The sequence below is a fragment of the Schistocerca serialis genome, chromosome 1 (assembly GCF_023864345.2).
Source record: "Schistocerca serialis cubense isolate TAMUIC-IGC-003099 chromosome 1, iqSchSeri2.2, whole genome shotgun sequence".
Lineage (NCBI taxonomy): Eukaryota > Metazoa > Arthropoda > Insecta > Orthoptera > Acrididae > Schistocerca > Schistocerca serialis.
Window position 1 is genome coordinate 142,911,508 of NC_064638.1, and position 144,179 is coordinate 143,055,686.

The 144,179-nt window shown below is 43.0% G+C and overlaps 1 protein-coding gene across 1 annotated transcript; it reads right to left on the minus strand.

The window, feature by feature from the left end:
* Positions 1-8,404: 8,404 nt before the first annotated feature.
* On the minus strand, positions 8,405-119,731 carry LOC126456898 (glutamate receptor ionotropic, delta-2-like). The gene is made up of 10 exons (XM_050092792.1): positions 119,569-119,731; positions 98,331-98,479; positions 88,701-88,973; positions 68,247-68,371; positions 67,995-68,150; positions 56,702-56,901; positions 41,567-41,778; positions 27,807-28,084; positions 20,650-20,844; positions 8,405-8,474 (listed from the first exon to the last, which is right to left on the minus strand). The coding sequence occupies exons 1-10, from the start codon at positions 119,729-119,731 to the stop codon at positions 8,405-8,407; spliced, it is 1,821 nt and encodes a 606-aa protein (XP_049948749.1).
* Between the last annotated feature and the right edge of the window lie 24,448 nt (positions 119,732-144,179).

A 144,179-nucleotide genomic window follows, 5' to 3' on the forward strand; every position in this document is an offset into this window, starting at 1 on the left:
AGGGCCAACACCCGGCATCATGGTGTGGGGAGCGATCACCTACACTGGCCGTACACCACTGGTGATCGTCGAGGGGACACTGAATAGTGCACGGTACATCCAAACCGTCATCGAACCCATCGTTCTACCATTCCTAGACCGGCAAGGGAACTTGCTGTTCCAACAGGACAATGCACGTCCGCATGTATCCCGTGCCACCCAACGTGCTCTAGAAGGTGTAAGTCAACTACCCTGGCCAGCAAGATCTCCGGATCTGTCCCCCATTGAGCATGTTTGGGACTGGATGAAGCGTCGTCTCACGCGGTCTGCACGTCCAGCACGAACGCTGGTCCAACTGAGGCGCCAGGTGGAAATGGCATGGCAAGCCGTTCCACAGGACTCCATCCAGCATCTCTACGATCGTCTCCATGGGAGAATAGCAGCCTGCATTGCTGCGAAAGGTGGATATACACTGTACTAGTGCCGCCATTGTGCATGCTCTGTTGCCTGTGTCTATGTGCCTGTGGTTCTGTCAGTGTGATCATGTGATGTATCTGACCCCAGGAATGTGTCAATAAAGTTTCCCCTTCCTGGGACAATGAATTCACGGTGTTCTTATTTCAATTTCCAGGAGTGTAGATGTACTGACAATGGTTTCAACGGCGTCCGCCAACGGATAGTACAGTAGCATAGCTACTAGACCGCCATCTATGTCTACCCATTAATAGGGAATGCTCACAACCAGAAGGCTCGGTGCAGTGCAAACGTTGGTGGCAAGCAGGCAATCATGCCGCGGAGATACCCAACCAAACGAATTTGAAAGGGGTCAGATTGTGGTGCAAGACAAGATGGATTTGCTGCGTCATTTGTGCAACGATCCTGGTATCAGTAGCCATTTGAACATTGTCCAAGCCGTAAACTAGCTTCTGGACAACCACGCATCACAGACGTCCACCTGGATCCTCGTATTGTACGGCCAGCAGTGGCAGATCTTACAGCTGCCACAGTTAGTTAGTGAGTTAGTTAGTTGGTTGCCTGCTCCGTTAATCATTGACACGGTACGGTAGCCGTTATGATGTGGAACATGTCAAGTGCACAAGAAACGCACGTATGAAACAAGATTAATATTTCCATTATTTACCCCATTCCCTTAAATGGCACAAAATGCATATACTAGATAGATTTCTTTATTCCTACTCAAGAATTCATCTATGGTATAGAAGGAGTTGTCAAGGAGGTATGATTCCAATTTATTTTTGAAGCTATTACTGCTGTCTGCCAGACATTTTATTTCATCTGGTAATTTGTTGAAAACTTTTATAGCAGCATATTTGACCCATTTCTGTGCCAAAGATAGGTTGAGTAAAGGATAGTGTAAGTCTTTCTTTTTACTGGTACTATAATCATGAATGTCACTGTTGTTTTTAAACTGGTCCGTGTTGCTGAGAACAAATTTAATCAATGAGTAAATGCACTGTGAGGCTGTTGCAAGAATTCCCAATCTTTTAAAAAGATGCCTACAAGATGTGCGACTATGAATCCCACACATTATTCGAAGTACTCGCTTTTGAGCAGTGAATACTTTTTGTCTAAATGTTGAATTACCCCAAAATATTATTCCGGATGACATCAGGGAGTGAAAGTCTGCAAAGTATTTTAGCTTACTGATTTCCATATCCTCAAAAATTGACAATTATTCTGATTACAAAAATTGATGAACCTAGTCGCTTTAGAAGATCCAAAACATGAATTTTGCATTTAAGATTCTAATCCATATGTACACCCAAAAACTTCGTATGCTCTACCCTGTCTTCTGACTTATGTTGATGTGTTATATTTATTGAAGGAACTGTACTTTTTGCAACAGAAAATTGGATATACTATGTTTTTTCAAAGTTTAGAGCCAGCCCATTTGCAGAAAACCAATTAATGACTTTTCCAAAGTCCTTATTTGTATCATTTTCAATTGGAGTTTCTTTTACTGGGTGTAAAGATAGTTCGCCTCCACGTGGTCCACCCCGGGTAACGCTAAATGAACTAAAACAACTGGCGGCAGACCGAGCGAAGAATTCCTGCCCCACATCACAGTGAAACAGAACGACAGACAAAGCGCTATGCAACATACATACAACGGTCCTCTCAGGGACCAACTGACTAAGGAACTCGGACCATGCATCGGAATCTGCCATTTCAACATTGAGGACAGAAGCAGAGCAAAATGTCGTATTGCAGAGAATTTTACACGATAACGACATTGACCTGGTAGCCATACAGGAAACTCATGCTGAAAATAGAGCCCAACTTGAAGCTAGAGGAAGGATACTCGGATATGATCTACTTGGAGCCATGTATGACAGACACTATGGCGTTGCGACATATGTGCGTGGAGAAATAGAGGACGCCTTTCTAAAAAAAAATGGTTCAAATCGCTCTGAGCACTATGCGACTTAACTTCTGAGGTCATCAGTCGCCTAGAACTTAGAACTAATTAAACCTAACTAACCTAAGGACATCACACACATACATGCCCGAGGCAGGATTCGAACCTGCGACCGTAGCGGTCGCTCGGTTCCAGACTGTAGCGTCTAAAACTGCATGGCCACTCCGGTCGGCACGCCTTTCTAGTTGAAGCCTCCATTGCAAATGATATCCATGAACTTGTCATCAAAATAGGAGAAGTTACACAGTAACTAACATCTATAAGCCTCCTGCTACTACATGGCCGGCTGAAGTGATAAATATCCACCCACACCCAAGCGTATACGTTGGGGGCTGTAATAGTCACCACGAAATGTGGAAATACAGTACCAATGATAGCAATGGATGCATGCTGATCGACTGGTCCGAGGAACAAAATACATATCTGGTCATTAATGCCAAGGACCGAGGGACATTCAGATCAGCCGCATGGAACTGCGACTATAACCCGGATCTGTGCTTTGTTTCGAGGGATACAAACGATAAACCACTGACAGCCTCTAGAAGGGTCCTGACGGACTTCCCTCATAGCCAGCACCGCCCTGTGCTTATTAATATCGGTGTATCCATCCGGATAATAAGGTCTTACCCTCGACCAAGGTGGAATTTTACAAAAGCTGACTGGACAAAATTCTCTGTACAACTTGATTATACCTTGAGCTGGATCCCTCCAACCAGCAAGAGCTATGAGAGGTTTGTGGGAACGGTCATTAGCTCTGCGAAAACAGCGATCCCAAGAGGGTACCACAAAAAATACATTCCCTGTTTGACTTGGATATGCAATGACCTGTACGCGGAGTTCCTCAAGAACGGGGACCGGGAAATAGCGGATGAACTTTTGCATAACATCGACTTTATTAGACGGCAAAAATGGGAGAATACTGCTGAAAATCTAGACTTTTCCAAGTTAAGCCGACAAGCCTGGTCCCTAATGCGTAAACTTGGAGGCGCAAATCCACCTGAACATAGAAAGGACGAAATATCTCCCAACAAGGTTGCATCCCGCATAGTTTCTGCGTCTAGAGCCCCACGAGATAGAAAGCACACAACAAAAGTGAAGAAGGACTTAAAAACATTAAAAAGGACCCGTGCAATGGACTAAGAACATTCATAAGATATTCGTATCGAGGAGGTTACCAGTGCCCTGAAGAAGGTTTAACCAGGCAAAGCTCCGGGTTTCGATGGTATCCCCCCTGAGTTCCTCATACATGTCGGAGCCTACACAAAAAAATGGATGGCTAAGTTCAAAAATGGCTCTGAGCACTATGGGACTCAACTTCTGAGGTCATCAGTCCCCTAGAACTTAGAACTACTTAAACCTAACTAACCTACAAGGCTCTGTCCTTGAGCTCCTTCTTTTCAGCCTTTACATCGCTGACATGCCTGCAACCAGATCGCGCAAATTTGGTTATGCTGACGACTGGGCTCTGGAAACAGCCCACAGAAACATAGAAACTGCCGAAGATATCCTTACGAGTGATCTAGGGATTCTCAGTGAGTACACACATCCATGCCCGAGGCAGGATTCGAACCTGCGACCGTAGCGGTCTCGCGGCTCCAGACTGTAGCGCCTGGAACCGCACGGCCACTCCGGCCGGTGGCTGGCTATGTTCTTTACGGACATTTTCTAAATGGGTAACATTCCTACCCCACTTAAACGAGCAAAGATCATCGCAGTCCTGAAACCTGATAAACCAGGCGATAGACCAGAGAGTTACCGCCCCATTGCCCTTCTCAGTATGGTCTATAAATTACTAGAAAGACTGCTCCTCAACAGAATAGGTCAAACTATACTCAATAAATCCCTATCCAACAAGCGGGATTCCGTCCCTATCGCTGCTGTACAGATCAAGTCCTATCACTGACAACATATATAGAGGGGGGGGGGGGTTGCAGAAGAAACATAAAGTAGCTGCAGCATTCATAGACCTAACAGCAGCCTATGATACAGTTTGGAAACAGGGACTCATGTACAAATTAATCTGTGCCGTCCCCTGAAAGAAGATAACCAACCTCACTGACGATATGTTGTCAAATAGAACCTTCCAAGTAATAGTGGGGAATGAGAGAGATAAACAGATGAAACTCAATAATGGACTCCCACAAGGCTCTGTCCTTGAGCCCCTTCTTTTCAGCCTTTACATCGCTGACATGCCTGCAACCAGATCGCGCAAATTTGGTTATGCTGACGACTGGGCTCTGGAAACAGCCCACAGAAACATAGAAACTGCCGAAGATATCCTTACGAGTGATCTAGGGGTTCTCAGTGAGTACTTCAGAAAATGGAGGCTACAACCTAGTAGTACAAAGTCGGAAGAATCTGCCTTCCATTTGAACAACAAAATGGCCACCAGAGAACTACATGTATATCTAGACGGGAAAATACTAAATCACAACAAACACCCAAAGTACCTTGGGGTTACCCTAGATAGGACACTAACATTCAAAGAGCACCTGACGAAAACTGCAGCGAAACTTAAAACACGCAACAACATGTTGCAGAAGCTCTGTGGCACCACTTGGAGCTCGACAGCATCTACCTTAAGAACATCCGCACTTGGCTTGGTGTATCCAGTGGCTGAATACTGTGCCCCAGTGTGGCTCAACAGCAAACACACACACATGGCAGATAGCCAACTTAATGCAACAATGCGTATTATATCAGGCACAATCAGGCCAACTCCTACAGTGTGGCTGCCCGTTCTATCACAGCCCCTCCTAACCTGCGCCGTGAACACGCTCTGGTTAGAGAATTTCAAAAAATCATGACCAACCCTCAATTACAAATCCATGAAGATACTGACGACATCTAAGGAAACCGACTCGGGTCTAGGCATCCTCCACTAAAGACCGCACAGGCGCTGCACCAAACCAACTTTAAAATAAATGACCGACGGAAAGAGGAATGGGAGAGCAGAACAGCAGTAAACTGCCACAGTATGCCATGCATCCTTAGTAAACCAAAAGGATTTGATTGCCCTCGCAAAGTTTGGTCAATTCTTAATCGCATCAGAACCAACTGTGGGAGATGCGCCGACTCCTTACACATATGGAGTAAACTTCCTTCGGCCGCTTGCGACTGTGGCGCTGAGAGACAGACGGTCAAACACATCGTGCAGGAATGCCCACTATTGGCATATTAGGGTGACCCACAGGATTTCCTAATGGCGACCCAAGAGGCAATCGACTATATATTATCTAAGCTGGACGTTTGTTTATGATTGCCCTTCTGTGAGTGTAAATTTACAATTGGTGGTGTCCTTATGTACAAATTGTTATTTATTGCTCTGTTTATACATATGTGATTCTTTCTTTCTTTTTTTTTAATCGTGTTGTTTCCGTAATTTTTACTGTGACGTTATGAGCAATACGCTAAATAGATAAATAAATTTTACTGGATTAATAATGATGCTTGTATCATCAGAAAACAGTGTCAGATCAGCTTACTGTTTCATATAGGAAGGGAGGTCGTTCACATATATCAAGAACAGAAGGAGACCCATGATTGAACCCTGTGGAACACCTATTGTAATTTCACCCCAGTTAGATGAAGTGGCAAACTTATTAAATCACTTGATCCATGTAAGGGAACATTTTGCTTCCTGTTCCGTAGGTATGACTTAAACCACTCATATGCTATTCCATTTATACCACAGAATTGTAATTTCTGTAACATAGTGTCATAGTTCACTCAATCACATGCTTTGGACAAGTTACAGAAAATTCCTATTGGTGACATTTTACTATTTAAAGACTCTATTATGTGAACAGATAAGTGGGCTTGTGAGCTGAGACGTGTCAAAAAAATTTTCAAATGTGTGTGAAGTCTTATGGGACTTAACTGCTAAGGTCATCAGTCCCTAAGCTTACACACTATTTAACCTAAATTATCCTAAAGACAAACACACACACCCATGCCCGAGGGAGGACTCGAACCTACGCCGGGACCAGCCGCACAGTCCATGACTGCAGCGCCTAGACCGTTCGGCTAACCCCGCATGGCTGAGACGTATCAACACGAACTGTTGTGAACCCGTTATTAGCAGTGGGTTTACGGGCATAAACACCTATAGCCCGTTTTCCACTCACGCAACAGCATCGACGTGGCTGGCTCGACTGGTGCCTTGAGAGGGTCACCTGGAAGATGGAATGATGTGCCGTGATCTTCAGTGATGCAAGCAGATTCTGCCTGCACACAGGTCGTTTGCGCATATGACGCAGACCTGGTGGATTCGCCCAAGATACTCTGGCACCACCTGTGGCCTTATTGTCTGGGTGCGATAGGCTACAACTCTCGTTCATCTTTGGTGTTTCTGGATTGGACGGTAACCAGCGCACGGTAGATGCTGAATGTTGTTAGACCCGTTCTTTTGCTGTTCACACAACAGGAAGGCGATGTGTTACTCCAATAGCATAAAGCTCACCTACACACTGCTCGTGAAACTGAATGTGCCCTGCAAGACTTGGAGCAACTTCCCTGGCTAGCGCAATCTCCAGACTTGTACCTAGCTGAGCACGTGTAGGAGATGCTAGGAGAGACGGTACTCGTCTGGCTTGTCAACCAACAACTCTTACAAGACTAGTGAACAGATGAGCAGGTGTGGCATAACGAATCCCAGCCAGCCATCCATCTATACGTTCGACTGGACGCCGGAGTCAGCACCTGCATTCCGCCTGTGAAACTACACCACGAACTAACATCGGCGTTTTAGCACGGGTCGTTACCTGTTACCTCTGAACCGTTTTTCCTATTAATCTGTAGATGCCTTCATTTCATGTACTCTATATGCATTGTGCAACAATAAATATTGAGTGAACTGGAGCCTGTAATAGGATGTACTAATTTTTTCCAGCAGAATAATTTTTCAGCAAAAGTATTTAGTGTTTAAAAAAATTCATCCTCTATTAATATGGAAGGTAGTTTCGATCAACAGTAAACAAATATGTCTAATGTTTTATGTCAGGAACAAATAGACATTTCGAAAAACTGGCTATCCAGTCCTGAGATACCCATCTCTTTTAGCACTTCCAGGGCTGGCAAGTACTACATATTCCAGGGATGGATTATTCTGCACAGATCATGATCTGTAATGCCACCTCATCTTTAAATTAAATTTGTAAATTTTGAATAGACGAATTTGGCTATGTTCAGTTTTTCGCTACTTGAATACTTACTGTACCTAAAATTGTCTATGCAAGAATTTTGCGTTTAGTTACTGCTAATAGCTTTGAAACTTATCTTAAATTTACATCATTATATGTTAATATTCATATTGTATTTATGTTTCATGTTAAATATTAGCTTCATATATAATCTTATATAGAGAATATAGTGAAATCTGTTCAACTTCAGGACACATGTACAGCCATGCATTCTGGAATTGCATGATACAGAACCTAGTTTTAGTTGATACCATGTATTCTAGAAATTTCTCTGTCTATTTTTATTTTATTTATTTTCTTTTATATTTTGTATTATTGTATTGCTTTTATAAATTATGCTGAATTCAAACATCACTTACTGAATTATATATTGGACCAACACGCAGACCAAAATCCAGGGCAGAAACAGCCTCGTGGCAGGAGCGTGCAATGGAATGGGTGCTTGCCAAGCTAATCTAACTTGTGAGAAGCCATGATGGCTAAGAGACCTACATGCTGCCTGGCTTGTTACTTGTCTTAAGTATCACACAGCCCAACTTAGTAACCCAGGTGGTGGGCTACTCTGTAGTGTTTAAATGAAAAAAAAGTTCGATCTCATTCACTCTCTGATATTGTGCTCATTGACGTCGATGATGTTTGATGATTCTTTCTGTCAATTTACTCTTTGACGAGCCCTCAATGTTTGCGGAACTCCAACATTTACATTTCACAATACAGATGTGTCTGCATGTCACGTATCTGAAAAAGCACTCCAATACACTTGGCACATGTTTTTACACATCCCTCAAGATCTCAGTAATTTGAAGTACTCTTCCTTAGAGCTATATGTATGACAAACTTTTTTATTGTAATTCCTGGAAAAAAAACAGAACAAGCGCTTTTCATGAAAAGTGCACTCTAATAATGCGCTACATTTTTTCAAACTTTTGTTCTACACCTTTGCTGTTCAGGCAAGTCATAGAAACATTCTCACCGCTTGTATTCTAATTTTATTCAACCTGTTTCTCCAAGTCGAGGTCGCCCTGTCGTATCACTCTCTCTAGATGTCTGCCACTCTTGACTTTCATCTGAAGCAAGAGTGTCAATCTCAAAAACTGACATCGGCCAGATGACCATCTTCTCTGTTTTGGGAGAAGACTTACATGTACTAATTACTTTCAAAATTGACCCATAGTGAATGTCTGAAATTCTGTATCTAACACATTTATACCCTTCCATAATTGGAAATAGATGCACGCATCTTCCAAACATGGAAACTAATTTCATCGCATCTTCCAAACAAGGAACCTAATTTCAGATGCAAATTTTCGTTTATTCTCTAACGGGGTACGCAAATATTTGCAAAATGAGGTATTCAAATTCCACTAGATTTTGTCTTCAGATGTGAATCACCCTGGATCTCAGTTACATACATTTGCATTTGATAGGGTGCAGATTCTTCATTTATTACATAAATCCAAGAGAACAATGAAAACTTCTTTTCCAATAATTTGAGATCTGCAAACTCATTTGTGACGCTCAGGACTTTTTCTACAAATGTTTTGTGTCATGTTTATCCACTATAGATAAATCCGTTCATGTTTCCTGTCTCGCCGGCCGGGAGTTGGACAGCCTTGGTCTGAGCTATTATGCACTGAGGTGGTAAAAGTCATGGATAGCGATGTGCACATATACAGATGGCAGTAGTATCGCGTTGACAAGGTATACAAGGCCAGTGCCCTAAAGGAACAGTCATTTGTACTTAGCTGATTCATGTGAAAATATTTCCAACGTGACTATGGCCATACGACTGTAATTAACTAACTTTGAACGCGGAATGATAATTGGTGATGAAGGCAAGGGATATTCCACTTCGCAAATCGTTAGGGAATTCAATATTACGAGACCCACAGTGTCAAGAGTGTACTGAGAATACCAAATTTCAGGCATTACCTCTCACCACCGACAACGCAGTGGCCGACGGCCTTCACTTTACGACCGAAAGCAGCGGCGTTTGCGTAGAGTTGTCAATGCTAACATACAAGCGACACTGCTTGAAATAACAGCAGAAAACAATGTGGGACGTACGATGAGTGTATCTATATTAGAACGGTGGAGCGCAATTTAGCGTTAATGAGCTATGACAGCAGACGATCGACGGGAGTACCCCTGAAACAGCACGACATCGCTGACAGCACCTCCCTTGGGCTCCTGTCTACATCGGTTGGACCCTTGACGCCCGGTCAGACGAGTCCCGATTTCAGTTGTTACGAGCTAATGGTACGATTCGAGTGTGGCGCAGACCCCACGAAGCCATGGATCCAAGGTGACAACAAGGCACTGCGTGAGCTGGTGGTGGTTCCGTAATAGTATGCTTTGTGTTAACATAGAATGGACTGTGTGGAATGGGCTGAGTCGTCTGGTCTACTGAAGCGATCCTTGACCATGTGCAGCCATTCATGATGTTCCCATACAACGATGGAAGTTTTATGGATGACAATGCGTCATGTTACTGGGCCACTATTAGTGTCTGGTTTGAGGAACCTCCTGAACAATTACCGCGAATTATTTGGCTTCCCAGATCGCCCGACATGAATCCCATCCGACTTTTATGGGACATAAAAGTCAGTTCGTGAAAAGATCCTGTACTGGCATCACTTTTGCAATTATGTATGGGTATAGAGGCAGCACGGCTCAATATTTCTGTAGGGAACTTCCAACGGCTTTTGAATCCATGTCACGTCGAGTTGCTGCATTACGCCGGCGGGTAAAAGGAGGTACGACACGAAATTAGGAGTTATCCCATGAGTTTTGTCACCTCAATGTAGCGTTGCTGTGTTGTGAGAACGATACAGTGCCAAACATTCACAGGAGATGGAAGGAGGTGTGTCGACGTGACGCGGTGGTAAAGCGGGTACGCCGATACTCAGGACCTCCCGCACCGCAGCAAACCGAACCCTGCAGAGCCCCCCTGTCAATGTGTGGTTCATACACGTTGTAATTCTGTCTGACAGATGCATAAACGTGAATGAACTGTCAGTCCGGGTGGGTGCTGGAGCAGCGAGTGTGTTCAGAATACTGATACAGCTGAAGAAGCTTTGCACCAGGTGGGTTCCCAGAATTCTGATGGATGCCCACAAAGAAACGCGGAAGACGTCCGGCCATGTGTCAACGAGAAAACCACCACCGAGACCACAATGACAACAATGAAATGCACATCTACCAGACCTGATTTGCCAGCTTGCGTACCGCAGTTTCGGTAAACTGAAAGAATCGCTTCACGGGAGGATATTTGATGATGATGACTCCCTTGTGAACGCTCTAACACGCAGTCGTACTTGTACCGAGCAGGTATACCGGCCTTAGATCCACGGTAGCGGAAGGCAGTTAAAAGGGACGGAGATCACGTGAAAAACTGACGTACTGTAAAACATTTTGCACTTCCTTTGTTGTGATCCTAGTAAAGTGAGTGCAACAGTATCATTGTGATCAAATGTAATATTTCTGTAGCCCAATTATCTTTAAGAGACCGGCCACCGTACTGAAAACTAATCTGTGTGAGTGGAAATTAAACCTTTTTGTTTTAATTCTGTTCAGTACTACGTGTTCCAGAAATGGGCTGTACGTTGCACCAGACGCAAGGTAGCATTTATTTCACGTAACATAAGACGCCAGCTTAACCCAAAAGACTCATCCAGAAGTTAGAAAATCATCTCTTTTAAGACGATTCGAATTAGACAAAGGAATGTACAATTAGTAGCTGGAAACCTGATGCATGCTACCTTAATGAGAAGAGCTAAAATCTGTATTGCTGTTAGAAGCTGACTAAAGGAGAAAAGTGTGTTTATAATGTCGTTTTCAAACTTCCATATCACCACCATCACCACTACCAATACCACCACTTCCTTTTGCCATTCCCTTCTGCATGAAAGTCTCTTCCAGAATTTTTCATATATTCCGATCTTCACCTTTGATGTCACGTTCGACGTTGTTTCTGGGTGCAGTACGCGTTCCCATCTCTCGCCATATGAGGGTATGTCTAGCATAGTCGAACATGATCGTTTTCGTGGCCAAAGGGGTTACGATGTGGGGAGGCATAATGTTGCATGGATTTTTTGTTTTTTATTTTTGTATCTGCTTTGACGTGGTCGCGCCACGATTTCTCTCCTATGCCATGCTTTTCTCCTCAGAGTAGCACGTCCTAAATTATTTGCTGGATGTATTCCAAACTATGCCTTCCGTTACACTTTTGCCCTCTACAGCTCCCTCTAGTACCATGGTGGTCACTACCTGTTGTTTTAATAGATGTCCTATTATCCTGTCCCTCCTTCTTTTCAATGTTTTCCATACATCCCTTTTTTCGCCGGTTCTGCGGAGAACCTCCTCATTCATTACATTATCACTCACCCTAATTTTCAATATTCGTCTTTAGCACCACATTTCAAATCCTTCGACTCTTTTCTGTTTCGATTTTCCCGTAGCCCATGTTTCACTACCACATAATGCTGTGCTCCACTGTACATTCTCTTACACTTCTTCCTCAAATTAACGCCTGTGTTTGATACTATAGTGAAGCGCCAAAGAAACTGGTATCGGCATGCGCATTCAAACACAGAGATATGCAAACAAATAGAATACAGTGCTGCGGTCGGCAACGGCTATGTAAAACAACAAGTCGGCAACGTCTATGTAAGACAACAAGTATCTGGTGCAGTTGTTACATCGGTTACTGCTGCTACAATGGTAGGTTATCAGGATTTAAGTGATTTTTAATGTGGTGTTATTGTCGGCGCACGAGCGATGGGAAACAGCATCTCTGAGGTAGTGATGAAGTGGGGATTTCCTGTGCGACGATTTCACGAGTGTACCGTGAATATCAGGAATCCGGTAAAACACCAAATCTCCGACATCTCTACGGGCGGAAAAAGATGCTCCAAGAACGGGACCAACGACGACTGAAGAGAATCGTTCAACGTGACAGAAGTGCAACCTTTCCGCAAATTGCTGCAGATTCAGTGCTGAGCCATGAGCAAGTGTCAGCGTGCGAACCATTCAGCGAAACATCATCGATATGGGTTCTCGGAGGCTCAGTAATGATGTCGGGCGTGTGCAGTTGAAGTGATATGGGACCCCTGATACATCTAGATATGACTCTGAGAGGTGACACATACGTAAGCATCCTGTCTGATCACCTTCCTCCATTCATGTCCATTATGCATTCCGACGGACTTGGGCAATTCCAGCAGGACAATGCGACACCTCACACGTCCAGAACTGCTACAGAGTGCCTCCAGGAACACTCTTCTGAGTTTAATCACTTCCGCTGGCCACCAAACTCCCCAGAAATGAACGTTATTGAGGATATCTGGAATGCCTAGCAATGTGCTATGCTACACCCCCTCTTACGGATTTATGGACAGCCCTGCAGGATTCATGGCGTCAGTTCCCTCCAGCACTATTTCAGAGTCCATGCCAAGTCGTGTTGCGACGCTTCTGCGTGCTCGCGGGGGCTCTATACGTTATTAGGCAGGCGTACCAGTGTCTTTGGCTCTTCAGTGTAGTGGACGTCTCTTGGTAAATGGTACTCTGCATTTCATGCCCTCCTCGCTCCGTCCATCATGATTTGCTGTCTAGGTAGCAGAATTCCTGAACATCGTCCACTTCGTGATCCACAATTCAGATGTTAAGTTTCTCGCTGTTCTCATCTCTGCCACTTCTCATTACTTTCGTCTGCCTTCGATTTACTCACAATCCATACGCTGTCCATGGCCCCACTGATCTCCAAATCTCTGAACACGATACACTCACCGGTCAACATTATTGTGTTCCTCGTATCAGTCATTCAGCCCTGAGTTCATTTTTAAGACTGACGATTCGCGACTGTATCGAACTGAGCAGATGTAGGAGCTCTTGTAATGAGAGAATATTCGGCGAACGGACTGGACTGTCTGTTCCTCCAACTTCAGTTCCTTAAAGGACGTGTGGGCAGACGTACTGCAGGACATCCACGTGCACTGACGACCATCCAACAGTTCTCATCCGCGCTTGAAGGAATGGAACATCCTAACTCAAGAAGTCCTTGCTACCCTTACGGCCTGTATGGGATCATGTTGAATATGGCTCCGTGGTGATCAAACACCCCATTAAAAACAATGTCTTGTGTGAAACTTCCTGGCAGATTAAAACTGTGTGCCCGACCGAGACTCGAACTCGGGACCTTTGCCTTTCGCGGGAGAGCTTCTGTAAAGTTTGGAAGGTAGGAGACGAGGTACTGGCAGAAGTAAACCTGTGAGTACCGGGCGTGAGTCGTGCTTCGGTAGCTCAGTTGGTAGAGCACTTGCCCGCGAAAGGCAAAGGTCCCGAGTTCGAGTCTCGGTCGGGCACACAGTTTTAATCTGTCAGGAAGTTTCATATCAGCGCACACTCCGCTGCAGAGTGAATATCTCATTCTGGAATGTCTTGTGTGCCCAGTGAAGCATCATAAACCGCGGTGACTTCGGTATAATTATAGTCCTTGAATAAAAATATCATTTCTGTTCATCTCACTACATATTCCCTTCAGTTACTTTCCGTACTATACTGTAGCAGTCATTTCTATATGTGATCCAAGTTTCATTGAGGTATGTTCACTGGTAGCGGCTCATCATGCCAAAGCATCTTCCGTTCTCAAGTCCTGCAAATCAGCGTATCTCGGCAAGAATCAGAGGTAAACGTATATTGCACCGGTCCGCCACGAGTCCTTGTGTACAGGCACTGTCGTCTCCCTACCAGTCCTGTGCAAGCTGAAAATTTGGTCACAGATTGACCTTTTCCACGAAGAACAGTTTCTCGCCCATGGGAAGAGGACAAAACAGCCCCTGAACGCGCAAAAGTTTTCGTTTCAACCCCCCACGTAACTTGCCTGGTTGATATTTTCAAGCCGTAAATCAGCGTCCACTCTGTTTTGAGGGAAGCCCAGCACTAAATAATTATACTTGTCGTCTGCTTTGTACGTGTTTTGTTCCATTTCAATTACTAACTAGGATATTTGCATACGTTTTTTATACCATTGACAAAAGAGTTATAGCCTGTTGTTCCTGAGATATCGCCTTCTCCATGTTTTTGTGAAACTGATAAATTTAAGGAAAGGGGATGTTTCAGGAGAAGCGAAGAATGGTATTTTTTTCAGGCACTGTGCTTGTGATGTTATACCCTGAAAAGTTGGCTATAAGACTTTACCATTGATTTGATTAAAATGTATATGAAACTTGAGTACTTAATAAGTAAGCGAATACGCAAATTATTTTTGTGTGTGGTGCGAGAGCAGCTAGAAAATGAGAAACACAGAATGTGGATACAAATATAGGTTTTTTGTCTTGATTTTCGCAGTTCGTTATCTAGTTGCATAAAAAACTTACTAAGTTTTGCTGAAATGGCGATTCCTGTTGAAACCAAGTCTTTGTAGGACCATGTAGAGATACACCAGCAGGGTGAAGTGGGCCGTTTGAGTACACCATTGCCTGGCACTTTAACGTCTCAGAGTGGTCCTTAGAGAACTGTTGCAAAAGAGCGAGTTAGGGAGTTAGGTTGGGCAAGAAGGTTGTGCCATTTTAGTCTGTCAGCTGTTTTACTTTGGAGCCGAGGTTTTAAAAAGCACCGAAAGTTAGTAGTCTGGGCCACTCTGAAGAAGGCGGAACACGTTTCCGCGACAGGTTGAGCCAGCCTCCGACAGCTGAGGTGCCATGTTGAGCTTAAGAGTGCTGCAGCCTCAGGCGGCTAGCGAAGGCTGCTGGTTTTCCAGGAGCGAGCAGTTTAAGCATCTTGTCCTTCGCTCGGTCGTGACAAATCAGTTAGTATATACTGCAACGGTAGCTGTATTCACAAAAGTATTTTGTATATTTATCTTTAATTACTACTATAGCACTAGATTGTTTACGTTGTGCGATGCCATTGTAAGTCATGCACTAGTCTGTCAGTTGTCGAGCTAATTAAATTTAGAGGCTTATCACTAGATAACAGACTTCAACAATTAATAATTGAATTTGGCAAGAACTGTGAGATCCCATATCCTTTGTATATTACAGAGATAAGCTCTCTCTTCGAAAAGCTGAAGATAAGTGTTTTTTAAGCACTGGCAATAAGCTATAATTTACTCAAGTATAGTCAGTAAAAGCACAAAAAATATCACAGAAGCCGTTATTTCCGAGGCACAAAATCGATTTAATCACGTCGTTCGTGTAAGGGTAATGTTTTTGTAATTAAGAACATTGTAGTAAAACAGAAAATTTGATCTAGAAACCTATACGGCCTTTATCGGCCATGAGGAGGTTTTCGATCACGTAAGCTGTGATAACCTGTGGGAGATTATGTCAGGCAGTAGTTGTGCTTATCAACTAGCAGAGGCGCTTCAGTCCGCAACAGCGCGACTGCTGCGGTCGCAGGTTCGAATCTTGCCTCGGGCATGGATGTGTGTGATGTCCTTAGGTTTAAGCAGTTCTATGTCTAGGGGACTGATGACCTCAGAAGTTAAGTCCAATAGTGCTCAGAGCCATTTGAATCATTTTTTTAACTAGCAGAGGCAACAGTCTTCATAAGTGTAATAAACAAAGGTAAAAATCAATTAGAAGAAATATTTAGCAAGGAAAGTGTAGGACAAGAAGGTGGACGATCGTCTGTTCTTTTTAATGTTTACATTGAGATCAATCTTCGTAAATGGAAATTTAAAGTAAACAAATGAATTAAGATGGCCAACGGTGAGTACCTGAGTGTCATTCTGTTTGCAGCTGATATCATTATTCAAAAGCACGAAAACGACCTCCGAAGATCAGTATGACAGCTGAATGAAATATGCAAAGAATACAATTTAAAAGTGTCCAGTAATAAAACCAAAATATGACATTCCAAGGAATATATTCAGTCAGATCAAAATTTCAGTTTTAGAAATACCTCGAATCTCTTACTGAAGCTTTGATATAAGTTTTCTTTTGAATCCGATATTGAAAATAAAATACATAAATTCGTTGTACCAGTAGCGATACAAGTAGGCCACTAAGTACAAAAAGAGAACGCCATAAAACTTAAAATTTCATAAGGTAATGGTGGCTCCTGTCTTATCCTATGGAAACGAAAGCCGGGTTATTGTAAGGAGAAAAAACGAAAGTTCAAATTTTCAACGAAAGTATTGAAAAAACTGGAGACAACATCTCACAGCAATGCGAGGTCATATAAATTCCCTGGCAATTCTGAACTACAAGCCCAATGAGAAAAGAGAGAAACTGGAAGACCTTGGAAAAGATGGGAATGATTTTGTTTGTGAGTTTAGAACTTGCCATAGACGGACCCTTCAACTCGAAAATACGATTACAACCTAAGTACAAAGTCACCAAGCTGCCACTCAGATAACGCTAAATGTTTTGCTGCCGTCGTGGCGTTATTTGACAAAATCTCACTCTTCTTCTCCTTCCTTTTCTCATATAGTATAGTAATAATCGCGTGTGATTTTCTCTTGTTGATTGAGCAGTTATTACCGATGCAGTAACTTGTGAAAGTTGGACCGTTTAAGCAAGCTTTTTCTGCCATTTGAGAGGTACCACAATCATTCATTGCGTTAGCTTCTTGTATTTGTATCAGAGGGTTTTATTTAATACAGCTATGAGGTTTATTTACAGGGGTTGGACAAAAATATAGAAACAACTCGAGAAGTACTAGCCTGAACATCAGTGTAGATGCAAGACAAGACTGCAAGTTGCGCGGTTGTATTTGACCATGAATAGTACCTGTGAAATGTCCTGAAATTTTTATTTTATTTTATTTACACGTCAAGTTCCGTAGGACGATATTGAGGAGCAAATCTCCGAGGTCATGGAACAGTACATGAAATTACAACATAAAAGTAATAACAAATAAAAATAAATGTTTATGAACACGAAAAAGGTCACTCCATAAGTTTAAGTATACGCAATCAACAACACAATAAGAATCAGCTTAATTTTTCAAGGAACTCCTCGACAGAATAGAAGGAGTGACCCATGAGAAACTCTTCAGTTTTGGATTTGAAAGCGTGTGGATTACTGCTAAGATTTTTGAATTCGAGTGGTAGCTTATTGAAAATGGATGCAGCAGTATACTGCACACCGGTTCAAAAGCAGGTTTGATTTCTGCCGAGTATTAACAGAGTGAAAGCTGCTTATTCTTGGGTATAAACTAATACTGTTAACTAGAAATGACAGGAATATTTATATTGAGGGGCCAATGTCAAAATAACCGTGAACTTACACCACTTATTGCCAGAACCGCCCGTTTCTGAGCCAAAAATATCCCTTTAGAATGGGAAGAGTTACCCCAAAATCTACTACCATACGATATAAGGGAATTAAAATAAGCAAATTAGACTAATTTTCGTGTCGAACGATCACTCACTTTTTTATGCCGTTCGAATAGTAAAAATGGCAGTATTAAGTCCTTGAACAAGATCCCTTTTCACAACAGCTTACTATCTGACCACCTAGGAATTTGAACTGTACAGTTTCACTAATAATATGCCCTTTCTGTGAAATTACAACGTCAGGTTTTGTTGAATTGTGTATCAGAAACTGTAAAAACTGAGTCTTACTGTGATTTAGCATTAGTTTATTTTCTACAAGCCATAAACTTAGGTCACGTACTGCACTATTTGAAATTGAAGCATTGTTGCACACAACATCCTTAACTACCAAGCTTTTGTCATCAGCAAACAGAAATATTTTAGAGTTACCCAAAATACTGGAGGGCACATGATTTATATAAATAAGGAACAGGAATGGTCCCAACACTGATCTCTGGGGCACCCCCCACTTGACAGTACCCCACTCAGACCCCACATCACAGCCATAAGCAACATTGTGAATAATGACCTTTAGCTGCCTGTTGCTGAAATAAGAGGTGAACCAATTGTGAGCTACTCCCCATATTCCGTAATAGTCCAACTTCTGGAGCAATATTTTTTGATCAACACAATCAAATGCCTTAGTTAAATCAAAAAATATGCCAAGCGTTCGAAACCTTTTGTTTAGTCCATACAGTACCTCAAAGAAAAAAGAGAATACAGCATTTTCAATTGTTAAACGACTTCTAAAGCCGAACTGTACATTTGATAGCAAATCGTGTGATATGAAATGATCACTTATCCTTATATACACAGCCTTTTCAATAACTTTTGCAAACACTGATTGCATAAAAATAGGTCTAAAATTGTGGTGTCACCGCCAGACACCACACTTGCTAGGTGGTAGCCTTTAAATCGGCCGCGGTCCATTAGTATACGCCGGACCCGCGTGTCGCCACTGTCAGTGATTGCAGACCGAGCGCCGCCACACGGCAGGTCTAGAGAGACTTCGTAGCACTCGCCCCAGTTGTACAGCCGACTTTGCTAGGAAAGGTTCACTGACAAATACGCTCTCATTTGCCGAGACGATAGCATAGCCTTCAGCTACGTCATTTGCTACGACCTAGCAAGGCGCCATTACCAGTTAATATTGAAATTATAAAACATGTACCGTCAAGAGCGATGTTCTCCAATTATGGATTGAAGTTAAGTATTCCAAGAGCTACGTTCTTTTCTTCATAGTATAAATTCCCGTAACTGTTCCAGACCTCACGCCAGTCTGCGTGAGCTTAAGCGCGTGCCTTTCGGCTTCACCTCATAGTGACTTGGCTGTCTTGCCAAGTCACAACAAAAATTATCTACGTTGTCGATTTCCCCTTTATAAAAGGGCTTTACTACTGAGTAATCACTCAGGAAACTGACCATTCCTAAGGGAAAATTGCAAATGTCAGTCGTGATCGGAACAGTGCTCTGTGTGAAACTTCCTGGCAGATTAAAACTGTGTGCCCGACCGAGACTCGAACTCGGGACCTTTGCCTTTCGCGGGCAAGTGCTCTACCAACTGGGCTACCGAAGCACGACTCACGCCCGGTACTCACAGCTTTACTTCTGCCAGTACCTCGTCTCCTACCTTCCAAACTGTGCTCTGTGTAGTTGTGAGCGCACTATGTGGAAGAAAAGTGAATTCGAACGAGCGGATATTATTGGTGCTGGTATGGTGGGTGCTTCCTAAACCAAGTTAGTCGAAGTGTTTGGTGTTCCATGAGGCACCGTGTCGAAGATTCATACCGCAACAGCGGGAGTTACGTGATGGTAAAAGACGGTCATTGAAGAAGATTGTGACAACAAGCAAAAGAATGACAATTGCAAAAATCATTGATGAACTGAATGTTGCTGTGGCGAACAGTGTCAGCACCGAAACAAAATGAAGATGTTAATCTCTGTAAGAGGAAAGTTTACTACCGAAGCCATAAAACCTGGGCTGTGGAACAATGGAAGAAAATTTGGTCGGATAATTCTTATTACACACTGCCTCCAAATTCTGAGCCTACGTCCCAAGAGTGAAACCCGGCGGAGGTTAGGTGATGATTTGGGCAGGGCCTCTTTTAAGACAGCTCACGTCGTTCAGGACTGGTTTTGTGAGTACGGGGATGAATTGTTGCATCTCACTTGGCCGCCACACCACTAGATGTCAATATTATTGAGCCTGTGTCGTCTCATTTGCAGAGAAGGATGCGTGATGGCTGTCTGTCTTTATCATCGTTGCCTGATCTTGCCAGTATTTAGCAGGAAAAGTGGCATAAGATTCCGTTGAAAACCATATAATGCCTGTATTTATCCATTCTGAGACGACTGGAAACTGTTTCAAAAACCTACGGTTTTCGTACACCAATTCAGACATGGTAACGTGTTGTGCATTTGGTGTTTCCTTATGTTTGTTCCCCCCTGTATGTGCCTCTCTAATCTCCACCATGTGTTCGTAGTGCCGTTTAATAGCTCTATCATCACGAAGATTAAGGTAGTAGTCAAGGGTAATCGCATCTGGAAATACTAGAGGAAGCTTATCTTTGCGTGATATTCAGGACAGAAAGCTGTGTGGCATGTCCCCATTTGAGTAAGAGCAGACAACACATGGAGTACATCTGTTACGGGCTATCGCTACCAACTGGTCGTTAGATGAAGACAGGAGGAGCGCCACGGACACGTACCTGCGAATCGAGAGGACCTCGCAGAGCAAGAGGAGTGGTGCCACCAGCAGCGCGGCGATGAGCAGCAGGAACGCTGGCGCCAGTGTGTCGAGGCGCGCGCTGGCGAACTGCCCGTCCACCAGGCAAGATGGCCGCCGCGAGTGCCACTTGGTGCGCCAGTAGGCCACGTGGCCCGTCTCCCACAGCTTGCGCAGTCTGCAAGGGCGTCCTCGCTAACTCTGCTGCAGACTGAACTCTGGTGCGAAGCAATTTTATTGACTGTAGCACTTAGTCTAACCTGATAATGACCACAAGGTATAAATGACCAAATAAACTGCTACATAAGATAAATGGAAAGTATATTGACGAAGTTTATAATTTGCAAAGTTACTTGTTGCAAAAAGTGATTACTCCCTTAAGAAGTTATGTCTCATCTGGAAGATTAGGAGACGGAATATCCAGAACATACACCAACGAAAAAAGTTTTGTATCACCTCGGTTCCGAGAGTTCCCGAACCTGTACAGAAAATTTGAATAAAGATCAATATAAACATCATTTCCGCCCTTTTTATTACTCGTGAAAACCACACACTGGATTTTGTACCACCATACAGCGAGACCTTCGGAGGTGGTGGTCCAGATTGCTGTACGCACTGGTACATATAATACCAAGTGGCATGTACTCTTGCTTTTTTTATGTATGCCTGTATGCGTCTTGGCATACTATCCACAAGTTCATCAAGACACTGTTGGCCCAGACTGTCCCACTCCCCACGGCGATTTCGCGTAATCCCCTCAGAGTGGTTGTTGGGACACATCGTCCATAAACAGCCCTTTTCAATCCATCCCAGACCGATAGGGTTCATGTCTGGAGATCAGTCGATCGATGCAGTATGCTGAAGGGAGTCTTTGACAAGATCTCGTCCCTGAAGATGAATTCCTCGCCAGTATGCTGTCTATATGGTTGCACTATCAGTCGGAAGATGGCATTCACGTATCGTACAGCCGTTATGGCGCCTTCCAAGACCATCAGCGGCGTACGTTGGCCCCACATAATGCCAACCCAAAACAGCAGGGAACATCCACCTTGCTGCTCTCGCTGGACAGTGTGTCTAAGACGTTCAGCCTGACCAGGTTCCCTCCAAACACGTCTCCGAAGATTGTCTAGTTGAGGGCATATGCGACACTCATCAGTGAAGAGAACGTGATGCCAATCCTCAGCGAAACATTCATCATTTTGTTGGGCCCATCTGTACAACGGTGCATGGTGTATTGGTTGCAAAGATGGACCTCGCCATGGATGTCGGGAGTGAAGTTGCGCATCATGCAGCCTACTGCAAACAGTTTGGGTTGTAACACGACGTCCTGTGGCTGCACGAAAAGCATTATTCAACATGGTTTCCTCCGAGCCATAATCCGTAGGTAGCAGTCATCCAATGGAGTAGTAGCCCTTGGGCGGCCTGAACGGGGCATGTCATCTACAGTTCCTGTGTCTCTGTATATCCTCCATGTCCGAACAATACCGTTTGGTTCACTCCGAGTCCCCTGGACACTTCCCTTGTTGAGAGGCCTTCTTGCACAAAGTAACAATGCGGACGCCATCGAACGGAGGTGTTGACCGCCTAAGCATGGCTGAACTACAGACAATACGAGCCATGTACCTCCTCCCTTGTGGAGTGACTGGAACTGATCGGCTATCGAACCGCCTTCTTCTAATAGGCGCTGCATCGTTGTTTACAACTTTGGCCAGGTTTAGTGACATCTCTGAACAGTCAAAGGGACTGTCTCTGTGATACAATACCCACAGCCAACGCCTACCTTCAGGAGTATTGGAAACTGGGGTGCTCCAAAACTTTTTTTGATGAGTGTGTTTCATTTCTTTTCAAATTCGCTGGAATGAGTTAATGCTGAAACACTAAACATTTAATTTGCTTTCTAATTCTAAACTTCAATAACACACTCCAGTTTCAAAATTGTTAACACCAGTAAAATAAAACAGAAGTCAAAAAACCTCTATCAGAGAAAAACATACCTTAAAATATAAATATGCGAAGAAAATTGTTGGAACAACTGCTGAGCTAAAATAGCTGTATTTGTAAATACAAAAAGTATCAATTAAGCGTCCGCCTAAAAATGTTAAGTACATAAAACTGAATTAGTTCGCAGAAAGTACCATTATCTGATGCGTTTTTGTCACAAATATTGTACTTTTCAGTTTGTGTAAGGATGGAAAAATGTAAACACATAATTGATAACGTTGTTATTCCGCGATTGTTTGACGTTTCGTCTCAACAAGGCAGAAGCTCTCTGGATGTGTTAATGAACAAACGTGATTGGCACTCTAGATGTCTAAATATTGGGCAACGTTATCATGGATTATGCTGTGTATGACCACACTCTGCAAAATTTAATCTACTAATAAATGAATGAATATGTCTGATAAGATTTTATGGTCAGTGTTTTTATTTCAGGTCAGCAGAGGTTATTAAACATTTCCTACACAGAATAGACGACGACTCCGGAAAAACTCGTAATGGGGTTTCAATATGGATGTTGAAAAGATCGACAAAACATGAGATAAATGATGTTTTATTTGAACCCTTTGGTCTTTCTCGTAACTTCTGAGCTTGTTATCCAATCCTCACGTTTAATTTGACTGCATGTTCAGACTCTTGTCAAGAATTCCAACGTGAAGGTTAACGCCATCTTTCAGAAATAGAAAATTCTAATCACTGCCATGAGAGACATGAGAGCGTCATACCAATAGGTCATACAGACAATTGGGTCTGGTGCAGCTGCTACGGAACTAATGGTGGCGAGGTGGGCTCAGTACAACAGTATGGGAAGGAGAGTATGTTCTGATCTGCACAACCAGGATATATGCGGTTTGTTCGAGTGGATCTGACTAACAGACAGATCACAACAGCTGATATTCATGTCACCACGAACTGTCGAGGACAGGTTACTGGAAGCTGGGTTGAGATCTCGAGCTATCATGCTTCATTTACCACCGACATCATTCCACAGAAAAGAGATATCTGTATGGTGTAAGGCCAGAGTCAGCTGGGACACAGAGTAAGATTTTGTGGGTTTGAATCTTAATTCTGTTGTGGCGTTCACACTGATTCCATTGTGTCCACGTATGACCTTGTGAGGGCTCATAGAAAGCATCGAACTTTGAGGTCCTTACTTCTCCAGCTCCTGGAAACATGGTGTACATTAGATATGATAAAAGAATAGATTTGGTAAATATTTATAGACTAAATGCTCGTCCTTGTGTGTCAAGAATGGTATACTCTGTGTGTCATAACTTTCGCAACGACACCTCCAAATTGCATATTCCAGTAGGGTAATGTATGACCCTCACTGCAGTTCACAGTAAAAACACCATGGGGAATGTAATAATACTTGATTGACCTGCCCATTCCTCTGACATACACCTATAGACCATGCCTGGTATCCTATGGGAAAACGTATACTTTGGAAACAGCAGTCTGACACACTGTGTCAAGCAATTTCTCCAGTTGACAGCTGAAATTCGCTTGCTTTCATATCCAATTGAATACAAGAGTGCATTTGTGCTACAGGGGCCACACTCATACAAATGTTGATAGTGGATACCACTACCGAATGTAACAAATGTTTTATCATTTCTGTCAAGGACATAATAAATTTCATGTAACCAGTTACATTGCTATCAGTACTTTTTTATTTGAACTGTAGGCCTATTTGAGCTACACAGTCATCATCAGGTTATCTGTAATAGAATATCTTATAAATGTTGGTACATTTGTTGTATGACTTGTGAGTTATCTATTGATAACATGATTTTACATACGTTTTTAACAGCTTACTTTCATGAAATATCGTTGATTATATTGCTGTCTGTTTGTTTCCTGACTATATTTTTTCCTTGGTATTTGAGTAGTAATCAGTTGTGCATTACTACATGTTCTGATACTTCCTCAATAATGAATTAAACTCTATTTGCAGTTGAAATTTCATGACTGCAGTTGTGTCAGATGGTTCAAATGGCTCTGAGCACTATGGGACTCAACATCTTAGGTCATAAGTCCCCTAGAACTTAGAACTACTTAAACCTAACTAACCTAAGGACAGCACACACACCCATGCCCGAGGCAGGATTCGAACCTGCGACCATAGCAGCCTCGTGGTTCTGGACTGCAGCACCAGAACCGCACGGCCACCGCGGCCGGCTTGTGTCAGATGATCAGCGATGTTGTGTGGTTACGTCAGCCTGTTGGCAATTCTGTCAGCGATGTCATTGGTTATGTTGAATGGATACCTGTGGTGATGCGTTACCAAATTTTTTTATCTGATTATATTATGACTTATCCAAGATCTTTGTGGATAATATCAATAAAGTTTTCGATGAAGTGTTTATATTTTAGATCAGTTTCTTTGTTGGGGTTTGAATGTGGATACTTATGTTTCATATACTATTCATACCTCGATTTCCTACAAAATATTCACTATCGGTCCTTCTGGCGTTACGTACTAAATATTGATAGCAGTACCCAATAAGTCTGTGTGTGGGTCAATTTCATGTGGTGGAGAATGGTGGATGGGTTGGTGTCAGTCTAACATGCTCACAACATTCTGTTGCAAAGTTTTTACCTATCTGTCCTACACAGAATTTTTCACAGTCTTTGCAACGAATTTAAATATACCTGGTTTGGAGTATATAAATGGTTTCCGTTTTTATATTATGTCAAGTGTGGTAAGCTAAAGGTATGATGGTGTTCTTCAGCAAAACATTCATTTTGTTTGAGATATGTTCCCTAGGTATGTGGTAGATATATATGTAATTTTCTGTTTCCTTGGTGTATTTCTGATGGCTGTTATTTCTTTACATATAGTAGTTCAGGAGGGTTTCTTGTATTTGTTATACAACTCTGTGATTATTTGTGGATTGTATTTGTTATATTGAGCCACATATTGCAGGGTTTTAATTTCTGTTTGTATAGAATCCTGTTTTAGAGGCAGGTTAATCATTCTACTGATCATGGTGTGAAAGCACACATATTTGTATGTTGTTGGGTGGCAGAAATTTGCATTGATAATGTTAACAGTTGGAGTTGGCTTTCGAATTAACAAGAGCTGTTACTATTACTTATGGTCAAATCGAGGAAGTTTATTGATTTTCTTGTTTCTGGTTGCATTGTAAATTTCATTTTGAGATATAGAGTGTTGAGTGTTGTGTGTATGTGTTCCATATGCTTATTGTTTCTATCCATGAGCTTTATTGTGTTGTCATCATATCTGTATTAATTTATTATTTTATTTTGTGGTTCTGAAGAATTTTTCTTCTAATGTGTTTAAGAAAATATCTGCTATGTGCCAGCAATGCTACATTCCATAGCTACTCCATCACTGAATGTGAAGTGGTTTTAGTTTAGTACTAAATTCAGAAGCTGCAGCATTCAATCCAGTTTTTTTGTTAATGTGATATGTAGGACTATTTATACTATCCACAACTGGGTGGATTGGAAGTGAAGGTTTATGTATTTTTGGGTGTCCACATACTCTGGATATCTTTGGGTTCATTACTATACATGTTCCATTTTCGTATTCAGTCATAAGTATAGTGGAGTGCTCTATAATTTTCTTGGATTGAGCTGCATATTTGTTTGTTGGATCGGTAGAGATATGTATTATGTTATTTATCATGAAGAATACATCCAATTTTTGTATGTACTCATTTTTTTGTAGTATGACTGGATGATTTCCCTTATCTGGCTTTATAGCTATTTCATTACTGGATGTTAGCTTGTGGTTGATTTGGCATAATATTCTATGATCTTTTTTTAAATACAATATGAAATCTTGATGTTTGTCTTTCCATCATATTTACTGCTTTAACTGTCATCTGTTTTTGTTGTTTGAGTGATGGTTTAGTTCTCTTTATGGCTGTCTCAGTTGTTGCTGCAAGTTTCATTTTAATTTGTTTTTGTAAATTTAGGTTGTAAATTATATTTTAATCATGTATCTAGGAGATTTTGCTTTTGTTTAGGGAAATATATGAAACAGAATTAATGCATTACTGAAAAATACCAACATACGTTTCGCTTATGAAACACAATGTAATATAAAAACAAAAATAGAGTCATGCAACTGAAAACCACTGCAGGCTGTGGAAAATTCTACGTAGGACAAAGAGGTAGGAAATTCGCTACTAGATATCGAGAGCATGTTACACTAATTGCAAACAACTCATTCTCCTCTTTCCACCACATTAAAAATGAATAGCACATAACAGATCGACTAAAAAGTGCTATGGATACTTTACACATAACACCAAAAGGACCGATAGTGATTATGGTGGAGGATGTCGACATACATTTACGCACAAGAGATTGTCCACATTTAATCCTCAAGGGACAAATTGATCTAAAATAAAAACACTACATAGGAAATTTTAATCACATAATCCCCAAGTTCCTCAATAAATCATAATACAACCATCCACAAAATTTTAGTAACACAACACTACAGATATCTGTTCAGGAGAACCAGAACTGTCGATAATCATATGTAATATTCAACATCGCTGATCATGTGATATTATTGCTGTCACGAAATTTCAACTGCACTTTCAGTTTCCTTTTGACCATTATTAATGAGATATCAGAACGTACTGGAACACACAACTGATTATTACTAAAATAACAAGGAAAGGATATAGTCAGTAAACAAACAGATATCAACAGAATGAACGATATAGCATGGAAGTCTGGACATAAACGCATATGTAAAATCATATTATCCATAAGTAACACACTTACCACGCAACAAATGTACCAAAATTTATAAGAGGTTCTATTACAGTCAACGAAATGATGGCTGTATAGCTGCAATAGGCCTATAGTTCAAATAAAAGAATAATACTCGTAGCAGCGTAACTGGTTACACAAAATTTATTGTGTCCTTGAAAGACATTTATTATGCAGCAGGCTCAGAGGATTACAAATTTTTTTAATTATTTAATACAAATACGTGATGAACATCTTCAGAAAGTTTGATGAAAATCACACTGGTGCTTTACGGTTTAACACCTACCATTTCTGACAGTGTATGACGCTGTGAGAAGTAAATACAATTGCCAGCGGCCAGCATGCACTAGGATAGTCTAGGAGGAATACTGGTAATAGCATTACCCAACCGTGACCATCTCCTTGAGGGGCGACTTCTTCTGCACGGGCGTGTAGGTCATGACTGGCGGCAGCAGCGGCGTGACGACCAGCGAGCACTTGTCCTCGGGGCTGAAGATGCGCTCGATCAGCGGGTACATGTTCACCTCCTCCGTGTGGAAGGCGAACGGCTCGGTGGCCATCTTGTGCACGCCCACCTCCAGCGGGAAGTAGTTGGGCTGCTTGGCGCCAGGGGGAAACACCTTGGTGGCGAACAGCGCGCGGTCCACCGGGTCCTCACTTTTCTGCACTCATATTGCGGCATTTCTCCACCAGTCTTACTGACAGTCAAGTCTCTTACTCAGACATTAATAATCTGAACCAAGAACATTGCATTACGTATGGATTCAGCTTTTTCCAATCGCAATCATAAACGTGTTTGTGGCTCAAGAATTAGAGGACTGTCCTAGAATACTTTTCCCCTGTATTTTCAATTACACATTGTATAGTAACGCCCTTCCATTGAGAGAGATTTTTTTTGTTCTGAAATACTAACTTTCCGCTATTAGCAACATTATTAAGGATGGAACACCAGCTTAGTTGAACAAGAAACGCTAAAGTACCTAGCTTCCTTAAAAATTGTCCCATATTAATGCACAAGGAGTTACGAAAGCAGACTGAAGTCACAGAACGGTTAAGACACTTGACTCGTGGTTCTGAGCAATGCAGTTCAACGCATCTTATGGTCATGCCATTTTGGGAGTTCTTTTGTTTCTCCAAATCAAACGCCACTGTGTTTTTTTTTTTCTGGGAAAGCCAGTCCTTCTCGATCTTTGTCTGTACTTAGCTTTAAACAATGTTTAATACTAATAATTAGACGGAATATAAAGTATAACTATACCACATTGTACGCTCCGCACCGCTACTTTCACTGTTGGCGTTACTGCTCTGATTAATTGGCTTCAAATGTAATAATTAGAGGAGACGTAAGTGAATTTCTTTTCTGCTTGAACCCACTAGGAACGCGAGAGTTCACTCACTATCTCAGTTTGTAAATGCCATTACTAAGGGACTATTTGTCGTACAAAGACTCATCCTTATCAGAATCGATCCTAATTTCCATGAACCAACACCCATCGAACAAGCGGAATTCAGACCTAAGATAAGGTGTACGGACCAATTACTAAGCTTAACCCAACACACAATAGCTGCGTTCTAACAATGACTTAAATCATCAGTGGCAACAAGCGGAATTCAGACATAAGAGAAGCTGTACGGACCAATTACTAAGCTTAACCCAACATACAATAGCTGTGTTCTAACAATGAATTAAATCATCAGTGGTGTTTGCTGGCATGTTGCTGCCTATGGCACAGTCCGAAAACAAGGACTCCTGTAAAAACTCGCAAGTGTTATGCACTGACAAACCATAATTAGACTCATAAACTGCATGTTATCGACGAGATCAAAAATGTTCAAATGTGTGTGAAATCTTATGGAACTGCTAAGGTCATCAGTCCCTAATCTTACACACTTCTTGACCTAAATTATCCGAAGGTCAAACACACACACCCATGCCCGAGGGAGGACTCGAACCTCCGCCGGGACCAGCCGCACAGTCCATGACTGCAGCGCCTTAAACCGCTCGGCTAATCCCCACGGGGCTATCGAAGAGATACTTCCAAGTCGTCCCGATTAAGTAGACAAAAGAAACAGTATAACGGTCTTCTCCAGGGTTCAGTTTTGGAATTATTTTTGTTCAATTTATATAGCCCCTATATAGGATCTCTCTGAAACAGAGTCTGAGAAGAGGATCTGGTGTCTACCACTCAACAGAGTAGTCTTGAAGCCGGTGAAGAGATACTCTCTGCGGCTCTGAGAACTACGCACAAATTCTTCGACGAGTGTAGATTAACACCGAATCCAACAAAGAGCGAAGTTAGCTGTTTCATTTTAACAACCAGAATGGCCAATGCAAAGCCAAGTGTCAGTTTAATGATCAAGCCCTCCGCCACCAAGACTTCCCAAGACATTTTGAAATTACTCTAGGTAGTTCATTGTACTGAAAGAAACACTTAGAACATAGCACAGCAAAGATAAGATCGTGGAATAACATCATACAGAATCAAAGTGGTATCTAATGGGGCGAAAGAGCTACAACACAACTATGTTTTTCCTTAGGACTTGTCTATTCTGCTGACAGATACTACAGTGCGGCTTCTTAGTTCACGTTTGAGCAAAGTCAATGTTTAGCTATGTGCAGCAATGAGGACATTGACAGGTTGCATGAGACGTACTCCTCTTCACTGATTACCACCTCCTAGCCGAATTGCGACATCAGATCTTCGAAGACAGAATACACTTCTCAAAGAAAATGACAAATTAATTAATATTCCACAGCTCCCAATCCACCATGATACGTCTGCACTTAGAATCAGCCGATTAAATGCATACTGTCGCCTAACATTTCGATAGAATCGCTGGATTTCAACATGAGCAGAAACGAGGAATAGCAATTTCCATAAGGAATATCAGACCCCTCTAAGCCGGTATGGAATTACCGCGACAGTCTTGGAAGACTATTAACAGGATGCATACAGGCCGTGGCCTATGTGTAGAAAACCTCCACCATTGAGGGAAGGTATCATCTTCTCACTATGATTCTGGCAGTGCACATCATACCATCAAACACATTGCAACAAGCTGTAGTAGATGAGCATACCACGGATATCTAGAAGATTTCTATGAAGTGACAGAGAAAGCCCATGAATGGATTAAATACTTAGATATTAATTTGTAGATTTAATGTTTCAGTTCTATTTATTTTGCAAAACTATACAATTTAGCTATGGTAGTTGTACTTTAGTTATAGTGTCATACGCTAAATAAATAAATAATGCATGAGATTTCGCGATCTTAAAGTATATCCTTCCTTGTGACAAGTTTCAGCATGCTCGACTGTCTCAGTACCAGAAGACAAATATATTATTATAAATAAAGTACCTTCGAATTTCTAGGTCATTAAGGTTTACACGATAGATTAAACGTCCTGTTTGCACCTTTCCTCTTTTATCTTTCGCTGATGCATCAAAACTTATGCGTTTGTCGTGATATAGAGCATAATTTCGAACTTTAACGTATGCGTGAAATAACAAAATTACGAAACAAGGAAATGTTGATGTCAGTTTAGCAACATTTTCTGAATAAAACTGATATATTTGTTACTTTTTTAATATTAAGACGTCCTATTTTTAAAAGATGTAAAATAATAAACTGTTCATTCATCTAATTCGATAAATAATCGCCATATGGCACCCAGTGTCATTTATTAGTTTCGTCTCCAATTTCTTTGTTAGTATCATAGGTTACAGCTATATAACACTAGAGTGTAATATTATGCCACTGTTTTCTAGATTATTCAAATTGGTTATAAATTTTCTGCTGTCTCTTTACAGATGATTTAGAAGAGTGGCAATCAGAAGCAAGCGTAAATTACCATATGACCCCTTTTGTTATTTCTGTTGGTACTATGCTCGCTCTAAACAAGTTAGACAGCACGTATTACCCATAAAGTTTTGTGTTGTATGTAAACCTCACTCCATATTTCCTGGGCTCCTCTACTGTCGTATGAAAGTTGTAGGTCCATAATGGAAGGATGGCTCCGTGGGCCAAAAAAGAGTATCCCTTTTACAATCTACTGAATTTACAGGGGACCCACAAACCATCATGACAATTGCAGTTATTGTATTGTGGACATATAAATTTACAACAGTACAAAGAAAAGGAGAAATTTAGATCATTCTGCCATAATTTCATCTATTGCTCCACTGCTACATAGTGAGAAATTACCAGTTCCAGTATTACCAAGTCATTTACCACATGAAGAGGAACCAGATACTAACAGCGATTCCGATTTCAGCGGCTGTGGCGATGACTCAGCACTGGAATCAAATCACCCCCGACAGGAAAGTTTGGATGAGTTAATGAGGGATAAATTTACGAGACCAAAAGATGAAATTACGGTGAAATAGGGGAAAAGACATAATAAATTTGCTTGCTTCTATGAAATGAGGGAGATTTATTTTTGTGTTCTGGTATCACTGGTCTCTCTGAAGCAATTGGCATACATCACAAACAAAACGACAGGCGTCTTTTCAGTACCTTAAAGCTGTTATTTGGCGCAATGGAAATAGTCTTCCTTACATACCATTGGCTCATCCTGTTGAATTGAAAGAAGATTAAGAGAGCTGTAAGCTGGTTCTGGAGAAAATAAAATAGGAATGCTGCATGTGGGATGTATGTGGAGGCTTTGAGATAGTTGGATTCCTTCCACGACTTCAAGAAGGCTTCACAAAGTACTCATTTTTCCTCTGTCTTTGGAATGGCGGAACACTTTATTAGAAAACAATGGCCTTTGGGTGAAGAGTTAATTCCAGTAACAAATGACAGAGTGCGGGAACCTATAGCACCACTGGAAAATATTTGTTACCTCTTCTGCATGTCAGATTGGGACTAATAAAATAGTTCTTTAAAGATTTATCTAGTCATTCTACTACTGTTTACTTTATAAGATAAATGTTTCGTCAGGTGTCTGATGCAAAAATAAACAGTGGAATTCTTACCGAGTCTTAAATTCGGCTCATGTTACAATTAGAAGCTCTGAAGAAGCAATGACTGCAGAAGAACTTAACGCATGGAAGTCTTTTAAAATATTGGTGCATGGGTTTCTAGGCAAGAAATGATGTGAGAATTTCCTAGAACTTACAGATAATTCAGTTCAACACTAAAATGCACTTGGATGTAGAATAGCCATCAAAATGAACAATTTGCTTTTATATATAAACTGTACCTGCGAGACGTGAATGAAGAACATGATGTACGTTCTCAGCAACGTACTGGATCTATTGAAAAAAGATTCCAAAGAAGGTGGCATACAGCTATGACTGGGGACTGAATCTGGCGCTCGGTGGGTGAAACGGAGGCAACACCACACAGACGAAGAAGCCGTTCTAAAGTTCATTTTTAATTAAATTCTGTCCAAACTAAAGAATATTCTTCAGGAATATTTCTTGTGTATTACAAGAGCTGCTACGCTCGTAAATATTATTCTTTATGTAATATTCTGTTTGCACTAAACAGCAGTTCCTTGTGTTAGTCTAGTGAATACTTTGAAATTACAAATAAAACATTGAAATCTGAGAAAAAGTAGTTTAATATCCTTCATCAGCATGGTAAAAACATTTACAAGGAATAAGATAACAATAACCTGATTAAATTTTGCTACCCAGTGATAATTCGTACTGTATCTTTAGCTACAAATTGTGCTTTCTACAAATTTCGCCAATGCTATCATTATTTACAGATTCGTCCTCTGATTTAATAGTATATGTACGTGATTAAATGTCTGTTTTACGACTTTCGAAAACTTGTGAATGTCCTGGCACCAGTATCTCTTCAGGAAATTGTTTTCCACTGATTTTAGTGTAGGTACTTAAGGGAATAGTTTAATACTCCCTCCTTTTCCTATTCATTGTGCAACTTTATATAAGGAAGCTTTTAAAAGCTTACTATCGTCACGTAAACGTAGGTGATACGAAGTGGAATTATATTTTGTTCTGTGCATTGTACACTGAAGATCCAAAGAAACTGGTATACCTGCCTAATGTCGTGTAGGGCCCCCGCGAGCATGTAGAAGTGCCGCAACACGTCGTGGCATGGACTCGACTAATGTCTGAAGTAGTGCTGGAGGGAACTGACACCATGAAAGTTGCGGGGGGTAAGAGTACGAGGGGGTGGAGATCTCTTCTGAACAGCACGTTGCAAGGCACCCAAGATATCATCAATAATGTTCATGTCTGGGGAGTTTGGTGGCCAGAGGAAGTGTTTAAACTCAGAAGAGTGTTCCTGGAGCCACTCTGTAGCAATTATGGACGTATGGGGTGTCGCACTGTCCCTTTGAAATTGACCAAGTCCCTCGGAATGCACAATGGACATGAATGGATGCAGGTGATAAGGCAGGATGCTTACGTAGGCGTCACCCGTCAGAGTCGTATCTAGACGCATCAGAGGTCCCATATCACTCCAGCTGCACACGCCCCACACCATTACAGAGCCTCCACCAGCTTGAATAGCCCCTGCTAACGTATAGTGTCCATGGATTCATGAGGTTGTCTCCATACCCGTACACTTCCATCCGCTTGATAAAATTTGGAATGAGACACGTCCAACCAGGCAACCACTCTCCAACAGTCCAATGTCGGTGTTAATGTGCCCAGACGAGGGGTAAAGCTTTGTCTCCTGCAGTCATCAAGGGTACGCGAATGGACCTGCAACTGATTGTACCCTGTTACTTCAGCGGATGCCCCAACAGTGTCTACAACAGGTTTAATGGGGCATTTTTAGTACTTATTTCACAAGGTGATCTGCCTTATCTTCCTCAGCCATTTCCATTATTCGCAACATTTTCAAACCGCCGATGATAGACGGTCCCCTTTCATTTTGGTTAGATTACTTACCGTAGGAATGGGGTTTCCAGGCCTGAGATGAGTTGGCAGTTGATCACAGGTAGTTGAAAATCAGCATGAATGCTGTAAAAAGATGGGAAACTACTGTCAATGGGTTCGTTGGGCATGCTATTGAGAGAAGCATACCAGAAGTACCAGAGATATCTCAATTACTCGTCAAATTGTCTGTGAATGGCGTGTCAATGGTTGGTTAAACAGCACTATCTTGGGGAGACATCGACCAGGTAAAACATGGGGTACTACAAAGCTCTTCCCAACCAGAAGTTTCCATTGTCTTCCTGTGAAACTGAAATTCGGGCAGAGTGGCACGGGTGTAGTGTTGAGAATTGTTGAATCGTGTCAGGGGAAGCAAACACGAAAGGAAATGGGTCTGTTAATCCTCGATAGTTTGAGGGTGATGTGAATAATGGTACATCTTAGGGAAATGACAGAAAAACTTCCCAGTCCCCAGTTATTCACCGTAAGAAGAGACGCCAACCTTTAGGAACCTTTTCATTGTCTGCCATTCGGTTTTAGTCATATCCATGTGAAAGGTGTAGTAATGTAAAGAGAGTAGGACATAAACTGCTACATGCTTCAGAATGAATGTGGAACTTGGGTTAATTTTGTAATGTTCTTCTTTTCGGGTTAAATCAATGAACTCTGATGATTTGTCTAACTACCTGTTATTGTGTGCTTTTTCTTACAGTAGAGTCCAGAAGAGGAATATGTTTTTGTGCACACAAAATTATTTGTAATTCTATGTTAAGTTTTCTGTGACTTTGATTTTAGTGATATCATTTATCGACAGAGGAACACGATTCACCATACCGACATTGTTTCGTAGAGTGACACATGTTAATGTGCGAAGACAGACACATTTATACGTAGTGTATTTATCTAATCTCTTCAACACAACTATGAATGACCGTAAGAAGTAGCATGTAGAGCTCGTATTAGAGGAAGTTATATGTCAGTTCTACACAGAAAAGTAATATTTTCAACCTTACCATTTAAGATTTCTTTTAAATTTGGCGTACCCAATGGTATAGATAAGAGATGGAAAACTACCAATTTGCAGAGGTATAAGAGAATTGCGAAGGAAGTTACAAGTCTGCAAAGTGTGGAAATTGTGGAAAATTTGTATGCATTTGTCTCAATGTAAATGACCAAATTCTGGTTCCAGTAAAGATACATCAATGAAACTTGAATATTGGAAAGCAAATGAATAGAGCTTTACGTTGATAAGGAATATGGCGAGCTTCTAAGAATTTTCACGTTTAGGGTTATTGACCTTGAAATTCGGCATTGAATATCAAAAAATACCTCCCCTTGAATTAAAAAAAATGTATTACTCTGATATGCTGCAAGCCTAGTAAATATGGCACACCAAAGGCATCATGCTCAAAAATTTATTTTGTTAACATCAGTACAAAATGAGACCTTCAAAATGAAGAAGGTGGCAGATAAATATGAATCAAAAGTTATTAAACAACGTATTTCATAAATAATGTTGTTAATAAATATGGTTTATATTATTGTAGCGGTGTTATGAACAATTCTCAATGTAGCTTCGATGGAAATGCAATAAAACATTGCTACATCTAGTTTGACAAGAATCCAATATTTAAATTGTTAATGTTGATCTGATCTGATGCAGGGAGAGAGTATGTCCTTTCAGTTGGTGTCACTGGGTCCAGCTTTGTGAGAATATCACATGTCCTGATCACTCAAGTGTCGGAGGGAACAAGAGTGATGAAGATGATTCATGTAGATTCAAGAAGCTGGTCGGCACTTCATCTGTTTCGTCGTAAGTTTGTAAGATATATGAAACCCACAATGACTATTATACATGCGCACAACAGATTCATGTATGTTAACAGCATTTCTTTCCATACAGCAATCATTGACTCTACTGTGCCCACTAAAGATTCCAGTACTTAGATTTGTGTATATGTCTTTGAAATATGCGTATAGTTCGTTAAGACTGTGCAACTGTAGCTGTTCCTGTTTATGTACACTATTACTAATTTCTTTCAGAGATACATAGTGCTTTCTCCCTGTTATCACACAGCTCTCATTACTATCACAGTAAAAATCATGTAGTTGAAAGGCTTTTCTGCTGTCTTACCTGGCTTTGGATTTGGCGTTACTAATGTACCATGTTGTGCTGCTAACTGTTTTGTTCTTTGCACCATGTAATCTGAAGCAGAAAATTCTTTCATGGTTTTTTTATACGCTATCTCTTTGAAAGTACCGCCAAAATATGGATTTTATTGCAACTACATAATGTATAGTGAAACTTATCTTCGCTATGATTTCTCTTTCCCCATTTTATTACGCTATTCTAGTTGTGCCACATAAGTATCCGATAACACTGAGGTAGCCTTTTTATGCTTATGCTTTGGGTACCTTTCGTCACGATGAAGCCTCTTTTTCTTCACTGGTGATTCACCTAAAAACAGAAGACTGGTATTTAAGGAATTCAGTGCCAAATCTGATGCTATTTCATTTTAACATCTTCTCTCGAAGTATCTATCACAGCTGAGAGAGTACCTTCAGGGGTTGATGGGTTTAGTGACAGCAGCTTTCTACATTTTCTGAAAATTTTTACACCTAGCTGTACATCAGTAAACTTGTCTACCATCCACTCCTGAACATTTATCAAATTCTTCTGTACTCTTCCAGGACCTATTCCTTTAAACGGATTGCAACAGCATAATTTCGTCTTTGGGACTTAACTTCGCCTTTGTAAATGAAAAATGACATGCGTGCTCCTCTTCGTCATTGGCCACTAATGTCTTTCTTCAGAGCTCCGAAAATACGGAAACCGCATGGGAAGAGATCGGGACTGTATGGAGGATGTTTAAGAGCTTCCCATCCAAACTTCTGCAGCGTTGTCGAAACATCCTGCCAACAAAATACCCACATACATGTTGTCAAGATTATTTCGAGTATGTTGTAGAAGTTTCCCTGGAGGGCCCGTACACATTCTCCACCCGATCTCTCACCCTACTTTTTACGTATTTTTCGAGCCCCGAAGAAGGACGTTCCTGGCTGTCGATTTGCTGTAGATGAAGAGATGCTCGCTTGGGTACAATCACGGTTCCATAGGCAACCACAAACTTTCCTGCCTAAAGGCACTGACCATCCTGTCGCTTTAGTGGGATAAATATGTTAACAGTTATGGCAATCACTATTGAAGTAATAAACAGTTTACTTACCTTTTCTCCATTTTCTTGTTTCTATTTGGCTGCCTCTTATATAAATATATGCACCTGATGATCTCTCGTGGGTACTTGTTAGAGTCCGTATTAAGTAATAATCGTCACCAGTTTCTTTCATCCACTATTTCTCTTGCAAATGTTTTATAGTTCTATAATTTATCATAATTAATGCAGAGTACTTTGTAAAGAAATTCTGATGCTTTGAACAATTTAGAATTTATTAATGTTTGTAAACAGATGTAAGAAAAAAGTGATGTGTTAATTTTCCTGATATGCTTCCTGAAAATCAGTTACCATTTAATCACATAATACACATGTAAATGATACAAAATATTTACCATATACTGTGTGTATGGCATGATGACTGAGATACTAGCCCTGTTAATTCTGCGTATCATCTACATTACCCTGAAAATATTTTTAATTTTTAGAATATTTTTCCTAACTGAATATTTACTTCTCTATGTTTTAGCTGAAAGTGGAGTAAAGTTTGAAGCTAGTTGAGACTTGCAAGTTACAGAGAAAAAACTGCAAAGCTTTATAAATATAGGGAAATATGTTCACAAAGTTGTGGAAAATACGAGTTAAGGGAAACTGTGAATGAAGATATGGGTCATATTAAATTGCGCCTGGGAACATTCCCGAAACATAGTCGTCATCCTGTTATATTGGTTGATCTTCAAGCTCCCTCTTCGCATTCCTTCTTTCATTTTTTGGTTCTCTAATGAATGTATATTTATTATATTTATATCGATATACTTCAGCAAAAACAACTATTAAATTCCTCTTTGTGCCATGAAGTTACTCGGGAGATAACATTTTACATAAATGAGTATATAATTGCTTAAAAGAACTCACACAAGCCTAGCAGTACTACACTTAATTCGTTGTAACATGTGGAATCTGGTGGAGGAAGTTGTATTGTGATATAATTTCATAATCTGTTATCAATTATCAAAGCATCCCCTTTGCTAAAGGAAGTGGGTAAATGTAAAAAATGCAGTGGTGTAGATTGCCTGGAATTAACTGAGCAATAAAGTAGTAGGAAAATATTAGCATCCAGTACAAATAGTATCATCAGAAGGTGAGCTATGTGAGAGTCCTTTCCTGAAGAACTGTTTCACAGGTTCTTCTGAGTAATATGGATAGCTTTGTAAACCATGAGTTTCCTTTTATTAAATTCCTTGATGTGTGAAATTGTTAATACTTATTGCACACTAAAAAGTACGTACGCTCACAAAAATCTATAACACTTAGACAACAAACTTTCAGTAGCATATAAACAAAATACTTCACCACAGCCAAGTAAACAGGAGCAAAGATGCTCATCCACAGATGCTAGAGACTGGCAGTGTTACCAACATATACAATATATCCGAAACATAATCGCAGGAAGCTTGACGGCACAAGTTCTGCAGTCAACAATTGTCGCTCTGTTATTTAGTTAAGCCCATCCACCACGGCAACATAGTACCACATCGCATGAGAAAAATCTGTTTTTAATTGTCCTGAGGCCAAGCACTGCATAAAAAGCAAAATGACATCGGTTGTCAAATGTCCCGGTGCCAAAATCGCATAAAAAGCGAAGTGGAATCACTTGTAATTGTCATGAGGCCGTTTTCTGCCACAAGTTGAAATCGAGGAAGAGCATGGTCGACAACAGATCGGAGTGACTCGGGGTGACGTTCGGAATGCGTTGAACGATGCGTGCCTTCAGTTCAGAACGTTAAGAGTAATACCACACTGGTGGTGTGTCATAACAGAAACGTGCATAACTTTTCGAATGCTGGGACTTCGTAATTGTCCCTCTACATTATGAAAGGATAACCATTATAAACCTGAAGAAGGCTTCTTAATACAGCTGTGCGGCTTTTGGAAACACTTCATCATTCTTGACTTCTGTAATAATTATAATTTTTATGATGTATTGAAAGGTTATTGAGGGCTGAATATTTTTCATTCACAAGCTGCGACATTGTCGCGAATAAAACAGTAACCCGTATATACAGTAAGTTTCCTTTAATTTACGTCTATGGTCACAAACTTTTTGTTAAGAGATTACGAGTTTCGGTCTGTAATAACCATCATCAGATCTGTTTTGTAAAAAACAAAGTTCTAATGTAACATTTTTTATTGTTATTCACGACGTCTGTGAGCTTTGGTGGCCGTCCTCAGAAAGTTGTTTGTACCTGTCAGTTCAAATCTTGCCATAATTTTTTCCCAAACCCTTTGCAAGCATCGGAGCAAAGCCTTGTTTCATAGCCTTGAGCGTCCAGAAAATCGGCAGGCCTACTGACGGAAAGTCACCTTTCTTGTAAAATAGCTTCACCAGCAGCGTGCGGTCTTTAACGGAGAGTCGTTTTGAGCACCTCGGAGACAAAATGAGGAACATACGTGACCCAAACGACAATGACATCTACTGGTCCAATTTTCTATATTTTTTCCATGAAGTTTCCCCCTGCGTCAATATTATCTGGTCCTCTTTCGACTGCGTTTTGAAATTGGAACTTTAATTATGGACACCTTGTACACTCCTGGAAATGGAAAAAAGAACACATTGACACCGGTGTGTCAGACCCACCATACTTGCTCTGGACACTGCGAGAGGGCTGTACAAGCAATGATCACACGCACGGCACAGCGGACACACCAGGAACCGCTGTGTTGGCCGTCGAATGGCGCTAGCTGCGCAGCATTTGTGCACCGCCGCCGTCAGTGTCAGCCAGTTTGCCGTGGCATACGGAGCTCCATCGCAGTCTTTAACACTGGTAGCATGCCGCGACAGCGTGGACGTGAACCGTAAGTGCAGTTGACGGACTTTGAGCGAGGGCGTATAGTGGGCATGCGGGAGGCCGGGTGGACGTACCGCCGAATTGCTCAACACGTGGGGCGTGAGGTCTCCACAGTACATCGATGTTGTCGCCAGTGGTCGGCGGAAGGTGCACGTGCCCGTCGACCTGGGACCGGACCGCAGCGACGCACGGATCCACGCCAAGATCGTAGGATCCTACGCAGTGCCGTAGAGGACCGCACCGCCACTTCCCAGCAAATTAGGGACACTGTTGCTCCTGGGGTATCGGCGAGGACCATTCGCAACCGTCTCCATGAAGCTGGGCTACGGTCCCGCACACCGTTATGCCGTCTTCCGCTCACGCCCCAACATCGTGCAGCCCGCCTCCAGTGGTGTCGCGACAGGCGTGAATGGAGGGACGAATGGAGACGTGTCGTCTTCAGCGATGAGAGTCGCTTCTGCCTTGGTGCCAATGATGGTCGTATGCGTGTTTGGCGCCGTGCAGGTGAGCGCCACAATCAGGACTGCATACGACCGAGGCACACAGGGCCAACACCCGGCATCATGGTGTGGGGAGCGATCTCCTACACTGGCCGTACACCACTGGTGATCGTCGAGGGGACACTGAATAGTGCACGGTACATCCAAACCGTCATCGAACCCATCGTTCTACCATTCCTAGACCGGCAAGGGAACTTGCTGTTCCAACAGGACAATGCACGTCCGCATGTATCCCGTGCCACCCAACGTGCTCTAGAAGGTGTAAGTCAACTACGCTCGCCAGCAAAATCTCCGGATCTGTCCCCCATTGAGCATGTTTGGGACTGGATGAGGCGTCGTCTCACGCGGTCTGCACGTCCAGCACGAGCGCTGGTCCAACTGAGGCGCCAGGTGGAAATGGCATGGCAAGCCGTTCCACAGGACTACATCCAGCATCTCTACGATCGTCTCCATGGGAGAATAGCAGCCTGCATTGCTGCGAAAGGTGGATATACACTGTACTAGTGCCGACATTGTGCATGCTCTGTTGCCTGTGTCTATGTGCCTGTGGTTCTGTCTGTGTGATCATGTGATGTATCTGACCCCAGGAATGTGTCAATAAAGTTTCCCCTTCCTGGGACAATGAATTCACGGTGTTCTTATTTCAATTTCCAGGAGTGTATATCAATGTAACCAGGAAAGACAATAGAATATGATAAAGATGTAGAAAAAAAAGTACTGCCCCAGTAGGTTATCAGATAGGAAGCGGAGTAGGCTAACTGGTACCTCGAAGTACTCCTGGACGTTGCTGAGGTTCTCGAGGCCGAACGCGAGCGGGCTGTGCACGAGGTCTACCTTGGTGTTGATGGTGCGAGGCGGCGGAAGCAACAGTGACGTCACGATGGCGGCCGAGTAGTGCGTGTCCAGCAGCAGCGCCGACAGCACGCTGCACAGCAGCAGCAGCCGCCAGCTCGCCCATCGCGCGGGCACCGCCGCGCCTGCGCACACGCGTCGCTGCCACTGGCTCATCAACACTGCACGCACTCCACACTTTGCGCACGTTCCGCAGTACGATGGACGGTGAAAGGTTTAGGGAAAATACATCTACAAAACTAAAGTTAGTAACCCGATCATTTACGCATTAGATTAGATGCAGACCTTTCCTAGGCTGAATAAAGGAAAAGTTACAGTCATTCTCAATGATACTACGACAATAATTGTAGTATACTTATTTTGAGTACTATGAGCATATATTTACACAAATATAATTTACAGACTGGTATCACAAATCTGCACCACCCCATGGGCGTCTAAGTTGGCAACGGAATTGCAAGTTTCCGTCAGAGGTCGATAGCTGTCGTGCAGGATCTGGCGGACCCAATGGAGCACGCTGGCTGAGCCACGCCTCCAGTGGCTCTGGACTGCGAGCGCCCAAGGCCACTGCAGAGGAATGCCCACATGGAATGGGACTGATTGTACGATCGTGGCCATCAGGTCACGAAAAGGTGTGCCCCACAAGCCCAACACTATACCAGACCATTTCTCCAGGTGTGGTAAAGAAATTTGATCCATGTATGTGTAAGTACTTCCGACCAAGTAGCGGTCACAAATGGCGCTTAATCGTTCATGGAGAGTGTCTCCCGCCATAGAAAAACTTGTCGTAACGCGTCGGCATTTTTCAGATAAACAATGCTAAGAGTTTAAGCGCCAAACGCTTACTCTCCCCGCTCCTACATAATTTCTTTATGGAAACCACTCTTAACTAGTCGACTCCTACACGCTCACCACAGGAATTCTGTGGACTCTTTCACGAATAAACGTTGCTTATGGTTTAAGCACCGCACACAAACCTTCCTACCACCACCGTTTCTTTCTGGACCAACCAAAAATTACTCTCCCCTCCTCCTCCTTCCAATCGTCAAATCGTCATGCTTTTGAAACTAGCATGAGTGACTCCATTTTCAGCTATGCGGCCTGCTGCGAGGAACACAGGTAACAAAATAACCCCAACAAGTATACGTGACATTATTATAAACATCAAATGGTACGTAATTTTGACTGATCCATGGAATACCAAACACATACGCTGGACAGCTAACGCAGTGCTGTATTTGCTACGAAAATAATCTGTGCATTACTAATGAGTATCCCTCGAACATGAGCTTGACTGGTGCAACAGACATACCTCCTCCTCCCACTACAAGTGAACGAAACAGTATATCGGAAAAAACCTAGTGACAAAAAGACAATTCCAGGACCATGTCGACAGTGGGACAGATATTCCACAGGATTAATTTACGACGTCACTATAGTACTCATAAATAGGTGTGAAGATAATCATATATGACTTTGCCACTCTCGAACTTGACTGAGAAATGGCCATAGCGCAGAAAAAAAAGACCCATCGCACATACAAAGTCGTAGACTCACAGAAGTAACGATACTATAAAATGCGACTTTCGAGACCGAGCACCGTATATCGATAAGCATACCCTCCAGGGACCAATTATCAGTGTGACTCAAAAATGCGAACAACACACGCACAATGACTGCTGCAAAAGTGAGTTGCATATACCTGATAACAGAGCAGTCAGCAACATATTTATGACGAAATGCTGCTAGTACCTGCTAGCGCTACGGATCTGGAGAGCAAGACGGCCGATGTCGAAACTGTGAGTCTGCAGACAGTCCTAAGAATACCGACCTGTCTTTGGTCTTGCCACACTTTTCTCGCATGTCCCAGAGGAAGTACCTATTCACTGGCTCCAAGTAACCAGGGGAAAAATCATACGTAAACTGAGGTGAGGGATATCACCGATGAGTAAAAGCCCAAAATTGTTTTCAAACGGCTTCCGTCTTAAAATTTAGCACCGCCTCGGTCACAATCAAGCAATTGAAAGAATAGTTAAGGGTGGCCAAGATGTCGCCGGTATCAGAGGAAGTCGGCGATTAATAATGATGACAGTGTGCCACTCGGAAAAGATCTGGAACAGCCACAAGAATAAAAATGTACTGAAATGAATTTATATCACACGCCTGTGGGATGCTTTATACAGTGTTACTAACAAAATAGCATTATTTAGTAGCAAATACATTCCATATATGGACTACTTACAATAATATCAGCAGATGTCGGATGCTGGTGTTCTACACGAATCCGCCTCTCATATATCGTCAGAGCTCCGACAACACAACGTTGTTGATGACAAATCGCGGATCACGTAATACTGGAGACTAATATTTCTGAGAGTAATGGTTGCAGAGTCTATCTGCGGAGCGATATTTTAGAAACTCGATTGTACTAGGAGAAAAACGTTCTGAGGCAAACATGCGGTAACATGGGTTATGTCTGCACATTGCAATGGGACTCAATAAAGGAAGAAGTGTTCTGACAACGTACGTAGTATTATATTACTATCGATGTATCACAAGATAGACTGATACACTGTTTCCTACGAAGAAGAATGAAAAAGGCTATGAGGCTGTTGACCAACTTTGTAGCAATGACACTTTTGTCATTTTAACACATTTTTTTGAAAATCATAGTAGACGCTGACTGTCTTTTTGTTTAAGTAGAGTGTGAAGGTATAGCATCCTGCCATTATTGAATAAACTACGATCTTCTACAACGTGTACCCAGCCAGCTAAAAGTATAAGATGTATTCGAATTTTAGGCTATATAATCAGAAATAGGTCACGATCAATTCCACTGGAGCCGGTTTTACTCACCTCCAGTAGACAAATTGCGAAATGATCTCGGTAATTTTAATAGATCTGCTCGACAAACAGTATCTGCTATACGTATCAGGAAAGCATAATTTATTCTATGTTGCAACCAGCCAGATATTCTAGAGCAGATGCGTAGTTGTTCTTTGCATCCTCAGATTTACTCTCACTAGAATTTCCCACACTAATTTGCTTACGATAAACAGACAGTCATTTACATGTGCGACATAGAATGCTACCAAGATACAAATAGACTGTAATACAACTGTCAGTAACCCGTTTGGTATTTTGTGTAACCCTTTATCAGCGCAGTTTGGTGGGGGTATGCGTGCTTCCACCCAGTCATATCTACATCAAGTCTCTTTATGGTGCCAGGTTGAAACGACGTCAGTCTGTCTTTCTCAATAGTTTTGCATATCTGTCACTTAGCTATCGCAACCCCTGGAATGCACATTTCCACGTTAAATAATTAAAACTATAAGGATACGGTTCTGTAACCGATTATTCGACCTGGTTGCCAGGAATACTCATGGCTCTCTACAAGTTACCGATATCTACTTTAACTCCCCAGAAAATTGTGTTTTAGATCTCACATAGACCTGTATTTGCCACCTCTCTCCCTCATGTGTCATCTTTAGTACGTGTATGGTAAACACATTCGTACCGATGACAGAAAACACATGTGAGTAAAAATGGAGCCGGCCGCTGTGGCCGAGCGGTTCTAGGCGCTTCAGTCCAGAGCCGCTCTGCTGCTACGGTCGCAGGTTCGAATCCTGCCTTGGGCATGGATGTATGTGATGTCCTTAGGTTAGTTAGGTTTAAGTAGTTCTAGGTCTAGGGGACTGATGACCTCAGATGTTAAGTCCCATAGTGCCAAGAGCCATTTGAACCATTTGAAGTAAAAGTAGAAGTACTTTCGGTCATATAGGATCGCTACAATTTCAACTACTTAATATATGCCTCCTCGTCACATTACATGCTGTTGACATCTATACAATCACCAGTTAGGCCTCTCCTTTCCATTATCAAAATTTCTTTCCGACCACCCTTCCCTCAAAATACTATTAGCACACTAGTGAAACCCTCTAGGAATGGTAAAGCTTCAGACAGTTTCAGAAAGTGTAAATAACAACGATGTCTCCCAGTCTTGATTCAATAGCATGTACCAGACCCCCAGCCATAACAAATCGAACGGACGGACTATCATTCCATTCCTTCCCGTTGAGTAAGGGAAAAAATATGTTTCTGCAGTGTACTAATTTACTTACAAGGAATATCCAGCAGTACTTGGAAAAAAGAAATCTGGTTTATAAGCAATAAGTTCTCAAACACTTTTACAATCAGTGGACTATGACGTGGGGAGGCCGCAGGGTGGCAAATAGAGCTGTCGTCTACCCTGAACGATTCAGCAGTGATGGAGACGACCTACCGCACCCAGCAGCGATGAGATGTGGACTGTTGGGTGGCTCACGAATTCGGCGTCCTTAAGAGTTCAGTTACAACAGCAGCTGTCACCTTCCACACAGACCTGCTGTCGTGGTCAATATTGTTTGTGGGTGCCAGTAATAATTCGGCTATATCATTATCTGACGCTATTGTGGAGAACTGTGATCTGCACTGAAAGAAATATGTTTCTCGTGCTTTAATATATCTCTTCTCAGTAATATTTACTGTGTCTTTGTTGGAGTCAGTTAAGTACATCCGCATAGTACATTATTAAAAATGTATACAAACAGAACATAATTAATAAACTTCCACTGCAGACGAAGTGTTGCTGTTCTGCAAGTTATCTGTTAGCTGACGCCACGTGGATGTAGCTGGCACAGAGCTCAGTGGAGACATTGTAAATGCCTTTTGTTGTAGTTCAAAATCGCTGAAACAGTCTTGCACAGTGTCAAACACACAATCCACTCTATTAGTTGTGTATTGTAGCCTCCATCCAAGAAGTAGCTCTTCATAGTTACATGTCTGGAGGCTTTATAAGATCTATAAGGTGGTTACCAGTAACTTTCTTCATGCCTGGGCCTGTGACTTGAAGTATAAATTTATTATGTATCTCTATCCTACAGTACAAGGTCATCCGTTTTAACAGGCCATTCCATCGACCTTATCGTTGTCCTCAGTCAGAATGCTGTTTTCATGGTAGTCTCCTTCCATGCAGAAGTCGTAGTCTGATATTATGTAATGCGTATACGTGACGTGACTACTGCTTCTATATCTACTCGTTTCAGTTCCTCTCGATCGATTACCACATCTGCATAATTTTTTTTGCCTAAGTACATCTGTGACGCCATGTCAATCACTCATTTTGTACAAGTAACTACAGCAAAATCCATAAATTTTTTCCAAGGAGTCTTCGTTGATCTCTCTCTCTCTCTCTCTCTCTCTCTCTCTCTCTCTCTCTTCTCTCTCTCTCAACCTTTAGCACAGATCTCTCTCAATTAGCAGACAGATTGCGCAGTGATTCTAATAGATTACTCATGCTCATAGTTCTCTAGGAAAGCATCGAAGAGACCTCGCCAGACACTTTGATAAATGCAGGTATCCTGTGTGACCATATCGTATTTTTTAACCGAAGTTTTTTATACTTCCGGGAAACGGCCTTGCCGCAGTGGATACACCCTTTCCCGTCAGATCATCGAAGTTAAGCGCTGTCGGGCGTGGCCGGCACTTGGATGGGTGACCATCCGGACCTCCATTCGCTGTGGTCATTTTTCGGGGTGCACTCAGCCTCGTGATGCCAACTGAGGAGCTACTAGACCGACTAGTAGCAGCTCAGGTCACAGAAAACCATCATAACGGCCGGGAGAACGGTGTTCTGACCACACGCGCCTCCTATCTGCATCCTCAGCTGAGGACGACTCGGCGGTCGGATGGCCCCTATGGGGCACTTGTGGCCTGAAGATGGAGTGCTGAGTGCATGTGAAGGTGTGAAATATGTAATTTGAGCGTCTGAAATTAATTGATTTTGTTTGATAAATTTTGTGTGGTCTTTGTCTTCATGGATCCGCGCGGGCATGGACCCACGCTGCAGTGGCTGCACAGTCAATATGCTCTGATCGTTCTTGTAGATTTTCATGTTAGACAATGCTTGTGATCATGTGACACTTACTGTTAAAACCAAGAACGAATCCACGGCGAGTGAATATCTGCTGCTTGTCTATCTCGAACTCGAAAGTTACGTACATCGTAGGAATACGCTCAGACATCGTCTTTGAGTTATTTTAAGCTAGTCATTAGTCGCGCGTATTAGAATGCAATAATGGTTCACATACTGTTATATGTAGTATATTTTTGTCTGCATCGCTCCCATGGGATCCCGCAAGACAGTATGAGATTACAGGATCATTTTTCCCGACAAAACTAACCTGGTACATTACTTGCCTTGTACGCATCTTCAGGAGAAAGTGTAACCACACATCTGTGTTTGTATGGTATGGATGTTAATGTAACGCATTCAGACTGATCGTATCTCCTCTAGCTAAGTGTCTTCCTCCCTTACATACCCATCCTGTGTGGGCTAATTTTAAAATGAATTGCGAGACCACTTTTGCGTAGATATTGAACTCCCTCAGCGCTTTTTTATCCAACAATTGGGCTGTGTTTAAAATAGTGTATTTGAACAAGTACGAGGGTTGGAACGTTAACTGTGCCAACTATTTATTTACAGCTCGTACAGAAGAGATATGTATTTCAAAGTTTTACTGACCTTCAAAGTTGTCACCAGCCAGCAATGTGGAAGTCGTAGGATACTCTTAGCAGTGCCAGTTGTGTTGACAGTTCGAGCGGCGCAGTCTATTGCCCGACGAATTTGTAGCAGTTCTGAAGCTAATGCCATGAAGTGTTTCCTTCACTTTAGAAATCGAATTGAACTTAGGAGGGGAGTGCAGTAGGTGGTATAGCACTTAGCAGCCCCATCAGTCAAACAAATCGGCAACAGCTTGCACTGTATGTGCTTGAGCATTGTCCTGCAAAATGATTGTCAGGTCCCGCAGAAAGTGTCATCACTTCTGTCTCTATGCTGTTCATTTTTGGAACACAACCAACGACCAGCTTAGAGACAGAAGTGATGACACTTTCTGCAGAACCTGACCATCATTTTGTTACTGATTTGTTTGACTGATGGGGCTGCTTAGTGGTATACCACCTACTGCACTCCTCCGACTTAAGCCCTCGTGAGTTCAACTCGACTTCACGGCATTCGCTTCAGAACTGCTGCAAATTCGTCGGGCAATAGACCGAGCCGCTCGAACTGTCATCACAACTGGCACTGCTAAGAGTATCCTACGACTTCCACATCGCTGGCAATGAGTTATACACAATGCTGGTGACTACTTTGAAGGTCAGTAAAACTTTGAAACGCGTATCTATTTTGCACGAGCTGTAAATAAATAGTTGCCACTATTAAAGTTCCAACCCTCGTATTTACAGTCAGTTGCTCGCGCTCTTAATTTCTTTCACCTTAACACATTTGATAATTCAATCTTGTGCAGACTTATCCCCATCAGATAATCATGAGGTAAAACTAATTACATTACTATGATATGGTGGTAGCAGTCGTGTCAGAAGAAGTGTAGTCGCTCTCGATACATTATTTTCTTCGGTTGTTTGTTTCCCTTTCGCGTAATCCGCCGTGCTAGTTGTTTGGATTCATTTTCAGTGTACTTCATCGGTTTAGTAACTGTTCAAGCCAGCCCTTGTTTTCTGACAAGAATTGAGTCAGAGCAGATAGCGTGAGATATTAATACACTTCCTCATACTATTACTTGTGGCACTGACAGGAATTACGTATTATCACGCCCCTCTGCCCCAATCGCTTATTTCATTTCGGTGATTGTATCATTGACTTACAGGCGAACGCCCCTCCTCAAGTGCTCTAACTGCTTACTCTGCTACACAATTATCTTGCATTGCCGCAGGACTAGACCTGCATCTAGATGAAATATGGCATAGCTCACTCTTACGCATTCTATTAGTTTATTTGTGATACCGCACGTGACAGATATCAGAATTTTAGTATATTTAAACACTAATGGGTTATGGTCCTTGTGGCCCGTTTACTTTACATTTCAGACAGCGGGTGCATAATGTCTATCCTGCATCGGTCTAATTTTTGTACGTCTGTCTGTTTTCTGACTTCAGACCCTGTCTCCTGGCTGATTCGCAATTCTGAGATTATGACCAATAGTGGTCGACATCTCATAGCAAATAGGTGGCTGAATCCTGTATTTCACTACTTGTGTATACAAATGGTTCAAATGGCTCTGAGCACTATGGGACTCAACTGCTGTGGTCATTAGTCCCCTAGAATTTAGAACTACTTAAACCTAACTAACCTAAGGACATCACACACACCCATGCCCGAGGCAGGATTCGAACCTGCGACCGTAGCAGCAGCGCGGCTCCGGACTGGAGCGCCTAGAACCGCACGGCCACCGCGGCCTGCACTTGTGTATACAATTTATATTTTTATCTCTTTATATTTCCTCTTGCATGAATAGTTTTTTTTTTTTTGCTACATTATTTGTTGCAAGATAAAAGTGGATTATAATTTCATCACACATTTATTACTACACCCTCGATTATGCAAAACTAATTAGATGCCTGATTCATTCTTGTCCAAAGGCCCTTGTCAACATTATTCCTTTTCTCTATTCCAATCCGTCGTGTATCCAGATTTACGTATTTGCTGCCTTTATTGAGGACTTTTACAAAAGAAAAATGTGGACATGTATTGTCTCTTATTTTATTACAATAGGCCGTTTTTAATGAGATTGTAACCTAATGTTTCTAAATCCGCGGTTATTTTCAAATAACAGGATATTTTATTGGTGTTAGAGCGTAAGCCCTTGTCTTGTATTTCATTATATTTTAAATTCACCTGTAAGTCATTTCAAGGAAGCTATTGTTAATGAGGAAAATAAGGTGCTGCACTTAACATCATTCGGATCTATTGTAGCATATCAAATAAACAATGATTCACCAAAAATGGGACACTTGATTATAATTAGTAATTATTCAGTCGAGGTGTTCATTGGTCCCCCTCACAAGGAGGAAGATCGGAAACTGTGTCTGAGCTTGAAGACGTTTGGGAAACTGCCAAACTCTCTGTGTGCTGTAGTTCAAAAAACTGAGAGACTGGCCATAGATACTAAAGAATAGATAGTGCAGGTAGTGTGGTTGTCCGTTAGGTTGGAAGAGCAGGCTAGGGCCTTACTAACTGCTGATTATACATTGTTTCAGGTTGTCTACCTTTTACCCCATGAAAGGTTACGAAGGAACACCAGAGAGACCTTGTGCAAAAATGAGTTTTGGGTGAATTCCAAAAAGTCCTCTAGCAGAGCTTGCCGAGTAGGATGAGGAATGAGTTGGTTAACAGGCATGGCTACCGAGTACAAGGCTCGAGTGAAACACACGTGCGTTAAATTGAGCATGTCAGGACAGCAGTTTCGGCCTCGTGTCTAGAGTGGATGGAAGCGAAGATGGTTAGCAAATTCTGGAAGGAATATCACGAGAAGATTTGTCTCGACTTATTTTTGTTACTAAACTAGTGAGCTTCCAGGATCTCGATGAAGTCATATGAATCATCGAAAGTGTCAGATTCAGAGATGAGAGGTGTATAGTTGGGCAAGATAGGACCGAGTCACTGAATGTAGGGGGAGTTCCACCCCAGAGAGTGTCTCAGGGGGGAGTGTCTGAAAGAAAAGATTATATTAGAGGGGTAATCTTCCTGGTCAGCCAGTACGAAAGAATAGAGTCCCAAGAGATAGGACCAGACAAAGTTGACGCCAGTGGCGGATAGCTCAGCGAAAAGATTTGCAAGGGCTATTGAAAAGTTGCAGTAAAGTAAAGCAATGTCACACGTTTTCTTACCCCTATGTGTGCAAGCGTGAATCAAGAACCAGCGTGTATGATAGTGGATTCAGGTAGTAATGTCCTTCTTTTAGAGTTGAAATGGTATCAACGGTTGCTCCATGGTAGTAATTTACCGCAATGAAGCAAAGATCATGTTGCCTGTAGCCGGCAAGATGAGAATTAGATTAGGCTTCCAGGGGTTCATATAACCAATTGAATTTATTGTGATGGATGGGGCTGTTAGGTTTCGATTTCTTATGGAGAACAGGGTGTATTCTCGACTATCAAATAAGAGTTTTGTGTTTAGAGTTCAGCCAGAAAGAATGTGCAGATTTTGTAAGCGTAGCTCTCCGGGACGGCTGTATAACATGGAAGCAGAAGAGTCACCGTTTAATGAAGCTCACTTAAGAAAGGAGTAAGCGAATAAGCTGGTAAAGGTGAATTCCCAGAAGTTCTAACAGGAAAGCTGGGGGTAACGAGTGAAATACAATATGAGATACATTTAGCCGTTGAAATCCCTGTATAGCAGTCACCATGCATGTTGTCTCCCCCTAAGATGTGCGATTTGAGGAAATTAATTGGTCAGCAGCTGCCCGAAGGTCTTACAAGGCTGTCATTGCCCCGTAAGGAAGTTCGGATACCCCAAAGAAGCATGAGGAGGATGTGTGTGTGTCGATGATGGGAGAAATTGAGGGCCCCTTTGGCTATTCAGAAGAAAAATGGTAGGGTTACAAACGACTGGCGCAAATTAAACAACATTAGGAGAGGACCTGAAGTCGCCAGGCATTCTCCCTGGAAGGGTCTCTTGTGCTATAAAACATGCTAGGATAATAAGGACAAGATATGTTTGGCTACAGAGTTAAATCAGTCAGTGTGTAAATACTTTCACAATTTACCATGTGGGGGACATTAAAAATATATAAGACCTCGATGAAAATCAAGGGTCGTTTAACATGGCCTACTCCTCACCATGGTTTAAGGAAGCTCATGGAAGGGTGCAGGGGATGTAACATGGTGATGCCGTACCCAAATTCTGGAACAGGAAAACTTAGTCCGAGTAGAGAACATCTCTTGGATAAAGTATTCATAGATTATTTAGGCCCTATACCCTAGTCTAAGCAAGGTACCTGCCATCTCTTGGTCATAGTGGACACTTTCACACCGTTAGTACGGCTGACAGCGACTACACACCACAGCCGATGAGTCTATGAAATATCTAAGCAAGATAATTGCGGTATTTGGAGCGCAGAAGACCCTTGTTAGTGACACTGTTCCAGCATTTGTATCCAGCCAAATCAAAAGATGTCACTTTAATAGTGCAGTTTCTCATGTCACAACCATACCGTAGCATCCTCAGCCATCTTTTGCTGAGATGTTAAATAGCAATTGAAAACCAGGCATAACTACATATAATGGGAACTCACAGACCAAGTGTGATGAGGGACTGGATTTCATTAGCTTTGCGTTTAAGACAGCAGTGCATGGGTGCTGTGGTACTACACACATCAAATTAATGTTCACGTTTCAGGTTAACTATCTGTTATCAAATTTATAGTCCATAAACGATCTTTTACCTGAAGTTAACGATTACGAGATCATTTGAAGGAAACGGGATGCCGCAAGAAAGAACAATTGCCTCGCGTACTGGAGAGTAGCAGACCAGTACAATAAGGGCAGGTGTCCCGTTGACTTGAAAATGGAGGATGAAGTTTCCTTAAAAAACGTCTGGGCTCAGAGTAAGGGAAAGAGGGGCTAACCAGCAAAATGCTTGAGGCCTGCGTGGCTCGTGTTCCCGCCATCATGTATTTACGCCCTGTTTTTAACGTACTTCCACCTCACTACGTTAATTTACTGTCACTGAGTTGCTGCTTTGCCTGACCGTGAGCGGCGCTAGCAGCGCGTATCGATATGTCCCCTCTCGTAGTATCTTTTCTCGACTGCTATTACCTCCCGATCGTTGTCTGTCGTAAGCTAGTTCGGGTAGCGAGTTTGGGCTGCCAATAAGTTGGAACGCGTATGGAGCGCAGTCCGGAGCTGCCAGTCGGGGAGTTGCAATGCGGCACTAGTGCAGTCGGGTTGGAGCAGCAGTGAGGTCTGCGTCGACATGGCTCACCTGACCATTGCCGCCACACACCACTTGAGCTGGGCTAAGGTCTTGGTGGATCGTCGGTCGCTCGTCCTACCGGACGACGCGTTTTGGCTCGCCGATAGTTCATGAGTCGGCTGTGTGTGTGTGTGTGTGTGTGTGTGTGTGTGTGTGTGTGTGTGTGCGTGTGTGTGCGCGCGCGCGCGTGTGCATCGACTCCCAATTTGTCTTCGTGCGTACTTAGTTACTGTTGGGAATGGTTCAGATCTTCGTGCAAGTGTTTGTCAGGTTGTGAGGTTAGTTGGCGTTATTTCCACTGACGACTACTTTAGATGTTGTCCGCATTCTGAGGGTAGTCGGTCGGTTGGTGCAGACCAGGAAGGGTATCTCCATGTGGTGCAGTCGGCTGGGTCCGCTGGCAGTCCCTGCGCAGTGTCGGAGCGTGTCTGGAGCTGTCTGATCGCTACGAGCTTCGTGGCTCGCCGACCCAGGACGTCAAAGTTGAGTGGTGTGTTAAGTACCGAAGCCACGTCCGTTCATGTTGTGTCGTTCGTTTCGGTGGTTCGCTCTTGGGGAACTTTTCCTGTGAACAACACCGAGTATTTGTAGTCGTGAAATCGAGCCGCCGTACTGTGGAATTAACTATATTGGTTCACTACAATTCAAGTGCATCAGCAGAATTTTCTGCCTTGTGGCCGTTAGTGTTCCAGTTACCTGCCATGGCCACTAACACAATTTCAGACAGTGTCCTTTCAACACCTGTTGTCGCTGTCCAACACAGTGTGTACTTTTGACAGCTTAACACATATTTCATTGTGGATAATCACGTCCGTAACAGTTTGGTCTTTGTGATTTCATGTACCGATTGGCGGCTAGCAAGTCGTTTGGTTGGTCGGTCCGTGACTGTCTCTTGGTTAGGTTACCGACGGATCAAGATCAAGTGTAGTAGGGCCCACCACCTGTCTCACCTCAGCGGACGTTAATATATATATATATATATATATATATATATATATATATATATATATATATATATATATATACTCCCGGAAATTGAAATAAGAATACCGTGAATTCATTGACACATTCCTGGGGTCAGATACATCACATGATCACACTGACAGAACCACAGGCACATAGACACAGGCAACAGAGCATGCACAATGTCGGCACTAGTACAGTGTATATCCACCTTTCGCAGCAATGCAGGCTGCTATTCTCCCATGGAGACGATCGTAGAGATGCTGGATGTAGTCCTGTGGAACGGCTTGCCATGCCATTTCCACCTGGCGCCTCAGTTGGACCAGCGTTCGTGCTGGACGTGCAGACCGCGTGAGACGACGCTTCATCCAGTCCCAAACATGCTCAATGGGGGACAGATCCGGAGATCTTGCTGGCCAGGGTAGTTGACTTACACCTTCTAGAGCACGTTGGGTGGCACGGGATACATGCGGACGTGCATTGTCCTGTTGGAACAGCAAGTTCCCTTGCCGGTCTAGGAATGGTAGAACGATGGGTTCGATGACGGTTTGGATGTACCGTGCACTATTCAGTGTCCCCTCGACGATCACCATTGGTGTACGGCCAGTGTAGGTGATCGCTCCCCACACCATGATGCCGGGTGTTGGCCCTGTGTGCCTCGGTCGTATGCAGTCCTGATTGTGGCGCTCACCTGCACGGCGCCAAACACGCATACGACCATCATTGGCACCAAGGCAGAAGCGACTCTCATCGCTGAAGACGACACGTCGCCATTCGTCCCTCCATTCACGCCTGTCGCGACACCACTGGAGGCGGGCTGCACGATGTTGGGGCGTGAGCGGAAGACGGCCTAACGGTGTGCGGGACCGTAGCCCAGCTTCATGGAGACGGTTGCGAATGGTCCTCGGCGATACCCCAGGAGCAACAGTGTCCCTAATTTGCTGGGAAGTGGCGGTGCGGTCCCCTACGGCACTGCGTAGGATCCTACGGTCTTGGCGTGCATCCGTGCGTCGCTGCGGTCCGGTCCCAGGTCGACGGGCACGTGCACCTTCCGCCGACCACTGGCGACAACATCGATGTACTGTGGAGACCTCACGCCCCAAGTGTTGAGCAATTCGGCGGTACGTCCACCCAGCCTCCCGCATGCCCACTATACGCCCTCGCTCAAAGTCCGTCAACTGCACATACGGTTCACGTCCACGCTGTCGCGGCATGCTACCAGTGTTAAAGACTGCGATGGAGCTCCGTATGCCACGGCAAATTGGCTGACACTGACGGCGGCGGTGCACAAATGCTGCGCAGCTAGCGCCATTCGACGGCCAACACCGCGGTTCCAGGTGTGTCCGCTGTACCGTGCTTGTACAGCTCTCTCGCAGTGTCCGGAGCAAGTATGGTGGGTCTGACACACCGGTATCAATGTGTTCTTTTTTCCATTTCCAGGAGTGTATATATATATATATATATATATATATATATATATATATATATATATATATATATATATAAGCAATTTAAACTGCATGTCTTCAGTCACTTGAAATTTTTGTTGCTTTTTAAGATTTCATATTTGGAGGCCTTCAGCCATGAGAGAATTGGATTTTGAAACTCGTAATTGTAAAGGTTCGGCTATGCGCCGTTTTGGTTTAAAGGTGTTATTAAATTACAATGAATTACAATTTTGAAGTGAAACTGATCGACACCTTATTTGGACCTTTTCACAATCCTAATCACCTGTTCTGCCCTGTGGGTTTAGTGGGCGTTTCAATGCTATCCTGCCTTCTGAGGCCTTGCGAGATTATTAAGCGACTGTCTTCCAGAAGTTATCTGATTGAGGATCACGCCAATAATAAGGTGGTGGGAACTCATCTTAGCCAATCCAGGGAGTCAGGACGGTGTGAGGCTGCCGATTGGTTAAAAAGTGTCTCCCTGAAGGTCCGCCCCCCCCCCCCCCCCCCGACCCCATATTTTCTTTAAGGAGGGGAGGGCTGAGCCGATTAAGCTTGTGGCAAGTAAGAGACATTTGATCTTGATAGGTCGGTGGATCTTCAGATGTTGTTGCCAGGATCAGGTGGAAGATGGGGGATATAGAGGTATACATGCACTGGTAGTACTGTCCAGTGACAGTGCTCTTGGAGCGGTAACAAGTTACAGTGCTTTGGTGTGGAAGCCGTGTGGAAACGATGTCTGCACGTGATGAGAAACAGTCTTATTTTTTTATGTCTGCACAACTCTGCTGACGCCGGTGAGCGGCTGTAGAGGGCGCCCCAACTCACTCTGCAGAGTGATGGCGGAGAAGACGAAGAGGATGGCGCAGCTCCAGCTGCCGTCGCTGTGCACCCAGTTGACCAGTCTGGCAGCCAGCAGCACCAGCAGGAAGGTCAGGCCGCAGCACGCCCACAGCGACGCTCTGAATGGCTTGAACAGTGCCCCGTATATGCCCACGATCTTCGGGTGCCGGAACATGATCTTCGAACTGAAACATACCCACAGTGCATGTCCCATAGAGGTACAACCTTGCGTCGCAGTACAGGACAAATCATTAGCTTCCTATTAGTGACTTTCCTTGTAAAGAAAACTAAGTGAGCATAGGGGTGTTTACAAATATTTTCACATTTATACCTCTTTGTTATTGCTGCGGTGGTTTCAGTCTGAAGACTGGTTTGGTTCAGCTCTCCATGCTACTCTATACTGAGCAAGCATCCTCATCTCTAAATAACTACTGTATCCTACATCCTTCTGAATCTGCTTACTGCTTTCATCTCTTGATCTCTCTCTACGATGTTTACCCATACAATGCCTCCAATACTAAATTCGTGATCCCTTGATGTCTCAGAATGTGTTCTATCAGTCGATCCCTTCTTCTAATCAGGTTGCGCTCAAATCTTTTTTCTCATCAGTTATATTCACTACCTCCTCATTAGTTACGTAATCTACCCATTTAATCTTCAGCACTCTTCTACAGCACCAAATTCCAAAAGCTTCTATTCTCTTCTTGTCTAAACTGTTTCACTTCCTTACATGGCTACGCTGCACACAAATAACTTCAGAAAAGACTTCCTAACACAAATTTGTTATAGATGTTAACAAATCTCTCTTCTTCAGATACACTTGCCTTGCCAGTCTACATTTTATATGCTCTCTACTTCGGTCATCATGAGTTATTTTGCTGCCCAAATAGCAAAAATCAACTACTACTTTAAATGTCTCATTTTCTAATCTAATTCCACCAGCATCACCTGATTTGATCCTACCAGATTCCATTATCGTTGTGTTGCTTTTGGTGATGTTAATCTTATGTCCTCCTTTCAAAGACTCTGACCATTCCGTTTAGCTGCTCTTCCAAGTCATTTGCTGTCTCTGACAGTATTAAAATGTTATCAGCAAACCTCAAAGTTTATATTTCTTCTTCGTGAAGTTTAATTCCTACTCGAAATGTTTGTTTGAAAATAGGCTACTATCGTGTTTCACTCCCTTCTCAAACACTTTTTCCCTTTCATGCCCTCGACTCGTGTAACTGCCACCCGATCTCTGTACAAGTTGTAAATACCCTTCCGCTCCCTGTATTTTATCCCTGCTACCTTCAGAGTTTCAAAGAGAGTATGCCAGTCAACACTGTCAAAAGCTTTCTCTAATTCTACAAATGCTATAAACGTAGGTTTGTCTTTCCTTAAACCTATCTACTAAAGTAAATCATAGGATCAGTATCGCTTCGCGTGTTCCACATTTCTCCTAATTCCAAACTGACGTCCCCGAAATCGGATTCTAACAGTCTTTCCATTCTTCCGTAAAGAAGTCGTGTTATTGTTTTGTAACCATGTCTTATTAGTTCGGTAATTCCACACATGTCGGCATCTGCTTTCTCTAGAACTGCAATTATTACATTCTTCCTGAAGTCTAATGGTATTTCGCCTGTCTCATACAACTTGCGCACGAGATGGAACGATTTTGTAATGGCTGGCTCTCCCGAGTCTATCAGCAGTTCTGATGGAATGTCGTCTACTCGCAGGGCTTTGTTTCGACTTACGTCTTTCAGTGCTCTGTCAAATTCTTCGCGTAGTGTCATATCTCTAATCTCATCCTCATCTACGTCCTCTTTCCTTTCTATAATATCGCTTTCAAGTTCATCTCCCTTGCATAGACCCTCTATATACTTCTTTCACCTTTCAGCTTTCACTTTTTTGTTTAGGACTGATTTTCCTTTTGAGCTCTTGATGTTCATACAGCTGCTTCTCTTTTCTCCGATGGCATGTTTAATTTTTCTAATGGCGAATTTTGTCTTTCGCCTAGTGAAATATGCTCCTTAATCCTTACATTTGTCCTCTAGCCGTTCCTGCTTAGGCATTTTGTACTTTCTGCCAGTCTTATTCTTTAGATGTTTGTATTCCCTTTCATACGCTTCATTTGCTGCATTTAAAAATTTTTCCGTTTCACCAATTAAGTTCAGTATCTCTTGTGTTATCCAAGGGTTTCTGCTAGGCCCTGTCCTTTTATCTATTTGATCCTCTATTGTCTTCACTATTTCATGTCTTAAAGCTACCCATTCGTCTTCTGCTGTCTTCCTTTCCTCTGTTTTAGTCATCCGTTGCATAATGCTGCCTCTGAAATTTCAACAACTTCAGATTCTGTTAACAATACAGGTCTCATCTCCTTAATTTCGTACCGTTCTACTATTTCTTCAGCTTTAATCTACAGTTCACAATCAATACATTGTGCTCAGAGTCCACATAGGCTCCTGCAAATATCTTACGATTTAAAATCTGGTCCCGAAATCTGGAACCTTCTTGTGTCTCCAGGTCTGATTTACATATACATTTTTCTTTCATGATTCTTAAACGGTCTGCAATGGTTAAATCATGCTCTGAGGAGAGTTCTACTAGGCGGCTTCCATTTTCGTTCTTTTCTCCCAATCCACATTCACATATTATTTTTCCTTCCCTTCATTTTCCTCTACTGTCGAATTCCACTCTTTAATCACAATTAAATTTTCGTCTCCCTTAACTATCTGAATATTTTTTTTTATCTGGTCAAACATTTCTTCAATCGTTTCATCATCTCGTGCATGGAATAAAATAGAAATTTGCATCGAAACTAAAAGTTTACCTTAGCGCCAGTTGTAAGTTGCAGGTCATTTGATTTCCTGAGTATACCTCCCTGGTACAACTAGCTCGCCTGCCCGTCGTGTGTTACTCAGTGTGGTTCATGGCGAAACGGTGATAACACAGCAACAAACGGCATACTGAGATCTCTATTCCAAGAAGTGCAATTCAGTTACAATCATGCAGAATAATTTTTAGCAGAGTGTACAGCACTGCATCTCCTTCAGTGCAAGTGGCATATGGATCTCACACTGCACCATTGACACACAAGGTCGCCTGAAATCAGGGCTTGTAAATTTTTCGTTGGCTTTATGTAACTAAGTCTATTTGCCTCCACTTGCCACAACTTTGAGTGACTGCAAGGCTGCATAGCAACAGACGATAACTTAGTAACTCCAACCATGCTACAAACATACAGAAAGAGTGAAGCTACTTCCTGGATGTTTGTTGAGTGTCCCATTGAGGGCACATTAAAAATTTCTGGTAGGTAAATAAAATGTCTGATCCTAAACCTAAAAGCAAAAAGTATCCCAAGGTCATATTTCCATGCATATAAAAGATGTATAGTAAAATTGGACGTCAATTTTTACAGTGAAACGTTTTAGTCCTATATGTAAATTGAAATTTAAGACATGTTTTGGCATGGACCTGAGTGCAAGATATAATATTGTGAAATTGTTTGAGTCCTTTTGAAATATTGTGTCTATCTATCATTCCCACTATTTCGAATCTTAATGCAGCTCTTGCAGAGAAAAAAGTGCAGACAATAATGGGACAAAATAGAACACTATTCGACTAGACACATATAATCTATGACAAAAAATTTTATCAGCATGTGTTCGAAACAATATTCATGAAGCAGTGGAATATAACAGAGAATAGTTAGTATGATATCTCCCTGACAACTGCACTCATAAAATGTTTTGAAAGTGTTTTTATTAGGTCTCTTGTCTTCTGTTCAGTACAAATTTTTCATATGATTTTAAGCTCACTACTCAATTGGGTAAGAGACTTAAAATTTTATATGTAGCTCAGAAATGGATCGCAACACAGTATTAAACAGCTATCTTGTAGGTCTTTTTGGCAGGGGTAGAGATCGGGGTGTTTTAACTAGGTAACACCTGACATCTAGGCTGCCCTGCATGACTGTCATGTTCTGTGAGTAGTATCGGAATGTACTTCAGGAAGTATATGTCCAGAGAGTGTCGTGTGAGCAGGGAGCTGCGTAGGAGGAGATGGACAAAGGCAGGGAGGAGGGGGAAATGGGCAGGTGGAGGTGGAAAGATGAGATGGACCGAGAGCTACAGGAAGAGGAAGAGACGGAGAGAGGAGAGAGGTAGATAGAGAGGAGGATGAGAGAACAGACAAGAGCGGGTGATGGACAGAGAGAGGTGATGGGAGAGGTGTTCAGAACGAAGGGGAGCAAAGAGAGGAGATGGAGAGAGGTGTGGAGTGGGAGATGGTCAGAGAGAAGGGTAGGAGGCAACGAAAAAAGAGAGGGGAGGAGATGAAGAGAGAGTGGGAAAGGAGGATAGAGACATAGTGAGGGGGAGGGGAGAGGAGATGTGGGATATGAGGAGATGGACACAAATAGGAGGCAGGAGGAGTTGAGCAGAGGGAAGGGAGAAAGAAATGGACAAAGAGTGGGCAAAGGAGTATGTGGAGAAAGAGAGGGGTAGGATGACAATGATAGAGAGTGGAAGGAGGGGCAGATGGCCAAAGAGGGAGGGGAGGAGGAAATGGAGAGGTGTGTGAGGAGGAGATAGGGAGATAGGAGGGAGAAGGAGAAGATGGACAGAGAGGGGACGAGGAGATTGACAGAGAGGGCAGGAAAAGACGGAGGGGGAGAGAGAGAGAGAGAGAGAGAGAGAGAGAGAGAGAGAGAGGGAGAGAAAGAGAGAGGTGCGATATGACATTCACGTTCAAGAGAAAAGCAACTGGTATAAAATAGCATTGAAATAAAAATCTTACAAAAATCATATAAAATTAATTTTGCTTGCTTCTTTATTTTATTTCTACAGAAATAGCAGTTAAACAGATTGACATATTATTAGAAGAAAACTGCACCACTAGTCTACTTCAGATATGATCAAGTGAAGAGACATTGAAATAAACCTGCAATTTATCAAACTCTCATAATCTCCTCAAAATGTTTCAAATCCACTGAGAAATCTACACACATAAGTCTGAAGAACAGGAAATAATTAATTAAATCAAAATAAATTTATAATGCATGTTGTTTGGAAATGAATCTCCAAGTTTTAAGGTTTTGTAGCATATATTACATTCCACTTAGACTGTAAATAATAGATGAAATAAAAGAGCAACTCGAAAACTTTTTCTTACGAGTGTTCAATATGAGCACATGTATCTCATAGAGTCGATACGTGCCGACTTTGCAAACGAAATATTACTTCATGACGATGAAGATTTTTTCGATCGTGTAGCCTTTAGTGATGGATCGACACTTCGTCTTAGTGGAAGTGTGAACACACGTAATGTGCTCTTCTGGTAGTCAGCAAATCCCAATGATATTGTACAGTTGTAACGAGACTGTCCTAATCGAATTATCTTGTGCCATATCCTAGAGAAAAATTTAAGGGCTTTTCTTTTTCAATGAAGTGCAACTGCCGTTTGTTTCCTTGAGGTGTTAGAACTATGACTCCTTCCTCGACTGGAAGAAACTGATCCACAGATCTTTGTTTGACAGCAAGATGGTGTGGCGCCGCACTAGCATAACGTCAGTACCCTGTTGGTTAAACGACTGCGGGACTGTCTGCAAGAGGCTGGATGACAGAATTCGTTTTGGATGGGTCCACGTTCACCCTATTTGACGCTATGCGATTCTAACGTTGGGAGTTTATAAAGGATCATGTGTATGTACCTCCGCTACACATCTGATCTACCCGACTTCAGAAACAGAATTGAAGCACCTGTTGCAGCAATTACTGCGGACGCACTGATCAAGGTTTGGGAAGATCTCGCCTATCGACACGATTTGTGCTGTGTGACGAATGGTCCTCACATTGAACACTAAAACAAACTGTTTGGTTGCTGTTTCATTTGATGTATTATTTACAGTCGTAAGTTGTCTGCAATAAAAGCTACAGAGCCTTAAGACCCGGATATTCGATTTGCAACACCCTGTATAACAAGATTTAAATCGGACTAAGAAGTATACAATATTTCTCCTTGCAGCATACAGCTTCCGAACCCTGAGCAAATAGCCCTGAAAATTTGTTTATGTGAATTTTTGACAGCTATGAAAATACTTACCAGATTTAAAACGGAAACTGTGCGAAGCATGCACTAGATGATAGTCAGGAGATGAACTACAGATGCATCAATTATGTGTGGTATGCACTCCACGTTTTTGTATGAAATTTGAAAAGTTTTTCGTAGCAGTTAAAAATTCATAACCACAAATTTTCATTACTGTCTGTGTAGGATTAGGAATCTGTATGGGGCTAGGGAAAATTATTTTATACTTTTTAGTCCGACTGAAAAACGTGCTATATTAAAAAAATTGTTTTTCTTGAATTATTTATTTAGAAAGACAGCAGGCCCTCTGACCTCTTCATACACTTATTAAGGGTCACCAAACCAGCCTACCTTGCATTTCTAAAATCTGAATTTGCGTATATGCAAATTAATGTCATTTCGCAACCAAATTACACTGTCATGCAAAAAATGTAATCGGATGCTATGTATCGGCACGTACATGGTTGGGAGTAGGCTGCATGCATGTCAAAATTCTGTTCATTTCAAGCTGGAGACGAGCGGTAACACGTAGGCAGAGAGAGAGGGCCAGGATGCGAGAAGAACATCCGGTAACTGGGCATTATGGATGGAGTCCCTTTCCGTAGCTAATGGCTTCTTGTCTCGATGTCGGGTAACAACGAGTCTATACGAATTTTGTTGCAAATCCATAATTAGTGAAAGCTTTGTTAATCGGCCACGACTGGCAGAGTTCTGACACAGCGAAAGAAGTCGCACACTGGGCGCGGGCGGGAAGAGAATTTGAAAATCTTTTTATTTTATTTATTTTTTTGGCTCTATGGGCCTTAACATCTGACGTCATCAGTCCTCTACACTGAGAACTACTTAAACCTAACTAACTTAAGGACATCACACACATCCACACCCGAGGCGGGATTCGAACATGCGGCCGTAGCAACAGCGCGGTTACGGACTGAAGCGTCTAGAACCGCTCGGACACAGCCGCCGGCTTTCAGTAGTTGGTTCCTGGGCGCTGAAGGAGTCGGTCGCGTACTCTGCCGCCCTTACTTCAGAGTAATTTCATTCGCAGCTTCATTTTTGCGACCACCTGGACGAACAGAGTTGCGTACTTCGATCGATCTCCTAGGAGAAGGTGACAACGAGTAGCAGTCGCCATCAGCACGCCACGTTGCGCAGTTCCGGCCTGTAGAGTTTGTTGATTTTTCAGCCACCCAGAATTCAAGGTGAGGTTTCTCAGCAATTGCACCCGTTGAAACACTTTGCCTCCTTAATTGATATCGAGGCACTGCATCCGATTACCCTCTTGTTTAGCGATATTATACATTTCACCTGTTGTCTTTGCTCCCCCTTCCTGTAGTAATGAAGCACACTAGATTCCATGCAGTGTCACTTGTACAAGGTCTTACCAACACCTCTATCAGATAAGGACTATTTATATGTTTTGTTTACATTCATATACCTGATTGTCCCCTGTACAAATTCATGATCAATTCTGTATTTCATTAAAAGAAATAAAATGCAGTTGTAATATTTTTATGATGGAATTTATCTGTTAAACATTCACAATCACCAGAATCCTTTCCCATCATCATTTTTGGGAGAGAAAGTTTGAGAATTTAATTTCGTGAACAAATTATATGAAAGGCTAAACACCCCACGTAGGATTTATATCAGGGTCATTATAAGACAGCGTTACACACCATGTGCAGATTCAATATAAATCCACTTGGGTGTGATTTACATAACATCGGGATTCTGCCCTCTAACTTGCATATTGTGACAGGGCTGTTCTTACTTCTCTTATGTTTCAGATGGTGAGAGATCTTTTAATTAACGTAAATTCATATTTTACATTTTATTTAACAAACAACATGTAATGAAGTTACACGTTCTGGCGCGCATTCACCACCCCAGTAACCAATCAAAGCAGAGGATCGCCCGCCGGAGCGACGTCAACTAAATACAGGAGCGCATCCAATTGTGGTGCCGCGCGCAGACGACACGTTTAGCGTCCTTTGGTCGTACACACTGATCAACATTTTCTAATGACGTCACCTGCCTGCTACAGCAAGTTGGATGGCTTGACAATAGTCAGGGCTGGAAGCTTCAAGACCCAGAAATGTTACACTAGCTACCACACTAACCATCAGGGATATGCATGCTGTAATCCGGAGACGGAATATAAACAGGTGGGTCGTTTTTAACGGAGAAATTACTATCCGGCGGTAATGTGCGAAGACCACTGCTGATCATGGTACACATGTATGACCTGGTGGAAAACATTTGTAGCTCTATGTACGCAGGTAATGCAGTAATGTACAGAGAGGTGATATAGTCAGAAACACGTTTCGAAATGGAGAGAGAAGCGAAGATGATAAGGCCTGATGCAGAGATTCGCAGCTGACTCTTTAAATGTCTTACAGTAGGCCAACAGTTAATTATTTTCAAACTTTTAGGTACAATATCGTTTGACTACGCAATCGGCTATTAGTCAACAGAACCTAGGTGTGATACTGGTTTATCTGTGCGGGATGATTTAAGGTCAAATATCCCCATGCCTTGGCAGAAGGTTACGGATTACTCCTCGTTTCAGATCTCCAAGAGAGGACAGGAAGGCGGAGGTGACGTCGGAGGGCGCCACAATGTTTGCACCCTTGCAGAGAAAGGTTGTAGGCACCTTTGAGGCAAATTTCGAACTTTCGTGTCGCACTGGGAAACAGTTACTGGGTTTAAAAAAAGTGATTCATTAATACTGTTGTGCAGCGTATTTAGGCGCCATTGGAATGCGTAGTGTCATTGATCGTCATTTTGGAACCGCGTTTGTGTTGCATTTTGGGACTTGTTATGACTTCATTGGTATCGAAGACTTTAGTTTATCCCAGTTGTATGTAGAGATATGCTAGAGAAAGAATGGCAGAGAAAGATCTTATCAGCCAAACCTCCAAAGCATTTGTCTACATTTACATCTGCATCCATACTTCGCAAGCCCCTTAACGGTGTGTGGCGGACTTTACCTCGAGTACCTCTATCCGTTCTCCCTTCTATTCCAGTCTCGTATTGCTCGTGGAAAGAAAGATTGTCGGTATGCCTCTGTGTGGGCTCTAATCTCTCTGATTTTATCCTCATGGTCTCTTCGCGAGATATACGTAGGAGGGAGCAATATATTGCTTCCTCGGTGAGGGTATGTTCTCGAAACTTCAACAGAAGCCCGTACCGACCTACTGAGCGTCTCTCTTGCAGAGTCGTCCACTGGAGTTTATCTGGCATCTCCATAACGCTTTCGCCATTACTAAATGATCCTGTAACGAAGCGCGCTGCTCTCCGTTGGATCTTCCTATCTCTTCTATCAACCCTGTCTGGTGCGGATCCCACACCAGTAAGCAGTATTCAAGTAGTGGGCGAACAAGTGCACTGTAACCTACATCCTTTGTTTTCAGATTTCATTTTCTTAGGACTCTTCCAATGAATCTGTCTGGCATCTGCTTTACCGACGATTAATTTTATATGGTCATTCCATTTTAGATCACCCCTAATGCGTACTCCCAGATAATTTATGGAGTTAACTGCTTCCGGTTGCTGACCTGCTATATTGTAGCTAAATGATAAAGGATCTTTCTATGTATTCGCAGCACATTACACTTGTCTACATTGAGATTCAGTTGCCATTCCCTGCACGATGCTTCAATTCGTTGCAGATGCTCCTGCATTTCAGTACAATTTTCCATTGTTACAACCTCTCGATATACTAAGGCATCATCTACAACCTCTCGATATACTAAGGCATCATCTGCAAAAAACCTTAGTGAACTTCCGATGTTATCCACAAGGTCATTTATATGTATATTGTGAACAGCAACACTCCGCTGCGGCGCACCTGAAATCTTACTTCGGAAGACTTCTCTCCATTGAGAATGGCATGCTGCGTTCTGTTATCTAGGAACTCTTCAATCCAGTCACACAATTGGTCTGATAGTCCATATGCTCTTACTTTGTTCATTAAACGACTGTGGGGAACTGTATCGAACGCCTTGCGGAAGTCAAGAAACACGGCATCTACCTGAGAACCCGTGTCTATGGCCCTCTGATTCTCGTGGATGAATAGCGCGAGCTGGGTTTCACACGATCGTCTTTTTCGAAACCCATGCTGATTCCTACAGAGTTGATTTCTAGTCTCCAGAAAAGTCATTATACTCGAACATAATACGTGTTCCAAAATTCTACAACTGTTCGACGTTAGAGATATAGGCCTACAGCTCTGCACATCTGTTCGACGTCTCTTCTTGAAAACGGGGATGACCTGTGCCCTTTTCCAATCCTTTGGAATGCTACGCTCTTCTAGAGACCTACGGTACACCGCTGCAAGAAGGGGGGCAAGTTCCTTCGTGTACTCTGTGTAAAATCGAACTGGTATCACATCAGGTCCAGTGGCCTTTCCTCTTTTGAGCGATTTTAATTGTTTTTCCATCCCTCTGTCATCTATTTCGATAGCTACCATTATGTCATCTGTGCGACAATCTAGAGAAGGAACTACAGTGCAGCCGGCCGAAGTGGCCGTGCGGTTAAAGGCGCTGCGGTCTGGAACCGCAAGACCGCTACGGTTGCAGGTTCGAATCCTGACTCGGGCATGGATGTTTGTGATGTCCTTCGGTTAGTTAGGTTTAACTAGTTCTAAGTTCTAGGGGACTAATGACCTCAGCAGTTGAGTCCCATAGTGCTCAGAGCCATTTGAACCATTTTTTTTGGAACTACAGTGCAGTCTTCCTCTGTGAAACAGCCTTGGACAAAGTCATTTAATATTTCGACCTTTAGTCTGTCATCCTCTGATTCAGTACCATTTTGGTCACAGAGTGCCCGGACATTTTGTTTTGATCCACCTACCGCTTTGACGTAAGACCAAAATTTCTTAGGATTTTCTGCCAAGTCAGTATACAGAACTTTCGAATTCATTGAACGCCTTTCGCATAGCCCTCCTCACACTACATTTTGGTACTTGTTATGACGTCACTGGTATCGAAGACTGTAGTTTATCCCAGTTGTATGTACAGGTATACTAGAGAAAGAATGGCAGAGAAAGATCTTATCAGCCAAATCTCCAAAACATTTGTCTGAAGTGTTTGGAAAGAGGACGGTAACACTAGATCAGGACAGCTGGATGGTGATGGACCTCAGCTCCCCACATGAGTAGGGTGTCAGTAGGCAGGGAGAGGGAGAGACGGACAGTCCCGCTTACGTCCAGAGACGCGACGGCCCGGTGAAGTCGACGTAGCCCAGCCGCTTGGCGCTCATGATGAGCGCGGGCACGCCCAGGTCCGCGGAGCCGTTGTGCAGCAGGCCCACCACGCCGTCCGTCGTGAAGCCGAACGAGGGCGTCGCCATGAGCACCAGCCTGCGCAAGCGTGTGCGCACCAGCGTGAGCGCGGGCCGCCGGCTGGGCACTGCGTTGCGGGTAGCGTCAGCCGTCGTAAAGGGGTTGAGCGCTTACCGGAAGTTGTACATGTGCGACAGCGTCGTGCACACCGACCATCCGTACCGAGTGATCGTGTCCAGGTGCTTGTCGTTCACGTTCCTCAGACGGTCGCCGAGGTGGTCCAAGGGAGTGTTCACGACCTGCTCAAATAATAAACGCAGTACAGTTGTGCAAGCATGTGTAGGCTGTCGAAACTCATCTACGAGGAGCGATTGAAAAGTCCGTACAAAAATAAATACTACTTACACGTTTTTATTTTTCGACCTAGTCTCCCTTTAGACTTATACACTTCGTCCAACGCTGTTCTAATTTGCTGATCCATTCCGAACAATAGGAATTGTCTAAGTCTGCAAAATAGCTATTAGTTGCTGCAATCACCTCCTCATTTGAATAAAATCGTTGTCCCGCCAGCTATTTCTTCAAATTTGGAACAAATAGTAGTCCGAGGGAGCCACGTCTGGAGAATAGGGGGGGATTTGAAACGAGTTTGAATCCTATTTCCATTATTTTTGCGACCTCAACTGCTGAGGTGTGTGCTGGCGCATTGTCGTGATGGAAAAGGACTTTTTTTGCTGTCCAGTCGCCAGCGTTTTTCTCGCAGCTCGGTTATCAGATGGCCCAATAACGATGAATGATATGCACCTGTAATAGTTTTATCTTTTTCCAGGTAGTCGATGAGGATAATCCCTTGCGAATTCCAAAAGACGGTCGCCATAAACTTTCCGGCTGAAGGAATGGTCTTCGCCTTTTTTAGTGCAGATTCTCCCTCGGTAACACATTGTTCAGATTCTTGTTTGGTCTCAGGAGTATAGTAATGCATTGTCCGCCCCCAGTAGCTGAATGATCAGCGTGAAGGATTGTCAAACCTCTGGGCCCAGATTCGATTCCCAGCTGGGTCGGGGAATTTTCTCCAACGAGGGACTGGGTGTTGCACCTTAACTCTTCCGTCATCCCTCACCATATCATGGATTTTGTCAATGATTTCTGGAGTCGTAATCTCCACAGGGCGTCCAGAACGATCAGCATCACTTGTGCCCATATGGCCACTCTGAAAAGTTTGAAAACATTTATAAACTGTTCTGATCGAAGGTGAAGAGTCACCGTAATGTTTATCAAGCTTCTCTTAAGTCTCCTGAGGCGTTTTGCCTTTCAGAAAGTAATGTTTAATCACCACACGAAATTCTTTTTCGTCCATTTTTTGATAAGCACTCGACTTCCTTGATTCACACGAATGCCAAACACAAAGAAATAGACCAATATGGCTGAAACTTGGTGTGCGTTCTTTCCAAAGATGCTGCTAACTAAAGATAACCTCTATACGCGCCGATGGTGCCAGCTCTCGGACTTCGCACGGACTTTTCAAACGCCCCTCGTACTTACTAGTGTAGTGAAGTTCAAGCGAAACTCCAAAGAAAAAGGCGCGTTTTTCGAGATATGGTCGTATACGCAACTAAACGAAATGCTATATGTTTCGTGGCATACCCGTTTCGATTCTTTTATTTAAGACGCATCTTCAGTGGTCTGTAGGCTATTACAGTGAGAGCCATATAAACCTGAACAATTTAAGGAATCGTAACATTTGAACCAATAACGGGACACATTTTCAATTTTGGGAGATGATAAAACGTAATTGGGAGATTAACAACACACATGCGAAGTCCTCATAGCAAATTTTGGAAGTGTCCTTATAAGGTACCCCTTAGCTTACTTTATTTCCAGTTTTGCTATTTCACTTACATGCCGTGAATGTATCAGCACTGCTGTACGTACAAAGGAGCAAGCCGTAGGTTCCCACACTAGCAAGCAGAGGCAGTTGGCCATCTGTCGCTTTCAGTGCCAGTGGGCTGAGGAACCGATGCAGAAATCGCTCATGACGTCAGCAAAGAGATACCTAGGGTAGGTACATTTGTTCTGGAGCGAATGAAGTAATCGTTATTAACAAGTATTTATTATCAAAAGTTTCCTTTTGCCTCTCCGACATTAGGAGGAGTCTACAGGTTATAAATACTATCTTTCAGTAATTTCATGTGACGTTGTAAAAGACAATGGAATTATTGAAAAGAATATCATTTCAAATCTTATTAAAATAGATTGTTTTATCACAAACCTTACATAATCTTACATGATTAACAGAAACTGAAAATAAAAAAAATATAAAAATTGTAGTTTTTCAATTTTTGCTTTGTCGTTTTACTTTTATGCTTCAAGAGAACATTTTCATTCATAGAAACATTCAAAGCATAAAAAATCCGAAGCAGCACGAGCAACGTGCGAAGACGCGTATTTCACAGTCACATTTGTGATGGTGAATATCATTAGAAAGACAGAGTCACGATATCGTGGTAGTTTCGTGGTAGACCACCCATATCGAAGCATTTTGCTCAAATCTGAAGCCCGAAACTGATTACGGATCAAAGTTTATACTTTAACTGCATATCTTCTACTTGTTATTTGCCTTTGCTGTGATTAGAGTAGGATAATTCTCTAATCGCCGAATGTAATTCTTCACCAGGGAGTAAAATTATAGGTCGCAATCTCTGCACACCGATATACAGGATGGTGGAATTACTTTTAAAGAACGTGTCGGGCTTCAAATTTCATCGACAAACCACCCATCAAGTAAGGCTCTGAGCACTATGCGACTTAACTTCTGAGGTCATCAGTCGCCTAGAACTTAGAACTAATTAAACCTAACTAACCTAAGGACATCACACACATCCATGCCCGTCACCACGTAAGGAGGAATCGTTTTGTCTACCCAGCCAGTCAATAACTTTCAGATGATAGACAGGTGTTGATAGATTCGAGGACCAAATGTGTCACTAACTTAACGAAGACAAGCGAAAAGTATTGGCAGCAGTTTTCTGTAGTGTGTTAATTCCTGTCAAGTGTGAAAGTGTGTGATAAAAATCTATTTTTAGTAAGATTTGAAATCTTGATTTGTTTTTCCGTTAATTTCATTGATGAGGTGTAGCTCCCCTAGGGGGCGCCCTCCTTGGGAGCATGTAGCTAAATCTGACGTTACTTCCATTCACTTGCATCAGCCTTCTTCTGTTCTTTTCTTTTTCTTTTCTGTCGGCCTCTCTTGGCCAACTCTTGTTTTCTTCAACCCCTGCAGTAACAGGTTTCGATGTCTGAGGATGTCTTTCATTTCCCTTTTCCTTTTCTATCTCTAATGGTGAAAGTTCGGCAAAGACTCTTAGCCTGTTCAGGCTGCCAATACCTAGTCACAATCAAAACTCTGAGAAACATCCACTGAAATTTGATGAATGGATCAGGCCTCGAAGAATTCAAGGCAGCACTGCCAACAAACCCTGCTCCCACGTCCAGGAAGACATGAGTCATGTCACTTCTGTCTAATGCATGGCATACAAAAAAATGGTTCAAATGGCTCTGAGCACTATGGGACTTAACATCTGAGGTCATCAGTCCCCTAGAACTTAGAACTAGTTAAACCTAACTAACCTAAGGACATCACACACATCCATGCCCGAGGCAGGATTCGAACCTGCGACCGTAGCGGTGGCGCGGTTCCAGACTGAAGCGCCTTTAACCGCTCGGCAACTCCGGTCGGCTGCATGGCGTACAGTGGCTGTACATCAAGTACACAATGGGATAGGATGGAAGCGGGTTTTCCGGCACCTTTAAACGACCAGACCATACTGACCAAGGAAGATAATCCCTGAAGGAAACCCTGGTCCTTCTAGAAAGTGGGATGAGAACATGATTGGTAACCAACTCTCGGAAAACACTCACTACTCCAAGTACACCAAGAAGCCACGGAAATAGAATGATCTCAAAGATAAGTGAGAAAGCTGTGAAAAACGACAAACGAAAATGGATCAACGGATATATCAGAGTAGTGACCTGAAATTCAGAGTAATTTCCCAGACATAGCACTAGCAAAAATACTAAGAGAGATTAACATCGATGCTGCAGCAATCACAGAAACGAATATGAAAATGAGAGGTACTAAACATGTAGGCGATTGCATTATGTTCTATAGTGGAGCCAACAAAATGAAAGAGCAAGCAAGGATGTGGCATTACTCCTGCATAAGAGATTGGGAAAAGACATCAAATATTGCACACACATAAGAGAAAGAAGACTCATAGTTAGAATGAAACTGAGAAGAGGCAACTCCACATTATAAGTATATATGCAGCTGAAGAAGGTGAAAAGGATGAGTCTAGAACCTCCTATGGAGAACTACAGAAAACTCTGAATAAATACAGTGCTAAATAAAACTTTTTTCCATTGTGGATTTGTAACAATGCGACTGTCTTGTTAAAGGTCTCAGGAATTAACGGCGATTGGTTGCAGTAATTCCTGAAACCTTAAATACAGTGCTACTGATCAGATTATTAGGATGGGTGACTTCAGTGCCAGAACAGGAAATGTCCCAGTAACGAATATTATGGGGCCTTTTGGAGAGCCGAGTTTGTAAGAAAATGGAAAAAAAATACTAAGAGGTCTTACAGCTTACAATAATCTAATAATAACAAACTCACTTTTTAAAAAAAATACTAAGAGGTCTTACAGCTTACAATAATCAAATAATAAGAAACTCACTTGTTAAGAAAACAGATGTACATAAGTATATTAGGGCCTGTAGAGGTCTTCGATCAATAACTGACTACATTTTAGTGAATAATACGCTACCGGGTTAAGTAACCGGGTTAAGTAAGGGATACAAGAGTTCATAGAAGAAAAGATATAGGTTTAGACAATTTTCTGTTAATCTTCAGAACAGATCTTTTAGGGAAATGGAAGAAAATGACAAAACAAATAAGTAACTAATAACATCAAAGCGTTTATGAAGTTTACTTGCTTTAAGAGGACAGCATCAAACACGTTTATCAAAGCAGATTGAATCAAGAGCTAGAAAACTTGCAGACTAAAGATAACAAAGACGAAGAAAAAAATCTAAATAACGTGATATACAGGGCGATTTTTTCCACCTTGTAGAAACTTATGTCCGGAAATGCATCGTTTCCAGGCTAGAGACCATTTATTCAGTCATACTTTGTTACAGAGTCTGCGATCTAATACGTGCTGTACCACGCAGTCACAGTTAAGTATGTACTGAAAATGGTTTCCATGTGCCTGAACGCATGCGTGTATGCGCCGTAGCATGTTCTGTCTTAAATGTTCACATCGACGAGGCTGCATCCGAACAGTGTCAAAGACAGCATCAATACGCTGCTCCAGTGTCTCCACATCTGGAATGCGCTCTACATACACGATGCTTTTGAGATAGACCCATAACCAGAAATCTCTCGGTTTGAGACCCGGTAAACGAGCATTCCATGCAACTGGACGCCCTGTCTGATCCATCGACCATGGAAGACACGATTGAGATGTGATCGGACGTTAACGGCGAAGTGGGCTGGAGCACCATTCATGTGCCACATAACCCTTCGAATGATCAATGGCCCTTTTTTCAGCAGGGGAGGCAAAGTAACCGGCAAGAAACGCCGACAGTTCTGGCCTGTTAGGCGATTGGTGCCCGAACATTTCGGATACGTCCTTCATGATTTCCTGCTTCTTAAAATGACCCTGTCTCAGAAAAACGGCGAAACTCTGTTGTAAACACTGAAAGCTGTGGTTGTTGTCCGCATGGATAGGGCTTCTGATACAACCTTCCTACCCGCCGCCAGACGCCATTTGCCTTTCCGTAAGTAAACACCATGTAGGCAAGCTGTCGATTGGAATGCGAAACCATTGTGTACAACGCAATATCACGTCCACTTCAAGGTGAATCACCAAGAAAAGTGCCGGCCGAAGTGGCCGTGCGGTTAAAGGCGCTGCAGTCTGGAACCGCAAGACCGCTACGGTCGCAGGTTCGAATCCTGCCTCGGGCATGGATGTTTGTGATGTCCTTAGGTTAGTTAGGTTTAACTAGTACTAAGTTCTAGGGGACTAATGACCTCAGCAGTTGAGTCCCATAGTGCTCAGAGCCATTTTGCCAACCAAGAAAAGTGATTCGGACACAACATTCCCAATTACTATGGCAGGAGAGGGTGCTAGGACATGACGTATGAAGAACAGTACCACCCTCCAAGAAGAAACCGTGCATACTATAACAGTGGCTGCATGGTACATCGTGTATTAGTCTGCAGTCCCTGTAACAAAGTATGACTGAATAAATGATATCTAGCATGGAAACAATGTGCATTTCCGGATGTAAGTTCATTAGACATTTTTTTGTTCTGTATCCTCTCACCGATCAATCCCTAGAGTTTGGTCACTTTGGAAATAATCACCCTGAGCGATGTATCGACTCGTGCTACACCCTGTGTTTAGATTGCATTGGTTTTATTTTTCTTCCCCTGACATGTTTGTTTGAGATGTCGTCTATCATTAAGTGGCTGCTTGGTTGTCTTTTCCCTCAGCTGTCGATACCTGCGTCCTTGCTTCCGGGAAACTGCTATGGAGGAAGTGAGATACTTGACCGGTTGTAGCCTCGTGTGGTGGCGTGGAAGTAGGGCGTTGCGGGCAGAGAGTGTGGTGGACACGGGAGGGCAGTGTGGCTCTCCAGCGCGAAGCAGGCGTGGTCGGTTGTACCGAGTCGCCACGTGATGTATGTCGGTTGGGTGTAACGAGCGGGTCGAGATGACGGAAGAGCTCCCCACGTGTTGGTTGTATACAGAATCGCCCCACGAGTAGTTGCTGTTCATTTCGCATTGGTGGGACGTTAACAAGCTTCTTTAAATCCTCCGTTTCAACACTGGAGTTTAAAAGGAAACACCTATCATGAAGTGCGGTCACTACCCGTCAACGTTGCAGAGAAGACGTGAACTCCGGTGACTGTGGCGTGTTGGGTACGCTGGCGACGCGTGCGTGGTCCGATGTGTGGATCCTTTCCATCGCAGGTCGTGTACTGACTGTTCGAACATAATTGCAAGTTGAGTTTGTGGAAGGTCTAATCATTAAGTAATAATTTTGTGTAACCAGCGTCTCTTCTGCCTTGTGGCCTCCGGCGACCGGCTTTCCTGTTCCTGGCACCGGTGTAATTGAGGACAGTGATCTTTCCTCCTCCTCTCGTTACTGTCCGATGGGAGGTGTAGTTTTGGCAGTATAATTGTTTCGCTATTCTGTCGTAGGTTATGAGTAAATTCAAGCTTCTTGTTGGTTGATCAGGTGCTCGCTCATTCAGGACTGTGTGGTGCTATGTTTCCTTGCACGAGGTTAGCTCTAATTCTGTCAGCAAGTTAAGCCATCTTATAACAAGTTTTCGCTGGCTAAAAGTCGGTGCAGTGACCAGCCTGAGAGTAGCAATTGTGTTTACGGGCGTATTTAAATTGGTCAGTATTCTGTCTAGCCTGAGCATCCCTGAGTGGGTGATTTGTGGCCGACTTACACGGGCCCGTCATATCTGTTATGTTCTAATGATATTCCAGGACACTTTTGTTTAATTTTTTTTAAATTCCTCCAAGTTTGTAAATTCCTTTTATTTTCAATAATCGTGTGTTTGCTGAGACCTGTTTAATTTTTTAATGGCAGTGATGGTAGCTTCACTGCCTCACCGTACTTTATTAACAAGGTTCTGTATTTACTTTAGTAGCCTGTTTACTAGTGTTCTTTAAATTTTTGTAAATTGTTTTATTGCTATAAATTACTTTGATTGGCGTTAGTGGTGTATTTTAAAAGGTAGTTTATTGCCGTACTGCTAGCTTCTGTGTTTTTTTAAAAAAAATTTTTGAGCTGTTGTATTGCTATAAATTACTTGATTGCCGTTAGCGGCGTGTTTTAAAAGGTTGTTTATTGCCGTAATGTAAGCTTCTGTGTTTTTTTTTTTTTTAGATTGTTGTATTGCTGCAAGTTACTTGATTGCCGTTAGCGGCGTGTTTAAAAGGCTGTTCATTGCCGTACTGCTAGTTTCTGTAAGATACGAATAAAACGTTTGTGAAAATCTCAACTCGACAGTAAACTACGAGAAATTTGGCCCCGTTTCCCAACTTGTGGTGTGGCTCGTAGTAACCGTAACCACTGTGTGTGTCACACCCTATATAGAGTAGCAGGAGAAGCTCTCGGTAAAAAGAAAAAAATGAGGAAAATAAAGGGCTTAAATTTGGATGAGCGTATAAGGAAAGCTGTTAAAGAAAAATAGTATGCATATATAAAACACATAGCAATCAGATAGCTGAAAAGATGTAATCTTATAAGGAGAGACGAGATATTGCTAAATGTGTAGTAAGAAAGGCACACCAGTATCACTGGGATGTATTTATCTCTAATATCGACGATGACGTTCGCAGGAGACAGGAAATGGCCTATAAGGATTTAAAAAATGTAAACACAGCAGAAAAAGAGAAGATGCAAATAAGCAATATTGAAGAAGAACAGTGGTTAAATTATTACAAAGCATTATGGTATCGCCATACAGCACAAGAAACTGAAATTGAAACAATGGATGACACTGGATTAGATGAAATACAACCTGCCGAAATTAAATCTGCCGTGACATCACTCAAGAGTAGAAAAGAGGAAGAGATGCTATTAAATCTGAATTGTTAAAACGTGGAGGAATGATTCTACATCTACGACTGATACGTCCCTTAAGCGAATGTTGGAAGAGCTAAAGTATCCCCAAAGACTGGAAGATTGCTAGAGTGATATCAATATTTAAAAAAGGAGATAAAGCCTGTGCAGCAACTACAGAGGAATAAGTTTACTAGACTCAGCATACAAATGTATGCTAAGATTTTGAATACAAGACTTAAAAACATAACGGAAGCAGTACTGCATGAGGAACAAACGGATTTCAGGAAAGGATGCTCTACAATAGCTGCAGTTTTCATTTTATAACAGATAATACAAAAACGCAGACAATATAATAAAGAAACACGCATTGCTTTTATCGGTTATAAAAAAGCTTTTGACAGCGTCAACAGATAAAAAATTTGGAAGATAACGATGAAGCGCGTATATGAAGAACATCTAACCCTTTAGCTGCTCTGGACGTGTTAACGTGCGCGCCTTTGTACCTGTCCCTGTGTGCTCTGAACGTGTTTACGTGCGCCAGCAGTCCTACGCGTAGACACGTACAGAGTACCAGGTAGAAGGACTGGTGGCGCGCGTAAAAACCCGTTCAGAGCACACAGGGACAGGTACAAAGGCGCGCACGTCAACACGTCCAGAGCAGTTAAACGGCTAATAAATGCAATAAAAAGTATGTATCAGAATACGACTTTCACTTTAGATCTCGACGAAAAAATGATTAATGAGATACCAGCAAACAAAGGAGTATGACAAGCCTGCTATATCTCCCAACTTTATTTAACATTTACGTACATGAAATAATGCACATACGGAAAACAGAATTTCAAAAATGTAGATACCTAGACATGACAACTCTTTTAAATAACTTATTATATGCTGAAGATGCAGCGGTTGTAGGAGATAAAGAAGAGGACCTTCAGAAAGGAATTTACTTGCTGAAACACGTAACTGTGAAATATGACACGGAGATATCAACAGAAACAACTAAGACAACAGCCTCCTTGGTGAAGGAACACATTAGAAACAAAATAGTGGTAGATAAAAAAAATTTAGAGTAATTAAACAACTTCAGTTACCTAGGATGTGAGGTAATGTATGGCTGTAGAAACGAAGCTTAGTAAATTCAAATGTGGAACAATTAACAGAAACATTAAAAACAAAACTTGGAAAGACATTCATATTAAACTCTACAAAACAGTTGCAGACCCACACTGCTCTATGGAAGTGATACCTTGGTGATTAGCAAGAAAGTTGTATTTAGGCACAAGAACTGATATTTCTGAGACTAGTGCACGATAGAAGACACACTAAGGAATTAAGATATTAGAGAAGAACTAAAAAAAAAATCGGTCTAATTGATAACGCTGTAGAGTACAGGAGAAAGTGTAACGAACACCTAAAAAGAATGGAGAGTGATTGATTCCCCTTAAGGGCTAGAAAACATAAGCGCTAAGGTAGAAGAGATAGCGGCAGACCCCAGCAGCAATGGGTACAGGCAATTTAGTCTAACACCTGAGGGGGAGGAGGAGGAGGAGGAGAAGAAGGAGGAGAAGATAATTTCATTACACACTCTAACACCAAAAAAAACGATGCACCACGAAGAAAATACGCAAACTGGTCACAAATTGGTATTGACACAGGTACCAACGGAAAATGCAAAATTGTTGGCGGCCGATGTATGTATGTGCGACGCTGCGGCACAGTTTCACCACGCGGCGGGCAAGGATAGTAAACAGGGGACACGTCGATATTGGGGCATAAAGTATTTGCGAATTTCATTCCATGTACTCAGTTGGACAGCAACTAGGCGTCGCAGGCGCACGAACAATATACGAGGGTCACTCCAAAAGAAATGCACACTATTTTTGTAAAAACACAGTTTTCATTCTGCATGTGGGAAAGCTTTACGCCGTCCGGGGTGGCCGAGCGGTTCTAGACGCTACAGTCTGGAACCGCGCGACCTCTGCGGTCACAGGTTCGAATCCTGCCTCGGGAATGGATGTGTGTGATGTCCTTAGGTTAGTTAGGTTTAAGTAGTTCTAAGTTCTAGGGGACTGATGACATCAGAAGTCAAGTCCCATAGTGCTCAGAGCCATTTGAACCATTTTTTTGAACGTTTTACAGTGTGTAGATACATTCGTCCCGCTTGTTTTCAAATTAAGTTTAACCTGTTCCCGTGAGTGGCGCCGTCACAGCATGTCTTCAAGATGGCTGCTGCACTTGACGTTCGTCAGAAGCAATAGAATTCCTGTGCTGTGAAAACGAGACAGTGGGAAACATCCACAAGAGTTTGAAAAAAGTGTATGGAGATGCTGCTGTCGATCGCAGTACAGTTAGTCGGTGGGCAAGCAGGTTACGTGATGAAAACGGGCACGGCAATATTGAGGATTGTCCTCGCAGCGGCAGGCCTCGTACTGCACACACTCCAGACAATGTGCAAAGAGTTAACGAATTGGTGACTGCTGACAGACGCATCACAGTGAACGAATTGTCACGCTACGTCGGGATAGGGGAAGGAAGTGTTTGCAGAATACTGAAAGTGTTGGCGTTAAAAAAGTTTTGTGCCAGGTTCGTTCCTAGGATGTTGACAGTGGCTCACAAAGAAACAAGAAAAACGGTATGCAGCGAACTTTTGGAACAGTACGAGAATGGTGGAGGTGAATTCCTTGGAAGAATTGTGACAGGTGATTAAACATGGCTCCGTCATTTTCACCAGAGACGAAGAGGCAATCAATGGAGTGGCATCATGCAAATTCTCCCAAGAAAAAAAATTCAAAACCACACCTCCTGCTGGAAAGGTTATAGCTACAGTGTTTATCGATTCCGAAGGACTCTTGCCTCTGGACATCATGCCAAGTGGAACCACCATAAATTCTGATGCACCTGTGACGACACTGATGAAACTTCAAGTTCGACTGAGTCGTGTTCGACCACATCGGCAAAAGCAGGGTGTTTTGCTGTTGCACGACAATGCACGGCCACATGTCAGTCAAAAAACCATGGAAGCGATCACAAAACTCGGATGGACAACACTGAAACACCCGCCTTACAGTCCTCACCTGGCTCCATGTGATTATCATCTCTTTGGGAAACTGAAAGACTATCTTCGTGGAACAAAGTTTGAAGATGATGACTCCCTTGCGCACGCTGCCAAAAAGTGACTCCATCAGTTTGGTCCAGAAATTTACCGTGCGGGTATACAGGCGCTGGTTCCAAGATGGCGTAAGGCAGTTCAGAGGGATGGAAATTATGTGGAGAATTGAAAATATTGTTCCTAAAGGATGTATCTACATACTGTAATACTTTCAGACATGTAGGATAAAAGATGTGGACTCTGACCACAATCTATTGGTTATGACCTGTAGATTAAAACTGAAGAAACTGCAAAAAGGTGGGAATTTAAGGAGATGGGACCTGGATAAACTAAAAGAACCAGAGGTTGTACAGAGATTCAGTGAGAGCATAAGGGAGCAATTGACAGGAATGGGGGAAATAAATACAGTAGAAGAAGAATGGGTAGCTTTGAGGGATGAAGTAGTGAAGGCAGCAGAGGATCAAGTAGGTAAAAAGACGAGGGCTAGTAGAAATCCTTGGGTAACAGAAGAAATACTGAATTTAATTGATGAAAGGAGAAAATATAAAAATGCAGTAAGTGAAACAGGCAAAAAGGAATACAAACGTCTCAAAAATGAGATCGACAGGAAGTGCAAAATGGCTAAACAAGGATGGCTAGAGGACAAATGTAAGGATGTAGAGGGTTATCTCACTAGGGGTAAGATAGATACTGCCTACAGGAAAATTAAAGAGACCTTTGGAGAAAAGAGAACCACTTGCATGAATATCAAGAGCTCAGATTGAAACCCAGTTCTAAGCAAAGAAGGGAAAGCAGAAAGGTGGAAGGAGTATATAGAGGGTCTATACAAGGGCGATGTACTTGAGGACAATATTATGGAAATGGAAGAGGATGTAGATGAAGATGAAATGGGAGATATGATACTGCGTGAAGAGTTTGACAGAGCACTGAAAGACCTGAGTCGAAAGAAGGCCCCCGGAGTAGACAATATTCCATTTGAACTACTGACGGCCGTGGGAGAGCCAGTCCTGACAAAACTCTACCATCTGGTGAGCAAGATGTATGAAACAGGCGAAATACCCTCAGACTTCAAGAAAAATATAATAATTCCAATCCCAAAGAAAGCAGGTGTTGACAGATGTGAAAATTACCGAACTATCAGCTTAATAAGTCACAGCTGCAAAATACTAACACGAATTCTTTACAGACGAATGGAAAAACTAGTAGAAGCCAACCTCGGGGAAGATCAGTTTGGATTCCGTAGAAACAATGGAACACGTGAGGCAATACTGACCTTACGACTTATCTTAGAAGAAAGATTAAGGAAAGTCAAACCTACGTTTCTAGCATTTGTAGACTTAGAGAAAGCTTTTGACAATGTTGACTGGAATACTCTCTTTCAAATTCTAAAGGTGGCAGGGGTAAAATACAGGGAGCGAAAGGCTATTTACAATTTGTACAGAAACCAGATGGCAGTTATAAGAGTCGAGGGACATGAAAGGGAAGCAGTGGTTGGGAAGGGAGTGAGACAGGGTTGTAGCCTCTCCCCGATGTTGTTCAATCTGTATATTGAGCAAGCAGTAAAGGAAACAAAAGAAAAATTAGGAGTAGGTATTAAAATTCATGGAGAAGAAATAAAAACTTTGAGGTTCGCCGATGACATTTTAATTCTGTCAGAGACAGCAAAGGACTTGGAAGAGCAGTTGAATGGAATGGACAGTGTCTTGAAAGGAGGATATAAGATGAACATCAACAAAAGCAAAACAAGGATAATGGAATGTAGTCTAATTAAGTCGGGTGATGCTGAGGGAATTAGATTAGGAAATGAGGCACTTAAAGTAGTAAAGGAGTTTTGCTATTTGGGGAGCAAAATAACTGATGATGGTCGAAGTAGAGAGGATATAAAATGTAGGCTGGCAATGGCAAGGAAAGCGTTTATGAAGAAGAGAAATTTGTTAACATCCAGTATTGATTTAAGTGTCAGGTAGTCACTTCTGAAAGTATTCGTATGGAGTGTAGCCATGTATGGAAGTGAAACATGGACGATAAATCGTTTGGACAAGAAGAGAATAGAAGCTTTCGAAATGTGGTGCTACAGAAGGATGCTGAAGATTAGATGGGTAGATCACATAACTAATGAGGAAGTATTGAATAGGATTGGGGAGAAGAGAAGTTTGTGGCACAACTTGACCAGAAGAAGGGATCGGTTGGTAGGACATGTTCTGAGGCATCAAGGGATCACCAATTTAGTATTGGAGGGCAGCGTGGAGGGTAAAAATCGTAGAGGGAGACCAAGAGATGAATACACTAAGCAGATTCAGAAGGATGTAGGTTGCAGTAGGTACTGGGAGATGAAAAAGCTTGCACAGGATAGAGTAGCATGGAGAGCTGCATCAAACCAGTCTCAGGACTGAAGACCACAACAACAACAACAACAGGATAAAAGATGGATTATAAAAAAATAGTGTGCATTTCTTTTGGACTGACCCTCGTAAGTTGACTTCAGCATTTCAGAGACGTCGTGCAGTTGGGCTCAAAGATGCTGGTTGGAGCAATCGGCGAATCACTTTAGTCTGAATGGGAGCGATGGCACTATTCGAAGTTGGCAGGAATGTGTGAAACATGGCCTTATACAGGGTTAAGCAGGAAGCGGTCGACCTAGAGAGACGACAGAATGCGAAGACCGAGCAGTCGTCAGAGAGGCACGAGAGCCCCCACCCATCATTATCGTCGATCCGACGTGCAACTGGTCCTTCAGTGACCGCACGAAACATTTATACGCGGCTCGTAGAAAGAGAGATAGGCTCACTGCTTTCCTTGCGCCAATTATCATTGACCACTGTAAACCAACAACACCCTTTGCAGTGGTCTCGGATACATTCGGTCTGAAATCTCATTCATCGGAGTAGAATTGTGTGCAGTGATGAATCCCGCTTCGACTGAACCTCGATGACCAGCGAAGACGTGCCTGTAGACTCCCTGAACAGCGGTCTGATACCAGCCTGAATGTCCTTCACCGTGCGGCCCTACAACCAGGATTGATCGTCTGGGGTGCCACTTCATTTCATAGTAGGACGCCTTTGGTTGTCATCCGCGGAACGTCTACGGCAGAGCGGTACATCGACAATGTTGTACGTCTCGTTTTGTTACCCTTCATGGCAAGCCATCCTGGGCCTACTTTTCAGCAGGATAATGCCTGCCTGCATACAGCATGACTTTGTGCTTGCCGTCCTACCTTGGTCACAGGGTCACTGGACATTTCCCCAGTTGAGAATGTTTGGAGCAACTAGATTTTAAGGATCAAATTGGACGGAATTTGGTACAGTGTCCCTCAGAGGGCATCAAGCAACTCTTTCAATCAATGACAAGCCGAATAACTGCTTGCATAAGGGCCAAAGATGTACCCATGCAGTACTGAAAAGGTTCAAATGTGTGGAATTCATAAGAGACCAAACTGCTAAGGTCATCGGTCCCTAGACTTACACTATGGTTAAACTAGCTTGTGCTAAGAACAACACACACTCCCATGCCTGAGGAAGGACTCGAACCTCCAGCGGGAGGGGCCGATGCAGTACTAACTTGCTCAATTTGAGAAGCTGTTTCTCTAAAAGAAATCATCCAGCTTTTCTGAAATGGTTTGCCTGTACATGTACATCGCAACAACGGATTTCCGTCCCATTCAGAGAATTCCTTCGTGGTGCGTCTTAGACCTATTTCACGATATAGTAAAAAAAAAAAAGTTGATGTCACATACTTCTGTGACAATAAAATAAAGACAAACATAAGTTTGGTGAGCAGTGGTGTGCCTTTTCTGGCACACCAGCTCTTTGGCACGTCACTATCGATTACCCGGCTGTACTACGATCTTTGCCCCTGTTGTGATTTGGGGGCTGATTTGCCGTCGCGGCAGTTGGGTTCGGACTCGCTACGAGGCGGAAGGACGTGCTCGCGGGGACAAAGGAGGAAAACACGCGGGCTCGGCCAGCAGCGGCGTGGCCCGTCTACCTTGCAAGACGGTCGCGAGTTTGTGGTGGACCTGCCTGATGTCAACTCGGTGCACCGTTCGTCGCATTGCCTTGGTGCCTGTTTTCTCGGAGAGACCCATTCCTGGAGACCATCTCGAACAACGCTATCCATCGAAGGTGAAAGTCATTTTGGTGCCTTCGTTCCGTTGAACGATTTGCGTTCCAGCGAGTGTACTTGTTGGTTGGTTGCCCTAACGTACGTGTTGCAGAAGTAAGGGCAGCCAGCAAGGTGTGTGACCACATGGAGAACAGCTGTCACTACTTCCTTTAAAAAAAATCAATGTTCCCAAATGAGGTAGTAACTTTCAGGTATTGAAGATATTAGGTCATATTCTAGTTGTAATTTTCTGCATACCAAGCTTACACTAATGGCAACTACATTGCAGACCTATGCAACCAAATTAAAGTGCACAAAACCTAGTATCGTTGTGAAGGTGTGCATTTGAATAACGTGATGTTATCTTGAAATTTTTTCCATTTAATCTCTGTACACATTGTCGCCCCTAATCATATGTCGAAATATCGTTTGGCAAACTATGACAGTGTGAAAGTGTGGTGTCACCGCCAGACACCACACTTGCTAGGTGGTAGCTTAAATCGGCCGCGGTCCATTTAGTACATGTCGGACCCGCGTGTCGCCACTGTGTGATCGCAGACCGAGCGCCACCACAAGGCAGGTCTCGAGATACGGAATAGCACTCGCCCCAGTTGTACGACGACTTTGCTAGCGACTACACTGACGAAGCCTTTCTCTCATTTGCCGAGAGACAGTTAGAATAGCCTTCTGCTAAGTCCATGGCTACGACTTAGCAAGGCGCCATTAGCCTTACCTAGTTTGAGAGTTATCGTATAAATGTCTCAAGAAGAACGTTGTAAACCAACAAAGAATAAAGTTAAGTATTCGAGGAGCTGCATACTTTTCTTATTAGCATTCAATAGTTATCCTGTTCCAGACTTCACGCCAGTCGGCGTGTGTGTACGCGTGCCTTTCTTTCGGCTACCCGTCACTGTGGACTGGCTGCCTTAGCAGTCCACATCAGAAAGTCTGATGTTATATTTTCAGCATTGGATCTGGCTCAAAATGGTTCAAATGGCTCTGAGCACTATGGGACTCAACTGCTGTGGTCATGTCCCCTAGAACTTAGAACTACTTAAACCTAACTAACATCACTCACATCCATGCCCGAGGCAGGATTCGAACCTGCGACCGTAGCGGTTGTGCGGTTCCAGACATTGGATCTGTGTACAGTTCTTAGTTTAAATGTTTTACAGTATTGATACTGCTGTAAAACTTGTCACTTCTATTGAAAGCATTTATTGGTTCTTCGTTTATATTGTTGTTTATTGATCTCTTGACTTATATTAATTGATGTTTGCTTGGTGTTTGCCGTGTTTTCTGCGGTCTGTTTGTGTTCCACTTTTCTGCGTGTTGGGGTGTGTGGGATCGGCGCCACGTTCTGCTTCGGCGCACAGAAGCTGTGACGTGATGTTTAATGGGAAGTGACTCCCGGTTGGGCCCCAGCGTTCAGGTGTTGTTTGGACGGCTGGTCTGCTGCTTCCGGCATTTTAAGATAAGTCACCTTTTGCCCAGGGCAACCTTCGTCACTGCCCTTTTGGTAGACATTTAAAAAAAAGGGGTGGTTTTTATTCTGCTTGTGAATCAATTGTATTAACTAACTTGTTGTGCTCCTTGTGTTATTTTTTGGGTTCGTAACGAACTGGTGTGCCTTGTAAGTCGGTTTCATATTGCTGATTACTGCCACACAAAAAAAAAACAACTATCTGTGCCACCTTTAAAATCACCTTCAGATTATGTTTCTTAAGTATTGAAATCTCCGTGTTTCATCTTTTAAGTCACTTGTGATTGTATGTTTGATATTGTCTTAAATACGGCCAAGTGTTGATTGCCTCTTATCTGTTTTATAAAAGCTTGTCATGCTGGCATTTGCTTTAAGCAATTTAGGGAAATCGTGGAAAACATCCAACTTAGATGGCTAGACGCAGGTTTGAACCGTCCTACTTCCAAATGCGAGTCCGCCACTGTGCTACCCCACTCTGCCTCTCTATCATCTTGCCAAGTTTCCACTGTGTCGGAGAGCGAATTACGTCGTGTTCGATTTGTTAATTATAGTGGGATTAATTTGTGACAGTGAAAACGTTGCAGAATGTCGGGGGAAAGGCACTGTCAACTAACGTTCTTTAAGAAGAGTTTTACTATCTTTGGCCCGAAAACAGCGTGTTTTTGAGAATTGTTTTCTCGAGATGTGTCATAGATACCAATCTCAAATTTGGTCGAAATGTTTATTGATATTTCCTCTACAAACTGGAATTTTTTCGACTGGAAATATCGAAGAGCAAAGGCGGAAGTGCCGTCGGAACGAAACAAAATTTCGATGTAGACCTCCACGCTCGGTATGTCAGAGGTCAGCCGGCTCGTCTGAAATCAAAATTGAGTTGACGTTAGCGAAGTATGTAAGATTCTTTAGGAGTTGTACCTCGCTTAAGTTATTTGGACCATACGAGACAAAATGGCGGCCATCTGAAAAAATAGGGTTTTTTTTCATCGATTTTTCGACTTCGTCGGCCAAGTAAAAATATTTGTAGTTGATGGATGGGAAAAAAGTGGTACAACTCTTTGACAATTTAGTTACCTTCGTCGGAAACAAATAATCATGCCAATCGGTTCAGCAGATTTGAAGTTAACATACAACGCGATAAAAAAAAGCGTCATTTCGATAAAAACGCGTTTGAAGTTTTGACTATATATAAATGCAATATTACGCAACGTACGTTCAATCATTGGGGGAAGTGGCAACAAAACGACTATTCACCTTAGTGTGTAGAATATATGAGTCTGGCGATATACCATCTGACTTTCGGAAAAGCATCATCCACACAATTCCGAAGACGGCAATAGCTGACAAGTGCGAGAATTATCGCACAATCAGCTTAACAGCTCATGCATCGAAGCTGATTACAAGAATAATATACAGAAGAATGGAAAAGAAAATTGAGAATGCGCTAGGTGACGATCAGTTTGGCTTTAGGAAAAGTAAAGGGACGAGAGAGGCAATTCTGACGTTACGGCTAATAATGGAAGCAAGGCTAAAGAAAAATCAAGACACTTTCATAGGATTTGTCGACCTGGAAAAAGCGTTCGACAATATAAAATGGTGCAAGCTGTTAAAGATTCTGAAAAAAGTAGGGGTAAGCTATAGGGAGAGACGGGTCATATACAATATGTACAACAACCAAGAGGGAATAATAAGAGTGGACGATCAAGAACGAAGTGCTCGTATTAAGAAGGGTGTAAGACAAGGCTGTAGCCTTTCGCCCCTACTCTTCAATCTGTACATCGAGGAAGCAATGTTGGAAATAAACGAAAGGTTCAGGAGTGGAATTAAAATACAAGGTGAAAGGATATCAATGATACGATTCGCTGATGACATTGCTATCCTGAGTGAAAGTGAAGAAGAATTAAATGATCTGCTGAACGGAATGAACAGTCTAATGAGTACACAGTGTGGTTTGAGAGTAAATCGGAGAAAGACGAAGGTAATGAGAAGTAGTAGAAATGAGAACAGCGAGAAACTTAACATCAGGATTGATGGTCACGAAGTCAATGAAGTTAAGGAATTCTGCTACCTAGGCAGTAAAATAACCAATGACGGACGGAGCAAGGAGGACATCAAAAGCAGACTCGCTATGGCATTTCTGGCCAAGAGAAGTCTACTAATATCAAATACCGGCCTTAATTTGAGGAAGAAATTTCTGAGGATGTACGTCTGGAGTACAGCATTGTATGGTAGTGAAACATGGACTGTGGGAAAACCGGAACAGAAGAGAATCGAAGCATTTGAGATGTGGTGCTATAGACGAATGTTGAAAATTAGGTGGACTGATAAGGTAAGGAATGAGGAAGTTCTACGCAGAATCGGAGAGGAAAGGAATATGTGGAAAACACTGATAAGGAGAAGGGACAGGATGATAGGACATCTGCTAAGACATGAGGGAATGACTTCCATGGTACTAGAGGGAGCTGTAGAGGGCAAAAACTGTAGAGGAAGACGGAGATTGGAATACGTCAAGCAAATAATTGAGGACGTAGGTTGCAAGTGCTACTCTGAGATGAAGAGGTTAGCACAGGAAAGGAATTCGTGGCGGGCCGCATCAAACCAGTCAGTAGACTGATGACCAAAAAAAAAAAAGTTCAATTTGCTATTACGGGTCCATAAACTAGTCGTTCCTCTCCCTCACAGAGGCACAGAGGGCGTTCTGCTCAATCTGGGCCATCCTGCGCTGCTCCAGAGCCGCTCGTACGGCCGGTGACAAGCGGTTTTCGGCCCCTTGAAACCGGTGGTCGTCCGAGTGCTTGGCGAACTGCGCCGAATAGAATCCCAGTGTGACGTCCATTGTCATGGTCTTCAGAATTGCTGAATACCCTTCGTAGAAGATGCTCACTGCCAGAAAAGTCGCAATCTCCACAGTCTTCGCACCAGAATGCAAATGCTTGGGGGCTAACTTCCAAGCACATGCGTTCAAACTTTCATTTGAATTTTGTGTGTTTCCTCCCAACCACCGGTACAATAACTCGCCGTCCGAAAGAAAGAAACTGGTGTGTGGAAAAGGCCGATTTCAGCCAGATGCATTTGTTTGTTCAACCGCGAATAACAAACATTTCTGTTTCGTATTCGGAAAAACTGTTTCAGTGGTGGATTCTAAACACTTTTATGGAAAAAAAATGAAATTTTAAAAATTCGATTATTTGAACCAAAAGATAGTAAACCTCCCCTTAAGTGCCTCCATTGATGGTAAAAGTGCAGCACGGTGATTTACGTCATTTTCTGGAAGAGCAGCTCAACTCACAGTGGCGGCGGCGTGCAGCACGTGCCCCTCCAGGTCCCACCTGGGGTTGCGGCCTCCGCGCTGCCGCAGATCCTGCAGAACAGAGGCGGGCAGGCTGTGGAGCGGCAGCGCGGGGTGCGGGCGGTACACGGACACCTGCCGCAGCTCGCCGCCCGCGTCGCTCGTCGCCCACGTGACCTCACTGTCCATCCGCAGCGGAAGGCCCTCCTCGGGCTGGCTCGCACTCACCACCAGCCAGCGCGCGGAGATCCCCGGCAGGCCAGCCGAAGCGCTCTGAAAAAGTCACGCGTCACCCTTCAGCACAGGCGTGGTACAATGCCCAATCCCGCACGTCTAGGCACTGTTTGCAGTCTGAGGCGCAGGTAGGGTGGGAGGGGTGGGGGAAGTGGGGGGGGGGGGGGGGGAATGGAAGTACATACACAGTGTGTCCCAGCTCCGTTTTAGGACTGTGACTATTGGGCCGTGTGCGGCTCGTGTTCGTACCGTTCATTGTTAACACCTTGTCTTTGCTGTACTGCCGTCTCATTTCTTATTCGATTTACTAGCGTCACTAAGTTACTGGCTTGCCTGGCTGCGAGTGGCAGCAACAGTGCTTATCAATGATAGTACGGTCGTATTATCTTTGGAGCGACCGTTAGTATTTCCGGGTCGGCGGACAGAGTTCAGTCGGGACGGAGCGCCAGTGAGGTGCTGACAGCCAGTATTCACCGACCGCTGGCGACACGCATGAACTGTCCGGCGGAAGGACATTGGAGCGGGGACGAACGTTGGTTGATCGGTCGGTCGGTCGTCTCATCGGCCGACGTGTAATTGGTCTTTTGGCCGCTTCTGGGCCTCGTCAGTTGGTCATCGTGCCCGACCTGCGTCGGTTCCTTCCTTGTGCAAAGATGTCGGCTGACCAGCGGCCAACGGTTCCCTCTGCATTGTTGGGTCCGAGCCAGTGTGCCCGGGTCGTCGTGTCTCCGAGTTCCGAACGGATATCAAGGAGTCGGGAGGAAGTTGCAGTGAGGTCCAGACAGCCAAGTTTAATGGTTCAAATGGCTCTGAACACTATGGGACTTAACTTCTGAGGTCATCAGTCACCTAGAACTTAGAACTACTTAAACCTAACTAACCTAAGGACATCACAAACATCCCTGCCTGAGGCAGCATTCGAACCTGCGACCGTAGCGGTCGCGCGGTTCCAGACTGTAGTGCCTAGAACCGCTCTGCCACCTCGGCCGGCACAGCCAAGTATCTATGGACTGTTGCGGGAGGGGGGGGGGGGCGACCTCGGTTGGTCGTCCGGTTGGTCGTCTCATCGGGCGACGTGTATCTGGTCGTCAATCGCTTATGGGTTCTCTGTGTGTTTCGACTTGTGATTCGTCCTTGTTATTGCACAGTGATTACTTTTAGGATTGTTCGAGTTCTTGTAGAAGTGTGCTTCGTGGAACTGTGTCTAGCTTGAGTGATACTGAGCAATTATTTTAATGCTGTCTGCGTACTGGAGTAAACAGTCGGTCGGTTGGGACAGAGCAGCGAAGAAGTCTCCTCGGCGAGGTTATTAGCATAGTGTTCCGCAGTGTGTTTTTCCTCGCCGTGTTGATGCTGTTCGGTACCGCGTGTAGTACGACACCCTTTGGTGTTGTTCATATTTTTGAATGGTTATTGTGCCTTGGCTGTTTTTAGATGCCAATTTTGAAAACGTACTGCTGCCGTTATCTTCGTCCTCGGCTGATATTTTCCGTTGTGATGCCGTTGATCGGCGGAAGGGAATTGATTAGGTTGTTGGTCGGTCCTTCAGCCGTCCCTGGGTCGGGTTGCCATCAGTTTACTTAATATTATTCTTGGCATCTTAGCTCTCATAACCTTACGTTAGTTATCTCCTCAGGTCTACCCTTGGAAAACTTATAAGCACCATTGTTCTGTTGCTTTTAGATTGTGATTTTTATCTCAAGCACGGTGCGAGGCCTTCAGCCACCTATTAATTTACTTTGTTTTAATTTCAAAATAAGGCTTTCAGCCGTCTTAAGTTAAAACTTTGAAGATTCTTGTTTGAACTAATTTTTTTTAAGAAAAAGGGGGAATTTTGCTCTATTGCAAATCCTTATTATCGAGGCTTTAAGCCGTGAGTTGTTCTACGTTCAGTAGGCCTTAAGCCTCAGTTCTTCTATGTCAAGTGTGTGGCCTTCAGCCGAGTGTTTGCGTAAGATTTTCTTTTTTAAGTAAGGCCTTCAGCCGCGTGTATTTCTTAAAGCAATTGTAATAACTTGTGTTTGGACTTTCAGCCGTATTGTTTTGAATGATTTTAAGGGCATGTGTGATTAAGTGTTTTTAGGAAAATAAAGTTTGTGTGTTTTGTGCAACTGACAGTAACTGATTTTGGCCCCTTTCCGCAACTATAACCTGATCCGGTCTGTCCTGCCATACCAGATTTCAACTATGAAAAATAAAAGTCACAGATTATGTTCACAAAATCACTGTATCTATTCAAAATAGTCACGCCTGAATCAATACACACAGCTGAAACAGTCACTATAGCCCTTTTTTGGAGCAGAATTCAATACATCGGCACAACTTTCTTTAATGTCCTTAACTGTGTCATAACGGTGTGTTTTCATTGCTAACTTCAATTTGGGAACAACCAGGAGTCGACTGGAGCCAATTCCGCGTGATACAGCGGGTGCGGTCCATTTGCTGGCCAAAAACTCGCGCACCATCTTCGCTTTGTGGGCTGAGGCACTGTCGTGGAGGGAGGACCAGGAATCTGCCCCTCCGTATTCGGGTGGAATTCGACATATTCTTGCCTACAAACTATGGAAGACGCCGAGGTAGTACTCGAATTAACAACCTGCCCTTCTGGTACAAATTACTTGTGACTAACTTCTTTGGAATCGAAGAAAACAGTTAGTATTGTCATTACACGACTCTTCTGAAAGGGCACTTTCTTTGGTATCGGCTACTTTTGGCTCAACCACGTTGCCCTGTGACGCCCTGTAAGAGGCCCATATTAAAAAGACCATGTCGCGTCGCCAGCTACAATCGATTTCGTGAAATCAGTATCACTTTAGGCTGCCGGTAACAGGTCTTTGTAGTGTTGAAACCTGCCATGTTTTTCATCACCTGGAAGTGAATGCAGCACAAACCACACACAGGCTTGCCTTTCGCCCAAATCCACTGTCAAAATTGTGTAGACAATAGTTTTCGGTATTCCTGAGATTTCCTTGATGAGTTGTTCAGTAACACATCTATCTGACGCAATAATTTCGGCGAATTTTACAGGTTTTCGTCCGTGCGACTTGTTCGCGGTTCTCATGCTTGTGGCACGTCTTTAATTTCCTCCTTACCGTAATGAATTATAGCTATGTAGTACTAAAGCATCGACTGCACAACGACCAGCGCCAAGAAGGTGCTGACCCGCGCTCCAGTGGAAAGAGCGGGCAGCGCCACACCTCCAGGAAGACAGAGTTCAGCGCCCCCTGTTACGGCTGACTTAACCAGATGCTTATGGCTGGTCGGTCCCACTTCGGTCGCAGACTTTGAGAGCATCAGTACTGTGTAATAGGAAGCCGATACTTGACCTGTGTTCTGCGAGTAGCAATACTGAAAATAACTTGGATGTAGGAGACGCAGGAAACAAGTTATGTTTACTTTCTTTTTAGAAATAAAGTTTTCTGTTAATTAGGAAGTTTTTTGAACAGAAGATTTTGGATTCCAGCTACCAGTCATTGCAGCTTCTTTCCTACCTTGTTTGCGTCGGTAATGACTCCCGCAGTAGTCGACACAACAACACCATACCACCGAAACACATTTGAACGATGTAAACAACCACTGCCATAAACACTCTGGATCATATCAAACGTTTCTGTGGATGATATGCCTCATTTAAAACAAAACTTGTTGTCTCGCTGCTTCACCGCCAATTTTCGACTATTGCGTATTGTTACGTTCGCGGCCAAGATGCCTGCTGCACTGATGATAGCGCTTTGACCTTCAACATGATTGAAACTTTCCTGGCAGATTAAAACTGTGTGCCGGACCGAGACTCGAACTCGCGACCTTTGCCTTTCGCGGGCAAGTGCTCTACCACCTGAGTTACCCAAGCACCACTCACGCTCCGTCCTCACAGCTTTACTTCTGCCAGTACCTCGTCTCCTATCTTCCAAACTACAGAAGCTCTCCTGCGATCCTTGCAGAACTTCTACATGACTGTTGATGAAACATCAACGCGCCATTGCAGTTCGTGATTAGAAACAAGCATACCCAACGGAAATGGGCACACTACATAGACAACGTAATCAGAGCACTGTAACATTCTGTTATATAGACATGATTGTAAAGAAGATTTACTGAGAACTTGTTGTCATATCTAATTGAACTCCACATTAATTTGTTGCTAGCATCCAAGCAGCTAATTTTATGAATGTCCAACAGTACTCATTTAAGTTATGTACTATAATTCGCCTATGAATTTGTACAATTTTTTGTTTTTGAAGGCTGTGGCCTGAGCGTTCCGAGCAATCTTAATAACGTATATAGGTAATAATAATGATTTTACCTTAAATTTGCATGAAAATGCTGTGAGACGACGCGGCTATTTAGATGGACTTTTAATATTTTTCTCTTGTCTTGACCATACTTTTATTTTTCCAACAACTCGTGATCTCGTGATCGAGAATGTTGACGTAATACAATGTATCTAATGAACAATTTTATATGACTGCCTTTGAAGACGACGGAAAGTCAAAATGAGTAAGATTGTTGGGAAAACAAAAGTATGGTTAAAACATAAGAAAAGGTATTAAAAATAATGATTTCGCGTGGTTCAGTGGCCTGATGCAAATCTTTGAACTGGATGCCACTTCGACTACTTGTGTGTCGCTGACCTACGACAGATGTTCACCGCTGAAAGAGGACCTACAGTTTGATGTGGAAGCCAAAACACTTGTCCTTACTGGAGACTCCTCATATCGCGGAGAGGTAAAGGTCAGGTTAAAATTGAGTGCGAAAATTCCGCGGTCTCACTGAGATTCCATGCCGCGACCTTTTTTCCCATCTCTTTCTTATACGTTTTTACGTCAGTTGTTCTATGCGAATGTCACGTGACGTCTTTTAGATTTCATCGTTTAGAACTTCACTCACATTTTTATTGTATAAGGGAACCGCTAGACCACCAAGCCCGACATATTATTACGTAGATCATCTAATCTACTTTTACATCGGTATACTGAACAACATTACTTCACTATGTACTTCATTTGCAGACTTTTATAGCAATTAGGAGTAGTATGTTTTTAGATTGGTTAGTACCTGGAAGTACATGTGGCAAGAGAAAGCCATTAATGCCTAATTGGAAGCAGGTCAGGTGTTATGAGTGGACGTGGGGGCGCAAAATGGTTAGTCTGTACTGACAGGGGTAGTCCTCTTAGTGGTTCACTTACGGCCATGCAGAAACGATCAGGTAGTAAATTATGCGAAATGTTTGTGGGAAGAGTGTTAGCACAGGAAAAGAAACTAACAGACCGAAGTGGCTATACATTAAGATACTAATTATTGCAATATCTGCTCTAATACCCCTAACACTCTTCAGGTTCTGATAAGTGAGTTTGCAAGTATCAAAATATGTGACATAAATAGCCATACCTTCTGTCTGTAGTGACTTAGAAACACACATATTTTACATCACCAAGGGCCCTTTGATCTTACTATGTCACAGTTTTCTTTGTAATCATGGTGTATATTTTGAGTGGCAGACACTCTCCATATTATTGTCTACTGCAAGTATCCAGAGATTTTTGATCAGGCAGTATATGCCTAGTGTAGATCACAAGTGTACAAGCGTCTAATATGGGAGCAAGTTCATGCATGTCCACTACCCAAGTGGCATGATATACACCTAGTTGTAAAATGATATCAGACTCAGACATATTGATGATTCCATACTTGAATACCTGGAATGAGGGTCAAACAGTGGAAGTATCTCCACTATACACAATAATATGCCATGTGGGTATTACACATCTGATTTTTGGTGCAGTTTTCACATACACAGGAGAACCATGTTAAAAAGCTTCATGGAGCCTACATCAGGATATCTGTTGGAAACAATGGAGGGAGCTCAAATGTAGATTAGGTACCGATGGGGAGGGAAATTGGTCATGTCATTCTCTACGGCTCTACCAGTTCTACCTGTACATCCTATAGCATGCAGCAATATTGTGTAAGAGGAATGACAGGCAAAATGTAGGCAATCTCTTTTAGTAAAGTTTTCCTACATCTGCTATGCATGTGGCAATAAAACACAGTCTTTGGTTCACCCATCCATGTTATCTAAATACTGCCATACACGATAATCACTATGCTTCACTGGATCTTTGTATGCATCGATACTATATAGAAATTTATAAAGACTACAAACTTAAATGATGGAAGTTTGTATACATTTCACAAATGACTAGAGGATACACTTTATTCTTAATGGAATTGATGACACCTGTGTTACACATCTGATCTCATTTGATACTTACTTTCAGGGATAGATTAGTGGTATGGGGTGTTAATATCCAAGGTTTTGTGGTAATATGAATCTGCAACAGAAGCTATAGGCTTTAATGTAAACGCTAGATGTCAGAGGGATACAAAATCACATATCTATACCTCAACTGATGAATGACAAAACAGTGTAGAATCATTGTAACATATTATATTTAGCAGGAGAGCGATGATATACCAAAAACGTGTGTGGTTGTTGCAGTTCCTATGTGGTTACTGTACATATGTTTCATACTTTTGAAGTTTGGGACTGAAGTATGTGGAACCCTAACAGGAGAATATTGCTAGATATAGTATGCCAAGGTGATGGAGTAATAATGATGTTTCATCCCTGGGAATATCCTAGATGGTTAAGAGGACAGCAGTTTCAAATGTGCACTGCCCAAGTGATAGGAGGTATGTGATGTCTCTAGCCAAAAGCTGAAATAAAAATCTATAACGTTATTACAACTGAAAAGTCAGTATTGAAGCCAAGAGACAACTAGTTGTAATAGATAAGCTCAGAGGAACTGCTACGGTTGTTACTGTGTTTGAATGAAGTGTGGACATAGTATCTATCCTCTTTATGCGCCCAAAGACTATGACAAGCAAGGGGGCTCTGTGGAACATTGCACCACAAGATACAGTGGCGGGGCCAGACACTGTCGAAGACTTGAAGACATATCTCACCTGCTCTTGGTTTGGAATGAGGTGTTTTATGTGTTTATTCAGCTGTGCGGCCAACAGCTCCCCACCTTATTATTGAAGTCATTCCACACTAGATATTTAAATCGACCAGATGCGGCAATGGGTGGCAGGCACTTTCACGCCAAGTGATGTAGCGCATTAACGTGTAATGATGGCGTTTGACCTGAGGTAGGTGCATCTGTTAGCACTTGATCGGTAGAGCAGTAGGAGTGTAGAGTGGCATTTGCTTAGAGAAATGAAATTTCCTATCCCAATCTCTCCTACAACATGCACACAGTTGCTTAGCATTAAAAATATTGCATTTACAATAATCTACGTGTGCCTTTGGATGACAACTTGAAGAGTGGTTCTGATAATGTAGTCTAATGCGAGCAGAAGCTTCTTGCAGTTGTTACATTTTTAAAAAGGTACTGAATCATGTTTGACAATGCTAAAAAGTAATCAACCACTGAGGTGTGTCAGTAATTGTTTTTATAAGCAAACTACCTCGCATTTCATGTCTTTTTATACTTATAACAACACTGAACATTCCTAAATAAACAAACCAGGTTATTTCACTTGGAGTTTCCTAGTTTCCAGCCATTTTTCTGCTGGCTATATCCACTTCAATGTCATGCTGTCAGATTTACCTTGGACAGCCATGATTGATTGTGTCGGTCATAAATTATACTGATAAAGATAAAGGTGACATACATAAAGATGCAGCGATCTTGTGTAATAAATGAGAACATTAAGTGTCCTAACTACAGGAAATAGAGAAAGCATGCAGGCTCTGCTTCACATCCCTCAGCCAATAGGAGAACAGCCCACCACTTTATATGTAATGCAATTGGCGTAGATGTAAGGGTATGGGGAAGGGGGAGACCTGTCTGAGACAGCACTATCTCTGTCCCACTACTGAAGAACAGGTTACAGTTGAGTGTTTGAATGGTTTTGAGAGTACATAACACCATTACTCAGTATTAGGACTGCACTGTAGTAATACCAGTTGACGGTAGTATTATGTACTCAAGGTATAAAAGGGCAGTACATTGGCGGAGCATCATTTGCATTCAGGTAAGATTTCTAACGTGATAATGGCTGCACGACAGGAATTAACAGATGTTGAATACGGAGCAGCAGTTGAAGCTAGATGCATGGGACATTCCACTTTTGAAATCGCTAGGGAATTCAGTATTCCAAAGTCCACAATATCAAGAGTATGCTGAGAATACCCATTTTCAGATACTACCCCTCACTACAGACAACCAAGAGCAGCGGCGTTTGCGCAGAGTTATCAGTGATGGCAGACAAGCAGAACTGCGTGAAATAAACACAGAAATCAGTGTGGGACGTACGACAAATACATCCGTTAGGACAGTACGGCGAAATCTGGCGTTAATGGGCTATGGAATCAGACGACCAACACAGGTGTCTTTGCTGACAGCAAGACATTGCCTTCCACGCCTCTGATGGGCTCGTGACCATATCAGTTGGACCCTAGATGACTGGAAAACAGTGACCTGGTCAGATGAGTCTCGATTTCAGTCCGTAAGAGTTGTTAGTAGCGCTCCAGTGTGGTGCAGACCCAACAAAGCCATGGACGCAGGTCGTCAACAAGGCATGTTGCAAGCTGGTGATGGCTCTTTTTAAAAGGAATACACTGGATCCTCTGGTCCAACTGAATCGATCATTGACGTAAATGGCTATTTTCGGACACTTGGAGACCATTTGCAGCCGCTCATGGACTTCTTGTTCCCATTTTTATGGATGACAACGCGCCATGTCACTGGGGCAGAGTTGTTCGCAATTGGTTTGGAGAATATTCTTGACAGTTCAAATGGTTCAAATGGCTCTGAGCACTATGGGACTTTACATATGAGGTCATCAGTCTATTAGAACTTATAACTACTTAAACCTAACTAACCTAAGGACATCACACACATTCATGCCCGAGGCAGGATTCGATCCTGCGACTGTAGCTGTCGGACGGTTCCAAATTGAAGCGCCTAGAACCACTCGGCCACACGGCCGGCCTCTAGACAGTTCGATCGAATGATTGGGGCACCCAGATCGCATGAATCAGATTGACCATATATGGGACACAATCGAGAGATCAGTTTGTGCACAAAATCCTGCACTGCCAACACTTTCGCAGTTACGAATGGGTATGGAGGCAGTATGGTTCCATATTTCCGCAAGAGATTTCCAGCGACTTGTGGAGTTCATGCCACCTCAAGTTGCTGCACTACGCTGGGCAGAAGAAGGTCTGAGACGGTATTAGTAGATGTCTCACGACTTTTGTCACCTCAGTGTACGTTTCAAACCGTTATTTAGCTGTCTGTTCAATAAGCGGGCTGCTACTAAACACTTCACTTACTTCTGCTACGACACTACATGGGTACTTGCAGCAATTTATGTAGGGTACAGTACCTGCTGGAAGATCCTGCGGTTCTGCGAACAGTCGTAGTGCAGGAGAATGAGCGAGCTGCTGCAGCGAGGTATGGCGGACAGCGGCGGCGCCTGCAGCAGCCACACCCCCTGCTGCTGGCCCAACACACGTCTGGCCACTCGAACGCTGTCTGCGGCAGGAGGGCTCGTCTCAGGCAGGCAAGACTCAAGTCCCACACGGAATTTGCAGTCTCCCCTCCACAACGGCCACAGGCCGCTCACGTGATTCCACCTCCACACGGACAGAAGGCAAATGGACAAAATGTTTGAAACTCATTCTTCAGCCGACTGTAAAACTGAAAAGTCATATCCCATGTATTGCCAAACTATGCATTAAATGTTATATCAGCCTAAGACACGGATATATTATGAACATAATGCTTGAAGTAACCGGAATAAAATCTCACAAGAACACCAGCAGACAGCAACTTTAATAAAGAAACGAAACGAACAATGAACTGTTTGCTTCTGCTAAGTGTTTGTGTACAAAGAACTAGCCAACTCCTTACAGCACGTTAAAGTGGAAATTTCACGAATTTAATTTTTTAATTGCCGTACACGAAATTAAAGCCGACTCCGTTGGCAATTTTGTCACAGACATTTTATTTTGAGCAGTAAAAACATCACAGTAGAAACTCATGTTCGCTACACACGAAAGCTAATAAGAAAAATATTTATTTTGAGAAACGAAACTGAATAAGAGTGCAAACTTTTGTTAAGTCACTTAATCTTTTAGGCTCTTTTTGGGCTGTACGTTATTAAACAACTCGCAGTTAAAACCTGAAAGAATTTGTGCAATCTGGCTGTAGTGCACTTCGCTGGTTTTGCTTACAGACACAAAGCAGGCGAGAGTGTGTTTGTTTTCTGGCCGGAAAGGCAACATAGTACACTCAAGTAAAACCAGGAGCGCTGGCAGTCACGCCCCGCCTCCAGCCCGTCTGGAGGTGGGATCACGTGACCGGCCTTTGGCCGTTGTGGAGGGGAGACTGCAAATTCCGTGTGAAACTTGAGTCTTGCACTCAGACAGGTAGAGATGGGTCGAACTCGTTCATTCCCGTGAACTACTTCATTCAGTTCACTCTTTGCCGTGAAGCGTTCAAATGAAGTAGTTCATTCACGAAGTACGGAAGCTTGGCAAAGTTGCCCAGTTCGCCGCTCAGCCGCGGCTACGCTCGCTTCGCCTCGCTCGTACAATAAAGCTTCGTAATACTTCATAATTTTACCAACAGATGGCCGAACTATGCAGTAACGTGCACGCAACGTTTTACGCTCTTACAGCGTCTGAGCTAACTTAAATAGAGCATGGTCGAAGGAGACAAAGGAAAGATAAACAGAGAAGCCTGTCACATATAAAGAAGGTATCACATTTAATCTTGCTCGACATTTTCTCATGAAGCGCCCAAAAAAGTCTTTATCTGCCAAATGAAACATTATTTGTTGTATTCATGAACTGAAAACTAGGGCTACCAACGAAATGCAGTCCAATTTTATGTTCCTTTTAAAAATTTAATCCAAAATACACTCCTGGAAATGGAAAAAAGAACACATTGACACCGGTGTGTCAGACCCACCATACTTGCTCCGGACACTGCGAGAGGGCTGTACAAGCAATGATCACACGCACGGCACAGCGGACACACCAGGAACCGCGGTGTTGGCCGTCGAATGGCGCTAGCTGCGCAGCATTTGTGCACCGCCGCCGTCAGTGTCAGCCAGTTTGTCGTGGCATACGGAGCTCCATCGAAGTCTTTAACACTGGTAGCATGCCGCGACAGCGTGGACGTGAACCATATGTGCAGTTGACGGACTTTGAGCGAGGGCGTATAGTGGGCATGCGGGAGGCCGGGTGGACGTACCGCCGAATTGCTCAACAAGTGGGGCGTGAGGTCTCCACAGTACATCGATGTTGTCGCCAGTGGTCGGCGGAAGGTGCACGGGCCCGTCGACCTGGGACCGGACCGCAGCGATGCACGGATGCACGCCAAGACCGTAGGATCCTACGCAGTGCCGTAGGGGACCGCACCGCCACTTCCCAGCAAATTAGGGACACTGTTGCTCCTGGGGTATCGGCGAGGACCATTCGCAACCGTCTCCATGAAGCTGGGCTACGGTCCCGCACACCGTTAGGCCGTCTTCCGCTCACGCCCCAACATCGTGCAGCCCGCCTCCAGTGGTGTCGCGACAGGCGTGAATGGAGGGACGAATGGAGACGTGTCGTCTTCAGCGATGAGAGTCGCTTCTGCCTTGGTGCCAATGATGGTCGTATGCGTGTTTGGCGCCGTGCAGGTGAGCGCCACAATCAGGACTGCATACGACCGAGGCACACAGGGCCAACACCCGGCATCATGGTGTGGGGAGCGATCTCCTACACTGGCCGTACACCACTGGTGATCGTCGAGGGGACACTGAATAGTGCACGGTACATCCAAACCGTCATCGAACCCATCGTTCTACCATTCCTAGACCGGCAAGGGAACTTGCTGTTCCAATAGGACAATGCACGTCCGCATGTATCCCGTGCCACCCAACATGCTCTAGAAGGTGTAAGTCAACTACCCTGGCCAGCAAGATCTCCGGATCTGTCCCCCATTGAGCATGTTTGGGACTGGATGAAGCGTCGTCTCACGCGGTCTGCACGTCCAGCACGAACGCTGGTCCAACTGAGGCGCCAGGTGGAAATGGCATGGCAAGCCGTTCCACAGGACTATATACAGCATCTCTACGATCGTCTCCATGGGAGAATAGCAGCCTGCATTGCTGCGAAAGGTGGATATACACTGTACTAGTGCCGACATTGTGCATGCTCTGTTGCCTGTGTCTATGTGCCTGTGGTTCTGTCAGTGTGATCATGTGATGTATCTGACCCCAGGAATGTGTCAATAAAGTTTCCCCTTCCTGGGACAATGAATTCACGGTGTTCTTATTTCAATTTCCAGGAGTGTAGAATGAGTATGTTTAGCACTGTCACAAAGTCTGTATACCTACGTTAAGTAATTATTCAGAAGTTTTCCTGTAGATTTTATTTTTGTTGAGAATAATAACCCTCCAGATTGAAAACGAAAACTGTCACCTGTAGTCATTGGTACGAGGTAAAATCCCTCTTTCAGTGTTGTTAACTAACCTTTTATTTTCATGTTGGCTGTGCGTGTTCACACAGCCAGCCTCTTCACTTGTATTTTTAATATTCATTTGTCTGCAAGCGCTGCCAACGGTAGACTACCCGTAGACGCAGAGTTTAACTGCACAAATAGTCACGGGTAATGATGTCAGCACTGCAGGAAACCGCTGACGCTGCCTTCCCCTCGCCCCTCACCTCCCCAACCACTCCTAAACCTATCGTTCCCCACAAACACGAGGGAGAGGGGAAGAGAGTGAGTGAACTAGAAAAAAGTGTGGAGTGTGCTATCTGTGAAGAGTTTGAAGTACCAGTTCATTGAAATTGAGTGGTTAGTTCACACTTCACTGGAGTGAAGCGTTCATTTGAACGACTCATTCACGAGCTCCCCATCACTACAGACAGGCGCAAGCAGCGCGTGCGCAAGACATTGTCTGACATACTGTTGTTCGTCAAATGACCACTGGTTGTCAGCAAATCGCGCGCTCATCTTGGGAGGTCATTACTTGCGCGATGTTAAACAAATATTTTGACGTATAGCAGTGGAATTACGAGACAGTAATCAGAATTACATGATAGTGTACGGGATGGGTGTATGGGCAGGCGGTGGGCGTTATGGAATGAATAGGATTATTTTTAGATAAAGGCCATTTATTGGCGAAAGCATGTTGAAAGGGGTTACATAGGCCTAGGGAGGTGAGGGTGAGCCAGAGCGTAGAGTTTAGCGAGACATAGTTGGCGAAGCTAACGAAAGTCGTTGTCTGCCAAAACTTGTAAGTCCACAGTGCCGCAGCACCAGGAGAAGCGGGAGATGTTCACTGCTACATGGCGCGCATCCGACTCGCGGGTGAGCAAGAATACAAGAGAGCGAGCCAGGCGACGGGCGGCCGGGCATATTCGACGCACCACGCGGCTTCCTCCGCCCTGATTGGTCAGGACCGAGCAAACCGTGCGGCCGGCATGGAAATTTCCAGAGCGTTGCCTGCTAAGTGACGCCTGGGGTGGCGTTACCTCGTCAGCACATGAGAGAGGCGCGTGGCCGAGGTGCTCTTCCTCGGTGCTGACTTCCTGTTACTAGACCATATGGGACGAAAGTATTTACAGGCAGCTAACACTGCCGGCCGTGGCTTGGCCGCAATGGAAAAATGAAGTTACCGTTTGGAAACTGATATAATAAAGTAAAATCTACTACTGTCTGGCTCATCCTTTACAATAGAAAAGAGCAACCGTTGTAGTCAGGAGATGGACTTTGATGCCCAAAATGTAAACTATCTCTCTTAGAAAGTGAGGAAGAAACCAAATGAAACTTCACGGTTTGGGTGGGTGTGTGGTGTTATATCAGTGATTACAAATTCGAATCATATTTTCAAAGAACTTGACAATATGATCCCACTTACCAGCATGACGTTGTACCCTGTCTGTCCTATCGCATCTACCGATTCAATTAAGATGGGTGTCAGAAAGTCTTTTACCCTTTCCTGACGCAATATGGCCCACAACTATTGTGAGGTCGTTGATGACCTGCATACTGGCATTGGCTTCTGGGCTGGTCTCACACATGTTCTACTGGAGACAGATCTGGTGATTTTGCTGGTTACAGGAGTACCTCAACACAACGCACTTAGTTCATAGAGAAACGTGCCATTTTTGGACTATTTTCTAGTTGATAAATTACGCCACGATACTGCCGCATGAAGATGGGAGGACACAAGGTGTGTGGTACTCATTACTGTGCTGCAGTGAACTCATAGTGCGTAGTGGGCCGATCACTCTGTTGTAGAAATAATTCAAAAGCCAAGATCGCTTAAATACTGTTTACTGGATAACCGATTTCAACACACTAAAGGTGCCATCATCGGATCTGTGAAGATATAATATGACTGGTTTGAGGGAGGGCTTACATGAGTTATACGTACTATATGCATTACTCTTAGTATAGTACCACATACCTGAATGTAGATTAACATCTATAAACCATTTGGATATAACGATACATGAGGCAGACCAGCTGATATAAAATCATTGTCGCAAAAAATCAAAAAACACCTGCTGTCATGAGATAATACTATTTGGTACATGACTGCTGCTCGACTAACAACGGTCGGCATCACACTGCCCTATTCCGCGCAGGTATACCTGCTGCGATTCTAGTGGTTCACAACCGGCCATTAGATAGCGCTGCCCCAGCAGTTTATAGCAAGTTAGTGGTTTTTTTAGCGCTTACAATATCTAAGACCGTAGTGCCGAGCATACAGGTTTTAATCACTCGTCACATTGTATCTAAGTCGTGTTATAAACAGCTTGCTATGTGTGACTTCCATATATGAATAAAGGTAAATTTTAATATGCACGTTTGTATAGCGCTAATATGGATAATGCCTTTGCTTCAGATGTTTTACTCTGTAAGTGGCGTATGCATAGTATGCGTAGTATGTATAGTATGTACAGTAAGTGTATGCGAAAGTGTTCTTTGCATGGGTATTTGATAAGTGGTAATAGTAAAGTTATATTGTATAGTAATGGAACTGTGTGTGCCAAATAGTGTTATCTTGTGACTTCGGTTTTACATATTTTATGGAAAAGAATGACCATGACAGCAGGTGTTTTTTGATTTTTTGTGAATGATTTTATATCAACTGGTATGCCTCATGTATCGTTATATCCAAATGGTTTATAAATGTTAATCTACATTCAGGTATGTGGTACTATACTAAAAGTAATGTCTATGATGTAACTCATGTAAGCCCTCCCTCAAACCTGTCATGTTATATCTTCACAGAACGGTTAATGATGGCACCTTTAGTGTGTTGAAAGCGGTTATCCAGTAAACAGTACGGTATTTAAGCGATCTTGGGTTTTGAATAATTTCTACAACACATCACTGTTTCGTCAAGGTTCCATCAATAACTACGAGGCAAGACCTGTCATACCAGTCATACCAGACTGCTGCCCCTGCCTTGACGCCGTTGTGGATACCCAAAACACTGGAGAATGAGACCCCCTCCCGGGCTGCCGCTGTAGTCACCGACGATGACGAAGGGTACTGCAGAACCGCGATTCATCGCTAAAGATAATACGATGCAGCTTATTGGCAGTCCATGCTTCCAGGCACAGAAATATTCCAAATGCATCCCTAGCTTTTGTGATGTTAATGAAGTTGTTTTCGTTTTGTTAATGACAGCTTATATGTGGGTTGGTAAAAACCTCGTCCGGCTGCTGCCAATCTCCGACCAATGGTCTCAGATGAAAGATACATCTATTACTTGTTCTCGGACAGCAGGAACAATTGTGAAGGGATTATGATGTGCTTGATGCAAAATAGTGTCTTGTGGTGGCCAAACGTGGTTGACCATAACCTTCATGACCAGTATGAGTGCGCTCGTGTTCCTATATAGTCCCTCATCAGGCCACTGTCACATCCGAATGCCTCTCACAAAACCTGGGTACAGAAAAATCCGAGCAGCCGACCAAATGAGATCCCTTTAAAGCTCTGTCAGATGGTGATAACGCTGTCACACAGAAGTGCGTGGCATCTCCATCCCATTTATCACCTATGCCTGGTGCTGTTCACGACAACAATACACCCCAAGAGGACTGGTAACAACAAGAAACACAAAAAACAGTAATACACGTTGGTGGCTACTCTGTCATACTTTGTTTTTTTGTCGGAGGTTGAAATACAGCTTCAACCGTGGCTGACGGTTTTACTGTCTTCGTGAATGGTAAAACTGTTCCATTCGACAATGATGTCATTCCAAAGACATCATTCGCCGGCCGGAGTGGCCGAGCGGTTCTAGGCGCTACAGTCTGGAACCGCGCGACCGCTACGGTCGCAGGTTCGAATCCTGCTTCGGGCATGGATGTGTGTGATGTCTTTAGGTTAGTTAGATTTACGTAGTTCTAAGTTCTAGGGGACTGATGACCTCAGAAGTTAAGTCCCATAGTGCTCAGAGCCTTTTGAACCATTTGAACCAAAGACATCACTGGAGTGGACGTTGAAGTTGTGGCAGTGGGACTTGAGCTCCCATACCAAACTCTGACGGAGGAAGTTCAGGTTGCAGGTAACTACTAACTAACTACTAATTACATTAGGTATCAACAGTGGCAGTTTACGATGGTCAGTACCCATCGAGTGGTCAAGTTAACACTAATCCTTTGTTAGTGGCCGTAACAGGGATATCGTTAGCCACGGTCAGTGTTGGTGTCCTCAAGGGTGGTGAGGGGAACAGGGTGTTGGTGCCAGTTCCGGGGAGTCGTGGTGCCAATGTTTTGTAAGCCAGCGACCGTGCCGCGTAGGGCTTCTACTTTGAAATAGTGACGCCCTGCCTTCTTTCGCATGAACGTCTTGAGAGTAGCCACGCCCGTTTCCTCGTGGAGGGTAACTACCCTCGTGAGGGGAGGGGCATGCACGCTCCACCGATACACCTTTTTGTGTGGCGCTGAAGTGGCAGCAAAACGACTGTTCACTTCGGTGTGTAGAATGTCTGAGTGTGGCGATACACCATCAGACTTTCGGGAAAACATCATTCACACAGCAAGATTGCAAGAGCCGACAAGTGTGAGAATTATCGCACAATCACATCAGCTCATGAATCCAATTTGCTGACATGAATAATATACAGAAGACTCGAAAAGAAAATTGAGGATGTGTTAGGTGACGATCAGTTTGGCTTTAGGAAAGATAAAGGCACAAGACAGGCAGTTCGGACGTTGCTTTTGAAAATGGAAGCAAGACTAAAGAAAAATCAAGACACGTTCGTAAGTTTTGTCGCCCTGAGAAAGGCGTTCGACAATGTAAAACTATGCAAAACGTTCGAAATTCCGAGAAAAATTGGGGTAAGCTATAGGGAAAGACAGGTAGTATACAATGTGTACAAGAACCTAGACGGAATAATAAGATTGGAAGGCCAGGATCGAAGTGCTCGGATTAAAAACGATATAAGACACGGATGTGGCCTTTGCCCCTGCTGTTCAATCTGTACATCGAAGAAGCAGTGACGGAAATACATGAAGGGTTCAAGAGCGGAATTAAAATTCAAGCTTGGAGGATAGAAATCAGATTCGCTGATCATTGCTATCCTCAGTGAATGTGAAGAAGAATTACATGATCTGTTGAATGGAATGAACAGTCTAATCAGTGCATGATATGGATTGAGAGTAAACTGAAGAAAGACGAATGTAATCAGAAGTAGCATGAATGAGAACAGCGAGAAACTTAACCTCAGAATTGGGAATAACTAAATAGACGAAAAGAAGTCTTCAATGTTTATTCCGATGGTCCGCAGTCACATTGATCATCACCTGCTAATTCCCCATTTCTGTAACGTTGCTTTGGTCACGTTGCGGCCAGTTCTGTTACGGTTGACGAAGCTCCATGGTTTTGGTTGGTTCATACCCGGGAGCTGGGTAGTCGAATCTGTGGTGCCTAACTTCTTATGACCACGGAAGAATGTCCACTGGTTTCCCTATTCATTTTCAGATTATAGCTGTCTGGGAGGAGTTGGCTAGTCTTGACCCAGATTTGTTCACCAGATTTTGTTCAAATGTGTATGAGATCTGCTAAGGTCATCAGTCCCTAAGCTTACACACTACTTAACCTAAATTATCCTAAGGACAAACACACACACCCATGCCCGAGGGAGGATTCGAACCTCCGCCGGGACCAGCCGCACAGTCCATAACTGCAGCGCCTTGATCACCAGATTTTAATCGAGTACGTGGTAGATAGTTCAGTGTTTCATGAATAGGTAGGTCTCTGGGTATTTTGTGCTTCATGCTTTCAAGTGTTAATGCTTGTTGTCGTCGGAGGCTTGGAGGGGCAATTGCCGAATACTGACAGCCATGGTGTTGGTGTGGATTTGAGAGTTCCTCTCACGATCCTCATCCCGTCATTTAGATCGATATCTCTTTTGTCGATATGGCGACTTCTACTTCAGACGGGAGAATGGGAGAATTGTTTTCGGGGAGAGGATACGTAAGTGCTTGTGCTATAGTTCTTAAGGTGTTTGCATTAGATCCGCAGCTAGCACCAGCCAGCTATGTTGCTTCTCGCTGTCGAGAGTCACACCCAGATGTTCGAGGTATCGACAATGTCGTGCTTTTTTGTTGTTTTTTTTGGAACGAGCTGACTTCTGTTTTATTGTGGTTCGGGCGAAGAGATCACTTTTTGTAATAATGGTCGAAGGTTCCAGATATTAAATGTTTCTTCACCTCCTTCGAATGTGTTGCTTTGAGCTGCAATCGCTAGGTGGTAGGCGTAGCTAAATTTTAGAGAATCGTTGGTGACTATGTCGCTGGTGTACAAGTTAAATAAAAGCGGGACCAGAATCGAGAACTGTGTGAGCCCACTGTTTATGTTACAGCGTTTACTTGTGGTTTCGCAAATGTTAGCTATAAAAGATCAGTTTTTAAGCATTTTTTCAATTAATGGTCTGATCTTTGAGCTTGGAACGGTTTGTCTTACACATTAATCCATCCTGCCACACTATCTTAAGGGTCCTTATCAGCAACAGCATACATTTCACTCAATCATTTCGACAACACTACGGCTTTGATAAATTGATGACGTGAAAATGTGTAGGATTAGTGTCTGCAGTACTATTTAAAAAAGAAAATGGTAACTGAAAAGTAAAATACAGGGTGATTCAAAAAGAATACCACAACTTTAGGAATTTAAAACTCTGCAACGACAAAAGGCAGAGCTAAGCACTATCTGTCGGCGAATTAAGGGAGCTATAAGTTTCATTTAGTTGTACATTTGTTCGCTTGAGGCGCTGTTGACTAGGCGTCAGCGTCAGTTGATGCTAAGATGGCGACCGCTCAACAGAAAGCTTTTTGTGTTATTGAGTACGGCAGAAGTGAATCGACTACAGTTGTTCAGCGTGCATTTCGAACGAAGTATGGTGTTAAACCTCCTGATAGGTGGTGTATTAAACGTTGGTATAAACAGTTTACAGAGAATGGGTGTTTGTGCAAAGGGAAAAGTTCTGGACGGCCGAGAATGAGTGATGAAAATGTAGCACACATCCAGCAAGCATTTGTTCGCAGCCCAGGAAAATCGACTCGCAGAGCTAGCAGATAGCTGCAAATTCCACAATCAACTGTATGGAGAGTCCACATTGGCACTTATCTGTCCGTAACTACCTGAACGTCAACTACGGGAGGCGATGGATCGGCCGCCAGGCAGCCCGTGACAGAGCACTTCATCACTGGCCTCCACGAAGCCCTGATCTTACCCCCTGCGATTTTTTCTTATGGGGGTATGTTAAGGATATGGTGTTTTGGTCACCTCTCCCAGCCACCATTGATGATTTGAAACGAGAAATAACAGCAGCTATCCAAACTGTTACGCCTGATATGCTACAGAGAGTGTGGAACGAGTTGGAGTATCGGGTTGATATTGCTCGAGTGTCTGGAGGGGGCCATATTGAACATCTCTGAACTTGTTTTTGAGTGAAAAAAACCTTTTTAAATACTCTTTGTAATGATGTATAACAGAAGTTTATATTATGTTTCTTTCATTAAATACAAATTTTTAAAGTTGTGGTATTCTTTTTGAATCACCCTGTACATTACCTCAATTAAAACTGCCGGGTGGCGAGAGACATATTCATAGGCAAAACGGCAACTACATCAAGGACTCAGATGTTTCCGAATTTATAGAGCTGCACAGAAGACATAGTCGTCACACGATGTCGACTATGTGATTATCTCTGGCTAGCGCCTTCGATCTTGTTTAGAAGTATTCCTTCTGCTGGCACGAAGTCGACATCCATATTTTGTCTTATTTAACACCTTCATCTTTCCTGTTCACTGCGCAAGATGGGTGCTCAACATCTCTGTATGCACAGTTTCCTTTTACGCTGCCAGCGTATTCCACAGTTCTAAAGGTGAGGTGGATGTTTTGTTCGGCACAAGTTGCTCTTCTTTTCAACAGTATGCAACTAGCGATGTTACGAGAGTAAATACATCAGACGCGGCGCCTAACGTTCGAGACTGTGGTTACAACTAATGCAAGGGAAAGTTTACTACCTTACAGAATAATAGACAATAAACTATAATTGCTGACAGTTCCCGAACAGTTACAAGATACCAAGTAGAAAATTAACTAAAGATGAAAGTTCACTACCATCTAATGGAGGTAATTGTGCTGTGATGCCACTGAAGATACCCACGGAGGACATTGTAGTAAAGATTTAGGCAGCAGTTCGTCTGTCATCAAAACTGTCCTCTGATGGGATCAGGACAAAAACCGCTAGAATATTACTTAAATCCAAGCCAAGTGGCAGTAATTTCACACAAGGGGCAATACTGGCCTTGAGGGACATTCGTCCTTACCGCTGACAAAGATAACGCCGTATTTATGATGAAGATTGAAGATCATAAGAAGAAGTTTAACGACCTTTTGGATCCGACGATTAATAAAAAGTTGCGGAAAAATCCCCAACAAAAGTTTTAACAATTACCAATCATCTGGTATTTTTACTCTTCGGACGATAAGAAACACTTCTGTACGACAGCTTATACCCCCGCACCACCTCTGGTCTCATTACTGCAGCCTTACACTGACAGAAGACATTTATATTAAAAACTACGTGCATTATTAAATTGAAGAACATTGTATGGGCCCGGGATATCCTTCTCATCTGTGATACTATGTCCTTATTTACGATGATTCCCGTGAAAGATGCTACTTCATATACCGTAGATACTTTTCCGATCGAAGTAGTAGATTTATTTAGACTCTGTCTCACTACAACCTGTGCCCAGTACATAATTGTATTTGACGGGAAAATTGACGGGATGGCGAAGAGCAGCCCTCTTAGTCCTGCTGTTGTCGAATTTTTATCGAGATTTTCAAACAATGGCTGCTGCAGACAGTCAATAAAAGGCCAAAAGATTATGACCATGTACTTAATAGCTTGTTTGTCCGTCTTTGGACTGAAATGTATCATTGATCCTGCGTATCAGGTATGCGACACTTTACGAACTTCCAGCATCTGTATGCTCTGTAACTGCTGCACATTTTTGACGTGGTTTTTACGTCTTCCGAAATACCATTTTTGACTATGATACGGCGTTTTGGAAATGTATCTCGGCCCGAAACTAGTCATCTAGTGGTCAAAAAAAGTATAAATTGCAAGTTTAGACTGGTTTTTCGTAGTACTGTTCCGACGGTTTGTTGCTAGGTTTGTGGAGGTACGTGGTATTAGGAGTCTCTGCACAGATCATGTAATTCGTGTGAATTACCGGCCGCTGACATGCGCACGCAGTGATTGCGCCCCATAGCTACCGAGAAGAATTACTTAGGGTTACATGATGCAAATTTGGTCGCGGAGACAACGTGAGTTCACTGTAATGCTCTTCAAATCACTGTAGCACGGTCCTGCCTCCGAGACACGGACAGTTATACTGTTGAAAGAAGACATCAAGCATGAAGGGATGCTGTTGGTTCGTAACTGTCAGTGTGTCTTCGATTTCTAGCACAGGTCCCACGCAAGCGCAGGAGAATGTCACCCATAGGGTAACACTGCTCCCAGCAGCCTGTGTCCGTGGCACGTTGCACGTTTATAGCCGCCATTCGCCTCGGTGACGGCGTTTGTGGAGACGGCTTTACCTAGCGTAGCAAAAATATGGTTCACTCGAAGAGCCGACACTTTTTCATTGATCGACGGTCGAATCCCGATGGTCTCGTGCCCCCTGGAATACTAACTGAAGATGTCTTTGGGTCAACACGTGAACACGTAGGGGTGGTCTGCTGTGGAGCTCCATGTTCAACAACGTACAATGAACGGTGTGCTCCAAAACGCTTATGCGGGCATCAGTATTGTGCTCTTCCGGCGGAGACGCCACAGATCACCATCTATCCTACTTTACAGAGCAGACAAGCCTCCGAACCCCACGTTTTGTGAAGAGTCGTGGACGTCCAACCGTTTGGCGTCTAGTGGTAGTTTCATTGTTCTTCTGCCTCTTTCCGTAGATGCTCGCGACAGTAGTACGTGGAAATTTGATCAGGTTCGCCGTTTTCGTGATACACGTTCATAAGCTTTGCGAAATAATTATCTACCCTTTGTCAAAGTCTCATATCTCAATGGGTTTCCCCATTTGCAGCCCATATATTCGCAAGGGTGATCACCCCGTCTGTGTCTTCACCGTTTACATGCCTTTGTTACCGTGTGACGGGCTGCACCGCCACCAGGCGGCATCCAGCGTTGCAGTGGACAGTGGTCATAATGCAGTGTAATTTCTTATCGCTAGGTGGAAGATGTTTTTGTAGTTTGAATGCACAGTGAAGAAGAGTCGGATGTCTCCTTAGTACATCTCAATGGTATAAACCCAAAAATTCCGTTTATCATGGAGAAATGGACAACATTTTCTGAATATACCGGTGGTCAAACGGTAAACGAGACTTTGGGCAAGAAGACATACAGGAAAGCTACGAACACTCAGCGGTATCTCCACAATGAATCCAACCCTCATCCAAGACTAAGGAGAAGGGTCATTAAATCCTTGATGTCCAGGGCTAATATAATTTGCGAACCGGTTTATTTAAAGGATGAGCTGATTCACTTACAGTCAGCTTTTAAGAAAAATTGTTACTCCAGTAAGGAAGTAAATCAAGCACATCGTCCAGGAAGAGAGAAAGCCAGGACTAGTAAGGATCAACGGTCGCGAACTGGGAAAGTTTTCCTCCTGCTTATTAACAAGATTTCGGATCGCGTGGGGAAAGTGTTGGCAAACTGAGGTGAAATGATCTTTAGACCCACAAAAAATAAAAGAAAGCTTAACTACGATGAAAGATGCACTACATCAACTAACTACACCGGAGGCGCATAAAAATTCATGTAGTGATCAGCAAGTACATACTAAACACCCGCTTAGTCAAACACCAAAGGAAATGGAGTTTGGTAAATACTAACAAATCAACTGTAGCAGAATACGCTTTCCGAGATGATAACGCCTCGAAATAAAATTCAATGGAACGAGCGTTTCAGCAAAAACAACGCGTTATCATGGGCGCCTTGTAGAGGGTCTCTGGAGATTTGCAAACACCATACTAATTTTAACAGAAAAGAAGAAGGTGCTATATCAGATAAAATATGAGAATGATGAGGAATTCATTTAAATCGAGAACGTTGGCACCACCCACAGAAAACCATGCAATTTGCAGCATATGACGAATGGTAGTACCCTTGATACAGTTTCATTTTACCTCTGAGGATATCTCCCTGATTCGGAGACGAAACACCAGGAAATAGTTTTATACGCTGGTGTCCAAAATTAAAGCAACAAGCTACTATTTCCCAGCCCTGTGTCTAATTCACGATATAACCATAGAAACTGTCAACAGACGTCGTTACGATCGTGTTCTGCACGAAAGATGGCATTCCGACCAACGGACAACCACGCAGCAATGACGTCACCTATCAACCGGGGTGCCCGCATCTCGTGGTCGTGCGGTAGCGTTCTCGCTTCCCACGCACGGGTTCCCGGGTTCGATTCCTGGCGGGGTCAGGGATTTTGTCTGCCTCGTGATGGCTGGGTGTTGTGTGCTGTCCTTAGGTTAGTTAGGTTTAAGTAGTTCTAAGTTCTAGGTAACTTATGACCACAGCAGTTGAGTCCCATAGTGCTCAGAGCCATTTTTTTATCAACCGGGGTAGTGTTTGCAGGGTAGTTCCACATCCATAATCGCTGTGTACGCAATCACAGACGGTGCAGTACGGCACAGAGTGTGCAGTATCGCACAGAGAAGACACCTAAAGACGCTCTGCTGTGGAGAGCCACAGGAAGAATGGAAGCAGGAGAATCGCAAACTGATGAGGCCCGAAGGCTTAATGTGAATCGTTATGTTGTTTCTCGGATGAGCGACAGTTTGTAGAGACCGAAACTGTACCCTGGAGACCAGGGCAGGACCGACCACGTGTGACATCAGAAAGAGTGGACCGTTATTTGGCTGTAACGGCATGAAGGTACCGCCGTACTACTACACTGCAGCTGGCATCCCATGGACATGTTTTATCGAGCCAAACGGAGTACAGGAAGCTTCAGCAGATTTCCCTTTATTGTCGGAGACCTGCTGTCTGTTTACCTCTGACGCGTCTGCACAGAAGGGAACGTCTAGAGTGGACGGTCTGACGGTGGGTCAATGTTCTTTCCACAATGAGTCCAGATCTGGTCGCGAGAGTGATTCTCGGCGGATTCGCATCTGGAGGGCACGTGGAACACGACTTCCAGACAAAAACATTGTGGAAAGAGACCGATATCGAGGAAGATCCCTAATGGTGTGGGCACGGATTATGTTGACAACTCGGGTACCTCTTCATGAAATTGTATGGGTGAATCAGCAAGATTCTGACAGCTGTCAGGTACTTTGAGGAGGTCTTGGGATATCATGCGCTGTTATCATGGATGGTGTGGGCTCAGACTTCGTACTGATGGACGATAATGCCCGACTTCAGAGAGCACGGGTACTTGATGGTTTTTTTTGGAAACGGAAGATATTGCACGCATGGAGTCGCTCTCCCGATTTGAATCCCATAGAGCATGTCTCTGGAATGCACTAGGGAAACGGGTTGGATCACGTCAGCAGCCACCAATGAGTCTCCAAGACGCGAGCAGCTCTCTAGGAAGAAGGGGCTTTATTGCCTCAACATGAGACTGATGACTTCATACACGGCATGTCCCGTCAAGCCCGTGATCCCAGAGATGGTCGTACCCCTACTGAGCGCATTAACCAGTTGTCAGAACGTGTGTGCAAGTCTCCTAAGTTGGAAAAATAGAAGAACATTTTTGTCTGCCATTAAACATATTGCAGTTGATTACGTTCTGTATTCTTTACATTGTTTCTGCTTCACTATTGCCTGTTCTTTTTTTTTTTTAAATAAACGCAAACTTGTAAAATTTGCGTTTGTTGCTTTAATTTTGGACACCAGTGTATATCGACCACGACTTCTCAGCCTCGGAATTTAACTGAAGTATTTTACAAGCAGGACGTAATAGTATGTTCATTTATTTTACTGAATATCTCTGCAAAATCCTGTGCAACCTTTCCACCTGTTACCTAGGTTAAATTTCATTTGAGGAAAAAATTGTAAATTAGTGTGAAATATGGAAGTGTGAGAGGGGAACATCGTACAGAAAGATCACTTAACATAAGGAATAAGTGGTGACGTGGATGGTACTAAGAAGCAACGACAGAAAAATGAAAAAGCATGGACTTGACCACCGAAAATGTTCGTTGTCATCAGGGGCTTTCAAAAATGGTTCAAATGACTCTGAGCACTATGGGACTTAACATCTGAGGTCATCAGTCCCCTAGAACTTAGAACTACTTAAACCTAACTAACCTAAGGACATCACACGCATCCATGCCCGACGCAGGAATGGAACTTGCAACCGTAGGGGTCGCGCGGTTCCAAACTGAAGCGCCTAGAACCTCTCGGCCACTGCGGCCGGCGGCTTTCAAAAGAAAGATGAACCAATGATTCATTTCTTCCACTGCTACATTAGTCACTACCAGTCCACAAGTTGTGCAAGAATCAGTAGAATGTTTCGGAACTGCAAAAGATGTACTAGCGACACACGGGATATATAAAAGTCCATGTAGTTGTGTAGAAGTATATACTGAAATGCCCTCCAGGGGGCACTGCCTCGTACAAACACTGTCCGTGAGGGAGAAGAGGATGTGCGCCTGCAAAGAAGCTGAGGGCTATGCTTTCGGTAGAAGTACTATTGGCAGGGCCTCCTGCGCCAGACTGGCCTCAGCTGATGGGCCAGACGAAGAGTGTCCCAAAACAACCCATCTCTTCCGTATCCAATTCCAAGTCCTACGTCATTTCCTTAGTTATGCAAGCCAAGGTGTGATGCGATCGGTACCGATAGTTGCTAGGCACATGGGAACGCGTCATTAACTGAGAGAGATACCGAGAGACCTCTCTGAGTAATTTGCCTTGCATCGCATGGAGTTCCATGGTGTTGACGGAATATTTTGCTAATTCTAATGGGACCATAATAAAGAACACAGAAAAATAAAAACAAAAACTGAGGGACATGATGAGACCACAAATAACAAAACATCGAGCTGAAACTGGTGGAAGCTGTTCCTGCAACTTAACCAGGTGATACACCAGTCCAAGATGTAAAAAATGTCACTAAAAAGTTGGACAAGGTCAATACTAAATCCTTGCCTGGGGCTCAGAGAAGAAAACTTCTAAAAGAACAAAAAGAAAATGATGGTAAAGACTGAATTCCCAAACAAAAACGTGGGAACTAAACGGTCTTCAACTTAAGACTCTCAAGACTGTCCCAGGATTGAAGGGAATAAACAGACCTCTTCCACCTCTAAGACAGGAAACAAGAGAATAAGGGAGGAGCCTAATATCCCCACTTCTCATGATGATCGCATCCAGAAAGAGCTGTGACAGGGAATAGGGAAACAGTTCTCTAGGTTCTCAGGATGACCGCTATTCAACAAGGGTATCCACTTGTCAGTATTATTTCGCAGCAGATGGAGCTTGTTCGGATGACTTTCTCTGAGGTGCGCGAAAGTCCAGCAACCAAATCCAAGAGGGTATATCTGGACAAGGTGCTCTTATCTTTACCCGTGAGGAGATGGAAACAAAGGATTGTCTTAAGAAGATAGTGTCTGAGATAGCACCATGAGAGGAGGTGAAGATGCTTTTAAAGCCAGCGGCTGAGCTCCTCAAGACCTCAAAGGCATCAGTAAGGTTACCAAAACTTCTTCAGGATCCAAAGACTGCTCGAGAAAATAAGTAGACAGATCTAGTAGGTTTCGACATAGAATTGGAGGGTAATCAGCCGAAAGGTAGCACCAGACAACCAAACCCTTGGGGTTGGAAGTCGGTGTAAAACTCCTGATGGCAAGGAGATTGTACTTAGGTTTATTACAGGTTACCGTCAGGGTAATCATAGGTATTGGAAGCGACCAAGGAAGCAAGATGGAGACCCCAAGTGTTGGAAATAAACTTGCAACGAAGTTAAGTGGCAACTGCTGCCCTGATTTGTCTTCTGAAAAGACGATAAATAGATGTGGCCCTGATCCAGAAACCCTATTTATGTAAGGGGGGCAGTTACGGCCTCAGAGGAACTGTGTGTCAGTTGATTTATGCTACAAACCTAAAGAACTCCAGAACATTTTTTTTTTCGAGTCATCGTACTTCTGACTGGTGTGATGTCCTGTGTTCAGAGTAGCACTTGCAACCTGCGTCCTCAATTATTTGCTGGATGTATTCGAGTCTCTCGCTTCTTCTACAGTCTCCATCATCTACACCTTACTTCAGTAGCATGGAAGTTATTCCCTGATGTCTCAACAGATGTCCTGTAGTGCTGTACGTTCTTCTCTTCAGAGTTTTCTATATATTTATTTATTCGCCAAATCTGCGGAGAACCTCCTCATTCCTTACCTCATCAGCCCACCTAATTCTCAACATCTTCTGTAGCACCACATCTCAGATGCTTCGATTATCTTATTTTTCAGTTTTCCCATAGTCGAGCATTTTGACTGCCATACAGCGTTGTGCTCCAAAAGTATAGTGCCAGAAATTTATTCCTCAAATTAAGGCCTAAGTTTGATGCTAGTAGACGTCTCTTGCATTCTTTGCCAATATTAGTCTGTCTTCCTTACTCCTCGCATCACGGGTTGAAGTAGCTCCAAAAAACATCTTTCAGCCACTATTTGAGCCCCACAGGGGTTAAACTTCCAAAAATGCTCAAACGCGTGTTTCTATATGCCTGACTGAGGAACCAAAAATACGAATTTTCTTAGATCTAGCTTAAAATTTTCTTAATAGCGACATGTTTTCAAAAAACGTTTCATGCCCTGTTTCACCCCCTTACAGACGTCATTTCGAGAGATCCCTTCTTAAACGAGCCTACAGTATAACATCAATATCCTTTCTGAATTTCAAATTTCTATCCTTAGCTGTTTGACCTGGGTGATAATGAGTTAGTCAGTCAATCGGGACATGGCCTCTATATATATATACATATATATATATATATATATAGATAGGGAAGAATGGAGGAATGACGGTAGGTTAAGCAGGAATGATCATATTGCTGTTTAAAATTAGCCTATGTCAAAATTCATACTCTCAGAGTAGAGCTATGTATGTATACTCTAGTATGTGAAACTATAAATTAATTTTGAAAACAACTTAACATAAAAACACTCGTATATAACAGTGAGACAAGCTACATGTACCGGCATTCCCCAACCCATGGTGGTAATGCGGGAAGGCTTGGCTCCAAGTATTTTAAAAGGGGAATACACTTTTTCGTATTTTTTTATTGGAACGTGTAACTATTGAAAATTGTGAAGGAAGTTGAAGACTGCCACTCTTTTTCAAATACAAACGCTGTAAAAACAAGTGCAATTTTTAAAAATTTGCCCACAGAATAACAGAATTGAAAAAGTTTCAATTCATGTTTCCAAGTCCGTATGACAAATAACATGCTGCAGCGTGTGATGTCGAGAGTACATCCGACGTGTAATTGTACGTTACTGTAGTGGTCTGGCACACTGTGACTTACTACTGTATATTGGCGACTGTGGATAACGTCGTTCGGATCATTATTTATCGAGGTTCGACTTGGGCTTTCCGAGCCTGTCCCTCACCTTTGAAAATTTAATTAGAAATAGTAAATAGTCAAATGACATGTGAAATTACTTCGTGAAAATGCACATGGGTTTTCTTTCACTATATTACATCTGAAATGTCATATCATTTAAATAATGTGACCAATGATGAAGCAAATATAGATTAATAAGTACATGATATCGAGATTGTAACCGTCGCCACATCCACGACTCATTTACTTTGCGAGAACGCTAACTACATGACCACAATGACTAATTACGGCTAGCAGCTTTGCACAGATACATCATGTACGTAATAGACGCGTAAAAATTTTCTCGCGATTTTCTCGGAATTGCCGGGGTAATGCTCCTTACGACTTTCACATTATGTTGTTTTAATTGCCTACTAAAGGTTGTACAGAGTCTGAAGTAAATTTGTGACCCTAACGTCGTGCCCTCCCCTTATCACTAATGGCGTCGCTGAAGAATTTGGTTCATGATACTACTGCGAAGAGCGCAGCATAAACCAGAGCTCTTCCAGATGGAAGTAAGAGCTGAAAACCAACCTTCCGGGGCTACCTCCTTACTGGGGATACCCCATTCTCCGCTAAACTTAATTATATGTACTTTTAAGGTATAATACTGTAAGCCGTACGCTAAATAAATAAATTAGTTGTACACTACTGGCCATTAAAATTGCTACACCACGAAGATGACGTGCTACAGTCGCGAAATTTGACCGACAGGAAGAAGATGCTGTGATATGCAAATGATTAGGTTTTCAGAGCATTCACACAAGGTTGGCGCCAGTGGCGACACCTACAACGTGCTGACATGAGGAAAGTTTCCAACCGATTTCTCATACACAAACAGCAGTGTGTTGGTATGGAGTGCCATTGGTTACACGCCTCGGTCACTTCTTGTTCGCATTGACGGCACTTTGAACAGTGGACGTTACATTTCAGATGTGTTACGACCCGTGGCTCTACTCTTCATTCGATCTCTGCGAAACCCTACATTTCTGGAGGATAATGGACGACCGCATGTTGCAGGTCCTGTACGGCCCTTTCTGGATACAGAAAATGTTCGACTGCTGCCCTGACCAGCACATTCTCCATATCTCTCACCAACTGAAAACGCCTGGTCAATGGTGGCCGAGCTACTGGCTCGTCACAATACGCCAATCACTACTCTTGACGAACTGTGGTATCGTGTTGATGCTGCATGGGCAGCTGTAGCTGTACACGCCATCCAAGCTCTGTTTGATTCGAGTCTCAGGCGTGTCAAGGCTGTTATTACGGCCAAAGGTGGTTGTTCTGGGTAATGATTTCTCAGGATCTGTGCCCCAAAATTTCGTGAAAATGTAATCACATGTCAGTTGTAGTATAATATATTTTTCCAATGAATACCCGTTCATCATCTGTATTTCTTCTTCTCGTAGCAATTTTAACGGCCAGTAGTGTAGAAGCGGAGCTAAAAACTACTGCCTCACGGATTGCGTCACTGACCGTATTTGCTGCAAGTGTACGTGACGAATACCCGAGTGTAGGTGCGACTGCACAGGTGGCTAGCGAGCGCCAGAGCGTTTTCTCCCAGCTGGGGCTCGCACCACACGAACGGCAAGTAGTTCGTGATGGCGCCCGCCATCAGAGCTACCACAACTGGCTCCATGGTGGGCACTGCTGCTATTCTGCTGCTCCCGACTGTGTAACGGCCCCGTACGAGCCACTAGCTGCAGGCCGAGAGTATAAAGGATTCTGTCCGCTGTCACGAAAACACTGCTCGCGGAGAACTGTTGAAATATTACGTAAGTTATTTCGTGAAGGCATTCCTCTGCAACTGACAAAAGAGTTACGGTATTCTTCGAAACCTTTTGAACGGTTACCCGTTAATAATTCGACTGGCCAACGACTGTCCTCCATGGACAGCGTTGTGCACGCCAAGGTTCGGATTTAATGTCGTCGGGACAGTGTGTTTATCTCTGCGACCTACTTTTGCGAAACTGTTTCTGCCTCACTATTTGCAAGTTGCTACTTGGAATTCCTCTGCAGCAGGCACTATTCTCTCTGGTGAATTATAAAAACCAAACCCTGTGATCATCTAATTCTTTTTTTATCTCCCTTTGTTTAAGGAACAGTAGGTGCTTAAGACTATTACCGTTTATCAGAGAGGTTACAAGATTCCAGTACATCGCATGTTTCCCTTTATTTAGACAATGAGGGGAATAATCACGTTATTATTTTCTGATTTAATGGCGAGCACAGAAGTTACGCTATGGGAGAGCTAGCAGATATTATTGTCAGCAAGACGTCAGTTCCACGTTTCCACGAAAACTGCGCTAGGACCACGTTTTACGCTCCGAAAGCAGTTCTTCCGTATATTAAGTATGCCCTGCTTGTTAGCAACTCCTCGTTCTGATATTGAGCAAACAGACGGTTAACGTACATCTCAAAAATCTTCTGAAATGATTGTTAGCTTCTCTTCTAGCTTAATGACGACCACTGGTAGAGAATTAAAGATGACCGAACACACGCGATAGCGGTTTATTAATTACCGAGCACGACACGGAAGCTCGCCGGCATGGAAACTTATCGTCATGTTTTCAGGAAGAAGCAGAGCGAAAAATGAACGAGTACAAACTATCATTTACTGATTAGTCTTCACATTTCTATTATAGCTGCCTCCATGTGAAGCTCCTAGCGATAATTTACTCTGCACAAGTAGTTGCGTAATTTTGCGTACCGATGTGCGTACTGTCTTCTTGACCGAGTTCGAGCCTTAGTTCGGCACACAGTTTTAATCTGCCAGGAAGTTTCTTTACGAACCAGTTGGTAGAGTGACAGATATGTGGAAGGTAGAAGTAGTCAGCATTCGAGACACTTTCTTTTATAGAACTTCGCGTAAAACAGATTTCAAACTTACAAATGAGAGCTAACGTTCAGTAACGCACGTAGTGTTTCAGACCACTGAATAGAAAAAGATAAAGAAATTAAAAACCTTTCTCTTTGCCTTACACAAAAGTTCTGAGTGTGCCCATTGATAACAACTTTACTTTAAATTTACAAAATGAATATGTCCTCAGTTTCTCTCACAGCAGGCCGGCTGCTGTGACCGAGCGGTTCTAGGTGCTTCAGTCTGGAACCGCGGTGTTACTGCGGTCGCAGGTTCGAATCCTGCCTCGGGCATGGATGTGTGTGATGCCCTTAGGTTAGTCAGGTTTAACTAGTTCTAAGTGTAGGGGACTGATGACCCCAGATGTTAAGTCCCATAGTGCTCAGAGCCATTTGAACCATTTTCTTACAGTAGCTTTACAGAATTAAATTCTGTGGGTATTCGTGTCGCTTCAAATCTAATACAATATTTATGATTTTGACAGCTGTCACCGGCACAGATTTCAAGGGTTTGATCATTGAGAAGCTAAAGAATTTTATTCGAATCGTCGCTTTGTGAATACCGAGAGTAATTTATTGAGTTTTAAGTAACATTCTAGATCCCACGAAATTTCGGAGATGAAAATGTGACACATTTTACTTTTTTTCATTCGTTAATGGCATGCAGTAAAATATTCGAGAGCAAATTTCATTCAAACAAAAACTATCCATTACATAGAAACACCCAATCTATTTAATACATCATGTCCCCATCCACACATCTTGTAACCATCTGAATACAGCGAAAACAGTCTCACAGCACATTCATTTTCTTATGGCAGTGATACCTCAAAAATAGCGTATCTTTCATACATATAACGCTAGTTAAAAAGTAGGCTATTCACTGTTCAATCTTTGCATCGCGCCGAATGAAGTACACAGACAGGTAAATATTTGAGCAATGACTATGTACCCATAGTTAATGCACATGCAACATAGAAGCTGGTAACTCGAGGAATGTCGTGTCCTACGACGGGTTTCAAGAGAATGCTGAATGGGAAGTTTCAGCAGAGATTTGGGGTAAAATTAATTCATTTCTTGTTTCCTGGCTCCAGAACTAATCGTCAGTGATCGAACCAAACCTCACAGGTATATGGAAAGCATCGGAATGACTGTGAACACAGATAGTAATATGAAAAAAATATCAAAGCAACAAGAAACACATGAAACAGTACTAAATAGTATATCAGAGCATTTGGACTGGTCAGACACCACTCGAATGAATTCTCTGAGAAGCTGACTTCTCATTTAGATCTTGAATTGGCCCTCACCTGGGCAGAGTTGGCTGTCGACTCGTCGGCGAGTGTCTTGGGCTGTTGTCTTTCTCCATCACTGAGCGGACAATGCTTGGCGGATGATTGGCAGCTGTCGGCGGTTGAATGGCCTGTTCCCTTTGTGCAGGCCGGAGAGGATTAGTGCCACGATGCATTGTCGAAGGCTACACCGTACCTTACGCTGTAAATTACTTTGAAGTATGTGCATGACGAATGCGGATGTTGGTTTTTCTCTTTCAGTTAGTAGCGTTACAAGAGGTCGTTTCTCCGAAGTTTTGTATACGGCCGCGTTACAGACGCGTCACATAAGGAACTAATTTTAACCGGATGACTGTGGGCGTGAAAATGACCCGTCGACAGCAGAGTCAAAACTCGGATCAGTGTTAGAATCAGACTGTAAAAGCAGCAACAGTGGCAGGGTGCAGAAGAAGGAAAAAGCATCGGACTAGTATGAAATCTAGTAACGACTGAAAAGCGAGTGAGACCAACTCATCACGCGATCGGATCAGCACCGAAGGCAAGCTCAGGCCAAACCTTAGTGTCTCAAAAGAATCATCTCGAAGCCTCACCTTTCACTGAAGGTCTGCACCGAAAAGGTGCACCGAATGTGATCACCGAATCTCCACTCTCTGCCGAAAAAAAATCCCTCCACTCTCTAGCTCATCAGTTTTGATCTTCTCATGTGCTTCCAGCTTGCTGAAATTTTTCGTTACATCCTATCATTGATTAACAATATATCACGTTTCCTCATGGGAATTTCCCCTCCTCTTGATCCCTCGATCCAGGATGCCAACTTTTGGACTTTATACTTACACGCGTCGAGCAAACTTTCTCACAGTCTTGTCCATTAGCGTATTAGGATGAGACTCGCAACGTATCGCATACAAACTTACCCTCTCGAGGTGTCTGCAGATGGTTGCACACTTGCACTAAGGTTAGTTCCCCTTTAAATTTCTCACGGAGGTGCCAGTTTGGAAAAACAACGTGTTTTCCTAGCGCAGATTGCCGGGTGGTAATGAGAATCCCTTCCCCCGCCACACCCCTGTCCATTATTGGCCTTCTACAGAGAGGCTCCTCCAGTAGGAACAGTTTAATCTTCTAGGTACGTCACAATAGTTTCTGAATTACAAAACTTTTTCTGAGGATTATGCTGTGTATGAGATACTTAAAATCTAACGTTTCTGTAAGCTGAAAAACAAATTTAATTTCTTCTACAATCATTACAACATTAAAAACCTTAATAAGAAATAGGGCTCGAATGCAGGCTTGGGGATACAATCTGTCTCAAGAGTTGAGTTCGTAGAATGTCGACGTTCCAAATCATAAGGCCTTAAGGGCCATGAAATCCATGTACCACACATCGAAACGTTTGCTCGGAGGACGTCGCGTCTGTCATATTCAATAAGCCATACATGCCTCCAGGTTCGTGGCAAATGACGAACACCCCAGGCAGTTCAGACACGGGTTTGTCAAGCCTGAGCAGGGTCTGGTGAGCACCGCCAGTCCTGTGTAACCGTAAGCTCTGGGCATTCTTTAGCTGTCATGACACTGAACTCTTAAGTGTCACAGGGAATGGGGATCTTGGCTTAACTGCCAGGATCGCGGGGATGGTACAAACATCTACAATTTCTCGGTCCGAAGGTGCGCTGCGCGCCGAAGAGATCGATAACTGTTGAATTGGAACAGTGACCAGCGGGCAACCTCTGAGAAACCTGCCACACCTCAGGTGTATAAGGCTTACGCTGGCGAGAGGAGTTCTTTCTAGGTGGACCCTTATTAACTTTTTCCTCGCGGCTTGTCCATGAAGTCCATATCTAGTTCCAACGCTCCCAGCAGTTTTAGTGGTCCGTCGGACAGTATTAATACCCTAACCCCAAATAGCATGGCTAGTCCGCCTGGGATTTCTGTTAGTATCAGAGGTACAGATCACAGCCTATGGTAAATGTGTTCATTGTTGTTAAATGTGTGGTTCATTTGTAAAATTGTCACCGTAGTACATGAATAAAGCTTTATAATGGCTTCCAGAGCAATTCAAAAGTAAAATGCTCCGTAACGGTACATACTTGATCCAGACAATGAAATCTCCCCAATTAAAAAAATTATTAAATGCTAAATCACTTGTTGGGTGTGATATCAACAATTAGCTGCGCACTGCGTTAAATTCCTGTAGCTTGTCAGGATAACATGGATATAGATGCCAGAGAACCGCAAGTGGAACTGGAAAGTAAAAAACTGGAAAGTAAAGAATTTTATGAAAAGAAATGATGCTGATGTAATGACACATTACGACGCAGAGAGATACAATACTTTAACGTCTGCGCCAAAGATTGAATTGAGAGGAATGTAGAATATAATCTCTGTAATGTTCGTATTGGATTCTCTTTTGTTTCATACTCCAAGAAGGAGTTAAGATACACTCTCGTTTGTTACCTTGTAGGGGATGGACGTAATTTTTGGTGTGTGCTGTAAGGCAACCATCTTGTTAGTTTTATGATTTGTGCGACGAACACAGCAAGTATTAGTGTCTTGTGAATAAAAAATAGTAAAAAGTGTCTAAGTTTCACGAGAATTATTTAAAGCGACGTAGCATTTTATTCCTTTGTTTCCATCGTCTTCGTGAAGGAAACCGATGCCGACTTTCGAAGATACGCACGGTCAACAAAGAGAAGAACATCGATGGCGACTAATGAATTAATATTGTGACAGAAGGACTAATTCTACTTTCAAAGTAAGAACTCTGAATAAATCGACAATGACATAGAATTCAAAAATATTATTAATCGGAATTGTAAATTATATTACAGGCAAATTTCACGCAGCACTGAATTTGTCCGCATTCAAGCCAATCAATACAGTCCGTAAAAAAAGCCTTCCAAAAATTCTAACGTTAGTTCTATATCCATATTTTGTTTTCTTTTCAAAAACTCAACAAATTTAATTTGTTTTTTATTTATTTTGCCACACTGGCGACCGCTGACAGGGACAGTGCTGTTGGAATAAAGAGTAAGTACTTTAATGGTGTACTACAATTGTACTTGTACAAATTACTGTTTCTCTGTTGCATGATGCACATGGAAAATGACGAATAAGGTGAAACAATATTAATTATATAAGCGGATGGCACAATAACCAGAAGGAACAAGGACAAGGATTTACAAAGCTAACGTAATCGTGAGTGACGCAGCTCAGCCGGAATTAAGGTAGGAAAGCGCAAACGCGTAAAGCGGTTGCACCTTGGCTTAGCTCCACTTAAAGCAGAACCTTTTCCTTTCCATATTAAAATCCTGGTAGTGTTTGCGGCAACGCACAACATACAATTACACTTTGATAATTACATTTTTATGCTCAACAATCGCAGAATTAGAAGATGTAGTGCGCCATCTTGTAAATTTCCGATGCGCACCAAATAACTATCACGAGATATTTTTAATAACCCAAATGCGAGAGAATTTAAAGATTTAGATTAACAGCAAAGTCCAGGTAAAAATAATATCCTCGCAATGGAATCAGAGAATTTCAATTTGACAAATGTTCATGGACACGTCACCGATTCTGAGAATAGTGACGTAAAAGATGACGCAATTAGTTTTTCAGCACAACAGAATGTAGAGGTAAATACAATTCAATTGCACTCCACAATAAATAACAATAACGAACCACTTGCAAATGAAACCTTGTACACAATCGATGAAACATCGTTTACCAGATCAGATGAAAATATTTCGTGTGAAATCAGTGAACCTAGCCCGGTTGCGATTCAATCAGACAGTGGTAGAGAAACAATGGTTACAAATAATGGCATAAATACAAACACACAAGCTTCGACAGTTACGCTTGAGGCATTATATAGTCTGATGTCAAACGTGAACACGCAATTATCTGATTTAAAGATCATCACAACACGAAGAACACAAAACTGTCGAATCTAGAAATCAGCCACAACTCGACAAACACAAAATTGTCAAGCATGGAAACTGGGTTTCAACAGCAGTTTTCAAGTGTGTACACGCAATCTGAAAATATTCACAAACATTTCGATCAACGCTTAAATAAACTCACCAATGAAATCGATCAAAAGATCGAAGACGAAGTCATCAAAACAATCAATAGTGTATATAATGTATTGGCAAATGATTTAGAAAAGAAATTTTCATATCTTACAAACAAACAGGAACTGTCAGCAGTCGCAAAAACACACAATCAAACACAAACAGTACAAAGAGAAAACGTAGAGGCTATTCAATTAAATTTAACGAAAGTACAGTTTTTATGTGAAGAAATACCTGACCAAGTTAATAAAGTTAAGGAAGAAGTCGCTCTTCTGAAACAGGAGACTCGACGTATTAACGCGGACATCATCAAAATAAATGAAACTTTAAAAACCGGTAATGTAAAAGAATCAATAATTGACCAGGAAACAAAACTTTTTGAGAAATTAGGTAATGAAATGAAAGTAGCCGAGGACAGAATACGTAAGGAAGTTGCGGGTAGACTGAGTGTTTCAAATGATTTGCCTACGTCAAGCAACAGGCATCGTGACACTTATTTGCCCGTGCCAGATTACGAAACCAGTAACGCAGAATATCACGCGCCCAGTCCGGCGTATGTGCACGCACCGGCGCAGGCAAACAATGGATATTCGCCAAACGCGGCGCTGCAACGCGCAGTAGGCGTGCCGCCTTGCATCTCGACGATTCTACTCGATGAGAGCCTGTTAAACCATAGACAGTTTCCAGTTTTCTCCACGGAATCCAGAAAAACTCATCCAGTCGTATTCGTAAGAGCATTTAAAAATGTTTTACCAAGAAACTGGACTGAGGCACAGAATATTAGATATGTACTAGGCTACACACAAGGCGATGCACTTTCATGGGCCACAAACATTGCAGTGCGTCACCTACGAACAATTTGAACGGGCTTTCTTGGAGAAATATTGATCTACTGGGGTCCAAGAAACACTGCGACGTGAGGTATTCAACCCACAACCGTCCAACCTCAAACACGGCGAGTTGAGAAAGTATTTCGGAAAGTATTTGAATAAGACGCGCTATTGGAACAATCCAATACCGCACGCAGATGTTCTCAGAATTCTGAAAAACAGACTGCCCGCGAACTTACGCGAAAAATTGGTAACCATACCGGAGAACGACCTTGAATACTTTCTTTCCGTGCTTGACTCAATTGATCTAATATATGAAGAAGAGCCAAGCACAAGTAATCGGAATGAACACTCCGTAGCGAATCAAAACAACGGTAACGGAAACCATTTTAATGGATCAAATGGCTCTGATCACTATGGGACTTAACATCGATGGTCATCAGTCCCCTAGAACTTAGAACTACTTAAACCTAACTAACCTAAGGACAGCACACAACACCCAGCCATCACGAGGCAGAGAAAATCTCTGACCCCGCCGGGAATCGAACCCGGGAACCCGGGCGAAACCATTTTAATGCCGGTAGACAAAACCAACACAGTTTTCCAAATAATAGAAACCAGAATTACGGAAATCGATGGAATTCGGCGCCACAGAGACATCACGACCGAAGATATAATACAGATTATGGTCCACGTCGGTATGTAAATGATAGAAATCACGCGATTGATAGGTCAGTCCCGCGTGATGAAAGGCGGCCCGCCAATGAAAATTACAATAGTTACATTAATAAGAATGACCGATCAAGGAGAAATAGCGACGGGCGACCACAAGAAAATGTTGCACGCAGGGGTCCGGACACTAACTGGCGACAGAATAACCACTCAGTACACTTCGTTGAGGTAACGGACAGTAATCAAGCAACTCCGTTGTCTCTCCCGGTAAACAACAATCGGTCGCTATGAGCCCCCACCGGCCGACCGATTTGACAACAGGAGACACAGACATACATACATTACAGTGAGATCAAGAAGACAACATCTTTTATTCTGACTTTCCACTTACCGAAGTTGACGAGTACATTGCAGCAGGCTTTATCCGTCTTGACGATAGGTCCTATGTACTCAGTCCTGTACACTACCTTAAAAGGTAACGCTTTGGCTACACTCCCATGGTATACAAAGCTCGGGATATGGACATAAGACTCGATTGAGCAGTCGATGAACCAGGCACTCACTACACTGCCCCAGACAATTGTGCAATTGCTCTGTAAACCATCCAGAATGAAGCAAAGACCAGAGACTGTCATGTGTTCCGGGATGAACAAAAACAAGGAGAGGCGAAGACGGTATTACCTACGCTCGTGAAGCCATTCGCCTCAAAAGTAAGGCAGCATGTACCAAAGACAAGTCTTGGGATGCAGACATTAAGAGATAGACGTAGCACGATAACCTACATCTGTAAATGTAACTGTAAACCTCTGCCACTGGTTTCACAAACAAATTCGCCTTTAGCCGAAACAAAGGTGGCAACTGACTGAACCGCCAAGAAGAAAGATGTATCCTCGCGGTAAACAGAAATAGAGACACGGAAAAAGTTTGCTGTAATGATAGCCCTCCCATTGTTCTTCATATCCGAGATGGAGACGAAAACTAACAAGCCCAAAGATTAGGTCGAAAACCCTTAGAACATGCAGACTTGCTCCTCACAGGGAACAGTTGGCTGTGTGGACCCGAAATTTGATTTTAATCATATCCGGTTACCACACTTTGGGGATCTGAAGACACGGACCTAAAAGCACTGAATATTTTAAACTGGAAACAGAAATGTCTTGTGGCTAGGGCCTCCCGTGGGGTAAACCAGTCGGCTGGTGCAAATCTTTTGAGCTGACGCCACTTCGGCGACTTGGGTGTCGAATTTTAAACTGTATTAGCCATTGTTCATCGGAAGCAGACCGAAACTGTATGCTCCTGTTTTTTGGAACTTCTGTGTGACCTTCGCTTTACTGTGGGTGCACAATGAACACGTGCGTAAGACCTTTCTAGCTACAAACGTTGGACGTGGTGCTCTATGAAGGAATTAGTTTGGCCGGCGGTGCCTTTGAAACCAGGCCCTTACTGAGCCACTCCGCTGATGCTCGTGGGCCGCTGTTTAACATGTGGAGGCGACTTCCCAGGCTGCGTCCAGCATATAAGACATTATCCATGCCATAGTCACCCATATATCTCACCGTTGCTCGTCCACCAATAGAAAGGTTGTTGAACTCCCTGCCGCCGTTGGATAAGCAGCTGCAGCAGCAAGTCGTATACTCCTAGCTCACTCATTTGTTACATAGTTTAATTCTTAATTTCTTTGCGTGTTTTTGGTACTTGCATTGTTTAATTCATAAATTTCGGGCGTATTATAGTATTTGAGAGTTGTCGCATCGCGTTTTAGTACCTGAATAGTGTAAATTCGCGTAGTCGTTTGTCTTCTGTTTTTGTTTTGAACGGCCAGTGTCGGTTGGTCACAGTCAGTGTGCTCCATGCCGCCGTTGGATAAGCAGCTGCAGCAGCAAGTCGTATACTCCTAGCTCACTCATTTGTTACATAGTTTAATTCTTAATTTCTTTGCGTGTTTTTGGTACTTCCATTGTTTAATTCATAAATTTCGGGCGTATTATAGTATTTGAGAGTTGTAGCATCGCGTTTTAGTACCTGAATAGTGTAAAATCGCGTAGTCTCCTTCCGCCGCCGAGCAGTGTCAGCAGTGCGCAAGTAGCAGCATTACTGCATTTACTAGGCAATCTTGTATTTTAATAACCGTTTAAATTTTCTCGATTTGTTTGCGCTCTCTGTAGATTAGTTCAGACGTTCTTTGCAAAACAGTTTTTAGCATGGATAGGGACTGCAACTGCTGTGTTCGGATGCTGGCTGAGTTGGCATCCCTTCGCTCCCAGCTTCAGGTAGTGTTGGCTTCAGTCACGCAGCTTGAGGCTGTTGCCAATGGGCATCACTGTGGGGGTCCGGATGGGGGTTTGTCGGGGACGGCCAGCTCGTCCCACGCATCCCACGATCGGACTACGGCTGTGGTTGCCCGGGATACTGCCCGCATTGAGGCTGATCCCTCACCTGTGGTAGAGTGGGAGGTCGTCTCAAGGTGTGGCAGGGGGCGAAAGACATTCCGGAGGGCTGAACGGAAGGCCTATCCAGTTTGTCTGACGAACCGGTTTCAGGCTCTGTCTCAGGCTGATACTGATCTTCGGTCTGACATGGCTGCTTGTCCTGTTCCAGAGGTTGCCCCTCAGTCTGCAAGATCCGGGCGGTCGCAGAGGGTGGGCTTACTGGTAGTTGGGAGCTCCAACGTCAGGCGCGTAATGGGGCCCCTTAGGGAAATGGCAGCAAGAGAGGGGAAGAAAACCAATGTGCACTCCGTGTGCATACCGGGGGGAGTCATTCCAGATGTGGAAAGGGTCCTTCCGGATGCCATGAAGGGTACAGGGTGCACCCATCTGCAGGTGGTCGCTCATGTCGGCACCAATCATGTGTGTCGCTATGGATAGGAGGAAATCCTCTCTGGCTTCCGGCGGCTATCGGATTTGGTGAAGACTGCCAGTCTCGCTAGCGGGATGAAAGCAGAGCTCACCATCTGCAGCATCGTCGACAGGACTGACTGCGGACCTTTGGTACAGAGCCGAGTGGAGGGTCTGAATCAGAGGCTGAGACGGTTCTGCGACCGTGTGGGCTGCAGATTCCTCGACTTGCGCCATAAGGTGGTGGGGTTTCGGGTTCAGCTGGATAGGTCAGGAGTCCACTACACGCAACAAGCGGCTACACGGGTAGCAGGGGTTGTGTGGCGTGGGCTAGGCGGTTTTTTAGGTTAGATGGCCTTGGGCAAGTACAGAAAGGGCAACAGCCTCAACGGGTCAGGACATGCGGGGACCAAGCAGCAATCGGTATTGTAATTGGCAACTGTCGAAGCTGCGTTGGTAAAGTACCAGAACTTCAAGCGCTGATAGAAAGCACCGAAGCTGAAATCGTTATAGGTACAGAAAGCTGGCTTAAGCCAGAGATAAATTCTGCGGAAATTTTTACAAAGGTACAGATGGTGTTTAGAAAGGATAGATTGCATGCAACCGGTGGTGGAGTGTTCGTCGCTGTTAGTAGTAGTTTATCCTGTAGTGAAGTAGAAGTGGATAGTTCCTGTGAATTATTATGGGTGGAGGTTACACTCAACAACCGAGCTAGGTTAATAATTGGCTCCTTTTACCGACCTCCCGACTCAGCAGCATTAGTGGCAGAACAACTGAGAGAAAATTTGGAATACATTTCACATAAATTTTCTCAGCATGTTATAGTCTTAGGTGGAGATTTCAATTTACCAGATATAGATTGGGACACTCATATGTTTAGGACGGGTCGTAGGGACAGAGCATCGAGTGACATTATACTGAGTGCACTATCCGAAAATTACCTCGAGCAATTAAACAGAGAACCGACTCGTGGAGATAACATCTTGGACCTACTGATAACAAACAGACCCGAACTTTTCGACTCTTTAAGTGCAGAACAGGGAATCAGTGATCACAAGGCCGTTGCAGCATCCCTGAATATGGAAGTTAATAGGAATATAAAAAGAAGGAGGAAGGTTTATCTGTTTAGCAAGAGTAATAGAAGGCAGATTTCAGACTACCTAACAGATCAAAACGAAAATTTCTGTTCCGACACTGACAATGTTGAGTGTTTATTGAAAAAGTTCAAGCAATCGTAAAATGCGTTTTAGACAGGTACGTGCCGAGTAAAACTGTGAGGGACGGGAAAAACCCACCGTGGTACAACAACAAAGTTAGGAAACTACTGCGAAAGCAAAGAGAGCTTCACTCCAAGTTTAAACGCAGCCAAAACCTCTCAGACAAACAGAAGCTAAACGATGTCAAAGTTAGCGTAAGGAGGGCTATGCGTGAAGCGTTCAGTGAATTCGAAAGTAAAATTCTATGTACCGACTTGACAGAAAATCCTAGGAAGTTCTGGTCTTACATTAAATCAGTAAGTGGCTCGAAACAGCATATCCAGACACTCCGGGATGATGATGGCATTGAAACAGAGGATGACACGCGTAAAGCTGAAATACTAAACACCTTTTTCCAAAGCTGTTTCACAGAGGAAGACCGCACTGCAGTTCCTTCTCTAAATCCTCGCACAAACGAAAAAATGGCTGACATCGAAATAAGTGTCCAAGGAATAGAAAAGCAACTGGAATCACTCAATAGAGGAAAGTCCACTGGACCTGACGGGATACCAATTCGATTCTACACAGAGTACGCGAAAGAACTTGCCCCCCTTCTAACAGCCGTGTACCGCAAGTCTCTAGAGGAACGGAGGGTTCCAAATGATTGGAAAAGAGCACAGGTAGTCCCAGTCTTCAAGAAGGGTCGTCGAGCAGATGCGCAAAACTATAGACCTATATCTCTGACGTCGATCTGTTGTAGAATTTTAGAACATGTTTTTTGCTCGAGTATCATGTCGTTTTTGGAAACCCAGAATCTACTATGTAGGAATCAACATGGATTCCGGAAACAGCGATCGTGTGAGACCTAACTCGCTTTATTTGTTCATGAGACCCAGAAAATATTAGATACAGACTCCCAGGTAGATGCTATTTTTATTGACTTCCGGAAGGCGTTCGATACAGTTCCGCACTGTCGCCTGATAAACTAAGTAAGAGCCTACGGAATATCAGACCAGCTGTGTGGCTGGATTGAAGAGTTTTTAGCAAACAGAACACAGCATGTTGTTATCAATAGAGTGACGTCTACAGACGTTAAAGTAACCTCTGGCGTGCCACAGGGGAGTGTTATGGGACCATTGCTTTTCACAATATATATAAATGACCTAGTAGATAGTGTCGGAAGTTCCATGCGGCTTTTCGCGGATGATGCTGTAGTATACAGAGAAGTTGCAGCATTAGAAAATTGTAGCGAAATGCAGGAAGATCTGCAGCGGATAGGCACTTGGTGCAGGGAGTGGCAACTGTCCCTTAACATAGACAAATGTAATGTATTGCGAATACATAGAAAGAAGGATCCTTTATTGTATGATTATATGACAGCGGAACAAACACTGGTAGCAGTTACTTCTGTAAAATATCTGGGAGTATGCCTGCGGAACGATTTGAAGTGGAATGATCATATAAAATTAATTGTTGGTAAGGCGGGTACCAGGTTGAAATTCATTGGGAGAGTGCTTAGAAAATGTAGTCCATCAACAAAGGAGATGGCTTACAAAACACTCGTTCGACCTATACTTGAGTATTGCTCATCAGTGTGGGATCCGTACCAGATAGGTTTGACGGAGGAGATAGAGAAGATCCAAAGAAGAGCGGCGCGTTTCATCACAGGGTTATTTGGAAACCGTGATAGCGTTACGGAGATGTTTAATAAACTGAAGTGGCAGACTCTGCAAGAGAGGCGCTCTGCATCGCGGTGTAGATTGTTCGCCAGGTTTCGAGAGGGTGCGTTTCTGGATGAGGTATCGAATATGTTGCTTCCCCCTACTTATACCTCCCGAGGAGATCACGAATGTAAAATTAGAGAGATTAGAGCGCGCACGGAGGCTTTCAGACAGTCGTTCTTCCCGCGAACCATACGCGACTGGAACAGGAAAGGGAGGTAATGACAGTGGCAGGTAAAGTGCCCTCCGCCACACACCGTTGGGTGGCTTGCGGAGTTTAAATGTAGATGTAGGTGTAGAGCAACAAGAAGCAATGGGATTCGCGAGAAAGACTGCCTTTTGAAGACTAGTATAGCTATTTTAAAGTTTTACACTTTCGTTGCCGCTCCAAAAGCAGCGCATAACTATTTTAGATCTGAAAAATTTTAAGGAAGATTGTGCTCCATATTTTACTCTACAGCTCTGGTTTTGTAGTATTTTACATAGGTACCACGCTATTGCACACTGATGCTTCACAGCAAGGGGACTTCCTTACCCCGAGTATGTCTTCATAATTTGCCCTCCCAGTGAATACACCTTGGCATCCAAGCACTGGACCAGATAAGGTGTCTTCAAAGCTAAAAGTAGGCCACTGTCACCCAACACACTCTTGCAAGATGACTGGCCCTCCCCCTGCCCCTGCCCCTGCCCACCAGTCTGTGATGCCTGTTACGCACAAATCAATGTACGCTGCGATGGGATGGCAGAAGAAAATGAAGGTGGAGATCTATTCTCTGTTTTAGCTGATGATGAGTATGGTCTTTTAAAATTATGTATGTTACCTACACTCCAGCCTAACCTTTTAGAGCGAAGATTTTAGTGGGATGGAGAGCGGCTGGCTCTTCCTGTTTCTTCCAGCGATCAGCTAGTCATAGACGAAATTCTTTCCACTTCGTTTTGCTTTGTAAATCTTATATTTGATTCAATGCGCGATTCTCCCTCCCCCCCCCCCCCCTTCTCTCTCTCTCTGAGTGTGTGTGTGTGTGTGTGTGTGTGTGTGTGTGTGTGTGTGTGTGTGTGTGTGTGTTTCCAGAGAGTTTTGAGTATTTTTGTTCTTAAATTGTAGTTAATGTTTTACTATTCTGCCACTTTTATCACACTCCTATTAGTAGGTACGCTAAAAGCCTTGCTATCGTGCGCCGAAAAACACTTAAATCATCAACCCAATTGCGAAAGAAAAGCCATACAATTTATTGAGTCTTTACTGAAATTTTGTTTCCCTACCATTATGTACTAATTTAACCTTCTTCCAACAACTAGTCAGATCTTTGATCGTACTGTTAAATTAAAAAACTTCGCAACTTACAGTGGATTCATAATAAGAATTCTCTACAAAAAATCGTTAATATATTTTCGCTGCTAGAGATATTAGATTGATAAATGATAACATTATTTCAGAAGATGAACAATAAAAATCTATATTAATATTTTTATATTACGACTTTCGGTTTCCGTACATGCTATCATCTCCGTAAGCAAAAAGGACTAATAATAGTCAAATGTCACTACACATACGTTTGAGTAATACTAGTCTTTTTTTCATGCCGGAAAAATGGTATTTTTCCAAAATCGGTAGTGATAATAAAGAAAGATTAACAGAGCTATGTACTATGCATTTTATAAAGTTTATCATGGCTCTTGGAAGTCGCCTGAAAAAATGTAAGATTACCTATGTTTAGCAACAGGTTCCTTTCTATGTGACGTAAGAGGAAATGATATCAACTCTGATCAGGGTCTGCTCTCCAGGTGGACAAACACCATTCCGAAACTTAAGCAGTTCACGAAGTCTATAAAGACAAGAAAGAAGTATAAAACACATTCACCAAAGACTACTGAGACAATACGTAATAAACCGAATGACAAGTGACCGCATCAGCAATGAATGGGATGTTAGAAGAGGGTATGGAACAAAGAGGTCTAAATAGCAATAAACGATAACAAAAACGAAAATCTCCAATGCTGACAAAGTAAGACAGAAGAGAATACCTGTATGTGTAACGCAAAACGTAGCCATTGAAACGACCCCTTACAAAAATTATGAATGGCTGTGCTGGTAAATCTCTTACGTTATTTAATGTTCAAACAGCTGAGCAAAACTGAACGTACTCAGACATTTCTCTCTTATTCTGATAATCACTAAACTGACACACAATACTTTTTTATCGCAACGGAATCTGTCTTTCAATAATCCCTACAAAACAGTGGCCCTGACTAACAATAACCTATACCTTTCATGAATCACCTATCTCACAAAAATCTTCGTTACTCGAACTACTGCAATACAGTGAGCGCCAATACTGCCAGGTAATAAAAGATTCTAACTACTGAAGGCACTAACTACTGATAGGCATAGTTAGTAAATGAAAGATTTTGATAGAGAACAATGTATTTACCTTAATAATGTTCAAAAGTCATAACATCCATACTTACAAATTTCCTTTTTCTGGCGGACACACGTCCAAATCGTCCGTTCTCAAAACTCTGGCATCTGTCTCTCCACATCCACCACTGCTGGCGGCTCACCTCCAACCGCCAAACGCTATGTGCTGTTCACATCCAACTGCCCAACACTGCACAAGCGAATATTCCAACAATGCGTCCAACCAGCCACAGACTGCACACAGCACAGTCAGTGATTTTTATACAGAGCGCTACGTGGCGTTACCAACATAAAAACCTAAACAGCCTATTTACACCATGAGAGCAAACAGTCAAAGAAAACCACAAAGATTTATGAGACACTTTATTAAATAAGATGGAAACTGATACACACGATAGGCAGGTAGTAGCAGATAAATTAATAAAACAATAATGCTAGACGGCACTTAATTGAAAAAGCTATTTGGATTGTAGAAAATCAGGGGCTACACACGGAAAAAAATTAGCCTCAAGGTACTAGAAACAACTGCAAAGGACACTGCGAAATTTGCCAAGGAAACAGTGTAAACGCAGTTGGGCCACATGGAGACCTAAGTCAAACGAAAAATAAAAGAAACCCACAGAATCTCAAGAAAATAACATAGAGTTATTACAATATTGAGCACTACAATTGGAACTGCACTTACTGAAACTAGTGAACAACTGCTGGGAAGTAAAGGTAACGCCATGGTCACCTGAAGTAACACTGAGGAATGAGATCGTCATAGTAAGTCTTCTTAATAACTACACTACTGGCCATTAAAATTGCTACACCACGAAGATGACGCGCTACAGACGCGAAATTTAACTGACAGGAAGAAGATGCTGTGATATGCAAATGATAAGTTTCTCAGAGCATTCACACAAGGTTGGCGGCGCTGGCGACACTTACAACGTGCTGATAAGAGGAAAGTTTCCAACCGATTTCTCATACACAAACAGCAGTTGACCGGCGTTGCCTGGTGAAATGTTGTTGCGATGCCTCGTGTAAGGAGGACCTTGATAAAGGTCGGATTGTAGCCTATCGCGATTGCGATTTACCGTATCACGACATTGCTGCTCGCGCTGGTCGAGATCCAATGACTGTTAGCAGAATATGGAATCGGTGGGCTCAGGAGGGTAATACGGAACGCCGTGCTGAATCCCAACGGACTCGTATCACTAGCAGTCGAGATGACAGGCATCTTATCCGCATGGCTGGAACGGATCGTGCAGCCACGTATAGATCCCTGATTCAACAGATGGGGACGTTTGCAAGACAACAACCATCTGCACGAACAGTTCGACGACGTTTGCAGCAGCATAGACTATCAGCTCGGAGACCAAGGCTGCGGTTGCCCTTGACGCTGCATCACAGAGAGGAGCGCGTGTGACGGTGTACTCAACGACGAACCTGGTGCACGAATGGCAAAACGACATTTTTTCTGATGAATCCAGGTTCTGTTTACAGCATCATGACGATCGCATCCGTGTTTGGTGACATCGCGGTGAACGCACATTCGAAGCGTGCATTCGTCATTGCCGTACTGGCGTATCACCCGGCGTGATGGTATGGATTGCCATTGGTTACACGTCTCGGTCACCTCTTGTTCACATTGACGGCACTTTGAACAGTGGACTTTACATTTCAGATGTGTTACGACCCGTAGCTCTACCCTTCAACGAGCCCTGCGAAACCCTACATTTCAGCAGGATATTGCACGACCGCATGTTGCAGACCCTGTACGGGCCTTTCTGAATACAGAAAATGTTCGACTGCTGCCCTGGCCAGCACATTCTCCAGGTCCCTCACCAATTGAAAACGTCTGGTCAATGGTGGCCGAGCAACTGGCTCGTCACAAAACGCCAGTCACTACTCTTGATGAACTGTGGTATCGTGTTAAAGCTACATGGGCAGCTGTACCTGTACACGCCATCCAAGCTCTGTTTGACTCAATGCCCAGACGTATGAAGGCTGTTGTTACGGCCAGAGGTGGTTGTTCTGGGTATTGATTTCTCAGGATCTATGCACCCAAATTGCGTGAAAATGTAATCACATGTCAGTTCTAGTATATTTGTCCCATGAATACCCGTTTGTTATCTGCATTTCTTCTTGGTGTAGCAATTTTAATGGCCAGTAATGTATTACAAGCTACACTCAACAATACCCAATAAATGTCTTAAAAAATAACCGACTCACTTTTATCAGAAGAGCAGAATAGGTTTAGCAACGTAGTACAGTGACAATGCTACTGTGTTGAGACACATTGTAGCAAAATGAAGGGCCTTCAATATGGCAAATCAGATCAGTTTTATACGAGGACGAGATGAAAAGTGAGGCCTCCGAATTTTTTATGTGAAAACTCTTAAAGCATTTTAAGTAAAACATAAGTTATTAGCGTTCTTCCTCCTTATTCTTTATGTTTACATATTTGTAGCCTTTTGCCGCTAGAGGGCTCCGAATTGTAGCGTGTAAGATGGCGGTGTGTAACGTGATTATGTCCGCGCATGCGAAACAGCGTGCTGTAATCGATTTTCCAATTCGAAGAGTTCGCCCACACACGGTGTACCCCCTCCTTCAGCAAGACAATGCCTGACCACATACGTTCGCTGCGACATCTGGAATAATCCGATACCTTGGGTTCAGTGTCATCGACCATCCTCCATACAGTCCCGACTTGGCCCAATCCGATTTTTATCTGTTTCCGAAAACTGTAGAACATCTTCGAGGATTTCACTTTGATAGTGACAAAGCGGTAAAAGCAGAGGTGAGTTCGTGGCTCCGTCAACACAGTCAAAAATTCTACAGTGATGGTATCAACAAACTGGTCTTTCATTGGGAGGAATGGGTTGTAGCCAGGATAATTAGGAAGAGAAATAAATACCAAGACATGAAGAATATAGGTGGAGAATGTTAACAACGTTCGTTTCATTTAAAAACTTTTATATGAAAAAAAAGGGAGGCATTACTTCTTGGCACGTTCTTGTAGATGACAAGAAAACCTTCGACAGGGTTAGCTGACACATTTTATGTAGTGTTTTAGAGAGACGATTCTACCAAAAACAGTTGATACATGTTACTGAAAACCCTTACGAAGAAACAAACAGCGTAGTACACACGCCTGGATAAAAGACTGGAATCATAACAATTAACAGAGATGTGAGACAAAAGTGTAACTTGTTTTCCCATTTTATTATATCTATAAACATTGTTAGATAACGGAAAGCAAAGGTCAGGCGACGCATGAAAATAGTACTCGGTAACTGGATAAATACTATGATGTTCGCTGGAGGCCAAATAATTTTACAATGAGGGTAAGTACAATTCATAAAGGACAATGTAATGCCTAGTCCAGATAAATATGGACCACATTTTTACTATTTCTCATGGAGAAACTGAGATTATGCCCATGTTCCAGAAGATTATTCGCATTTTAACTTTTTAGGACGCGACGCAAACAGTCTAGTTGAATATGATATACAGAATAAGTTGAGGAAATATTAGGTAATGTGTGGTACAATACACACAACACTAGGCAAAAAACAGGGAAAGAAACAAAAATAATTGTTTTCAAAGAAATGGTTAATTGTTTTGATATACGGCTCACAATCTCGGACATTTAAAAGCAAGAGGGAACATGTACACAGACCACTGAAATGAAATTTTTGACGCACACGAAAGGTTGAAACCAGAGAGATCGGATGAGAAATGAAGACATCAGAACAGAATTGAGAATTTATTCAGTTAAATTCATATAACAAACGAAATAATTTGTTTAATTCATTTCAACACGATGTCTGGTGGAAGACTAACAAAACAGTTATTGAACTGGTGAAAGAAGGTACAGCAATCAGTCACAACTTATGTCTATTGTAGCTTCAGTAAACACAAGTCGTAACTGATAGCTTTATTTTCTCCCACCAAATGTAATAAGTATGGTCGCTGGACGCTTCCAGGTTCCAGATGGAGTAAAAAACTAACTACGAAGCAAACGAGATTCCAGAAGACCACGGAAAAGATGGGCAGACAGAAATCGGAATAGGTGACAGGCCTAGTCCCTCAAATAAAGAAGAAGTAGATGATAATGATGAATATGATGATGATGATGATGAATATGATGATGAAAATATGATGATGATCAGTATGATGAATTGCATGGGGGCTTAATTAAATCTAAGATTGAAAATATTTTTAGTTTTTAGTAGCTGTATGTCCGATTACGCTGTTTCGTAATCGGTTGGCCCTGACTAGTATTATTACGCTATCTGACTGCAAAGAACAACAACAAGAATGAAATGAAATTTTTCGTTGACACAATTAATTAATTAAGTCCCCAGCAACTATGAAACCTACGAAACCAAAGCATAAGTATAACTGTTCTGTATGTGGAAGTACGACTCAACGCACATCTGGCACGGTTCTTCTTCAACAAGACAAGAATTTTTAAATATCAATTTTACTGACGTGATAAAAGAAAATTAGAAATACGATAATTGCGTAAGGAAAGCAGAATTACACTCTAATACAAGAACACACGCCAGATGCTTTGTTGACTGAACCTGTAATGACGCATTATTTAGGACACTAAAATAAAAACAAACTGAGTTAATTACCTCATTTATATTGATGAAAATCATTCTAATCCTTACATTATATCTCAACCAGAGATCTCCAATATCACATCTCAGCAAGCACTGCCTAATAGCACATCTCAACAAACACTCTCTGCTACAACATCTCAGCACAGACTACCACGAGACCTCGACAGGCACTGACTACTACGAGCTCTCTCCAAGCACAGACTTCTACGAGTTCTTAACAGGCACTCTTCTACGAGTTCTCTCCTAGCACTGACTACTACGAGCTCTCTCCAAGCACTGTGTAGGCGGCTTAATAATACTCTTTGGCGCAATCTCTGGCGCAGTGGCTCAGTGTAGCCACCTTTCATATGCCCCTCCTCCACAGGCCAGAATTTGATGGTATTTTTGCCAGCATTGGTGGTGAAAATACCACCAAATTCGTCCACAAAAATACAGACAAAAATAAAAGATAATATTAATACCTAAATATCACATAATTAGTTAAAATTTTGGCTTTGCACTGACCTTTCAGTAACCTAATATATAAAGTACAGTAGGCAATACAAATTCTTTTCATACATGTGGCTTTACATAATAGTTTACACAATACATAAAAAATCAGTTTATACAAATGTTCACATAAAATACTTTTAATTATTCAAAAAAAAAAAAAAAAAAAGCAAATAGTTGATAATTCCAGCCCAGCAATGGTCAACAGGTGCAAACACCAACAAGTGACATCATTTCAGCAGAAGCAGTCCATCAGTGGCACCCAGCAATGTTGAGAGCAGGTGCAGGCACCAACAAGTGACATCATTTCAGTAGAAGCAGTTCCATCAGTTGCACCCAGCAATGTTGAGCAGGTGCAGACACCAACAAGTGACATCATCTCAACCAGAACTCTCCAATATCACATCTCAGCAAGCACTGCCTAATAGCACATCTCAACAAACACTCTCTGCTACAACATCTCAGCACAGACTACCACGAGACCTCGACAGGCACTGACTACTACGAGCTCTCTCCAAGCACAGACCTCTACGAGTTCTTAACAGGCACTCTTCTACGAGTTCTCTCCTAGCACTGACTACAACGAGCTCTCTCCAAGCACTGTGTAGGCGGCTTAATAATACTCTTTGGCGCAATCTCTGGCTCAGTGGCTCAGTGTAGCCACCTTTCAGAATATGATGATGATGATGATGACGATAAAAGCTTTAAATTAGCTCGCAAAACCTGGTTTATTAAAGGACAGATATCACTTATGAAGTCGAAGTCTCACTGGAGCAGCTCTTAAAAGAATTAAAATTAATTACACTGCGCTGAATGCACGAAAACGTCAACTGATTCTCCGTTTCTCTGCATCAGTATTAAGTTTCGATGAAAACTACTAGTGTAGAAAGCAAAGCAGGGATAATTCTATAACTTCAAGCATATGGGAAGATGAATGGTAGCGGTAACAAGGTGAGGTATAAAACAAAGCGCCGTGTCATCTACCGTCTAAAGAAGATACGTAACTACGAGAGAAACCACTGCGCAAGAAACATTTCGTTGTACTGTGAAAATATGACTGTAAATAAATTATTGCAGATTCCAAACGACAAACGTTCTTCTGCTCTTCCGTTCTTACGCTAGTGAAGAACTACTTTCCGAGGTCAAATATGTATAAAAAACAAAAAGCTACATTAAATTATGAAAGCTAATAAAATGAAGTCAAAAGTGTTATTTTAAAATAAATTAAAATACACGCTCAGAAGCCGGCCGCTATGACCGAGCGGTTCTAGGCGCTTCAGTCCGGAACCGCGCTGCTGCTACGGTCGCAGTTTCGAATCCTGCCTCGGCCATGAATTTGTGTGATGTCCTTAGGTTCCCATGTGTGCAGAGTATTTAAAATGATATTTACCACTCTCTTTTAAGTAAAATTTGTAATGAAGGTTGCATACCTACTAACCTGTTAGACTGCAATCGTTCAATGATTTTAATAACACCTCGCCTTCAATAAATGTATATAAACAGTTTTCACTAAACAAGTTTTTTTGCGTGGCCATCCTTCGCAGCAAGCACAGAAATATTTGTTTGTAAATAAAAATCGCCTCTTCTTGCTACACTGTATTTTATGTGTCAGAGACGCGTTCCGCCCTTCTTACTTTAAGATGTCTTCAGCGTGATAGTTCGCGTTTTTTGAAATGCAGACGCCAACCAAAAATGGGAAGAACTTTCCCTCTGAAGATGCCTTAAAGTAAAAAGGGGAAAGGCATCCGAGAGAAATAAAATACGTTACCATCAGTAAGAAAACGCAGTTTTTATACACTACATTTCATGTTCGTATTTCGCTTAGTGATAGAGTCTCATTCTTTTTAAGATTATGAATTCCACCGTTTGTGCTGAACGAAATCCTACTGTTATATGTGATGCAGATTTTATGCTGCTGCTGTTCCAACTGCTGCTACTGCGTGATGTCCACCGGTGTTTGTGGTATTTCTAACGGAATGGTGACCTCCATGCCGACTAGCATGGGGACAGGAAACACCAAGCATGCTAAACTTAATTAGCGCTATTTTCACATACATCAAGGTATTCAGGTAGATGTAGTATTACAACACATTTAGGAAGCATTTCACTCAATACTAGACCAAGGTTTACTAATGGAAATTGTCATAAAATGCATGAGACGAAGTTTGAGTCTTCGTTGAGGTTTTCTTCTTAGAGAGGACACCATATGCTAGAACTAACAGGCGTGCCCCAGGGAAGCGTGTTGGGGTCCTTGTTGTTCTTATTGTATATTAATGACCTGACAGATGAAAGTAACGGGAACATCTGACTTTTTTGAGATGGTGTAGTTACCTATAAAAAAGGGCAATCAGAATAAGCTCCTCAAATATGCAATAAGATTTTCATAAGACGTGTTATTTGCTTTAATCGTTCAGAAATGTAAAATTGTAGTGGCCGAGCGGTTCTAGGCGCTTCAGTATGGAACGGCGCGACCGCTACAGTCGCAGGTTCGAATCCTGCCTCGGGCATGGATATGTGTGATGTCCTTAGGTTAGTTAGGTTTAAGTAGTTCTACGTGACTGATGGCCTCAGAAGTTAACTCCCATAGTGCTCAGAGTTATTTGAACCATTTTTTTTTTTTTTTGTAAAATTGGCCGGCCGAGGTGGTCGAGCGGCTCTAGAAGCTACAGTCTGGAGCCGCGTGACCGCTACGGTCGCAGGTTCGAATGCTGCCTCGGGCATGGATGTGTGTGATGTCCTAAGGTTAGTTATGTTTAAGTAGTTCTAAGTTCTAGGGGACTGATGACCTTAGAAGTTAAGTCCCATAGTGCTCTGTACCATTTGAACCATTTGTAAAATTGTATATTTCACGAAGTATCTTATGACTGCAGTATCCATAACTTAAGACTGGAATCTGTCATTTCATACAAACACGTGTGTAACAAGTCCTAGGGTAATTAAATGGAATGATCACATAGGCTCGGGTGAAGGTTAAGCAGATGGCAGACCGGTTCTTTCGTAGGTTACTGGGAAAAATACGGCTACATAACAGATTGTTTAAAGGACGCTCGCTGTCCAAGGAATCTGCTCATGGGTGTAGGCAC

What these genes read in the sequence shown, in the direction of transcription:
- LOC126456898 (XM_050092792.1), bottom strand. Translation starts at nt 119,731, where the DNA reads ATGGAGCCAGTTGTGGTAGCTCTGATGGCGGGCGCCATCACGAACTAC. An exon ending in GTACACTTGCAGCAAATACG is followed by an intron (nt 98,480 to 119,568) that starts GTCAGTGACGCA and finishes CTCCTGCCGCAG; the next exon opens with ACAGCGTTCGAGTGGCCAGA. An exon ending in TCGCACATGTACAACTTCCG is followed by an intron (nt 68,151 to 68,246) that starts GTAAGCGCTCAA and finishes ACGCTTGCGCAG; the next exon opens with GCTGGTGCTCATGGCGACGC.